This window comes from Perca fluviatilis, chromosome 10 (genome assembly GCF_010015445.1).
Source record: "Perca fluviatilis chromosome 10, GENO_Pfluv_1.0, whole genome shotgun sequence".
Classification (NCBI taxonomy): Eukaryota; Metazoa; Chordata; class Actinopteri; order Perciformes; family Percidae; genus Perca; species Perca fluviatilis.
In genome coordinates this window covers 37,496,306-37,616,305 of record NC_053121.1, presented here as the reverse complement: position 1 = coordinate 37,616,305, position 120,000 = coordinate 37,496,306, and the positions used below count along the sequence as shown (strand labels likewise).

At 41.1% G+C, this 120,000-nt stretch overlaps 4 protein-coding genes across 4 annotated transcripts in view; 3 read left to right on the top strand and 1 right to left on the bottom strand.

Moving 5' to 3' along the window:
* LOC120566569 (diacylglycerol kinase theta) overlaps positions 1-14,626 on the bottom strand; it is a 45,144-nt gene extending 30,518 nt beyond the window's left edge. The window contains exons 1-2 of the mRNA XM_039813086.1: positions 13,382-14,626; positions 3,561-3,640 (exon numbers count right to left, since the gene is read on the bottom strand). Coding sequence (XP_039669020.1) covers positions 3,561-3,640; positions 13,382-13,607 — 306 coding nt within the window. The 5' untranslated portion in view covers positions 13,608-14,626. The remainder of the gene's footprint in view (positions 1-3,560; positions 3,641-13,381) is intronic.
* An 11,460-nt stretch (positions 14,627-26,086) lies between these two features.
* LOC120566568 (NACHT, LRR and PYD domains-containing protein 12-like) lies at positions 26,087-50,682 on the top strand. The gene is made up of 14 exons (XM_039813085.1): positions 26,087-26,260; positions 27,869-27,898; positions 31,722-31,844; positions 32,828-32,941; positions 33,915-33,949; positions 36,958-37,123; positions 39,213-39,291; positions 39,432-39,660; positions 45,140-46,934; positions 47,034-47,207; positions 48,360-48,533; positions 49,761-49,807; positions 50,107-50,173; positions 50,646-50,682. The coding sequence occupies exons 1-14, from the start codon at positions 26,172-26,174 to the stop codon at positions 50,680-50,682; spliced, it is 3,159 nt and encodes a 1,052-aa protein (XP_039669019.1). The 5' UTR covers positions 26,087-26,171.
* Positions 50,683-52,436: 1,754 nt separating this feature from the next.
* LOC120566865 (protein NLRC3-like) lies at positions 52,437-93,109 on the top strand. The gene is given in 19 exon segments (XM_039813531.1): positions 52,437-53,268; positions 55,278-55,307; positions 56,641-56,754; positions 57,398-57,511; positions 59,223-59,301; positions 59,456-59,684; positions 59,828-61,077; positions 71,858-71,885; positions 73,844-73,852; positions 74,395-74,424; positions 84,746-84,800; position 85,313; positions 86,650-87,092; positions 87,195-87,368; positions 87,465-87,638; positions 87,734-87,907; positions 89,693-89,866; positions 90,001-90,047; positions 91,882-93,109. Coding segments are annotated over 18 exon segments (3,642 nt in total). The 5' UTR covers positions 52,437-53,268; positions 55,278-55,299; the 3' UTR covers positions 92,421-93,109.
* Positions 65,878-67,406, top strand: LOC120566866 (neoverrucotoxin subunit alpha-like). The gene has a single exon (XM_039813532.1). It carries the CDS (start codon positions 65,893-65,895, stop codon positions 66,457-66,459), a length of 567 nt encoding a protein of 188 aa, XP_039669466.1. The 5' UTR covers positions 65,878-65,892; the 3' UTR covers positions 66,460-67,406.
* Positions 93,110-120,000: the final 26,891 nt, after the last annotated feature.

Sequence of the window (120,000 nt, the reverse complement as noted above, 5' to 3'; positions counted from 1 at the left end):
CCTTTAAAACCAGGAAAAGACAACACTTAAGCCATTTACGATATTACGAGATCCAAAATCTAAGACGATATCTAGTCTCATATCACAATATCAATATAAAAGCCCTATGTAGATGTGACGTGAGCAACCTGTCTGAAAGTTGTAAGTCTCCTGGTAGCTGTGCCGAGAGAAATCTCAATCATTCCCAATCATGACACTGAGATGTTTTTTTTCCCATTGCCTGTATAATTCCCCCATCCCCCGTCAATATGGGTATACCTCGTCACCCCTACTTCATTATTTAACAACATATACTTTTAAAATATCCAAGTTGTTCGTGGATAAATGTTACTTCATATGAATTCACTTGCCACATACCGAAGTATTTCCAATCCATCAAAACGTTGCTGAAATATTTTGTTCCGATGCTTTCATGGACTCTCTGTGGGCTTCTCCCTTGACTGTATGTCTCCACGTCCCCCCCGATTGCCTGAGAGCTTCTCCTGTACTATACGGTAATTCCTCTACTGTGTGACAGTAAGTCTCGTGGTTATGACCCAATCGTTAGCCTATTGTTATAAAAGTGTCTGCTACGGAGCCATAACGTGAGCTACAAGGTAATGGAGCCTTTTATACATTGTCGTGTTTCTTTAGAAATAAACAACGGACAAATAGAGTCTTTAAACGCTTCAAATGTAAAGTTATTCTCTGTCAAAGTGGCGTCAAAATGAATGGGAGTCAATGGGATGCTAACGGGAGGTGATGGCTTGTTGAGATCAGAATCTCCCCCATAGGAGGTACGCTTCCCGGATGCTCGCTCACCCCCTTGATAAAACATGACACAATGTCCGTCCTGCTGCAGGAGAGACTCGCTGAGAGGCAGACTCAAAGCATGTGAACACAACACAATAAAACATTCATGTTAACGTGGAGAAATAAAACTGTAAACCCGACAACGTGGCTTATTAAAACAACGCATTCTCACGAACGGGTTTGTATGATATCGTGCAAAAATGTATGCACAACAATTTGTACGATATCCTAAGAAATTATGTCCGCTGGCTGGACACCTGACGAAGTTCAGAGTTTTTACCGTTTAGTTTAGCTGACAAAAGGTGAGCGTCATGCAGCGACAACAGTCTTGTATTTTCTCCTTAACTTCTTCCAGGACATGAACACCTGTTTCCTGGGTGAAAGTCTTGTGTTTTCTCCTTAACTTCTTCAGGACATGAACACCTGTTTCCTGGGTGAAAGTCTTGTGTTTTCTCCTTAACTTCTTCAGGACATGAACACCTGTTCCTGGTTGAAGTTGTTTTTCTCCTTAACTTCTTCAGGACATGAACACCTGTTTCCTGGGTGAAAGTCTTGTGTTTTCTCCTTAACTTCTTCCAGGACATGAACACCTGTTTCCTGGTTGAAAGTCTTGTGTTTTCTCCTTAACTTCTTCAGGACATGAACACCTGTTTCCTGGGTGAAAGTCTTGTGTTTTCTCCTTAACTTCTTCAGGACATGAACACCTGTTTCCTGGGTGAAAGTCTTGTGTTTTCTCCTTAACTTCTTCAGGACATGAACACCTGTTTCCTGGGTGAAAGTCTTGTGTTTTCTCCTTAACTTCTTCAGGACATGAACACCTGTTTCCTGGGTGAAAGTCTTGTGTTTTCTCCTTAACTTCTTCCAGGACATGAACACCTGTTTCCTGGGTGAAAGTCTTGTGTTTTCTCCTTAACTTCTTCAGGACATGAACACCTGTTTCCTGGGTGAAAGCTGTGTGTTTTAGGAGCTAAACATCCCCCCCCCCCGACCTCCTCCCTACGAGCTCTTATACAGCAGCAGTCAACGTGCTGCTGACAGTAATAAATACGTGGAGTGCATAGGGATTACAGTGCTTTAATTTCCAGAGATATATGTAGGAATGCATAATGAGAACAGGCTGGTTTTGTATGAACTTAGGCAGATTTATGGCTTTTACAGGACGACTGTACAGCAAGAAATGGCATAAGTAATAAAGATAAGAAGGCATCAAACTCTTGAAATGTTCCAGGGAAGTCTACCTGAACCTGACCACCTGGGGAGAGTATTCAGTATCCTATACAACGTGGCATATTAAACCCAAGATTTTTTTTGTTTTTGTACATATTTGGATAACCCCATGCCAATAAATGCATGAAAATACTTTGGAGGATGGATGGAGTGAATTTAGAGTTGAAGATTGTATGAACACTTAGCATAATGTAGTGGCTCCACACACACAGAGGGATTAGGATTATCCAGTTTGCTTTAAAAGCTGCGAGCCAGCCCTGAATATGACAACGACATTACTAAAACAAAATGACACGTTATATAACTGCACGACATGTTAACATGAAGCACCGGGGGTGGGGTGGGGGGCCTGAACTCAGAGGGCCTGCAGCTGGTTTTCACCCAAACACACGAGAGTATACAGACATCACGAAGGAACTTTAACAAACGACCTATGGGGCGATCAAATGCAACAGAGCTTTACCTTGAATGAAATGACAGATTTCTCTGGGTTTGAACATTGTTGGACACTATAATGCAAGTACACAACTCAACAACATACAGAACATGTACTAACACATTCTCACTCCCATCGCCAGTGACAGACTGGTATCAAAAAAATGGCCCTGGCATTTGCAACACATGAGCCCTGTTTTCAAACCACACCAACCTCACCCAAACATTGATATAAAAAGCCCCAAAACACAGACCGAGAATGCAAAAATTTTGAACACACACTGAAAGGACACGGATTGCTATCGCTACGGTCGGTGACATACGCCAACGACAATTTAACATCTAAGAGAGTCGGCAGATCTACGACATGATATGCACAGCACATAATATAACAGCTCCTCAACAAAAATGGAAAGAGCAATGCTCAGCCTCTGTGTTGGAGCCATTACACCACTTTGTTGTGTTTATATCGGCTACCATCATGTTGGTTATGGCAATTTATATGCAGTTCTATGTTTGAGCACTGGGGGAGCACTGCCTTTGGGAAGGCATAAAAGGTAATCAGCCACAGGTACACAGGTGTGTGGAAAACGGGGAAAGCAGACAGCTTTTCACCGTGTCAGTCGTGGCAGTGTTTGATTTGTTTGACAAGAAAAAATGAGGGGAACTAATCCAGAAATTAAATTAAATGGACTGGAATGCTTGTGCGACGGTGAGCAGGCCTTTAAGGAAAATAAATGGGTCACAGCACCGAAATGGAGACAAATTGCGGACATTGATTATTGGCACGCAGAACACCAAGCACCAAGCAAGTTCTCCCCTGATCCCACTGTACTGGCCTAATGTAGGAGTTGATAAAAGACTCTACACTCTGGGTAGTACACGCATGGAGTGTCAATAACATAGCTTTGAAATTAGGCCCTGTTTACACGAGAACGCTTGCAGGTAAAAATATTAATATATAAGCATCTCTAATCCAAACACCGGTCCTCTCTGCAAGCGCTCGCCCCGGCTCACCGCTGGCTTATTGATCGGTGCAGCAGTTAGTCCGGCTCAGTGATCAGCAGATCGATAAACATCGTGTCGGGCTTGTTTGTTTTACTCACCCGGACCAAAGACGGAGTAATGCAGGAGCAAGCTGAGCGCAGCGTCTTCAGGCATTTCTCGTGACACATGAAGTTACACACTGGAGGAGACAGAGGGGACACAGAGGACAGAGACACACAGGTCCATATGAGTCAAGTCAAGTGGGTTTTATTGTCATTTCAACCATATACTCCAGGGGGTCAAACTCATTTTCCCAGAGGGCCACACTGGAAAAAGAGAATCACACCGAGGGCCAGACATGGAGAGAGTTTATTGACGTGCTTTTGTTACTGCATGTCACTTTGTTTTTTACATTTTGGTAGCTTTTTTTCCTAATTTTTGTTGTTTTTGTTCCGACTTTTTTGTGGCTTTCTCAGACATTTGTCACCTTTTTGTAAATTTGTTGCTTTTCCCACATGTTTGTACGCTTTTTGTTGACACGAAGCCCTACAAAGGTCATAAAAAGAGTTCCTTTAGCCATCGTAGAATTTTAGCAAATCAAGCAAAACAATGATAATGTTTTTTAACAACAACAACCGGTTTCTCAGCCTGAATATGAAAACTCTCTCTGCTTCTTCTGGGGGAATTTCTAATTTCTCAGAGTCGGCAAATCTGCCCAAATTCTGCTTTGAATGTCAGGTAACTGCAGTTTACTTTTTAGTTTGCCGCACAAGTAGGCGGGACAAAATTAAAAATGTATTGTGAACCCAAATTGATATACGGGCCGGATCTAAATCTTCAACGGGCCAGATCCGGACTTGAGTTTAACACATGTGATATACTCTGGATATAGTGAGACGAAACAACGTGGTTTTACATGCTGAGCACGCGGTTACATTTAAAATATATAATAACGACATTTGACACAGGCTACATTTAGTGCACACACATTATAGATTATACATAAAGTGCAATATACTTAAAGTAGAGCATTTAAGACAGACAAGGGACAGGACAGACAACAGAAGACAGGGCATAAGTAGACTTGTAACAGAGCACTGATTGCTAAAGGTTAAGTTCACGGTGAGGTATGAAGGTAGAATATATAGAATTTAGCAGCAGCAAAAAAGTGCAGGAGTGCATTTCAGTTCAGTGTGAAAAATGTGCATCATGTTTGGTTGTTACAGCGGCTACCAGCGTGGAGAACCCCGTTTACGTAGCACCGAAGGAAGACACGAGAGACGTTCTGCGGCTTCTCGTGGCACTCACACTGCAACTGCAATCAGCTGGCGTGCATGAGGACTTTCCTTAACTACGCCCACAGACAGGTGGCTCGTCAGCGTTAATCACAACTTAAATCACAAACGAAGTTTGCCCTTCATTAAATGAAAACACAAATGAACATTCAATAATTGAGAGCAACATTCAACTGTTGTTCAACAGTCTGACTGCTTGAGAGAAGAAGCTCTTCCCCAGCATAAACAAGTTCAAGTTCATTGTCATATGCATATTAGTACAAAGTACCACAGCAATGAAATACAATGTGCCTCAGCACTCTCTCAGCACTAGTCAATAATACCAATTTTAAAAACATAATAGCATTAAAAACATTATAAAATATCCAACATAATATACATAAGTGACTAAGTTCAGACCACAGCCCTCCTTCCTGTTGTGCTATCGTTCAATAACCTTATTACCCGGGGGTAAAAACTATCCCTAAAATGTGTTGTGCGCGTTTGGATGCTCTGCAAACGTCTCCCCGAGGGAAGATGGGAGAAGAGATTGTATGCCGGATGACTAGAATCCTGCAGAATACCTCGTCCCTTCTTAGTGCTGCGTTTCCAGTAAATGTGTCGGAGCAATTCATATCAGTCATCAGTCAGACAAAAAAAAAAAAAAGTTCATAAGATAAGAAGGTACAAGGTATAAGGTCACTTTGAGGGCAATTTGGATTACAGCCAGCAGTAACAATATATATACCAAACAACAACAAATAAACACAACCACAGTACTACATAATTTAAATTTACATGATATTATTAACAATGGGGATAACAGCCGGGATGAATGACCTTTTAAATCTATTTGTTCTGCAACTCGGCAGACTACATCTACGCCCGGAGGGTAGCAACATAAATTCACCCCACAAGGGATGACTCGGATCAGCCAGGTTGGCTCTTGCCTTCTTCAAGGATCTGGCCTTCTACAGGTCATGTAGGTCATCTAACGGTGTGCCGCACTTTCGCTGCACACCTTCACGATACCTTGAATGCGATTTTTCTGTTCAATAGAAAGTGACCCGTGCCAGCAGATAAAAGAGAAAGCAAGAACTGATTCGTTAAAACATTTTCATAAAAACTTAAAACTGCGAAGCTTACAAAGAAAGTGCATGCGCTGATGTACTTTTCTTTTGTTTTGTTTTTTCTTTTACACACAGCATCAACCTGGGACTCAAAGCACAGTTTACTGTCTATCACAGTCCCAAGATATGTGTTCTGCTGCACTAGTTCAACTGGTTGATTGTCCATTACAACTGGGAAAGTACAGTGGGATTTCTTCTGAAGTCAATGCACATCTCTTTCACTTTTGCCACTTTAAAAGGTCCCATGGCATGAACATTTCACTTTATGAGGTTTTTTAACATTAATATGAGTTCCCTCAGCCTGCCTATGGTCCCCCAGTGGCTAGAAATGGTGATAGGTGTAAACCGAGCCCTGGGTATCCTGCTCTGCCTTTGAGAAAATGAAAGCTCAGATGGGCCAATCAGGAATCTTCTCCTTATGAGGTCATAAGGAGCAAGGTTACCTCCCCTTTCTCTGCTTTGCCTACCCAGAGAATTTGGCCCCCCCATGAGAGAGAGAGAGAGAGAGACATCATGGCTTTCAAATGAGCAAAGTGGCAGTTGGTCAAGTCTGTAATAAAAGAGACTTCAGATACAGTATTAGGGGACCACTAAGGTCTATATAAAAGACTTCAGATCCAGTATTAGGGGACCACTAAGGTCTATATAAAAGAGACTTCAGATACAGTATTAGGGGACCACTAAGGTCTATATAAAAGAGACCTCAGATACAGTATTAGGGGACCACTAAGGTCTATATAAAAGAGACTTCAGATACAGTATTAGGGGACCACTAAGGTCTATATAAAAGAGACTTCAGATACAGTATTAGGGGACCAATAAGGCCTATATAAAAGAGACTTCAGATACAGTATTAGGGGACCACTAAGGTCTATATAAAAGAGACTTCAGATACAGTATTAGGGGACCACTAAGGTCTATATAAAAGAGACTTCAGATACAGTATTAGGGGACCAATAAGGTCTATATAAAAGAGACTTCAGATACAGTATTAGGGGACCACTAAGGTCTATATAAAAGAGACTTCAGATACAGTATTAGGGGACCACTAAGGTCTATATAAAAGAGACTTCAGATACAGTATTAGGGGACCACTAAGGTCTATATAAAAGAGACTCCAGATACAGTATTAGGGGACCACTAAGGTCTATATAAAAGAGACTTCAGATACAGTATTAGGGGACCACTAAGGTCTATATAAAAGAGACTTCAGATACAGTATTAGGGGACCACTAAGGTCTATATAAAAGAGACTTCAGATACAGTATTAGGGGACCACTTTGTACCCGGACGTGTTAGACGCCTTTTTCTGTTTGTTTTTGCTTTTTCCAACGTTTTAAATTGTAAAATTTTTCTTCTGAACATTTTCAGCGCATGTTTCTACGTCCCATATGTTCTGATTATAAAAGAAAAATTTAAAACGGGTCAATGTGACCAGACGTCAACACAAAGGTTAAGTGAAAAGAGCAGGAAACGTGAGAAATGTGAGAGTCTGACAGTACTGATGCGTGTGTGTCTGAGTGTGTTCAAATGTCATACAGTGATCTGCAGCTCAGATAGAGACACGCTCGGAGTTTAATCTGTCAAGAAGAAGAGGAAACATGTTTTTATCTCATTCCCATTGCAAGTTATTTAAAGAACTTCATTCTTATCTGGACGAAAGAAGAAATCTGCAGCCCTCAGACATACACTACTCTGAGTTCAGGGCTCCTACTTGAACGTTTTTCAGTAAAAACCTAAAATGCTCTATGATATCATGTAAGGGCAATGCTTGTAGCTGAGGGGGGATAGCAGCCTGTTGTTGGAGTGACGTGGTGCTGAACCGTCACACTGTGGTAAACCTCAAATGTTCGCTCGGACAGTTTCGCACACAGAGCTTGACGTCAACAACTCTGCAGGCAAACGCTTCATCTAAATCACATGTAACTACTTAAAAAGTCGACTAATGTATTAATTATTATTACATAATTATTGCTGCAGCTTCTCCAAAGCTTGGTGGAAATATAACTCAGTGAATTTACTCACTCAAGTACACTTTCGATGTACTTCTACTTCACTTGAGTGTTTCCATTTTATATTGTTGTGTGTGTGTGTGTGTGTGTGTCTGTGTGTATGAGTGTAGTGGGAGTATGTGTGTGTGTCTGTGTGTGTGTGTATGTATGTGTGTGTGTATACTATAAGTTAGGGGGGGATTTTCTTGTCTTTTTATCACAGTCTGGGTTAAGTCAAAGGTTAGAGAAAATATTGATTTAGATCACACGTTGTCAAACTCGAGGCCCGAGGGCCAAATCCGGCCCCTCGCAGATTTTCATCCGGCCCGAATATCAATTTAGGTTCACAGTAAATTTTGGCCCATCTAGTTTTTGTAGCTTTTTAAAAATGTTTTGTCGCCTTTTTCGATGTTTTTTTCCGATGTTTTTGTCCCTTTTTTTTAACCTTTAGTGTGGCTTTTTTCTTTGATGACTGAGTTACTTTTTTCGGTTCTTTATGTCGACCAAAACTGTGAGTGAGAAGACCAGATGAGACATGCAGTAATACAGTCAAAGATATAAAAGTATCCAAAGAGCACCATGTCATGGGACCTTTAATGTGGACATGTGGAGTTATGTTTGACCGTATGTATCAGGGATGCACCGAATCCAGGATTTGGCTTCTGATTCGGCTGAATTTTGTGCTTTTTGACGGGGGTCTGCTTTCTGCCGAACCTTTGAATGTTTTTCCCAGCGAACCGAAACCTATGCTTGCACTCGGCGCGCTACGCTGCTCGCCGTAGTGACGGCGCTGTTGATTACGGGAAGGTGTTTACGTAGGTGGAGCGTTCAATGCAGCAGGCTGTGAGAAAGTGGACATGGATCTGGTGAGCAGAACGAGTTGTTGTTTGGCAGGGGGTCATCCCTATGTTCCCCGGGTCCTATGTTCCCCGCTCGGGGAACATAATTCCCTGTTTTTCCCCAAACAAAAAGGGTCCTATGTTCCCCTGTAGCAATACATACCGGGGAACATAGGACCCTTTTTCTGAAAAAGGGTCCTATGCTCTCTGCAATCTATCAATCTTTACGGTAGACTCTCAGCATGGCCAGCAGGCCTACCGTCGCATGGCCCACCTTAGGGTTATGGTGCGTTCTTTTTGTCCACCGAAGTCGTTTTACGAGTTGTTTTCCGGAGTTACGACCCGGAAGTTGCAAAAAGAACGCCCCCCCGAGGTCGTATTTACGACTCGTCAAGTCGTCTGAACTCAGAGGACCCCGAGCTCACTTTCAAAGATGGCTACGTCGTGCATCACACGTAGTAAACATTGTGGTTATCTACAATTTTAAGCACTTTTGTCTTTGTTGTAACCAAATGAAGAAGTCGCATACATATACGCTGTATACTGCTACCTATAGGCATGTCTCTACAGTCTTATTAGGAGTTAAACATAGCGCTGTATACTGCTACCTATAGGCATGTCTCTACAGTCTTATTAGGAGTTAAACATAGAGCGCTGTATACTGCTACCTATAGGCATGTCTCTACAGTCTTATTAGGAGTTAAACATAGGCCTGTATACGCTGCTACCTATAGGCATGTCTCTACAGTCTTATTAGGAGTTAAACATAGCGCTGTATACTGCTACCTATAGGCATGTCTCTACAGTCTTATTAGGAGTTAAACATAGAGCTGTATACTGCTACCTATAGACATGTCTCTACAGTCTTATTAGGAGTTAAACATAGCCGTATACTACGCTACCTATAGGCATGTCTCTACAGTCTTATTAGGAGTTAAACATAGTGCTGTATACTGCTACCTATAGGCATGTCTCTACAGTCTTATTAGGAGTTAAACATAGCGCTGTATACTGCTACCTATAGGCATGTCTCTACAGTCTTATTAGGAGTTAAACATAGCGCTGTATACTGCTACCTATAGGCATGTCTCTACAGTCTTATTAGGAGTTAAACATAGGGCTGTATACTGCTACCTATAGGCATGTCTCTACAGTCTTATTAGGAGTTAAACATAGCTGTATACTGCTACCTATAGGCATGTCTCTACAGTCTTATTAGGAGTTAAACATAGCGCTGTATACTGCTACCTATAGGCATGTCTCTACAGTCTTATTAGGAGTTAAACATAGCGCTGTATACTGCTACCTATAGGCATGTCTCTACAGTCTTATTAGGAGTTAAACATAGCACTGTATACTGCTACCTATAGGCATGTCCCTACAGTCTTATTAGGAGTTAAACATAGAGCTGTATACTGCTACCTATAGGCATGTCTCTACAGTCTTATTAGGAGTTAAACATAGCGCTGTATACTGCTACCTATAGGCATGTCTCTACAGTCTTATTAGGAGTTAAACATAGCGCTGTATACTGCTACCTATAGGCATGTCTCTACAGTCTTATTAGGAGTTAAACATAGCGCTGTATACTGCTACCTATAGGCATGTCTCTACAGTCTTATTAGGAGTTAAACATAGCGCTGTATACTGCTACCTATAGGCATGTCTCTACAGTCTTATTAGGAGTTAAACATAGCGCGTATACTGCTACCTATAGGCATGTCTCTACAGTCTTATTAGGAGTTAAACATAGCGCTGTATACTGCTACCTATAGGCATGTCACTACAGTCTTATTAGGAGTTAAACATAGCTGGTATACGCTACCTATAGGCATGTCTCTACAGTCTTATTAGGAGATAAACATAGCGCTGTATACTGCTACCTATAGGCATGTCACTACAGTCTTATTAGGAGTTAAACATAGCACTGTATACTGCTACCTATAGGTAGCTGTCTGCGTATTGTATTATGTGTAATATGTCAATAACTGGGTGAATAGAATCCTAAATGTTACTAAAAATGTTACAAAAATCCATCTTTTCTCCGACTCGTAGTATCGTGTGACAAAAAGAACGCAACAACCCCGCAGGTTATTCGTTTTTCGACACGGATGTGACGTCACGCTCGAGCTACTAGTCGCGATTACAAGACAAAAAGAACGCACCATAAGGGTTAAGGTTAGGGTTAGATAAAGCGACATAATTAACAGAGCAGCCAAAGAGCCGCATGCAGCTCGAGACCTGCAGGTTTGCCACCCCTGACCTAATCTTTCCTCGTCTAGGCCTATTTGCATATGCGCGTCAAACAGCCCGTAGGCCTACATAGGCCTATTTGTCATGGAATTTGGCAGTAATGGTGGAAAAAGTAACAGACCGGGGAACATAGGACCCTTTTTTTTTGAAAAAAGGGTCCTATGTTCCCCAGTCTCATACAAAGAGGGGAACATAGGACCCAGGGTTCAGGGTCCCGTTTGGCAGTACTTTCAGTCAAAAGAAGGCCATCAAGTCCAGCTACATGTTCAATTTGTTCAATGCAGCAGGCTGTGAGAAAGTGGACATGGATCTGATGAGCAGAAAAAGTAGTTTTTTGGCAGAACTTTCAGTCAAAAGAAGGCCATTCAAGTCCAGCTACATGTTCAATCTGTTCAATGCTGATTGGTCGGGTGGTGGCGAGGACCCTAAACTATACACAACATGGCCTCAAATACTGTGGGCGGGGCTTAGATTACAAAAAAAAAAAAACTATCTTGACTTTGTGTTGTTATTGTTGTGATGTGATGTGTAGGCTACACACAGGCAGATGATGACACACTTTGATGACATCACATGTTTTTGTTGTTAATCCAACTCAACGGCCTAAAGAAGAAAACGTTACGCAATCGAGCCGAGCAGCTTTTAATGCACAGCTGCTGTTTGTGACTGATGATGATGATGATGATGATGATGATGATGATGATGATGATGATGATGAGGATGATGATTCCGCTCTCTGCCACACAAACACGCCTCCTGTTGCCATGCCAACCCAGAGGAAGTAAATCATGACTTAACTGCAGCTCTGATCACGGACAACCAGTCTGTTACTGGGCAGAGTGGAGAGTGTGTGTGTGTGTGTGTGTGTGTGTGTGTGTGTGTGTGCTGCATGATCGATGGGTTGTCTTCTCTTCAGCTCGCCTGTTGAATTCCTGATTCAGTCGTGGCTTTGTGAGAAGAAAAGGAAGAAGGAGAAATGGGTGGAAAGGATTGAAGAGAAAGGAAGTAAAGAAAGAAAATGAGATGAAAGGAAAGAAACGGGAAAAGGAAGAAATTAAAGAAAGGAAGGAAAGAGGAGGAAAGCAAAGAAAATGAAAGGAAATAATGGAAGAAAAGGAGAGGAAAAAGAGGGAGCAAAAGACAGAAAATAAAGGAAATGAAAAGGAGAGAAAAGAAAGGAAAGAGGATGTCAGAAAAGGAAATGTAAAAGGCAATTAAAGAGAAGGAAATAAAGGAAGGAAAGGAAAGAAAAATGGAAAGACCATAAAATGACAGGAAAGCAAAGAGACGAAGAAGAAAAAGGAAGTGAAGAAGAATGAATTAAGGATGGCGCCTGGTTGCTCATGTTTGCTGCAGTTGATGCATCTTTCAGTTCAGCAGAAAGACACACAAACACGACACACACACACACACACACACACACCAGACACACACACATCCAACACATAACAGACACACACACACAACACACGACACACACACACACACACACACACACACACGCAACATACAACAGACACACACATAAAAACACACGACACACACACACACACACACACACACACACACCAGACACACACACATCCAACACATAACAGACACACACACACGCAACACACGACACGACACACACACACACACACACACACACACACAACAGACACACACACACCCAAAACATAACAGACACACACAACGAACACACACACCGAACAGACACCCACCACACAACAGACACACACACCCAACACACAACAGACACACACACACCCAACAGACACACACACCAAACACACAACAGACACACACACACACACACACACACACCCAACAGAGACACACACACGAAAACACAACAGACACACACACACACACACACCCAACAGAGACACACACCGAAAACACAACAGACACACACACCCAACACACACCGATAACACAATGAACACACATACCGAACAGACACAGATCACACAACAGACACACACACACTGAAAAGACACACACACCGAACACACAACAGACACACACACCGAACACATAACACATAACACATAACAAACACACACACACACACACACACACACACACACACACACACACACACACACACACACACACACACACAAACAGACACAGAACACACAACGAACACACACCGATAACACAATGTGTAGGCCTATATTTCAACTGAACCAGATCCCAGTCCGGTCTCACAGTTCAGCTCCAGGGTCAGACACATGTTTTCTTCTAGGTGAAATCCACTGAAGGAGACACCCAAACACACCTTGTTTAGGGTCACCTGTAGCTCCACGTGCAGGATTGGTGGTTCAATTCCCACTGGGATCATACACCAGGGCATGCACTTATGGAGTTCAAGTTTTTCCTAGCCTATACATAATGAATGGTAGCCTATCTATAAATAAAACACTGTCGGCTATGTGTGTTCTTACCTTCACACAGGAAGCCGATGAGACCCCAGATGAAGTCGCTGCAGCTGTGGCAGAACGTGGGCTTGGTCAGGGTGACTTTCTTGAGGCAGTGGCCCGGTGCGAAGCTCTGGTGCTTGGGCCGGACACCAGGGGACTGCTGCGCCCTTTTCTTCCCGGTCAGAGGGCTCGTTGTCCGGCTGTCCGCGGCGTCAGGGTCCGCCGGTCTGGCCCAGCCGGAGTCCGCCATGTCCTCCAACACACAAACTCACCGACACGATTGCGACAACACGGGGTGTTACTGTGTTCACTTGTGATGCAGAAAAGCCTGGATGGCTAATAAATATTCCACCCCCGGTGGCGAAACATCCCACCGGGCCGGAGAGAGCGGTGCAGCCCCGGCTGCAGGGCGCCGTGCTCGGTATGTGTCCTGGCGCTTCCCCCCCAGGCTTCAGAAGCTTTTTTATCCAGGTCCTACAATAAAGAGTAGGCAACCAGGTCACGACTTTTGGTGTTCAAACAAGATTAGTTTTCAAACCCCTACACTGGAGAATCAGAATCATGATTCCACCGGCTGGATTCAGCGGTGCCACCCAGCGGTGCTACCCGGCGGTGAGGGCGCTGCTGTCGGCGTGTTTACCCAGAGCTTCCCGCCTCATAGGCTGGCAACATCAAACATCAAAACTCCTGAAATATTAATAGTGTATCCACCTTCCTGAAACACAGCGTGGGTGTTCCACAGTGGCAGTAAAGGTTGGTTTGTAAGCCTTTTCGTCGTCTTTTTCTCAGAGATCCGTCCAATGCACAGAGAGCCGAGTCCCTCCGCCCGGAGACAGCGGTGCCACCCAGCGGCGCTGCACCGAGGAGAGCTCCGTGCTCGGTGTAGTTCCCGAAGCCCCCCCTCTTTTGGGAAGCCGGGTAAATAAAATATGAAATATCGATCCGGTAAAGCTGGATGCCGGGTGTTTGCGGCTGTATGAAGTCTTTGAAATGGATGTTTATTTTCAGTCAAAACGTTGAGCCATGCAGCCGGAAACATGCACGTTCAGAGTAAGACACGACAAACCGGCTGGGGAAATGTCCGAAACTCGCCGCAGGGTTTGGAGACAAATGTTATTCAACAAGTGTGAAGTGAGCCGGAGGGGGTTGCTCTCATTTTGGTTTTTTTTTCTTCTTCCTTCTCCGGGGCTGATTCTTCTTCCGCGTCAGAGTCTCCAACACTGATTTACTCCTCCTCCTCCCCTCCCCTTCATCTCTTATCTCCTTTCCTTATTCCCTTCCTTCATTCCTCCCTCCATTTCCTCCCCATCATTAAGGTTCTGCTGCATCTCATTAAATGAATAACTCGCAAACAACATAGGCTATTATTCTGCCACCTTTTCCTTCCTCATTGTGTTTCTTTCCTTCCTCTTTTTCTTTCCTTCCTCTTTTTCTTTTTGCGCCTCCTTCCTCTGTTTGTCTCATTATGTTGTTTTTAATCTCTTTATATATTTCTATATTTGGACCCTGTGTGCTCATTCATGCAAACAGTCACCGTTATGACAGTAAAGCTAGGTTTGTATTATAAAATATGTGCATTTAGACACTTTCCCTCTGGATATTTGATGTTTTTGGCCTTCTTGCACCTCATCACGGTGTCATGATAGTGGTGCAACAAGTTGAAGACGCAGTTGCAGGCTGAATAGACACAAAATAAATCTAAATACAGCAGCATTTTTAAATAAGGAAAGATAAGACAAACCTTAATTGATCCCCAGGGTAAGTGCAGTAGTTGCAACAGCACAAAGACAGAAAGAACTACATAAATAAATACATTATTAAGAAGTATATAAAGCATTAACATTAAGAATGACAAAAGAACAAACACTGGAAATGGAAAAACTCACTTTAACAGTAAGAAATCAAATAGAAAAATGGAATAAATTGTATCCAGAGCATATAGTTAGAAGAATAATTAAATGTTCTAATAAGTGCATACTGTAGATCAGGGGTGTCAAACTCAACTTCACTAAGGGCCACACTGTAAAAGAAGAATCGCATCAAGGGCGAGAGATGTAGAGTGTATTTTCATGCTTTTATTTCAAAAAAGTCAAATATCTTTGACTGTGTTATTCCATGTCTCATATAGTCTTCTCACTTACAGTTTGGTCGACATAAAGCCCTGAAAAAGGCAGCAAATAGTTCCTTAGAAATCTTAGAATTCAGCAAATCAAGCAAAACAAAGATTACATTTTGAAAGTTGACTCACAGCAACCTGTTTCCCAGCTTTAATTTAGAAAACTCTGCTTCTGGGGGAATTTCTGGGAGTCTCAAAGTCGGCAAATCTACCAAATTCTGCTCTTAAGTGTTGTGTAGTTGCTGTTTGAAAAACAGTTTTCTGTCTTTTTGTTTTGGTGAACAACTAGGCCGGTCGACATTAATCGTGAACCTAAACTGATATGTGGGCCGGATCAAAACCTGCCAGAGGCCCGGGTTCGGCCCGCGGGCCTTGAGTTTGACACATGGGCTGTAGATGGATATGCTTGCACACACACACACACACACACACACACACACACACACACAAACCACACACACACACACACACACACACACACACACACACACACACACACACACACACACACACAGATGTGCACAAACACAGACACAAACCACACAGACACAATTACACACACACACAGTGAGAAACACACATACAGAGACACACACAGACACAAACACAAACACACACACACACACACACACACACACACACACACACACACACACACACACACACACACACACACACACACACACAAAGTGGAACTGCCCCCTCTTTTTTGTGTGCGTTTTGTTGCTGTCTTATTTTCTGTCTTTCTGTGTTTTTTATTATTTCTATTTTTATTTTTATTTAATTTTTATTAACTTTATTTATTTTTTAAGAATGTAATGCGTTTTGCACTTGACACTAAGAAAAGTACTACAATAAAGTAATAATAATAAAAAAAAAGAAGTATATAAAGCAGTGTGTTTTGTAAGTCTTGCATAGCCAGTTCTATCTCCACAGCGATGTGGAGTAAGGTCTGGCTACACCACTGATGCATTCTGGGATAGGATATCGTTTGCATTTCTTTAAACCAATCACAATCATCTAAGCTCCGGACGCAGCGACAGTGGCTCTGCTAAATAGTCTTGTTTTGGTGGAACATTTGCACCCAGCAAAAGAAAACTCCTCATAAAATATTAAATGAAGTTAACTGTTGACACAATACAGTACCGTGAGCTATTTAAATCAGCTGATACATGGTTAAACCTCATTGGCTCTTACCAGTGTATCTCTGTGTGTACTTCGTCCACAGCAATCCCACCAATCAGTCCCAAAACCTCCCAGTTAGAGAGGAAATTATCCTAAACATATTCTTTGTTAATCTCTACAATCGTTCCCTGAAAGAACCGAGCAGACCTGCCTGGTTGTACCATCCAAATGTTCTTCAGAACTTGACATTTTCAACGTGTAGCTCGCTAGCTCAAAGTTAGTTGTTGATTCCCGAAGAAAACGGAGTTTGAGTTTTGTAAGTGCATGATCTGTCCTGTCAGAAACCTGCTTTTTGGTCATTAAGGTCTTTGTCCAGTTCTATCGAGAGTCTTTCCACCAAAACCGGTTCCTTCCCGAGACTATTTTAAACGTAATCTTGTCTCTAACAAGGACTTGATAGTGTTGTGTTTTGGGTAAATCCGCTTGACACTGTACTTGATCATAAAGGTTTTATTACATCAAGTTTCCAGCATCAGTGACGGGAAGACCCGGAGAGACAAAGCCAGTATGCACTCTGACTTGCTGCAGCAAGAACATGGTTTATAAGGGGTATGTTTAAGTAACATGTTAGATAAAGTAAACAGTTGTGAGTTGGTAAGTAAAGGTCTGAGTCCCTTTGGGGGGGGGGGGGGCTCCAACACTACTCATAAAATCATTGATCTCACTCAGCCACCTAATCACAGAATCAAATAGGACATTCTCTTCAACACATCACTCTGCTGAGAGGAAAATCATTGACCTTACATCCCTAACATAGTGCTCATGATTTCTCAGCATATTTGAGCTTTATACAGACTTTAAACTTATAGGGCCAGATACCACAATAGCATTCACAACTCTGGCGAGGAGGTTGATACTGCTGAAATGGAAACCCCCAGTCCCACCTACCTTTACAAACTGGGTTAGGGAGGTGCTTTATTTTCTTAAATTAGAAAAAATAAGACTGACTTTGATTGGCAAGGCTGTCTCGACTGAGAAGTCCTGGAATCCCTTCCTGTTTTATGTCAATAGCACAGGATGTTTGATCTCTGTGCACTAAGTACTGCAATGAGCCTGTGAGTGGGTTTTCTTAATTTTTATTTAATATTATTACGGATTTATTTTTAATTGGGGTGTGTGTGTATGTATACGTGTGTATATATGTCTATGCATGTACATATATTTATGATCTGCCAACTTAGATGGTGTTTTCTTTTTATCCTATTTCTCTATTTATTAGTTTATTTTATTTATTTTTAGTATTTTTTATTTTATCTATTCTTTTCTAATGTATTTACCTGTTTATTTATTTATCCTTGTGCTCTCTTCCTCTATTAACCCATCATTTTAGTTTTTCTTTTGTTTGTTTTTCTTTACTTTTCAACCATATGTCCCCACCTGCTGGGGCTAGGTGCCGTGGGGAGGGTTGGTATCTGTCTTGTGATATGTTGAATTTACATCTGCAATTACTATTGTATGGAACAGTATTGTTTGCCTTAGGGCTGGGTGATATGGAGAAAATCAAATATCACGATATTTTTGACCTAATACCTCGATATTGATACCGCAACGATATCATAGTGTTGACTATTGGCGCTTTCACAAAATATTTACACAATGAGATTTTAGATAAATAATCATCAGTAATGTGGATATAATGACTAAGTGGATAAAGGTGAATGATAGAACAGTTACAACAGTCTGGTAAGATCAGAAAATGACATCACTTTACTGTAATGCAGCCTTTAAAACCAGGAAAAGACAACACTTACACGATATCAATATAATATCAATATATTGTCCAGCTCTAGTTTGCCTGTTTGTTTAATAACTATATAAAATCCAATAACAGATTGTTTAAAAACAAAAACAAAAAAAACTTAATCTTGTCTTTACATGAGGGAAATCTTTGGATCTTCAAATTTTTGACCCACAAGTAACAAATAAAATGACTTTAAACGTAATCGGGGAATGATCATGTAAAAAGTGAATGCAGGATCAAATACATATTACTGAACACAAGGGCAGAAATTCAGTATAAAAAGTCATCAGCAGACCATCACACTTTGATGTTAAATAAAGCCAATTGTAAAGTAAATATTAAAGCTACTGTTCCAGTTTTTGGTCACATTCATGTCAAGATAAATGCGAATAATATTCTCTTCAGGTCCTCAGGGTGGTGCTAAAGGAATTATGAAACATTTCATTCCATTATTGTTATGTTATAATAAAAAAAATATTTTGTTGTGCAGTGGTTTCCTGTGCAGACAGGGTTGTACCTGCTGTACATGACCACTAGATGTCAGCGTGAGACTCATTTTGCTCCATCATACTCTAGTGTTGCTGCTAATTTCAGGGAATCACCTCCAGCTGATCTCTTTGCACGTTGCAGAATTTATTTGAACTCTTCTGTTGTCTTCGGGTCAAATCTGACCTATTTTCAAAAAGTTTCTACATCACAAATTTGGGTTTCTTTTAACCAAATTGTCAAAGAAAGTAACATGGATGGTTCCATACAATGCTCTTTACAAGTAAGTACACTCTTCATTGAATTTGGGTGTTTTATTCTATTTTATAGCATTTGGAAAAAAAGAAGACAAAAGAACGTTGAAGAAATTGACATAAATGTCAGAAAAATATAAAACAAATTGGAGGAGAAAAACTGACAAAATCATCAGAAAAAGTTACCAAAAAAATGGACAAAACATCAGGAAAAGTGAGAAAAACGTAGAAAAAATTGTGTTGAAAATGAAAAAAAAGTTTTAATTTAAACGACTGGAAGACAACACAAGGGTTAAAGAGCAACTTGCAGGTTCGGGACCCCAGTGAGTCAATGGGTACATCTCATGGCCCTTATTTGATAGCTCCTTGACTCCTCTGTCCTCGGCTGAACCGGAAGTTGCTGTCTCAAAACTCTTGTTTCTGCCCCGAGGACCGAGGAGGGATCATTGAGGAGGGGTCATCGAGGAAACAGGAGAGCAGCCTTCCCAGAAGCTGTTCATCTGAAGGAGTTGCAAACTCTGCCCAAGCAGCTGACGAATTCATGTAAAAGAATCATCTCCAGGGCCCAGTTTTTCAAAAGTAATCCAGCGGGATTTTGGGTCACGGATTAGGTAAAATCTTGGAAATGGGTTTTTCAAAAGCAAAAGAGGGATTCTGAACTAAGATCAGATCACGTAATCCAGGGGTGTCAAACTCAATTTCACTAAGGGCCACACTGGAAATGACAATCACAATGGCCCAGTTTAAAAAAAAAATGTAATCTGGATCACATTGATATGGATTTGGAAATCCCATGATTTGCAATCTAGGATCACCTGATCCATCTTACTTTTATGCCAGTTTTTTAAAGGAATATTGGATTGGATCACTGTGATCCAAATACTAAAATTTCAGGTTTACCAAATCCTGTTGACCAGAGCCTTAAATAGAACCAACAGTGTAGCCTACTGGCTCAGCAAAGAACAACAGGTAGGCAACATACCGGTGGCCACAAATAGCCATTGTTTGTTTTAATTTTAAGAAACGGAAACATTCTAATAAACAAAAACATTTTACATTCCTTATTCCTTATATAAGTGTGTTTTGTTTACCATATCTCATGAGATGTGACATGCTTCATATATGTTTCAAATATGAAGAAATGTATATATCATCAGTAAACATTGATTTTGTGATCATTCACTTAAAAAAAAACAGTCTCTGATTTTATTTGGTTCGAAATATCACAACTGAATCTACCCTTCTGATGGGATCAGGATAATCCTGGATCAAATAGATCCCAAACCAAGTTCAAAGTTTTGAAAAAGGCAGGTTTGATCCAGATCAAATGTAAGATTGGATTACATGGTCTGATCTTAGTTCGGAATCCCTCTTTTGCTTTTGAAAAACCCATTTCCAAGATTTGATCCAATCCGTGATCCGAAATCCCACTGGATTACTTTTGAAAAACTGGGCCAATAAGGGTCAGACATGTTGAGTTTATTGACATGCTTTTATTTAGCAAAAAAAAGTCAATTAACTTTGCATTATTGCATGTCTCATATAGCTTTCTCCCATACAGTTTGGTCGACATAAAACCCTAAAAAAGTCAGCAAAAAAGTTTCTTAGCCATCGTAGAATTTAGCAAATCATGGAAAACAAACATTACAAATTTAAAAACAGCTGCCACCCAGCTGACTCACCACAACCTGTTCACAGCTTGAATATAAAAATAACTCTCTGCTTCTGCGGGGAATTCTGCGTCTCAAAGTCGGCAAATCTGTCAAATTCTGCACGGCAGTGTCGCATAATTACAGTATGAAAAACAGATTGCTGATTTTTTTATTTTGGTGTGGTGCACAACTAGTTGGGCCAAAATTAGCTTGCAAGGGGCCAGATTTGGCCCCCGGGCCTTGTGTTTGACACATGTGACGTAATCCGATTTTACATTTGATCTGGATCAAAACTGCCTTTTGGGTTTTTCAAAACCTTGAACTTGGTTTGGGATCTATTTGATCAAAAAAACAACAACTGGATTATCCTGATCCCATCAGAAGGGTGGATTCAGTTGTGATATTTGGAGCCAAATAAAATCAGAGACTTTTTAAAAAAAGTGAATGATCACAAAATCAATGTTTACTGTGAGATGATACATACATTTCTTCATATTTGAAGCATATATGAAGTGTGTCACATCTAATGATTTTTGACTATTGGATAGTATTGCTTTTGTTTTGTTATTTAACATTATAACACAATAAGGAATGTAAAATGTTTCTGTTTATTACAGTTTTTCTGTTTCTTAAAATTAAAACAAACAATGGCTATTTGTGGCCACCAGTATGTTGCCTGTTGTTCTTTGCTGAGCCAGTAGGCTACACTGTTGGTTCCATTAAAGCACACGTGTCAAACTCAAGGCCCGCGGGCCAAATCCGGCCCCTCACAAGTTTTGATCCGGCCTGCATATCATTTTAAGTTCACGATAGATTTTGGCCCACCTAGTTGTGCGCAGAAATCAAAAAACTGTAATTATGTGACACTCAAAGAAGATTTGCCGACTTTGAGACTCAGGAGACTCAGGAATTCCCACAGAAGCAGAGATTTATCATATTTAGGCTGTGAAACAGGTCGCTGTAAAAAATGTCATCATTGTTTTGATTGATTTGCAAAACTATTATGGCTAAGGAACTTTTTTTAGGGCTTTATGTCGACAACTTTAAGTGAGAAAGCTATATGAGACATGCAATGATACAGTCAAATATGTTTTGACTGACGATTAAATAAAAGCATGTCAATAAACTCTACATGTCGGGCCCCTGATGTGATGCTTATTTCCAAGTGTGGCCCTTAGTGAAGTTGAGTTTGACACCCCTGCATTAAAAGCTCTGGTAAACAGGATTTGGTAATCCTGAAATTTGGTATTTGGATCACAGTGATATATTCCAATGTTCCTTTAAAAACTGGCATAAAAGTAAGATGGATCAGGTGATCCTGGATAGCAAAACATGGGATTTCCAAATCCGGATCAATTTGATCCAGATTAAATTTTTTGAAAAACTGGGCCCAGCTGATCTCTTTGCACACTGCAGAATTCATTTTAAAGAGCAACTTGCAGGTTAGGTTGGGGTGAAGAATAGTGTCCGTGATGGGCGCTACAACGGGCAAAGACACAAAGGGACCATCAATGTGGAAATACACTTAAAAAACCTGGTCAGGTTATTTACAAGGCAATTTTTTTTGTTTAAAAAGAAATTAAGGCAGTCACTGGTCAGTAGGTGTTGAGTTTTCCACCCCATCTACCCCAATCTCTCCCCTGAACTGTATTTAGAGAGCTCATTGACAACGCACCTGGCTCTCTGATCTGACTGTCTCATCTCCCCTGCTTCGTCCAGAGATAGAGTCCACCTGATTTATGGGTGTGAATGTGACAGGATAAGGCCTTTTCACAATGACAGAAGATACTTGATTAATGGCCTTTACACATCCAAGGTAAATTCACAAGAAGACATCGATCAGTGCGTTTACATGCACAGCAGTAACCGGGGTATGGGCCAACGCTGTTTAAGTCAATAACCGGTGTACATATGCACGAATACTGGGCATTTTTCAGGCCTGTAACCAGGGTACATTTTATGGAACAAGTATCACTCAGTACAAGCGCAAATAACACTGCTGGATTTAATCTTCATGGTAATGTGGATGATATGGAGTGAAAACATGTGCTTAAGGCATTAATATATATATATATATATATATATATATATATATATATATATATATATATACATATTTTACTTTTATAGTTATTCCCATTTACTTTCTGCAGTCTGACTTCAGTTCACCACCTCTTTATCTGCGTCGCCAATTCCTATTTTGTCTCCAAAATGTGCGTACACATGGGTCAGAGTTTGCGTGGAGGACTGCACATTCTCCCGTCAAGTAGTGATGGTCAAATGAAGCTTCGCGAACCAATGTCTTTATTTTCTGAGCTTACTAGACGGCGCTCTCTGTTCAAAGAAAAAGGTTAAAGGAATGACAATTCAGTGTGTTTTCAACCCTTTTTTGAACCGACAGCTCCATCTAGTTAGCTCAGAAAATAAAGACAGTGGTTTGAAGCTTCATTTGACCATCACTACCGTCAAGTTTGTTTTTTATAAATCACAACCTTTGCATGGGAAGTGGCCACGTTTATAAATGAGACCCCAGGTCTTTTAGACTAGAGGACTGGGAGCTGAGAACTGAGGACAGATTTTCACAGCTTCTCTCTGACAGGTTACAGTCACTCAGTCTGAAGAGGAATCAGCAATACATAAGAAAATACAACCTTTTACTTTTTAAATAAAAAAACTACATTAAATCTGGATAGTTGTGTGTGGTGTACAGAGCTTTGTTGGAGGCTTTGACCACTGGCAGGAACCTCAGATAAGCCTCTTCAGGTCAAACACGTCCAGATCTTCTTCTGATGACAGTAAGATGAAGGCCAGAGCTGACCACTCAGCAGGAGATAGTTTTCTTGTGGAGAGACTTTCCAATTTCAGGTACCATTGGATCAGCTCCTTTAGAGAACCATCATTCAATTCATCCAGACAGTGGAGCAGATTGATGCTTTTCTCTGCAGACATATCTTCTGTGTCATCAGGCCTCGCAGGAAAATCTGATTGGTCTGCAGTGAAAGGCCCAGGAGGAAGCGGAGGAACAAGTCCAGGTGTCCATTTGGACTCTGTAAGGCCTTGTCCACAGCACTCTGGTAGAATTGTGTGTCTCTGTAGATTTGTCTGGTGTTTGTTCTTCTGACAGCAGGTTGTCTCCAGAGTTGATAAATTTCAGATGGACATGAAGAGCAGCCAGAAACTCCTGAACACTCAGATGGATGAAGCAGAACACCTTGATACAGTCCTGATACAGTCCTCTCTCCTCTTTAAAGATCTGTGTGAACACTCCTGAGTACACTGAGGCTGCTCTGATATCGATGCCACACTCTGTCAGGTCTGATTCATAGAAGATCAGGTTGCCTTTCTGCAGCTGCTCAAAAGCCAGTTTTCCCAGAGACTCTATGATCTTCCTGCTCTCTGGACTCCAGTGTGGATCCTTCTCAGCTCCTCCATCAAACTTGATGTTCTTCAGTTTAGACTGAACCACCAGGAAGTGGATGTACATCTCGCTCTATGGTGTTTTAAGCCCCCAATGTCTCCTTCCAGGCAGCGCTGCGACTGTTGACTTCAAGGCACCTAACCCTAACCATTGCCTAATCCTAGTGCCTTCCAGGCAGCGCTGCCTGGAAGGAGACATTGGGGGCTTTAAACACAGATAAAGGTAGGCTACATCTCATTCATGGTCTTGGGCAGCTCTCCTCCCTCTCTGGTCTTCAACATGTCCTCTAGAAATGTAGCAGTGATCCAGCACTGGGGACAGGACTTGGGGATGTGGCACATGTTGTGGAGGCTTCGTGATGTCTTTATGTAGGAAATGATTCTGCTGGCCTGCTCCTCATCTCTGAATCTCTTCCTGAAGTACTCCTCCTTCTGTTGGTCAGTGAACCCTGTGACCTCTGTCACCATGTCAACACACTCAGGAGGGATCTGATTGGCTGCCGTGACATCAGTCAGGATCTCAGTGTTGTGGAAGTCCAGAGGAAGTCGACACTCATCCAGACCGTCAAAGATGAACACGACCGGGAACTCTTCAAACCTGCAGATTCCTGCTTCTTTGGTTTCACTAAAGAAGTGATGAACAAGTTCCACCAAGCTGTACTTTCTCTCTTTCAGCACATTCAGCTGTCTGAAAGTGAATGGAAATGTGAACTGGATGTCCTGGTTGGCTTTGCCTTCAGCCCAGTCCAGAGTGAACTTCTGTGTTAAGACTGTTTTCCCGATGCCAGCCACTCCCTTAGTCATCACTGTTCTGATTGGTTCATCTCATAGAGTTAAAAAATGTCTGCTACCAGTCTGGCTCCTCTGGTTTAAATGAACCAGAACGACTGATGCTTTTTATCTCAAACACATGAACAATAAACTGATGCAAGTATCCATAGGAAAACTCCCAATAGCAAGGAAATGGGAGTGAGAGCTTAGGGGAACGTAATTAATTGGGAGACAGTCTGGGACAACATTTTCCATTGTTCCAAGAACCCAAATCACCAGCAGATCCACTTCAACATATGTCATAGGACATATTGGACTCCTCAGAAGAGATACGTCTCTAAAGTCATTCCTACTCCCTATTGCACCTTCTGCCAACCTGAACAAACTGGAACTTTCCTGCACATGGTCTGGGAGTGTGAACAGCTGCAGGAGTTTTGGAATAAAACATCAATAATATCTGAGGTGATAGGATGTTGAATTCCTACTGACCCGATTGTTTTGTTGCTTAATGATGACTCTAAATTACATCTGCTTGGGAGACAAAAGAAAATTTGGCTAAATTCAACCGCAACCAAGAAAATGATAGCTCAGCGTTGGCTCTCCACCCACTCGCTTTGTGTAAAACAGTGGCTGGACATCATTATACTTGAGCTCTCTACAGCAAGGATTAACAAAGCCAAGTCATCGACCATTGGCCTATGGAAAGGTGCAGCAGCACAAATATCAGACCTAATGACCTCAGCATCACAAGAATCAGAGGAGAGTGGCTAGGCAAGATGTGATTTCTGTTTGTTTATTTGTTTTGTTTTCCTCGAAACCGCAGAGGGTGGGGGGATTGTGTTTCTTTTCTGTATGTTAAAAAAGAAAAAAACAATAAAGAAATTTATCATAAACAAACATGTGAACAACAATAAACCTTCCTGCTGTTAATTCACGTCTTGTTCTGTAAAATAAAGCCAATAACAGCGTATGAGTGTTGCTGTTGTGAGTAAGGAGGGGCTTTATTTGTTCTCCGGTTTGTTCCAGTGTATCAAAGTCTCAGTAAGAAGCGGCTGTGGTTTAATCTTTAACATATAAAGTCATGCAGCTGATCTGAACTGCTGCATGTTCAGACTGGTTTATTACAGTGTGTGCGTGTGACAGCAGACACGGAGGACTGATGAAGAAGTAGAGGATTGAGTCCTGATGGAGCATGTCGTCCCACTCAGATCAAGAGAAAACTCTTCTACACAGACCTGGTTCAGACAGCACAGAGCTGCAGAGTGATACAACTCATGAGAAGTAAGTAGCTTTGAATCATTTTAGTCTCTAATGTTTGATGAGAAACAAACTGCTCTCTGTTCATGTGTCGACCTCCTGTCTTTGATAATGACTCCACAGCACAAAGTTTCTCTGATAACAAACACTTGAAACTACAGCTTGCTGTCTTAAACACTTGTGTTGTCCTCTGGTCAAATCTGACCCATTTTTATATGCGAATTATGGTTTTTTTTGAACCAAATTGACCCAAAATAACATGAATGCATGGATGTACGTTGTGTGGAAGCCATGTAACATTCTTGGCAGGTAAAATGAATGATTACTTTCATTGAATTGTGGGTGTTTTTCTTAAATTTTATAGCATTTGAAATAAACTGTGATCCACTCAACGTCCTCTGATCTTAACTATCAGTCAAAATAATCCACAATTTCTGTTTTTTGAAACAGAAATATAGGTATTATGTCATTTAACTTATGTTTATTGACCATGTATTTAAAAAAGTGTCAAAAAGTGACAAAAACATTTAAAAAAGTGTCAAAAAACGTTGGAAAAATAGCCAACTTTTGCAAAAAAAAAAATTGCAATTTTGAGCCAGAAGGACAAGTTCACGGTCCACGGGACGACAACACGAGGGTTAAAGTCTACAAGTAGAAACAGATTTTATTCCTGATGAGACACAAATCAAATGAGACTGAGGACTAATAGTCCATAGTATCATTCGTTCTTCTATTCAAATGAGAATCCAAAATCGGAAAATGTAAAAATGATTTGTTATTCTGTTATTTCTTTAGGATTCTGAAAGAAAAAAACTAATTTGTTTTTCATACTTTGCATTTTATGCTCTGATTAAAAAAAGGATATTTAAAAAAACGGGGTCTAGGGGATACACATCCTGTCGGGGGTGAGTGCCTTGGACACCAGCAGTGGTGTAGTCTACTTTATACAGTAGTTACCTACTAAGATTTCCAAACATCTCTTAAAAATGTGCTATGATACGCAACAACATAGTATTGTGACAGAACGTTCACTTCAGATATTTGTATTCACAAATACGGGGTCGAGTAATGTGACAGCAAACTTAACTAACGCTGCACAACATGCAGAGAGACTTTTCTCATCTTTCATCGAGCGCAGTGCGTAGTGTGTAGTGCGTAGTGTGTGCTTAGTGTGTGTGTAGCGAGCGGGCCCAAATGCTCCATTTAAGACAAATATATGTAGCCTATTTTATTTTGTCCTCGTTGCTTTGGGGTCAACTTTTATGATCCAGGCTCAGGTCCCTGATGTGAAAGCCCCTTTACTGCTTTATATTCCATTATATTTTTGATATGTTTTGAATGTCATCTGTGTTTTCCTTCTCATAGGACAAATAAAGGTATTCCCACCATAAATACAAGTGCATACAAGTGTCTTTGACGCTCAAAAGAACCCTGGGGGAGGACACCCAGACCCCACACTTTGATATGCCCACTGGGTCACACTAATAGGACTAATTAAATATCAAATTTAAATTACGGCCATGTCCTTTTTTTTTATTTCCTTTTTTGATGTGAGAGTTTTGAACTCAATTGAATATTAAAAGAACAATTATTACACAGATGATTAATGATGTGTCTGTTTGTGTTTCTCAGGGGGCTGCAGGTTACCACCAACATGGAAAGGTATCACACTTAACTCTTCACATTACATCTGATACAGTTTCACCCTTCAACATATTTATAACTTACTGTTGACTGTGTGTCTGCTCTTTCATCTGAACATGGACTCGTAATAAAGCTATAAATCTATAAAACAGATTCCAGTGGTTAGATTAAATGATAATATTGTTATTCAGTTTGGATTTTGATACTTCACGTATTTCATGAAGGCTCATATTTTTTAATGGACCTCTGTTGGTCAAAGTGCTCTCAAAGATCAATACACACCCTTCTCCGTAAATTAATAACTGAAAGCTGCAGTGGCTAAAAAACAACAATAAAAACAGTCTCTCCAAAATGACCTGTCACTGGCCAAAGTCTCCCATCACATGCTAGATTTTGTTTGAAATTAGGGCCAAAAGAAGGTCCACTTAGAGCACTTGAATTACTAATATACTGAAAGTTTATTATGGATTTTGCTCAAAGATGCCCAAAACAAATCTCATACCACAGCTTTGGTAAACTAAATGACGATGTGTCGCTTTGATGAAATAACCTGTGAATGAAGTTTATTGTTTATTAAGAATCTCCATTAGTCATCACCGTAGTGAAGACTATTCTTCCTGCGGGTCCAACCAGAGGTGTCAAGTAACGAAGTACAAATACTTCGTTACCTTACTTAAGTAGAAATTTTGGGTGTCTATACTTTACTGGAGTAATTATTTTACAACAGACTTTTTACTTCGACTCCTTACATTTTCACACAATTATCTGTACTTTCTACTCCTTACATTTAAAAAAATAGCCTCGTTACTCCTATTTCAGTTTGGCTTGTTTTCATTCCGGCTCGTCATCGTTAAAAAACACACTCACAAAAAACCCTCTCCAGATACATCGCTCCATCCAGAGCGAGTGAATTTGATTGTGGTTGGATGAGAAGTATAAACATATACCTTTCCGACACCCTATTGGTTTGTACGCGATCCATCGCACCTGCAACAGACCCGGTGCAAATACGGCACCAGTGCCTGCACTGGTGAATAGCAACGCGGATTTCGGTGCCTTATTTAGGTGCCACTTAAATGACTCTGCTTCTCTCTGATGCTCCGAAAACGGACGTTAGAGGGAACTGAAACATCGATGCACGGGACGCTAGTTAACACTATACCTGACAACAGGTAACGTTAGCATAGCGTTAGCTAGAAGTTGGAGTAAACACGGTTAAAATGCTGACAGCTAAACGGTGTAAAAGTCTGTCTGTATTTCACTGGAGAGGATTGTAACACCAGACTGTAGCTACCGTTGTCTGAAAATCAAAGAAGAGATATGTCACCTTTTTCAGCCCTTCTAAGTTTGCGGTTATGATTTTAATAAAACATTATTATAATCATTATGGCCTTTCGAAAAATGTTTTTTGTGGAGGTGGAGTAATGCACTATAGGCCCCTGTGGAGCGGGCTAAGCTTTTGTCCCTAATTGCATTTTTTCCCACATTACTTTTACTTTTATACTTTAAGTAGTTTTGAAACCAGTACTTTTACACTTTTACTTGAATAAAAAGCTTGAGTTGATACTTCAACTTCTACAGAAGTCTTTTCAAACCCTAGTATCTGTAATTCTACTTGAGTAATTAATGTGAATACTTTTGACACCTCTGGGTCCAACACAAGACAAACACAAACAAATATTATAAAGCTAAATACATGTTATATTAGAACAATGAAAACCTCCTGCATTTTGTAAAACAAAAGGCACAGTAGCATGTTTTTCATATTATAAAAACAACAAAAGAAAACAGTAACATGAAATAAAATATATAGTAAAGAAAAAAAGAAAAAAGACAATGGAAATGAATAACAGAATCAAACAGGTTTTAACCTAAACTCCTTGCTTATAACAGCTTCCCTTAGTATTTCCCATCAGGATCAAATGTGGGGGAGGCTGTTCCAATATGTTACAGCACTATATATTACCATTATTTTTATTATGAAGTAGGAAACAATGTAGTTATTTTTGATTTTGGACTCATTGTTTAAATTGGATGTTGTCTGCAGTCAGAGAGTCAAAAGTTGGTTTACAAATTTTATCCAAAAAAGAAAGAGAAATTAAGAGCAGAAGTCTGGAGGGCTCAGTTTGCAGGTCCAGAGGGTGGAGATTTGAGTTGTACATTGACTGTAAATATAACTAGACCATAATTCAAAAAAACTGAACATCATTCTGTGTTGCAGAAGACTTAGTAAAACTGAGGTAATAAATCAAGTGAGAAGTGTGTCACTTTCTCATAGACTTCTACAGAAACCAAACTCCTTTTGCAACCGCATGTGTCGCCCCCTGCTTTGTCCATTAAAGGTCCCTCGGCATGAAAACTTTACGAGGTTTTTTAACATTAATCTGCGTTCCCCCAGCCTGCCTATGGTCCCCCAGTGGCTAGAAATGGTGATAGGTGTAAACCGAGCCCTGGGTATCCTGCTCTGCCTTTGAGAAAATGAAAGCTCAGATGGACCAATCAGGAATCTTTGCCTTATGAGGTCATAAGGAGCAAGGTTACCTCCCCTTACTCTGCCCGCCCAGAGAATTTGGCCCACCCATGAGAGAGAGACATCATGGCTTTCAAACGAGCAAAGTGGCAGTTGGTCAAGACCACACCCCCACCCTCCCTTGCCCCCCCCCCCTCTCCTCCTCAATAGCTATAGACACAGAAATGGCACATCCTAAGGAAAGCTCATTGTGGGACTGGCTCTAGTGGCTGTAATTCTGCAATAAGGCTGAATTTCGGGAAAGAGACTTCAGATACAGTATTAGGGGACCACTAAGGTCTATATAAAAGAGACTTCAGATACAGTATTAGGGGACCACTAAGGTATATATAAAAGAGACTTCAGATACAGTATTAGGGGACCACTAAGGTATATATAAAGAGACTTCAGATACAGTATTAGGGGACCACTAAGGTCTATATAAAAGAGACTTCAGATACAGTATTAGAGGACCACTAAGGTCTATATAAAGAGACTTCAGATCCAGTATTAGGGGACCACTAAGGTCTATATAAAAGAGACTTCAGATACAGTATTAGGGGACCACTAAGGTCTATATAAAAGAGACTTCAGATACAGTATTAGGGGACCACTAAGGTCTATATAAAAGAGACTTCAGATACAGTATTAGAGGACCACTAAGGTCTATATAAAGAGACTTCAGATACAGTATTAGGGGACCACTAAGGTCTATATAAAAGAGACTTCAGATACAGTATTAGGGGACCACTAAGGTCTATATAAAAGAGACTTCAGATACAGTATTAGGGGACCACTAAGGTCTATATAAAAGAGACTTCAGATACAGTATTAGGGGACCACTAAGGTCTATATAAAAGCATCCAAAGAGCACCATGTCATGGAACCTTTAATATTATACAGTCTATGGAGTTGAACCATAGATACAGTCTATGGAGTTGAACCAGTGCTGACAGATTGTTTTACAGCTGAGCTCCCTCTGGTGGTCAGTGATGTTTAGTGCAGTGTTCATGTCAGCCTACTATGATCCTGTGAGATGGAGCACAGCTGGGACAGACTTTCTTGTTATGGTTCTTAGAGTTCTTGAGATCAAACATTAATATGTAAAATATAAACTGCAGACTGAGTCCTTCCTGTTTCTGAAATTTACAATTTATGTTTTAGTTTTAACTTTGTGTGAACATTATATAAGTTATCCTGTTCAGACTCTTGTTATCCTGATTGTTGTATCCCATTGTAATGCTTGTTAGTTGAATAAGCATTATAAATAGGATGTGTATTAAGTATGTTTTAATGGCAATACAATAACTGTTTGCTGTCCATTAAAACCAGTGAAATCAGTTCCCAGCAGCAGGAAGAAAAGTCTGCTGTACCCAGCTGTGTGTCCATGAAGAGTGACCGGTCTATGGATGGTCTGATTGTCTTCAAAAATGAACGTCTTGCTTTTGACCCGGTGTAAGTACTTAAAACTCTTGACTGAAACAGATGGCTTGCTGTTTTGATCCTCAGTCATGAGATACAGAATTAGTTTTCCATCACTTAATGTACAGGAGAGATCAACAATTGACAATTATTATTTTAATAGCTTAGTATGCTATGCACTAAATAGGTATGCATAATTTTTTTAGGCCCAGTTTAATATGTAACTTAATTTTTTACAATATATGTAGCAGGGGGTCCCTGCTCTGTCTCTCTTTCAGTTAATGGGTTCTTGGTTTAAAAACATTGAAGACCCCTGCTGTAAAGTGTTGTTTGCTTCTGGTTTTCATTATGATCAATCATGACAAAATCCATAATTAATTAAAGCTATAGAACACAGATTGAGAAACGCTCATTGTCTGCCTCACCCTGATGTGTCACCTGTCCCTTGTTTCACCTCGTTACCTCTTGTATTTAGTCTCTGTGTTGTCTTTGTCTGTTGTCAGGTCATTGTTCTGTATTGGAGTGTGTGTGTGTGTGTGTGTGTGTGTGTGTGTGTGTGTGTGTGTGTGTGTGTTTGTCTGTGTCTTTCTTGTGATTCCTGTTTTTCATTCTCTGAATAATCTAACATTCTATTTATTTCTGCCAAGGTCTTTAGTCACTGACTAATTTTGAAATCAATCAGATTATATCTATACGTTTAGTGAAGGTAAGTAAATTCAAATTGGCTGACTTCCTGTTAAGATTAGGGTATGGCTTCAAAAAGCTTTTTGTAGGTCTGGACATGATACATATGCCTACCAAATTTCATACATAATAAGCGTGATAAACCGGGCGTGTCTTAAACATGCTTTAAGGGCAATAAAATAAGCTTTACTCTCCACAAAACCCAGTTAAAGCAGATAGAAATATTGCATGTCCTGTAACTGTCAGTGTATGTAAGTATGCTTTAATGGCAATACAATAACTGTTGCTTTCCATTAAAACCAGTGAAAGCAATCCTTCATTATTTCTATCAGTTCCCAGCAGCAGGGAGAAAAGTCTGCTGTACCCAGCTGTGTGTCCATGAAGAGTGACCGGTCTATGGATGGTCTGATTGTCTTCAAAAATGAACGTCCTGCTTTTGACCCGGTGTAAGTACTTAAAACTCTTGACTGAAACAGATGGCTGGTTGTTTGGCTTGGTCATGAGATACTGAATTAGTTGTGCATCACTTAATTACGGTGGCCGGGAAGTGCAATGCAACATTACAAAGAATGAAACACTTTTACAAAGCTCGAGACAAATTAACATTTTGGAAAACAAATTTACATTTTAGAAAACAAATTTACATTTTGGAAAACAAAATAACATTTTAGAAAACAAATTTACATTTTGGAAAACAAAATAACATTTTAGAAAACAAATTTACATTTTGGAAAACAAAATAACATTTTAGAAAACAAATTTACATTTTAGAAAACAAATTTACATTTTGGAAAACAAAATAACATTTTAGAAAACAAATTAACAAGATGCAAAACACTTTTACCAGTCCCGAAACAAATTTACAAATGACAGATTCTTCACGGAAAGGGAATGTACCACATACCGGAAGTGATGAGGTTTTTTTATTTTTTTATTTATTTTTTTTTATTTTTATTTTACTTAACAACAGGTACAACAAATCAGGTACAGTATAAAATCTTATTACAAACTTACTGAGCATATTGTAGGAGGAATATAGCATACATACACATAAGAACATGGGGCATGATATATCTGACAAAAAATAAATAGAAATAAAATAAAAATAAATAATAATAATTTAATAAACTCAAAAGAAAAATAAATCAAACCAAATGGGCAATTATTCAATAAGAATGTTTATAAAAGAAGCCAGTTTCCCTGCATTCTTGTTATTAATCAACAGTAAGGATTTATAGAAAAGTTTCAACTCATTCCTCCAATGAGTAATGTTAGGATTAATCTTCAGAAAACGACATTTGTGTATGAAATGTTTACACAACAGGATTACATTGTTAATGCCAAAATCATTATGATCATTGCGAAAAATACCAAATTTTATATCATTAATTGAAAGGTTCATTATCTGAATTCCTTTAGATACAAGCCCGGAACTGATGAGGTGTTGTATACATGTCGCCTTGACTACGGCAGTTATGGACATGGATCGAATGCGTCAATAGAGCCGCCATCTTGGAACAGGGGAGGCACTGCCTTATATACTGTCTATGGGCCGTCTTTAATGCATCAGCGTCAATGTAGGCAAAGGTCTAACGGAAATAAAATCACTATAAATCGTCAAAATATCATGCAATGTTCTAGTTTTTTTAAACAAAAGACAAAGAGACTAATTAATGTGTTAATACAAAGAATATTTATTATAATCAGTTCACAGATATGAGTACAAACGGAAACTTCACCCTTCTGAACTAAGAGGTTCTGCTTCAAAGTGAAGTTTAAACAGACTGAAATGTCCAGGCTCACTCCCCCACTAATGATTAATTTATTTCTGCATGTATTTATTTATTTAACGAGACTTAAAGTCATGTTTCGTCATCCACAGTCCGAGTCCTGCCAGACTCCCTTTAGGAAACCTGTGATTTAAACTTCAGCAGGCTGTGACATACGGCCTGGGTCTCCAGCTGCGTGGTGTCGGTTTTGGCTCCCAGGAATGGGCAGTGAGCTCCAGGTCCTGCAGCTGCAGACGGACTCAGCTGCCCCCCTGCTGTAGCTTCGATCCGGCCGCGGCTGTCGATACGTTCCCTGTGTTTCCGTCAGGTCCGCGTCATATAAAAACTCCAAACACCGACCACACGTAAAGTCACCATAAACTTCATTCAGCCATATACTCACTCACAACAACACAAATTGACTCGGCTCACCAACAACACCTCATCACTTCCGGTATGTGGTACATTCCCTTTCGTGAAGAATCTGTCATTTGTAAATTTGTTTCGGGACTGGTAAAAGTGTTTTGCATCTTGTTAATTTGTTTTCTAAAATGTAAATTTGTTTTCTAAAATGTAAATTTGTTTTCTAAAATGTTATTTTGTTTTCCAAAATGTAAATTTGTTTTCTAAAACGTAAATTTGTTTTCGAAAATGTTATTTTGTTTTCCAAAATGTAAATTTGTTTTCTAAAATGTTATTTTGTTTTCCAAAATGTAAATTTGTTTTCCAAAATGTAAATTTGTTTTCCAAAATGTAAATTTGTCTCGAGCTTTGTAAAAGTGTTTCATTCTTTGTAATGTTGCATTGCACTTCCCGGCCACCGTAACAAGACCATAATTAAAGAAAATGAACATCATTCTGTGTTGCACAAGACTTAAAACTAGCGATTGAGACCAATAAACTCATTATGAGAATGTTTACTGAGGTAATAAATCAAGTGACTTTCTCATAGACTTCTACAGAAACCGACCTCCTTTTGCAACTGCATGTGTCGCCCCCTGCTTTGTCCATTAATATTATACAGTCTATGGAGTTGAACCAGTGTTGACAGATTGTTTAACAGCTGAGCTCCCTCTGGTGGTCAGTGAGGTTTAGTGCAGTGTTCCTGTCAGCCTACTATGATCCTGTGAGATGGATCACAGTTCATGTTCAGCTTCGACAGACTTTCTTTTTATAGTTGTTATAGTTCTTGAGATCTAAACATTAATATGTAAAATACAAAGTGCAGGTTGACTCCTTCCTGTTTCTGAAACTTACAATTTCTTTTTTAGTTTTAACTTTGTGTGAACATTATATAAGTTATCCTGTTCAGACTCTTATCCCGATTGTTGTATCCCATTGTAATGCCTCGTTAGTTGAATAAGCATTATAAACAGGATGTGTCTTAAGTATGCTTTAATGGCACTACAATAACTGTTGCTGTCCATTAAAACCAGTGAAAGCAAACCTTCATTATTTCTATCAGTTCCCAGCAGCAGAGAGAAAAGTCTGCTGTACCCAGCTGTGTGTCCATGAAGAGTGACCAGTCTATGCATGGTCTGATTGACTTAAAAATGGACGTCCTGCTTTTGACCCGGTGTAAGTACTTAAAACTCTTGACTGAAACAGATGGCTTGCTGTTTTGTCATGAGATACAGAAGTGTGAAGAGCCATTTCTCTTTTCTGTTTTTCTCGTTTAAGTTTTCAAGCACATATATCTTGAAATTTAAACATCATACCCATTCTTGAGCTCTAAACATGAATTGTAGAGCCATATACTGTAAACTGCAGGCTGAATCCTTCCTCACCTTCCTCTTTCTGAAACTTACAATTTCTTTCTTAATATTTATTGTAATATTTTATTATAATATGAATATATTACTTTGTGTGAACATAATATATCATCACGTTCAGCTTGAATATAGGCCTCAGTTCCAAGTGGGTTGGCAGATCATCAGTATTAAAAGACACATGTGAGCCTCATTTTCAGGTTCATACTTACTACAAAACACTTTATTTTTCTAATACTGCCCATGGCTGCTGCACCTGTCTGAGATTATCTTTAAGACCCCCTCCTAAAAATTACAGTCTGTCTTCCACATCTGTGTTTGCTGTCTTTGTACCGTCCATCCTTGCATCCGGGGACCGACTGTAACTGAGTATACCAGTACTTTCTGCCAAATCATGAATAAATGTTTCTAGACCAAAAACTACTCAACCGGACATGTTCCAGCAGGGATGTGATCCAAAATTGGGGAGAAATTAACAACATCTGCAACCAAGATCACAGTTTTCTCTGATAGCATATAGCTACATGTAGAGTGTATGTAATATAAACACTGCAGTAACATAATGTCACCTTGGGCCAAGATTAGAAAAATGTAACACAGAGTGTACAGAACAATCTGAAATAAAATAAAGAGTTTTTTCATTGTAACTATATATATATATATATATATATATATATATATATATATATATATATATATATGTAGGTATGATATATATATAAGTTATATATATATATATATATATATATATATATACACATATATATATACATACATGTATATCACATGCTAAGTTATACTATATGCTATCTGTCATATGCCTAAGTTTGTTGAATATGTATATCATATGTAATCCTTTGAGAGAACGTGTATTATAACACGTGTTATAAAACATGAATAGCCTTTACTGTCTATTAAAACCAGTGAAAGAAGAGAGAATTATTGCATGTTCAGTAACTGTCAGTGTTTCTATCAGTTCCCAGCAGCAGAGAGAAAAGTCTGCTGTACCCAGCTGTGTGTCCATGAAGAGTGACCAGTCTATGCATGGTCTGATTGACTTAAAAAATGGACGTCCTGCTTTTGACCCGGTGTAAGTACTTAAATCTCTTGACTGAAATAGATGGCTGGCTGTTCTGATCCTCAGTCATGAGATACAGAATTAGTTGTCTATCAATTAAAGGTGCTATAAACGATGTTGGGTGACGACATTTCTTGTTAACGTTGGAAGTATTTTCAAACAAAACGAGACTAGCTCGCCCCTCCCTCCTCCTCATCCCTCCCCCTCCCTTCCGCGCACTAACCTAGCTATATAAATTGTGGATAAAAACTCCTTCTGAGTCTTTCCGTATTTGCCATGATGCTCCTGAATCGCTTGCCTGATTTCAGCAACTGAAATAGGCAGCAGCCAGGGTGGGAGATGTCTTTTAAAATCTTGACAGCCCTACTCCAACATCTCTTCTGATAGAGTTCATCCATAGATGGAAGAGTTAAGACACAGCAACACTCAGCAGCACGGATCACTCTTTGGAGGGCCTTCCTGTCCTTCTCACAGCTATTGCTATACCACGCTGCCATACTCTGCGTCAGGATACTCTCTACAGTGGCAGAGTAAAAAGAGCTTAAAATTGCTGTAGAGGCTCCAAACTTCCTCAGCTGCCTTAGATGGTACAGGCATTGATTAACTTTCCTGGCTGTAGTCTGGGTGTGAGCAGACCAAGTAAGGTCCTCAGAAATGGTGACACCCAGATATTTAAAACAGCTCACACTCTCTACTGGAACCCTGTTGATTTTGAGGGGTGCATAGGAGTGCTGACCCCTCCTGAAATCCACTACAATTTTATGATGGAATTGGAGCTGTTCACGGCTGCACAGTCATACGTATACAGTGAGTACAGCAGGGGGCTAAGCACACACCCTTGTGGTGCTCCGGTATTGATGGAGATGGAGCTGGACATGTGTTCACCAATTCTCACAGCCTGGGATCTGCCTGTGAGGAAGTCCAAGACCCATGCACATAGACCACTGTTCAGACCCAAATCACCCATACATTATATGTGACTGGACAAACCACCCAAGGCAACGGCCAGAGGTGTCGTTTCACAACATTTTTTGTTAACGTTGGTTACCTGATTGAGTCTCCAGGTAAGAGAAAGCTAACGTTAACTGTTAGCTGTCTCTTAGATGATTCAATCTGACTATATTATCAGTAAGGTTATCCCAGGGTCATCAAACAGTCTGTTGTTATCCCACGTTCATTAAAGCTATGATATTAAAGACTAGTATGTCTAGGCATGTTAAATGAATAAATTCCTTGTAACTGTTACAGTTTAGACTGTAGTGGTATTAACTGTCTAATCGGCAGTATATAAAACTTAACAACAGGATTTTTTACTTATTAGAGCCGCAGAACACCACACAGCAACTTTTCGGCAAAAACACAACCAGAAATATGACAAAGATTAAACGCTAACAAGGTCTAACGTTACGCTTATTAATTAGAATGGTTTGATTTCCCCCACGGCATAAATAGAAATTACATTTTAGTGGGTGTTCCCAGTAATGCCAACAAAGTCTGTGACCAAAAACACATACTTAATTAAAGCTGCAAGCTTACAAAATGGAGAAAAACTTGCAAAAACTACAAAGTAAATTCAAAAGACTGACTTCCTGTTGGCTTAGGGTATGGCTCCAAGAAGCTTTTTTTTCATGTCTAGACATGATACATATGCCTACCACATTTCAGACATCTAGGTCAAACGCACTGCAGGGGGTGTGCTAAGCCCAACACCCATGTAGATGTCTTCAGCCCTGGACTGTCATGCATAAAAAATTTGGGGCGGAGTTACAGTTCTGTTTCATGGCGTAACATCGAAATTTGCCGAGCTGCCACAGCCACACCCCTCAATTAAAACTCACAATCTTGACTCCCCCATCAGATGTAAAGTTTTGCCACATGTGACACGTGTGCCAAGTTTCATGACTTTCCGAGCATGTTTAGCCCCTCAAAAATGTGATTAATTTAGGTTAAGAATAATAAACTGAACAATTTCCAATAGGGCCTTCTCCGACCAACAATGTCGGTGCTCAGGCCCTAACTAACTGTTGTAGCTGTGTTTGAAAGTCAATAACTGTATTCAGTCTGTGGTTACGTGACCTACATGTCCATAATTCCTTCACAGAGTGGACCAGCAGAGCTCAGATGTTCCCAGTGGTCAGTCTGCCCAGCAGCATCAAACACACCTGGACTCCATATTTATGGTCTGCACAACTACTGCAAAAACTACTTGTTCACAATCATCTCCATGCTGCACTTTTACCCAGTCTGTCCAACATTGATCTGGTGTTTGCTTCCATGATTTTAGATTGATTGTGCCATTCATAAAACAATTCTGTTCCAGCTGCTGGAGGACGACATCATCACTTTTGTGAAGAATGAGCTGAAGAAGATCCAGAAGGTTCTGAGTCCAGATTACCCAGAATGCTTAGAGAGTCAGAGGGAGGATGAGGAGATGTTGAACGGTGAGGATGAAGAGCAGAAGAGGAGCAGCAGAGAGGCATTTCTGAAGATCACACTGCACTTCCTGAGGAGAATGAAGAAGGAGGATCTGGCTGACCGTCTGCAGAGCAGTAAGAGGATTTTAACAGATTTAACAAGATGGAAAGAGGAAATGCAGGCAACATGGGAGACACAGCCAGACTTGTTTGTTTTTTTTGTTTCTTTTCCAACTTTTTTTAATCTTTATTTTAACAATTAGGAACGGACAAAACAAAGCAAATGAGGTTAACACAGCATAGAGGAACCAGTATGTCACCTCCCCCCAAATCCCCACCCACCCTCAATCAAACCCAGTACAGGTCCAGAACAAGGACAAACAACACACACACAGACAAAACACACATACCCATGCACGCCGACAAACACACACCAAAGGACACACAACATAAGAGGTATCCTCCGTGTCGGGGAGCAGGCTCAGATAGTCAACTAATTCAAGGGTTTCATGTGGTTAGGAATGTCGAGAAGGAGCCTTTCATAGATGCTCTAAGCTTCTCGAGCTTCAAGTTGTCAAGCACCTCCTTAATCCAACGGGTTTAGGCGGGAGAACTTCCAGTTGAACAGAATCAGTCTTCAAGCTAGCAGAGATGTGAATGCCAGGGCCCGCCTCAGCGCAACAGGGAGGTCAGCGTCAGGGGAAATGCCAAAAATGGCTAACAAAGGGTTGGAGGGGATAATGTGCCCGTAGGCTCTACTCATGGTGTCAAAAATGTTCGTCCAAAAAGTTGTTTAGGGCAAGACCAGAACATATGAGTATGGTTGGCAGGGGACTGGTTAAACCTGAACAGTGGGGTATATTTTAGATCATTTTGCATTTGTGCAGTGAACTTTATCACCCTCCCACGCAGCTTTTGACAGAGTAAGAGGGTTCGCAGAGGCTGATCCTAGTGCGTCGTACAGAACAGAAATGCATTTCTTGCAGTTGGGGTCTGTTGCCAGGAGGGAGTCAGTCAGGGTTTAGGGAGGGGGTGGCTTGGAAAGTGGGGAAATGTCTTCTTAACAAATGGCGTTTTTCCATTACATGGTACCCGACTCTTGACTTGACTTGATGCACTGTGCGTCCGTTTTCCATTGCAGATTTTAGTACGGCCTCAGCGTGGCTGGTCATCATAGCGGCTCCGCAGTAAATTGCCGTGACCTAACGCGACACACACACAGAATGTGGAAGGTGTGTTGTTGTTGCCACAGCCATTTTGTTTCAAATGAAGCTCGAGGCAGCAAAAAAATAAAAAAAACACAGCTGGCTAAACTATTTAAAAATGGCGGGTTTGTTCAGGACACCCACCTCTGTCGCTTTCACGTCACCTTTTGGTATCGCCTCAGATTGCTTGGAACCTTGACTGAGGTGGTACTAAAAAAAGTACCTGTTAGCAGGTACCAGGTACCTTTTTTCGTAATGGAAAACCAAAAAAAGCGAGTCGAGGTGAGTCGAGCAGGTACCATGTAATGGAAAAGTACCAAAAGTCTCTAATCTTGAAAAAATGGAGGAGGTGTGACTTAGGCAAATCATAAAGGGAAGAGAGCTCTGTGAAGGACGCAAATATGCCATCCTTGTATAGGTCCTTACTGCTGACGATGCCATTACTGTTCCAGGCCCTAAATGCCAAGTCTGACCCCGAAGGTGTAAAGACATGGTTTTTAAGCAGTGGGATCAAGATGGAGGGACCCTGTAAACCTAAGTTTTTCCTAACCTGACTCCAGATCTTAAGCGAAAGGGATACAATCGGGTAGGGGGAGTTGTGAACAGAGGGCCGACTGCAGTGGGAGGCATGAACTCGCCCGCTCCAAATGTACCCAGACAGGAAGAGAGGCACAGTCGTCGCTGATCCAGTATAAGTGTAACTCATAAGTATATACGTTTTTGCAGGTTAGCTGCCCAGTAAAATTGTCTGAAGTTAGGGAGTGCCAGACCCCCCTCAGTCATAGGGGACTGTAATATCGCCTTTCGGATCCTAGCGGGTTTGCTGCCCCACAGAAATTTAGATATCGACCTGTCTAGTGTTGGAATTCGTAGGGTACAGATATGATCATTGGCAAATTATCAAAGATGTTTTATCAATATTAATAAAGTTATGAATATGGTTATTAATAACTTTATCAAATCGACAACCAATCAAAACGGGGCACCACCCTGCAAGTCAGGGACCAATAATCAAACTGTGGAACAGTCTCATTTCTGTGGTAATCCTTTCAAAGGAAACAAAGAAAGGGGTGAATTCGAGCACTGACCTGTATTCAACCAGCAATTATTACAATAAGTACAAAAATAATCACAAGCAACTGCTATTTAAGTATAATAGAATTTATTAACGTCACAATTATCAGTAGCCAATCAATAATAAACGTATATACCTTTTACAATTTCACAACCAAAAGCAAAAACAGCAAGCCTGTAGCATGGACACGTCTGTGTCTGCGTCTGTGTGTGTGTGTGTGTGTGTGTGTGTGTGTGTGTGTGTGTGTGAAAGAGGAGGGGGCGGTGTCGAAATGTAGTCTAACACAAAGACTACCAAAATGGCTACTCCTGTGAGCTGCACAAAACTATTTAGCCTCAAGAGGGTGGTAGTGGTGCTGGGTGCACGAGGAGGGGTTGAAAAGGCAGAGGGGGTTGCTAAGCAACGCGCACGCTTAGCCCATTGCTTGTATGCTAGGCCATGTGTTAGCTCTGTACAAATGCTATGCAGACTCCACGTGATTAAGCTAGCAGCGTTAGCACGGGAGCTACGTGGCTAGCTTGCAGAAAACAGCTGTTTACCGTGGCCCACGAGTGTGTGTGTGTGTGTGTGTAGTTAGTAAAAGAAGAAAGGGTAAAGAAAGAGACACACTGATCTTAGTTATCAATAATGACCAGCCCCCCTCAGCCACTCAGGTCTGGACCAAACGTGCAGTTAGGGTAGACTCTGAGAATTTTGTCTCAGAGGGGAACGATCATTATAACCACTCCAGTGACTAACAGCTGATTTTCCGCGATTATCTCGCAGACAGTAACTAAACTCCGTGAAAGGGGAGTTAGCAGGTAGCAATTACAGTTTTACCAAGCTACTCAACACAACATATCAACAGTATCGTGATCAATGATACATTCACATAAACAGATTAATAATCACATATGGACATGATTAAAATCAGATCACATTAATGGCAAACAAGTGGTAGCAATAACCTTTGGTCATTAATAAAACAAACCAAACAGACAAATTCTAACGTCTGCCCAGAACTGTGTAAAGCCTCTTACTGTGTGTGGTCTGTAGTTAATCTCTCGCCAGAGTTTAACGATCCGTTTCGTCCAGAGCAGTGGACGACACGCGATCCAAGTCAACAAGCAAGAAAACGTGAACGTTGTCCTCTTTTCCTTGAATCCGGGCTGATTAAACCCGCTGCAGATGTGAGGAAATACTGGGTCAGTATTCCCTCGGATCCCTTTTATATCAGAAAGATATTAAATGTCCCAGCTCAATCTCAACCGGCGAGGTGAGGCTGGCTAGCTAGTTCGAACAGCTGAGCAGCGCGTCTTCTTTCAATAATGCATTACCGTGAAGAGCATAGAAAGACGATTGCTGAAAGCTTTTATCCTTTCTCCGCCTCCTAGTGGCGGGGTGGTGCATTCAAAGGCCCGACGGCCAATGGAAAAAATGCACCTTTGTCACAGGTGTGAAGCCATTGTGTTGCTGTTCTTTGTCTCACCACCAGTCTGCCTTGTTCTCCTCGTGTTGAAGGTAGATTCCCCATTTTGCGACCTGTTTCTAAGTGGCAACCTGTAGGAGTTTGGTGAAACAGGCTTTGGAATTCACATGCAGGCCAAGATCCCTTTGTTTTGCCCACATGTGCCTTTTGTCTCTCCGGTCAGTTCAATCTGAGGCCTTTTTGGTTAAAATCAGGTTTAACCAACTGCTTGGTCCCAACACTAGCTAAAAAGATTTAGAGATAAGCACAGGGATGTGCTGGAAAAGATAAAGAAATTTGGGGAGTACAACCAACTTAAAGATCCTATGACATGCTGCTTTTTGGATGCTTTTATATAGGCCTTAGTGGTCCCCTAATACTGTATCTGAAGTCTCTTTTATATAGGCCTTAATAGTCCCCTAATACTGTATCTGAAGTCTCTTTTATATAGGCATTAGTGGTCCCCTAATACTGTATCTGAAGTCTCTTTCCTGAAATTCAGCCTTGGTGCAGAATTACAGCCACTAGAGCCAGTCCCACAATGAGCTTTCCTTTGTATGCAGGGTTGCTGCCCCAAAGAAATTTAGAAATTGCCCTGTCCAGATTATCAAAAAAAAGATTTAACAATAAGTACAGGAATGTGGTGGAAAAGATAAAGGAATTTGGGGAGGACAACCACCTTGATTAGATTAATCTGGCCCACAAGGGAGAGCGGTCAAACTGACCAGCGGTCAAAATCGCTTTGAAATTTGCAAAACAAAAACCCCCAAGTAGCGAAATCCGTCCTCTGCCCACTTAAATAACGATAATTAGCGTGGGAGCTGCCTAGCCAGAGAGTTTATCGCTAGGAGATCGCTTTTCTGGTAGTTGAGCTTTAACCGAACTGTTCGAAAAACACTTGAAATCACAGGAAGTAAGATGGCTTTATTATCTCCCAGGCCAAACCTGTCCATTGCCTCGTATAGGTAACCCCACTCGACCCTGTCGAAGGCCTCTTCAGCGTCGAGGGACACCACGATTTCCGGGGTATTATTACTTGACGAGTGGATAATGTTAAGTAGGCATCAAGTGTTGTGGGAGGACTGTCGGCCAGGCATAAACCCTGTCTGATCAAGCGAGATTATGGAGGGCATCACCCATTGAAGACGGAGAGTCAGAGCCATTGAGAGAATTTTGAGGTCCACATTGAGGAGTGAGGTTGGTCTGTAGCTACAGCAGAGCAGGGGATCTTTCCCCTTTTTGGAATTAGAGAGATAGTGGCCTTCGATAGGGTGTCCTGTAGGCGATGCTGGCGAAAAGCTTCGTTGTACACATCTCTTAAAACTGGCGCAAGGAGAGCGGAAAAAGTTTTATAATACTCTACAGTGTAGCCATCCTGGGAGATTTACCACTCTGTAGGGAGTTAATGGCTCCCTGAACCTCAGCAATGATTATAAGACCACCCAAGTCATTCACGGATTTGACTTCTACTTGGGGGAAAGCTATATGATTACGTGTGGCGTCTGCAATGTGAGGGCAGTCAGAGGTATACAGTTCAGCATAAAATTTGGCCAATATTTTATTAATGATAACAGGGTCAGTGTGGATCTCACCTGAGTTGGCTCTAATGGCAGGAATTAGCCGTGAGGTTGCCTCGGCTCTGGCCTGATGAGCCAGAAGTTTCCCAGCTTTATCCCCTGACTTAAAAAAGTGCTGTGTAGATTTGATTAGAAGAAGCCTGGCTTTGTTCGTAGATAAGAGATCGAAGTCTGTCTAAGACGTTCTCTGTAAAGGACAAGGGATTGGGTCGGCCGCGTATTTGTCAGCCAGACTTGTTTAACATCTTAATATTCTCTGATTTTCTGAAGGATCCACTGACAGATTTCATTTGTTTGGTTGTTTATTTAGGAACTTGTGCTGCAGAGTGCCGACTTAAAGTTAAATCTAACCTGCAGAAGAAGTTCCAGTGTGTGTTTGAGGGGATTGCTAAAGCAGGAAACCCAACCCTTCTGAATCAGATGTTCACAGAGATCTACATCATGGAGGAAGGGACTGCAGAGGTCAATGATGAACATGAGGTCAGACAGATTGAAACAGCATCCAGGAAACCAGACAGACCAGAAACAAGGATCAGACAAGATGACATATTTAAAACCCCACCTGGAAGAGATAAACCAATCAGAACAGTGATGACAAAGGGAGTGGCTGGCATCGGGAAAACAGTCTTAACACAGAAGTTCACTCTGGATTGGGCTGAAGACAAAGCCAACCAGGACATCCAGTTCACATTTCCATTCACTTTCAGAGAGCTGAATGTGCTGAAAGAGAAAAAGTACAGCTTGGTGGAACTTGTTCATTACTTCTTTAGTGAAACCAAAGAAGCAGGAATCTGCAGGTTTGAAGAGTTCCCGGTCGTCTTCATCTTTGACGGTCTGGATGAGTGTCGACTTCCTCTGGACTTCCACAACACTGAGATCCTGACTGATGTTACAGAGTCCACCTCACTCGATGTGCTGCTGACAAACCTCATCAGGGGGAAACTGCTTCCATCTGCTCACCTCTGGATAACCACACGACGTGCAGCAGCCGATCAGATCCCTCCTGAGTGTGTTGACATGGTAACAGAGGTCAGAGGGTTCACTGACCCACAGAAGGAGGAGTACTTCAGGAAGAGATTCAGAGATGAGGAGCAGGCCAGCAGAATCATCTCCCACATCAAGACATCACGAAGCCTCCACATCATGTGCCACATCCCAATCTTCTGCTGGATCACTGCTACTGTTCTGGAGGATGTGTTGAAGACCGGAGAGGGAAGAGAGCTGCCAAAGACCCTGACTGAGATGTACATAAACTTCCTGGTGGTTCAGTCCAAAGTGAAGAACATCAAGTATGATGGAGGAGCTGAGACAGATTCACCCTGGAGTCCAGAGACCAGGAAGATGATTGAGTCTCTGGGAAAACTCGCATTTGAGCAGCTACAGCAAGGCAACCTGATCTTCTATGAATCAGACCTGACCGAGTGTGGCATCGATATCACAGCAGCCTCAGTGTACTCAGGAGTGTTCACACAGATCTTTAAAGAGGAGAGAGGACTGTACCAGGATAAGGTGTTCTGCTTCGTCCATCTGAGTGTTCAGGAGTTTCTGGCTGCTCTTCATGTCCATCTGACATTCATCAACTCTGGAGTCAACCTGCTGGCAGAAGAACAAACAACATCATGGCTGTCTAAAATCTTGAGAGACAAAACAAGTTTCTACCAGAGTGCTGTGGACAAGGCCTTACAGAGTCCAAATGGACACCTGGACTTGTTCCTGCGCTTCCTCCTGGGTCTTTCACTGCAGACCAATCAGAGTCTCCTACGAGGTCTGCTGACACAGACAGGAAGTAGCTCACAGACCAATCAGAAAACAGTTGAGTACATCAAAAAGAAGATCAGTGAGAATCTGTCTGCAGAGAGAAGCATCAATCTGCTCCACTGTATGAATGAACTGAATGATCGTTCTCTAGAGGAGCAGATCCAACAGGCCCTGAGATCAGGAAGACTCTCCAGATATAAACTGTCTCCTGCTCACTGGTCAGCTCTGGTCTTCATCTTACTGTCATCAGAAGAAGATCTGGACGTCTTTGACCTGAAGACATACTCTGCTTCAGAGGAGGCTCTTCTGAGGTTCCTGCCAGTGGTCAAAGCTTCCAACAAAGTTCTGTATGTGTATACATAACTGTCCAGATTTAATATACAGTAGTTGTTTTTATTCAGAGAAATTGTTTGTAATTATTTTCTTATGTATTGCTGACTCCTCAGGCTGAGTGACTGTAACCTGTCAGAGAGAAGCTGTGAAGCTCTGTCCTCAGTTCTCAGCTCCCATGCATCTAGTTTGAAAGAGCTGGACCTGAGTAACAATGACCTGCAGGATTCAGGAGTGAAGCTGGTTTCTGCTGGACTGAAGAGTCCACACTGCAGACTGGAAACTCTCAGGTCAGGATTCAGCTGTTCAGCTCCTCTGAGCTCACATTTTAATATATTAATTATTGAATAGACTTTTTACGTAAGCTTTTTATGTTGAGTGGCTGTGCATTGTCCAATAGAAGAATTGATACTCTGTCCTCAGTTCTCAGCTCCAGTCCTCAGTCCTCCTTAGTTTAAGAGAGCTGGACCTGACCTGTATTAAATGTTTCAGCAATATTGTAACGAAGGGGTTAACTGACTCTTGGATATCCTGTCTAATAGCCTCGGACCATTTTGACCTTGTGTTTGGTTGCTTGACAAAGTGCAGTGTGAAAGCATCCCAAACCAAATAATGCGACAGTGTTGCAACTTCATCCCGGTGATCTGCCGAAGCCCTCTTTAATAAACATTCATGAACATTAATCCCTAGTTGATCAATAACATAAAATACCACACACGGAGGTTTGGGTGGTGGAGGGAGCTGCAGCAGCAAACAGTATTGGTATGAACATATTCGGTAAATAGTGATAGGTTTCAGGTTCTAATGTCTGTGCTGTACTGCATTAATATGATTGGATGTTACCGGCCACATGCATCTAATGCTAATTTATAAATAACGGACATGTATACGCTTAGTCCAGGATAATTGCCAGATGTTCTGCTGGATGTCCCTCTCCTTCTGCCTTCTGTGTTGCCATTTTCAAACTCTGTTCTCTTCGGGAAACAGGTTTGTTACAGATTGTAAAGATTTACAAACAATATGTTTAGGGCATTTCCTCTCTAACTGGGACCAATTGGTGGGATTGCTGTGGATGAAGTACACACAGAGATACACTGGTAAGAGCCAATGAGGTTTAACCATGTATCAGCAAATTTAAATAGCTCACCTTACTGTATTGTGTCAATAGTTAACTTCATTTAATATATCAAGTGCCGTTTTATTTTGTGGGGGGTGTTGTGTTCCACCAAAAAGGTTTCTTCCCGATACTATTTTGCAGAGCCAGCATCGTTAGCGCCGCCCAAGACAATTTTGATTGGTTTAAAGAAATGGAAACAACCCAGAGAGTTTTTTCTCCCATCCCAGAAAACATCTGTGGTGTCCAGATCTTCCTCCACAGTGCTGTGGAGATAAAGCTGGCAATGTGAGACTAGGGAATATCTAATGTGTGTGGGTGTGTTTAGTCTGTCAGGCTGTCTGATCTCAGAGGAAGGCTGTACTTCTCTGGCCTCAGCTCTGAGCTCCAACCCCTCCCATCTGAGAGTGCTGGACCTGAGCTACAATCATCCAGGAAACTCAGGAGTGAAGCTGCTGTCAGATGGACTTAAGGATCCAAACTGGAGACTGGACACTCTCAGGTATGAACAGATGGACAACAGCAGCTCTCACACTGTTTTTCTGTCACTAACTGATGAACTTGAAGGTGAAGTTAAAAAATTGTGGCCATTGTTTGCCAAAACCAAGTTTATCTTCTAAGTAGAAGATTATATTTTAAAGTTAATCTCGTTTATAAACTTTTAGATTTAATTAGGCTGTTTTGAGATCGGGAAAGCTATGCAGAATGAAGTGCTCAGTGGAAAATACAAATTAAATTGAAAGTTCAGCTACTTAACTAAGGGCGTTTTCACACATACCTCATTTGGTCCGGACTTTCGGACTTTTTAGTTTGATCCGAACCAAAATTAAAGGTGTGAAACCTCCCCCGGACCACGGTCCGGATCAAAAGACCAAATTTTGGTCCGACAAAAAGAGGTGGTCTCGGTCCGGACCAAACTGAACCATGGTCCGGTTCGTTGATAGTGTGAAAGCATTTTTTGGATGGTTCGGACTTTCGGACCAAATACAGGAAGCTCTGGCAGGCTCTCCTCGTGTTACAAGACCGGGGAAGCTCCTTTAAGGAATAGCTCGCTGCTTAGTGAGAGAGAGAGAGAGAGAGAGAGAGAGAGAGAGAGAGAGAGAGAGAGAGGAAATGCGCTCAGAGCAGACAGCTGTCAGCTATCAGAGCAGAGAATACATCAGCAGTTTATTTGTTAAGTGGTAGTAAATGTACAGTGTAGGTTTCAGTTTGTCTCTGAATAAATGCTCCAGAAAGAAAGTTCCCGTGTCTTGCTTCTCTACATCACAACAAAACAAAAAGAGCCGCGGCAGTAGGGGAGAGCAGCAGTCAGTTGAATAGCCTAAACTCGGACCCAGAGAGAGGATACGAGAGGACGGGGAAGCCCGTCAACAAACCAATCAGTTCTAAGTATCTGGAGACGCAGCTCACGTATGTGATGACGGCAGGACGTAGTTTTGTCACGTATAGATCTGTAGTGCGCTTGCAAAACTGCAGTGTGAAACCAAAACTTACCGGATCAAATGTATACAATGTAACAAAAACATGAACCTTGGTACGGACCTTGGTTCGGACTTTCATGTGTGAAAACGCCCTAAAAGATAAAATTAGGTTTTGGCCAACAATGCCTGGAATTTTATTTTCACCTTGCCTTGCATAGCTTCTGTAGGTTTATGGTAAATGGAGGATCTGAGTAAAAGTGTATGGAGTTGATTGTGACTTCTTGTGTTTTGTGTGTTTCTTCCTCCAGGGTGGACCACGATGGACCACAGTGGTTAAAATCTGGTCTGAGGAAGTGTGAGTATCTTTTAAGTTTGATTCATTAGATCTCAGGTGCATATAATGTAACACTAACCTAAAGTATGATGATCTTCTCCAGATTTCCAATCAGTTTTGAAATAATAAATAAATTGTATTAACAGTCGCGCATTCCAGACATTATAACATTGTAGATATGACATGTAAATATGGAAACGCATAATATATCCACTTTAAAATGTCAGTTTGAATGATTTTCTTGAGTAATTGCCAGAAAAGTTGTTGAGAAATCAACAGATGATTCCTACAGATGTATTGGGTTTTGTTCTCTCCATCAGATGCCTGTGAACTGGAAGTGGACACAAACACAGTGAGCAAAAGTCTCAAACTGTCTGACAACAACAGGAAGGTGATAGGTGTGGAGGAGGATCAGTCATATCCTGATCATCCAGAGAGGTTTGACTCCAGGCCTCAGCTGCTGTGTAGAAATGGTCTGACTGGTCGCTGTTACTGGGAGGTTGAGAGGAGTGGAAGGGTTGATATATCAGTGAGTTACAGAGGAATCAGCAGGAGAGGAGCCAGTGAAGACTGTTGGTTTGGAGGGAATGATCAGTCCTGGTGTCTGTTCTCTTCAGATGATGGTTACTCTGTCTGGCACAACAACAGAACAACAGCTACCATCCCCTCCTCCTCCTTCTCCTCTGTCTCTAACAGAGTAGCAGTGTATGTGGACTGTCCTGCTGGCACTCTGTCCTTCTACAGAGTCTCCTCTGACTCACTGATCCACCTCCACACCTTCAACACCACATTCACTGAACCTCTTTATCCTGGGTTTAGGGTCTGGTCTGGTTCCTCATTGTCTCTGTGTCCTCTGCAGGTCTGAGACTCTCTCCTGTAGACAGAAACTCTGCTGACTTAAGATCAGCTGCTGAAATCAAATCCCCCCGGGATGTTTATTATTTCCTACTTTGTCGTAAAACTGTTAAAAGTCCAGTTATGAACGACATGGATCAAAGATGATGTGAAGTTCCCGTGTTTGTCTCTTGAACATTAGAGCAAAGTCTCATGAGCAGACTCTCGAGTAGTTATAGTTTGATTGAACATTAAAAACTGTTCATGGTGTTTTTTTAATTGGATTGGATGTTGCTGATGTTAAAGCACAGACATGACAGACAGTTGATTGGAGTTTTGAAATTCATGTCACCCATCCCCCAGTCTCGTCCCGAATTTTACTGGTCACCCTACCAAGAACGCTGATCTCCCATTGGTTCCTGCGCCCTAAACACAGCATGGAGCCTAGCCGGTGATCCTGAAATATAAAACTTGCTGACACACAGAAACGTGTGTCTTCCGTTTGCAACCCCGTTGCTGAAAGGACGCACGTCGGCGCCTGCTTTAAATAGCTTCCTCTTCCCGAAAAGTGAACTATTTAGGAGTTCTGGGGAGCACCAGTGGACTCTGTGAAGCACGACCAGTGTTTCAAATCTGCAGGAGAGAACACCGTTGCTCTAGGAAAAATCGGACAACACAGACACCGTTTCTTCAAAGTCGACTCTAGCTTGCCCCCACTGCCCCGGGGAACACAAGCTCTTCCGCACACCGCTGACAAGCGGCCGGATTGCGTTGTGTTTTACCTTGGAAGAATCTACGGACTAACAGACGATAACACACAGTAAGAGGCTTAAGGTCTGGGCAGAGAACTAGGTGTGTTTATTAATGTAGTAACCGCTAATGCTGAGAATTGTGTTATGACATTAATGTGATTGGATTAATAATGTGCTACTGGTGCGCGTTTGATTATTAATCTGATGATGACCGTCGTGCCCCATCTATTTCTGTGAAAGTATTGATCACTGTACATTGTTAATGTTTGTGTTAAATACTGTAGCTTGTGTGAACTGTAAATGCTACACAGCTCCCATAGCGGAGATAAGACTGTACTGAGCAGAATAAACTCTAGTTAGTCAGCTGAACAACCGGCACCATGGACCTGTAGGCAACAGATCAGCTGTTAGCTTATCAGAGAGGTTAACCATATAGAAGTCCCCTTGTTAGCACACCAGTGTTTATTTTCAGAGCCCCGAAAATCAAGACTCAGGGTGTCTTTTCTTTCTCTCTAAAATGTTTTCTCCTTCCTCTCTTACACCCTAACCCAAACACACACACACACACTCACACACAAACACACACACACACACACACACAAACATGCCATTCTGGCCAGCGGGCCTTGCCAGCCGACATAGTGACGTGAGCGCGTAACACAGCTTCACAACTGCGTTATGTAGTGTGTCCTTTTGTCTTTTGTTGTGAACAGGTCGTCTGGGAAGGGTCTACTTGTTGTCCCCAGAGTCAGAACTAAACAGGGGGAAGCAGCGTTCAGTTTTTATGCTCCACATATCTGGAACAAACTCCCAGAAACCTGCAGGTCCGCTGCAACTCTCAGTTCTTTTAAATCTAAGCTAAAGACCTATCTTTTTGATGTTGCTTTTCCTTAAATAATCTATTTTATTAACTTTAATTTCTTATACTGCACTGTACTTTTATTCTTATACTGCACTATCAATTTTATTCTTGTTTTAATTTGTTTATTAATGTTTTAAAATTGTTTTAAATTGTTTTCTAACTGCTCTTTAATGTTTTATGTAAAGCACTTTGAATTGCCCTGTTGCTGAAATGTGCTATACAAATAAAGCTGCCTTGCCTTGCCTTGCCTTTGATAATTTGCCAATAATTGAATCTGTACTCATACCAATTCCCAAAAATCATCTCTGTCTTTATTTAAATCTCTGAGAGATCAAGGACAGGCCCTCATTTACAATGATACCAAGTTCAAAGAAATAAAAATCAGATAAAGAAATCGGTAAATCAGTTGTTAACAGCGATGATCAAGCAGAAACATTTGAAGCCACTGTTGTGTAGAGTCACAATTTGAATATATCAACAATAACTTCAAGTAGCACACCATGGAAATACTTCTGGAAAGTACAAGTAGCTGATAACTGTAGTAAATGTTGGCCACATTGGAATAGAGTTAAAAAATGTCTGCTACCAGTCTGGCTCCTCTGGTTTAAATGAACCAGAACGACTGATGCTTTTTATCTCTAACACGTGAACAATATTAAACCTTCCTACTGTTAATTCCTGTCTTCTTTTGTAAAATAAAGCCAATAACAGTGTTGTTACTGTGAGTGTTGCTGTTGTGAGTAAGGAGGGGCTTTATTTGTTCTTAGGGTTGTTCCAGTGTATCAGAGTCGCAGTAGGGCGGCTGTGTGTTAATCTTTAACATATAAAGTCATGCAGTAGCTGATCTGAACTGCTGCATGTTCAGACTGGTTCATTACAGTGTTTGAGTGTGACAGCAGACACAGAGGACTGATGAAGAAGTAGAGGACTGAGTCCTGACGGAGCACATCGTCCCACTCAGATCAACAGAAAACTCTTCTACACAGACCTGGTTCAGACAGCACAGAGCTGCAGAGTGATACAACTCATGAGAAGTAAGTAGCTTTGAATCATTTTAGTCTCTAATGTTTGATGAGAAACAAGCTGCTCAACACTTGAAACTGCAGCTTGCTTAGTAGAGTAGTAGAAACAGATTTAATTCCTGATGAGACACAAATCAAATGAGACTGATGACTAACGTTTAACCGTTTATCATTCGTTTTTCTATTCAAATGAGAATCCAAAATTGGAAAATAAGTAAAAACGATTTGTTATTCTCTTATTTCTTCAGGATTCTGAAACAAAAAAACAAATAACGGTTTGTTTTTCATACTTTGCAATTTATGCTCAGTTAAAAAAAAAAGGATATTTAAAATACTGGGGCGAGGGGATACAGATCCTGTCGGGGTGAGAGCCTTGGACACCGGCAGTGGTGTAGTCTACGTGATACGCAGGTATACGCAGTATACCTACTAAGAAATCTCCAGGATTTCCATATACCCACTTAAAAATGTGCAATGATACCTAACAACATAGTTTTGTGACAGAACGTTCACTTCAGATATCTGTATTCACAAATACTGGGTTGAGTAATGTGACATCAAACTAAATTAAAACTGCAGAACATGCAGAGAGACTTTTCTCATCTTTCATCGACATCAAATGCTCTGCCTACACTAATGCCAGTATCCAAACTAATTTCCATTTCATCCTTCAAAACTATCATATCATCCTTGTTCACGGACATATGCAGTGGCTTCTCTACATAATAATTTTCCAGCTAAATATTTGAATGGTTTCTCCCTCTCTTACTCACCTATGTACCTGTGCACTTATCTCGTTATAAGGGTTTATTGTTTTCTGTGTAGTATTTCAAATTGTATTTTATGTAATTTCTAAACTGTATGTATTTCTAATGTATTTATTATCTAGCCCTCCTTCCCTTTCCCTAAGTATGCATCTTGTCAGGCCGCCATTGTAAATAAGAACCTGTTCCTAATGACTTGCCTGTAAAAATAAAGGTGAAATAAAAATAAAAATAAAAATTCTACCTTCACTGCAAATTGAAGACAAATATAAGTAGCCTATTTAATTTTTTCCTCGTTGCTTTGGGGTCAACTTTTGTGATCCAGGCTCAGGTCCCTGATGTGAAAGCCCTCTTACTTATATTCCATTATATTTTTCATATATGTGTATGTCATCTGTGTTTTCCTTCTCATAGGACAAATAAAGGTATTCCCGCCATAAATTGGTGCATAAAAGTGTATCAGAATGCAGGAAATTAAGTCTTTGACGCTCAAAATAACCCTGGGGGAGGACACCCATTCCCCACATTTTAATATGCCCACCGGGCCACACTAATAGGACTAATTAAATATCAAATTCAAATTCAAATTAGCACAGAGCTGCAGAGTGATGAAACTCATGAGAAGTAAGTAGCTTTGAATCCTTTTAGTTTCTAATGTTTGCTAAGAAAAAACACTTTTGTTGTCCCTATCTCAATGTTTTTAGTACATTTTTTGAGAAAATCCCGCACACTGACCATTACGCAAGCAATAATTTATTTAGAAGAAAAACACAACGTTTCGGTCTCAGACCTTCATGAGGTACATTTTTAAAAAGTTTTTTTTTTTTTTTTTTTTCAATGTTAGGTCACTTTTTTCAACATTTGTATCGCTTTTTCTAACATTTTTGTCACTTTTTCAATCTTTTGGGTGCTTTTTACGATGTTTTTGAGGCTTTTATTTCTTTACATTTCCAGCCCTTATTTTTACGTCTCATACTTTGATACAATTTTTTTTTTTAAACGGGGTCAAATTTGACCCGAAGAAAAAAAAAAAGGATATTTAAAAAACGGGGCGAGGGGATACAGATCCTGTCGGGGGTGAGTGCCTTGGACACCGGGTCACACTATTAGGACTAATTAAATATCAAATTCAAATTATGCCCATGTCCTGTTTTTTTAAAATGTCCTTTTTTGATCTGAGAGTTTTTAACTCAATTGAATGTTAAAAGAACGATTGATACACAGATGATTAATGATGTGTCTGTATGTCTTCCTCAGGTGGCTGCAGGTTACCACCAACATGGAAAGGTATCACACTTAACTCTTCACATTACATCTGATCCTGTTTCACCCTTCAACATATTCATAACTTTACTGTTGACTGTGTCTCTGCTCTTTCAAATGAAAATGGACTCGTAATAAAGCTATGAATCTATAAAACAGATTCAGTCGTTAGATTTAATGCTGATACTGTTGTTCCATTTGGACTTTGATACTTCATGTATTTGATGAAGGCTCATATGTTTATTGAGGCCTCAGTTGGTCAAAGTGCAGTCAAATATTAAATGATAATGGGTGCCTGGTTAGCTCACCTGGTAGAGCAGGTGCCCATGTAAAGAGGTTTACTCCTCGACGCAGCAGCTGGGGGTTCGACTCCGATCTGCAGCCCTTTGCTGCATGTCATTTCCCCTTTCTCTCCACTTTCAAGTCTAAGCTGAAAAAAAAAATTATAATCTCTACTCTGTTAATTAATAACTTAAAGCTGCAACGGCTAGAAAGCTAAAAACATGATTTAAAGTAGGGTGAGCCCTCTTCCTGCAGTTCTACTTCTTCCCTCTCTGTCTGCATGTGCAGAACAGCCAATAGGAAGGCTCTCTCTCTCTCTCTCTGAAGTCTCCTGTCATGGGTTAGGCCGGTTACACACTGGACACGTCGCGCGAGCGTGTCAGCCGCGTGGCGTGTCCGTTTATATTTCGGCTCCCATGTTAACAGGTTAGAGCTTACACACTGCCGGCGTGAGACGCGTGCCTGCTAGAAATAAGACCGATGCCTATTTTTCACACAAGACGCGAGCGTGTTGGAAGCGTTTCCAGGCAAAATAGAATAGGAAAAGATGTTTATATGTCATTTAGACACAAATACATATTAACAAATGACATGTTGATGTTTGAAAGCCTCTAGGTTTTGATATAAATCAAGATATATGAATGTAATTTTTTTTTATCGATTTTCTAATATTGCACCTGTCAATACAGAAATATTCTGTAGCCTATTTTGCCGTCAATACTGCCGACGTTGTCTTTGCTGTAATCAAATCAGTATATATTTATGTTTAACATGGTATTTAATGTTATCAATCAGCAACAGCGCCGCGTCAGAACCGTTTCTGGTGTGTAAAGACAGACAAAATCCACGCAGCTGACACGCAACAGAAACGCCACACTCACGCCACGCCTGCAGTGTGTAACCGGCCTTAGATTTCCTAAAGTCTGAAAACAGAGCTAAGAGAAGGCAGAGAAGTAGTTTTCTCTCAGAGCACTTACAAAACAATGTGCTAAAAGACTAGTATGTGTTTTTTTTAAATTGTATTGTCAATTATAACAAGTGAAAGCATAAATATTGTATGTTCTGTAACTTTCAGTGTTGACAAAAATGAAGAAAAGTCTGCAGTACCCAGCTGTGTATCCATGAAGAGTGATTGGTCTAAGGGTGGTTTAATTAACTTCAAAGATGGAAGTCCTTCTTTTGACCCTGTGTAAGTACTTAAAGGTGCCCTGACATACGTATTTCATGACTTTGTGGTAATGTCTGAAGTTCTACCATGTACTCTGTAACATTTTTTGTGGAAAAAATTCCTTGGTTACCTTGTTTCAAGCCATTCTAGCGTGGTAAAGAAAGCCTGCAGGAAGACAGCTTGATTTCTGCCAGTTCTCATTAATATTCAATGAGCTAAGCTGCTTGACTCTGATTGGCCAACAGCTAGCCAATGAGAGCCTGGCTATCAGCATCCTTTAACTGGGCGAGCTCATGAATAGTAATGAGCTCAGGCAGTATGATGTCAGACTGACCAGCTTTTTTAATTGGCTTGATTTCTCTGCTTATTTCTTCTCAGTGGCTAGAGCTGACAGAGGAGGTAGCAGTTCATTTTCACATTCACAGCATAACACAAACACATATGGACCTCACATATTTCAAAAAATGCAAGTAAAAACGGTTTTGTGTGGCAGGGCACCTTTAAAACTGTTGATTGAAACAAATGCTAAGAGGAGGCAGAGAAGTAGATTATTTCTCAGAGCACTTACAAAACAATATGCTAAAAGACTAGTATGTGTTTTTTTAATTGTATTGTCCATTATAACAAGTGAAAGCAAAAATATTGTATGATCTGTAACTTTCAGTGTTGAGAAAAAGGAAGGAAAGTCTGCAGTACCCAGCTGTGTGTCCATGAAGAGTGATCAGTCTAAGGATGGTTACATTGACTTTAAAGATGGACATCCTTCTTTTGACCCAGTGTAAGAACTTCAAACTGTTGATTAAAACAGATGACTTGCTGTTTTTTTTTTTTTTTTTGATCCTCAGTCATGAGATACAGAAGTGGCTGCACATCATTGACAGTGTTGTTTGCATCAGGTAGACATGGCCGGTCTAACCGCTGTTGACCAAATACAAGCCAGTATCACATCAGAAGTGACTCCAGTTATCATAGTTGTTGTATCCCATTGTAATGCCAAGCTGATTGAATAAGCATTAAAAACAAGCCGTATTTTAAACATGCTTTAATAGTTCATTTATTTATTTGATTAGGACAACGCACATTAATGAACATTTCTGTAAATGCACCAGCGTTAGCCAGTCGGCTAATTTTCAACTGTAGTCCTAGTTGCCTAGCATGCATATCTTTATGGTGGGAAGAAACCGGAGCACCCGGAGGAAACCCACGCAAACACAGGGAGAACATGCAAACTCCACACAGAAAGGCCTGGGACGACCTGGACTTGAACCCAGAACCTTCTTGCTGTGAGGCAGAAGTGCTAACCAGTGAACATGTTGCCTTTGTTAATGACAATAAAATATTTTTGCTGTCCATTAAAACCAGTGAAAGTAGATAAAACATTGTATTTTCAGTAATTGTCAGTATTTATCAGTTCCCAGCAGCAGTCATCAGCAGTGTTGGGCAAGTTACTTTTAAAAAGTAATTAGTTACAGTTACTAGTTACTTTTTCCAAGAAGTAAATAAATTAGTTACTCTGTTACAAATTATAAAAGTAACTAGTTACTTCAGAAAGTAACTATTGCGTTACTTTCAAGTACATTCTTAAATGCTCAAATGTGACCCCACCTCCACCTCCTCTTTAATGGAACTTAAAATACATGTGCATCTTCAATTATTTATGATAAATCTGAATATTATAATGAAATGGACACTTAATACAATACATTATTAACAGAAACAATGTACACAAATCTAAACTATTTTATTGTTGCTGTGGGACAAAGTGAGACTAGCCTCCAATCAAATGTCATGTATGTAGATGTGTTTATATAGTGGATCGATACAAATAACACAATAGATGTTTGAATTACTTGACACCGACATGGATAGGCACTTTTGCCCAGGGCATAATGTGCATTTCACGATTACATTTGTTTCTTTAATTTCTTGGAGGGAAAAGCTATACTTCCATTAAGAGAAGGCTACTTTTGGATTATTTGGGCATGCCATACCTGTCTCTTGTTGACTGACTCGCTTGTGTTGTTCATTGTGTGTCTGACTATGCGTGCTTTCGAACACCCTCCCAACTCTTACCATGAAATTTTACTCAACCTCAGCCAATTGTAAGCATTCATGCACTTGTCTCATGCACTGCCCATTAACCAAGGAAGAACAGTAATTTGCCTCTAATGAAAAAAACAGCTTCAATTATAGTAACGCGCCGCATTTTTTGGCAGTAACGGTAATGGCGTTATTAAGATGGGAAGAGTAATCAATTAGATTACTCGTTACTGAAAAAAGTAACGCCGTTAGTAACTCCGTTAATCCCATCACTGGTCATGAGATTTAAAATGAATCTTCCATAATTTAGAGTGTTGATTGAATCTGTTTTTTATTGTGATCAATCATGACAGAACACAAAGTCTGTTGTTGTTTTTGGAAAAACTTTAACTATATTCAGTTTATGGTTCAAATATAATGTGAGTTAATTCTTCCTGATTCCTCCACAGAGTGGACCAGGAGAGCTCAGAGGTTGCCAGTGGTCAGTCTGCCCAGCGGCACCAAACACACTTGGACACCATATTTATGGTCTGTACATGTACAACAACTACTTTTACATCTATTCTGTTCACAATCATATTGACGCTGCTAATTTTAGACCAGTTGGTTGTCTGTCCAACATGGATCTGATGTTTGCTTCAATGACTTTACTTTGAGTCATTTATATAATCTTCTGTTCCAGCTGCTGGAGGACGACATCGTCACTTTTGTGAAGAACGAGCTGAAGAAGGTCCAGAAGGTTCTGAGTCCAGATTACCCAGAATGCTTAGAGAATCAGAGGGAGGATGAGGACATTTTGGATGGTGAGGATGAAGAGCAGAGGAGAAGCAGCAGAGAGGCATTTCTGAAGATCACACTGCACTTCCTGAGGAGAAGAAAGCAGGAGGAGCTGGCTGACCGTCTGCAGAGCAGTAAGAGGATTTTAACAGATTTAACATGGAAAGAGGAAATGAAGGCAACATGGGAGATACAGCCAAACTTGTTTAAAATCTTTATATTCTCTGATTTTCTATAGGATCCACTCACTGATTCCATTTGTTGCTTGTTTATTCAGAAACTGGTGCTGCAGTGTGCCAACGTAAAGTAAAATCTAACCTGCAGAAGAAGGTCCAGTGTGTGTTTGAGGGGATTGCTAAAGCAGGAAACCCAACTCTTCTGAATCAGATGTTCACAGAGATCTACATCATGGAGGGAGGGACTGCAGAGGTCAATGATGAACATGAGGTCAGACAGATTGAAACAGCATCCAGGAAACCATACAGACCAGAAACAACAATCAGACAAGAAGACATCTTTAAAACCCCACCTGGAAGAGATGAAGAAATCAGAACAGTTATGACAAAGGGAGTGGCTGGCATCGGGAAAACAGTCTTAACACAGAAGTTCACTCTGGATTGGGCTGAAGGCAAAGCAAACCAGGACATCCAGTTCACATTTCCATTCACCTTCAGAGAGCTGAATGTGCTGAAAGAGAAAAAGTACAGCTTGGTGGAACTTGTTCATCACTTCTTTAGTGAAACCAAAGAAGCAGGAATCTGCAGGTTTGAAGAGTTCCCGGTCGTCTTCATCTTTGACGGTCTGGATGAGTGTCGACTTCCTCTGGACTTCCTCAACACCAAGATCCTGACTGATGTTACAGAGTCCACCTCAGTGGGTGTGCTGCTGACAAACCTCATCAAGGGGAAACTGCTTCCCTCTGCTCGCCTCTGGATAACCACACGACCTGCAGCAGCCAGTCAGATCCCTCCTCAGTGTGTTGACATGGTAACAGAGGTCAGAGGGTTCACTGACCCACAGAAGGAGGAGTACTTCAGGAAGAGATTCAGAGATGAGGAGCAGGCCAGCAGAATCATCTCCCACATCAAGACATCACGAAGCCTCCACATCATGTGTCACATCCCAATCTTCTGCTGGATCACTGCTACAGTTCTGGAGGACATATTGAAGACCAGAGAGGGAGGAGAGCTGCCCAAGACCCTGACTGAGATGTACATCCATTTCCTGGTGGTTCAGTCCAAAGTGAAAAACATCAAGTATGATGAAGGAGCTGAGACAGATCCACATTGGAGTCCAGAGAGCAGGAAGATGATTGAGTCTCTGGGAAAACTGGCTTTTGAGCAGCTGCAGAAAGGCAACCTGATCTTCTATGAATCAGACCTGACAGAGTGTGGCATCGATATCACAGCAGCCTCAGTGTACTCAGGATTGTTCACACAGATCTTTAAAGAGGAGAGAGGACTGTATCAGGACAAGGTGTTCTGCTTTGTCCATCTGAGTGTTCAGGAGTTTCTGGCTGCTCTTCATGTCCATCTGACATTTACCAACTCTGGAGTCAACCTGCTGGAAGAAGAACAATTAACATCCCCGTGGTGGTGGTGGTGGTCTAAAGTCTTCAGAGAAAAACCTAAATTAACACAGTTCTACCAGTGTGCTTTGGACAAGGCCTTACAGAGTCCAAATGGACACCTGGACTTGTTCCTGCGCTTTCTTCTGGGCCTTTCACTGGAGACCAATCAGGATCTCCTGCGAGGTCTGCTGACACAGACAGGAAGTAACTCAGAGACCAATCAAGAAACAGTTGACTACATCAAAAACAAGATCAGTGAGAATCTGTCTGCAGAGAAAAGCATCAATCTGCTCCACTGTATGAATGAACTGAATGATCGTTCTCTAATGGAGGAGATCCAACAGTACCTTAGCTCAGGAAGTCTCTCCACAGAGAAACTGTCTCCTGCTCAGTGGTCAGCTCTGGTCTTCATTTTACTGTCATCAGAAGAAGATCTGGACGTCTTTGACCTGAAGAAATACTATGCTTCAGAGGAGGGTCTTCTGAGGTTCCTGCCAGTGGTCAAAGCCTCCAACAAAGCTCTGTATGTGTATACATAACTGTCCAGATTTAATATACAGTAGTTGTTTTTATTCAGAGAAATTGTTTGTAATTATTTTCTTATGTATTGCTGACTCCTCAGGCTGAGTGACTGTAACCTGTCAGAGAGAAGCTGTGAAGCTCTGTCCTCAGTTCTCAGCTCCCAGTCCTCTAGTCTGAAAGAGCTGGACCTGAGTAACAACGTCCTGCAGGATTCAGGAGTGAAGCTGGTTTCTGCGGGACTGAAGAGTCCACACTGCAGACTGGAAAATCTCAGGTCAGGATTCAGCTGTTCAGCTCCTCTGAGCTCATATTTTCTTAATATATTAATTATTGAATAGACTTTTTATGTAAGCTTTTTAGGTTGAGTGGCTGGACCTGACCTGTATTAAATGTTTCAGCAATATTGTAATGAAGGGGTTACCTGACTCTTGGATATCCTATCTAATAGACTCAGGACTGTTTTGACCTTGTGTTTGGTTGCTTGACAAAGTGCAGTGTGAACGCATACCGAACCAAATAATGCAACTGTGTTTCAACTTCATCCTGAATCGCAGCAGTCTACCGAAGCCCTCCTTAATAAACATTCATGAACATTAATCCTTAGTTGATCAATAACATGAAATACCACACACAGAGGTTTGGGTGGTGGAGGGAGCTGCAGCAGCAAACAGTGTTGGTATGAACATATTCAGTAAACAGTGATAAGTTTCAGCTTCTTATATTTGTGCTGTACTGCATCAATATGATTGGATGTTACCGGCCACATGCATCTAATGCTATTTTTTAAACAATAAGCATGTATACGTTTAGTCCAGGATAATTGCCAGATGTTCCACTGGATGTCCCTCTCCTGCTCTCTGTGTTGCCATTCTCAAACTCTGTTCTCTTCGGGAAACAACTGACTTCGAGCTGGCAAATTACGTGCTGAAAATTTCAAATTTTGAAGAAAATTTGGATGGTGCAACAAGACAGGCCTGCTTGTTTCTTTCTGGGAATGATTGTAAAGATTTACAAAGAATATGTTTTAGCGCATTTCCTCTCTTACTGGGACGTTTTGGGACTGATTGGTGGGATTGCTGTACAGATACACTGGTAAGAGCTAATGAGGTTTACCCATGCATCAGCTAATTTAAATAGCTCACCTTACTGTATTGTGTTAATAGTTAACTTCATTTAGTATTGCAAGTGCTGTTTTATTTTGTGAGGGGGAAATGTTCCACCAAAAAGGTTTCTTCATGATACCAATTTGCAGAGCCACCATCGATGAGACCGGACATTTGCACCGACCCAAGACGATTTTGATTGGTTTAAAGAAATGCCAACAACCCAGATAGTTTTTTTTCTCTGATCCCAGAAACATCTGTGGTGTAGCCAGACCTTACTCCACAGCGCTGTGGAGATAAAGCTGGCAATGTGAGACTAGTGAACGTCTAACATGTGTGGGTGTGTTTAGTCTGTCAGGCTGTCTGATCTCAGAGGAAGGCTGCACTTCTCTGGCCTCAGCTCTGAGCTCCAACCCCTCCCATCTGAGAGTGCTGGACCTGAGCTACAATCATCCAGGAGAATCAGGAGTGAAGCTGCTGTCAGCTGGACTTAAGGATCCAAACTGGAGACTGGACACTCTCAGGTATGGACATATGGACAGCAGTAGCTCTCACTGTTTCTATGTCACTAACTGATGAACTGTGGTTCATGTTTGATGGAGGATCTAATTGAAGGTGTATGAAGTTGATTATGACTTTGACTGTTATGACTGTTATGTTTCTTTCTGCAGGTTGGACCATGGTGGATCGCAGAGACTGAGACCTGGTGTGAGGAAGTGTGAGTGTGTTTAAAGTTTGATTCATGAGAACTAAACTGTATTTTACACTAGATTTCTACATTTCTGTAAAGCTATCGTTAATTTACAACGTGGTCTCACAGCAGTTTGTCACGTAATTTTTAATCTATTGATTCGTGTACAAGAACATCTTTATCTTGTTTTTTTCGTGGTGCTCAGCATGTAATGGGAAGGATCTATACGGAGGATGGGTTTAGGAAAAGAACGGGGAAAGCACACGTCACACCCTGGGACACGAGCCGCGGTCTTTGGGGGACATGCGACAACAACAACGGGACATTTGGGTTTAGGAAAACAACAATGGGGAAACGAAACGCAACACCCAGGACACAATCCTCGGTCTCCTGGGTGAAAGTCCTGTTGTTTGACCCATCCACCCCCCAAACCAACCTCCCTACACAGATTCTTGGCTTTTAAAGGGGTGATAGAATGATTTTATAGGGTATCTCACACTGTTCCTTATGGTCTCATAATAGGGTATGTAACATTGGTTGGGCTGAAAATTGCCCAGTTGCTATTTTATGGGCTCTTATGCACCCCTGTGTTTTGGCCCTATTTGGAATGAGAGCTTTTCTTCCAAATATGGTATACTCATGAATATTTAGATGAGCTGCGCGCTGATTGGTTGCACACACATACACGCACACACACACACACACACACACATACACACACAGAGACACACAGACATATACACACACAGGCACACATAGATAGCGCTGAGCACACATACACACATACACACACACTCACACACACACACACACAAAAACACACACACACACACACACATACAGGCACACATGGACAGCGCTGCACACACATACACACACACACAATTCCTTTTTTTCTCAGCAGCAGCTGAGCGTTCACACTGTAACGCTCCAAACTACAGACATGTACACGCTGGCTTCAAACTTAATTTCGCTCAGAGACACTCAGAAGTGATTTTAGAAATGAAATATCACACGAACAATTTACAACATTTCTGAGATCTGTGTGACCTAGATTCACAAGACAAACTGATCCCAGGTCAGTGGGCTATGTAAATGTTGGGGCTTGACAAAGATAGAAGGTAGAGCCAAATAAGTACGAGTTGAGGAGTTGACATCAACTTCTAGCTTGGTTGAGATTCGCCCGTTGACTGATAGATTAAATACTAAGTCCCAACAAAGAATGTTCTTTTTAAGAAAACTGTTGTCCTTTAATGTCAGCAGCAGCGTTCTTCAAACGTTCTACTATGCCTTTGTTGAAAGTGTTCTTTCCTTTGGCATTATTTGTTGGTTTGGCAATGCCACTGAAGTACAGAAAAAGTATATCAGGAAAATAATAACAACATCAAGTAAACTATCAGGTATTCCATTACCAAGTATGGAAAGTGTATATAAAAACAGAATACTGAGGAAGGCAAATAGCATTGTGGGTAATCAGAGGCACCCTCTTGCCCCCTCATTTGAATTGCTGCCTTCAGGACGACGATACTGTGCTCCTCTGTTTACAAAAACAGATCCAAGTTCTCCTTTGTTCCACAGGTTATCAAACTGCTTAATATATCTAATAGTTAACAAAGGTCCTGTACGGTAATAAGGTCTTTATTTATTTATGTATCGTTATCCAGCTGGTCTGGAACCATACTTAATCCATACAATCTCTCCCCCCCCCTTCCATACAAGTGCCTTGGTTTATGAGTAATAATATCTACATGTTACAGTCTTCTTTTTGTCTTTCTCTTTGTTATTTGTTGGATGTTGTTAAAATGCCTTATGATGTGATTTCTGCTGCAACCTAATTTCCCCACGGGGACAATAAATTATTTCAAATCAAATCAAATTCAAGTCAGAGGCAGTTTCAAAATGTGAGATTGGCAGAGGAAAGAGGTGTCAAGGGGATTTTGAGGTTCTATGTATGTCGTTTTTCAACTATGACAAGGTAAATTTCAGTTTTGCATTCTATCAACCCTTTAATACTGCTTGCTACCGTAGTTGGGCTGTAATCATGAAATATGCTTTCTATTGAAATACATTAGTTAAATAATAATAAAATAAAAAATAAAAGAGAAAAATGTGCCTGTATACACGAATAAATAGATGAAATAACGTGACCATTTCACAAACTGCAGTGAGACTGGGTTGTAATGTTACAGCCGTGAACTGAAAAGTCTATTTCCTGAGCTGGTATCGACTTGCTTCGTGGCGAAGTTGTCTCTCAGCGGCAGGGAGAGACGGAGAGTTGGAGGGAGGCATGGAGTAGAGTCAGAGTCAGTCATCATAGTAGAGTTTCAAAGTCATTTTAGACTGGGCTGAAGCAACACTTGTACACCAGTGGTGTTGCCTTGGAAATTGTTTGAAATGATTGACTTGCTGTAATTGTCAGTAAAGTTGTTGATAAATCAACAAATGATAACCTGCAGATGTATTGTGTCTTATTCTCTCCATCAGATGCCTGTGAACTGGTAGTGGACACAAACACAGTGAGCAGAAGACTCAAACTGTCTGACAACAACAGGAAGGTGACAGGTGTGGAGGAGGATCAGTCATATCCTGATCATCCAGAGAGGTTTGACTGCTGGCCTCAGCTGCTGTGTAGAGATGGTCTGACTGGTCGCTGTTACTGGGAGGTTGAGAGGAGAGGAAGGTCTTATATATCAATGAGTTACAGAGGAATCAGAAGGAGAGGAGGCAGTAAAGACTGTGGGTTTGGAGGGAATGATCAGTCCTGGAGTCTGTTCTGCTCTGATGATGGTTACTCTGTCTGGCACAATAACAGAACAACATCTACCATCCCCTCCTCCTCCTCTGTCTCTAACAGAGTAGCAGTGTATGTGGACTGTCCTGCTGGCACTCTGTCCTTCTACAGAGTCTCCTCTGACTCACTGATCCACCTCCACACCTTCAACACCACATTCACTGAACCTCTTTATCCTGGGTTTAGGGTCTGGTCTGGTTCCTCAGTTTCTCTGTGTCCTCTGCAGGTCTGAGACTCTCTCCTGTGGACAGAAACTCTGCTGACTTTAGATCAGCTGCTGAAATCAAAGTTGACTCTGTTCACCATCACACACTCAATCTGTCTCACCCCGGGATGTTTATAATTTCCTACTTTGTTGTAAAACTGTTAAACGTCCAGTTATGAACGACAGTTCCCATGTTTGCCTCTTGAACATCGGGCCATTTGCAATTTTCTCAACCAAGAAATATTTTTTTCAAACATTGCCTGTGTTCTGTATTGCAATGCCATCTCTACATTCGGGTCACTTAAAGTTGTTTCATACATGTTCCAAAAAGGCTTTTGGTCTATTGTCTTTTTGATTTTGACTTATTGATCATGTTGGGACCATCAGATAAAGGAGAATTAAACCTGATATTAAACAGAGCTCTCAAAGGGAAACATGTCTTCACAGACAAAGCGATTTTTGGCCTACACGTAAAATTCCAAGTCTGATCCACCTCTGAAAAAAAGGACCGCACATTTTACAGCTGCAGCCAGCAAGTCACACGTAGGTGTCACTTCACAAAATGGCCCCAGGTCCGAGAACTAGGGTGACCGGACATCCCGCAAAATTCAGGACAGTCCCGAAATCCAATCAGTTGTCCAGAATACCGAATCCTGCCCTAATTGTCCCGAAAATTAGAGCAAAGTCTCAAGAGCAGACTCTCGAGTAGTTTGATTGAACATTAAAAACTGTTCATGGTGGTTTTTAATTGAGTCGTCCTGCAGCCAGCTCCTGTAATCACCTGAGTTCATGATTTTAATGATTTTTTATTTGTATTTTCAGGTTTACAAGACAGACAGTTGAGTTTCTGAATAAAAATAATAAGTAATTTTGGTGTGGAGTTTTGAAATTCATGTTAAGCGCAGGCAGCCACAAGAATGAGTGATTGGATTAGATGTTGCTGATGTTAAAGCGCAGACATGACAGACTGTTGGTCGGAGTTTTGAAATTCATGTCCCCCCTCCCCCCTTCACTCCCCCTCCAGTCTCGTCCCGAATTTTACCCATTTTCATCTGGTCACCCTACCGAGAACGCTGATCTCCCATTGGTTCCTGGACCCAAAACACAGCATGGAGCCTAGCCGGTGATCCTGAACTATAAAACTTGCTGACACACAGAAACATGTGTCTTCCATTTTCAACCCCGTTGCTGAAAGGATGCCCGCAGGCACCTGCGTTAAATAGCTTCAACTGCCCGAAAAGTGAACTATTTCAGAGTTCTAGTGAGCACCAGTGGACTCTGTGAAGCACGACCAGTGTTTCAAATCTGCAGGAGAAAACACCGTTGCTCTAGAAGAAATCGGACAACACAGACACCGTTGTTTCTTCAAAGTTGACTCTAGCTTGTCCCCGCTGCCCCGGGGACCACAAGCTTTCACGCACCGCTGTCGGCAGGCGGATTGTGTTCTGTTTAACCTTAGGAGGAATCTACGGACTAACAGACGATAACACACAGTAAGAAACTTAAGGTCTGGGCAGAGGTGTGTTTATTAATGTAGTAACCGATAATGCTGGCGAATGTGTTATGACATTAATGTGATTGGATTAATAATGTGCTACTGGTGCGTTTGATTATTAATCTGACGATGACTGTTGTGTCCCATCTATTTCTGTATTTAAGTATTGATCCCTGTACATTGTTGATGTTTGGTGTTTGAATCACTGTAGCTTGTGTGAACTGTAAATGCTACATAGCTCCCGTGGTGGAGCTTAGACTGTACTGAGCAGGATAAACTCTAGTTAGTAAGCCGAACCACGCGCACCGCGTTTTGATGAGACAGTCACAGCGTGGACCTGTAGGCAACAGATCAGCTGTTAGTTTACCAGAGAGGTTAACCAGGTAGACGCCCCTTGTTAGCACACCAGGCCAGTCCAGTCTTTTTCCTTCCATTCAATTCCTTCAGTTCCTCCCTTCCATTCCCAACCAAACCCAAACACACACACACACACACACACACACACACACACACACACACACACACACACACACACACACACACACACACACACACCCCTCCCTTTTTTTTTGCCGCTCCCCCCGCGCCACCCCAATCGAGAAGGCGCAAAAACCCCTTCCCACCATCTCTTTTTGCCTTTTTGTCTCCAACACACTGTTAGTGATTGGCCAGTTAGCCTTGCTTCCTTCCTCCCATCCTCAAATCCCACCCCCCCCCCCCCCCCCCTTTCCTTTGTTTTCATTTGTTGTAATTCTTCATTTGTTACCTTCATGTTGAATGCATTCAAGAATTATTCCATTGTAAATTTAAATTCAATCTACTATACTTTAAATAGCAGTTGTTTGTGATTATTTGTGTATCTATTGTAATAATCGCGTTGAAGAATCAGTGCGCTCAGATTCACCCTTCCTTTTTGTTCTTTAGAATACACCTGATAAATTAATCAAATTAATTCAGATCTGTATTTTAAAGGGAACCACCCGATGAGACTGTTTCACAGTTCGGTTATTGGCCCCTGAGTTCAGGGTGGTGCCCCGTTTTGATTGTTTGTCAGTTTGGTCAAATTGTAAATACACATATTCAGAACTTTAATAATATTGATAAAACATCTTTGATAATTTGCCAATAATAGAATCTGTACCCATACCAATTCCCAAAAATCACCTCTGTGTTCAGCATGTTTCTGGTTGATAATGTCCTCGTTTTCTTTCGCACTTGGTGGTATTAATGGTGTGATTGAATAATTGTTATTTATTTATTTATTTTTAATTATTTTTTGGGGCTTTTCCCTTTATTCAATAGTGACAGTGGATTGACAGGAAATGGGGAGAGAAAGAGAGGGAGATGACACGCAGCAAAGGGCCTCAGTTGGTTGGTCAAACTGGGCGCTGCAAAGGACTCAGCCTACGTAGGGCGCACGCTCTAACGGGGTGAGCTAGAAATCACCCCAGAATAACTGTTATTGAAACGAATAAATAGCTCAGATTTGTTTCAGCAAGATGTCTGCTCATGTTCAACATTTCTGTACAAAATAACCATTTTTGTTCTCTGTGATTTGGAGAATAAATAGTTGTGATATTTTCAGAAAGAAAGTTGTAATATAACAAGAATAAAGCCATAATGAGAATAAAGTCAATAAATTCCAAGCAAAATCTGTCAATCAGTGCACATGTGTGATACTGACCAGCAGGTAGAGCTGCAGTTCAACATACCTGGGTCTCTGCAGAAACTGCCAAACATTAATAAAACCCTGAGATTTAATTCATCAGCTCATCTAAACACAATTATGACTCAATTCCCGTTAAACACAAACAGAAATATATGAACAAAGACACAGAAGAAGGAGCTTTAGTGCAGAAATCACTTTAACTGATATAATTTGGGTAATGAAGATGAGATAAATCTTTATTAATTAATTCCTTCCTTTATTATTTTTTAACCATTATTGCAGAGATCTTCAACAGGGATCACTGCAGGGGGGCCTCCAAATAATTGCTAATTTTTTGGAGAAAAAAAAATAAAACTTCAAATGTGTTAACATGAATCCAATATATTATTAGCAAATATAAATCCCCACTGATTATAGGCTTCCTAGCCCATAGGTAAGGTAGTCACTAAGGTATCCATCCACAGATGCATTACCAACAGTCACTTGAGCTAAACAGTTCACATCACCTGCAAAACTCATTCAAAGCAACACAACTCTTAACACACATCTCAAAACAGGCTCAGTGCAGCCAAACACTATGAACAGTCCTTACTGAGATAACACACACACACACACACACACACAAAAAACACAAAACCCAAAAAAGACAAAAAAAAAAAAAAAAAAAAAAAAAAAAAAAAAATACTCCTACAAACACAAAGAAGGGGAAAAACACGCAAAAAAAAAGTGTCAAACACCAATACAGAAATTACAAACTTTCTCATCTTTACAGTTTGAGTGACTTGACATTACTCAATAGTTTTTAATATTTCATTTCATTTTTTTTCATTTTATTGTTTATTTTTACAGGGACAATGCACAATTAAAAGTAATTGCACCAGAATTAGCTAATAGCTAGTTTACATCTGCTGTCCCTGGGCAGGTAAACAAATAAAATAACATACATTAAATACACCACATAAAACATCACAATACATACATATCCAGAAATATAAAATTTAAAACCAAAATATATAAAACAGATAATTTGCAACACAGTCGTTAGTGGTTGCAGATCTGTTCTGATAGTAGCCAGTACTTAAGTTTTATTTTAAAATTTGAGAACCTATCAAGGTTTCGAATGTCTGTAGGTAGGGAATTCCACAACCCCACTACTCTGACGGAAAAAGCTTTTTGCGCAAAGGCTGTTTTTCTGTACTGCGGTACCAAATCTCCCCTGGCAGATGCTCTAGTCCTTCTGGCACTTCCGTTGTAGGTCACGCATCCCCGAAGAGGAGGGGGAGCAAGGTTATGAATAATTTTGTACATCAGGCATACATCATAATAGTATTTAAAGAAAAGATATAGATTTTATAATATATCAATTTTACGTAAGTTAAACGAGAAGTAATGAAAGTCAGCAATTTGCTTCAATATTGTATTTCGTCTCTAGTAATTTATGGAATTACTGGGAAAAAAAACTAAAGGTACATAACAGTACCAAAGAATAGTGAGACTAATCCTGCCTCTCTCAAGTATCATGTGGCAAGTTTTCTTCATCACATTGGATGTCTGCATCATCTCTAAATACAAATGAATGTGGTGTTTCCATTGCTTTCACCTCCATTACTTCCAAACAGTAAGAACGCAGTTTTACTATTGTAAAGATATAGTGTTTTTCATGTTTTTTTTTATAGCTTTGAGATGTGACCTCAAACATCTTACCTGGACATGTTGGTATCTTTGCTCTTTTACCTGTTTCTCTCAAACGGTACAGTGTATAATTGTATGCGTATGTCATTCTTATTTGGTGTTTGTATACAAAAAAAAGCCTTTCTGAGCTTTCTCTGTATAAATACCATATATGTTCACTAACTAGTCTAAAACAACTGTGTGGTTGAATTTGTGGTTTTGACAGCAGTGTGTTAGCATTTGAACAAAGTGCTGTAAATCTACAGTGTTGTGCACGTTGTGGTTAAAGACATGGGATAAGTGTGTAGAGTTTTGAAAACTGTGTTCAAGCAATGAAAAATGAACTAGAGTTTGGTCCACATGAACTGCTGCTGTGATATGTGAGCTCCAGATTAAGTGCATTTTATTTCCTTTTGGTCGCTTTTTTAACGTTTTGGTGTTTTTTTCTAAGGTGTTGTTGCCTATTTTGACGTTTTGTGGTCTGAGACAACGTCCTGACATCGTGGTGTGTGTGTGTTTGTATGTTGTACTGCACGTTGCTGCAACTCCTCTTTTCACCGTGTGTTGAGCTCTCTGTTTTAGCTACAGAGTGAGGCTTCGCATTTCTGTGCCATCTTTGTTGGGAGTCACACATGCTCAGTACCTAGGTAAGGACTGCTAGCCAGTCAGAAGCAGAGTATTAGGGCGTGCCATGCTAGCAGCTAGGCGAGCATTATAACATGTGTTACAAAGTGATGCACATTTGTCTCTGAAGTAAAGGCTGGACTACAATAGAGCTGTTTGGAGCTGTTGGTGAACAGTGTTTTCTGTTGGAGATGGTAAGTCCCTTTGCAGCGGACTTTGGGCTTTTTCACTTTGTAAACCTATAATATGCACAAAGAAAGATATATAACACAATATAGGAAAGGGAAAAAGCCAAAAAGCATAATATGAGCACTTTAAAGATGCTGATCGAGTAGTGATGGATCCCAAGTCTCTTATTAGATATCTCTTTGCTTGAACCAGAAGTGGTTCTGGCCGTCCTTCGTGAATGAGGAATCTCTGAGGCGCTATGAGCAAGGATACAAAGAGCAGCATTCTCAGAAGCTGTGCAACTGATACAGCTGTGAAGCTTCAGAGGAAAGGACGTCTCATCCCTCCAAAACACATTTCCTAGTTTTCTCTCTCCTCGCATTATTCCCCCTCTGCGTCGCTCCAACCCTTTCTCTGGGTGACGGACTAAGACGCAAGGAGGAAAGCAAGTGAAGGAAACATGGATGCACGTTAAGGATCTGGAACGTACCCTGGATTCTGTTGTTTGGACAAGATAGTTTGAGGATCCATGCACGCCCCTCTGTGTCCCCTTGTTAGGATTCATTCAATGTTTATTTAAATCTCTGAGAGATCAAGGACAGTCCCTCATTTGCAATGATGCCAAGTTCACGGAAATAAAAATCAAATAAAGAAATCAGTAAATCAATTGTTAACAGGGATGATCAAGCAGAAACATTTGAAGCCACTGTTGTGTAGAGTCACAATTTGAATATATCAACAATAACTTCAAGTAGCACACCATGGAAATACTTCTGGAAAGTACAAGTAGCTGATAACTGTAGCAAATGTTGGCCACATTGGAATAGAATTTAAAATATGTCTGCTACCAGTCTGGCTCCTCTGGTTTAAATGAACCAGAACAACTGATGCTTATTTATCTCTCACACGTGAACAATATTAAACCTTCCTGCTGTTAATTTATATCTTCTTTTGTAAAATAAAGCCAATAACAGTGTATGAGTGTTGCTGTTGTGAGTAAGGAGGGGCTTTATTTGGTCTCCGGTTTGTTCCAGTGTATCAGAGTCTCAGTAGGAAGCGGCTGTGGGTTAATCTTTAACATATAAAGTCATATGAACATAGCTGATCTGAACTGCTGCATGTTTAGACTGGTTTATTACAGTGTTTGAGTGTGACAGCAGACACAGAGGACTGATGAAGAAGTAAAGGATTGAGTCCTGACGGACCATATCGTCCCACTCAGATCAACGGAAAACTCTTCTACACAAACCTGGTTCAGACAGCACAGAGCTGCAGAGTGATACAACTCATGAGAAGTAAGTAGCTTTGAATCATTTTAGTCTCTAATGTTTGATGAGAAATAAGCTGCTCTCTGTTCATGTGTCGACGTCCTGTCTTTGATAATGACTCCACAGCACAAAATTTCTCTAATAACAAACACTTGAAACTACAGCTTGCTGTCTTTAACCCTTGTGTTGAGTTTCTTTGAACCAAATTGCCCCAAAATAACATGAATGCGTGGATGTACGTTGTGTGGAAGCCATGTAACATTCTTGGCAGGTAAAATTAATGATTACTTTCATTGAATTGTGGGTGTTTTTTTTTTCAATTTTATAGCATTTGAAATAAACTGTGATCCACTCAACATCCTCTGATCTTAACTATCAGTCAAAAGAATCCACAATTTTTGTTTTTTTAAACAAAAAATATAGGTAATATGTCATTTAAATTATGTTTATTGACCATGTATTTAAAAAAGCATCAAAAAACGTTTCAAAAAGCGTCAAGAAATGTTGGAAAAATAGCCAAAAAAAGTTCATTTGCAATTTAGTGTCGGAAGGACAACAAGTTCACGGTCCACGGGAAGACAACACAAGGGTTAAAATCTACAAGTAGAAACAGATTTTATTCCTGATGAGACACAAATCAAATGAGACTGACGACTAATAGTCCGTGTATCGTTCGTTCTTCTATTCAAATGAGAATCCAAAATCGGAAAATGTAAAAACGATTTCTTATTCTGTTATTTCTTCAGGATTCTGAAAAAAAAACTAATTTGTTTTTCATACTTTGCATTTTATGCTCAAATAAAAAAAAAGGATATTTAAAAAACGGGTCTAGGGGATACAGATTCTGTCGGGGGTGAGTGCCTTGGACACCAGCAGTGGTGTAGTCTACTTTATACACAAGTATACGCAGTATACCTACTATGAAATCTCCAAACATCTCATAAAAATGTGCTATGATACGCAACAACATAGTTTTGTGACAGAACGTTCACTTCAGATATTTGTATTCACAAATACGGGGTCAAGTAATGTGACAGCAAACTTAACTAACGCTGCAGAACATGCAGAGAGACTTCTCTCATCTTTCATCGAGCGCAGTGCGTAGTGTGTAGCACATAGTGTGTAGTGTGTGCTTAGTGTGTGTGTGTAGCGACCGGGCCCAAATGCTCCATTTAAGACAAATATAAGTAGCCTATTTAATTTTGTCCTTGTTGCTGGGGTCAACTTTTGTGATCCAGGCTCAGGTCCCTGATGTGAAAGCCCTCTTACTGCTTTATATTCCATTATATTTTTGATATGTTTTGAATGTCATCTGTGTTTTCCTTCTCATAGGACAAATAAAGGTAGCCTCGTGAGACAGTCCTGATCTGGCGAGCTCCAGTTTTCCATTTGCAGATCAGTCTAGCATCTTGAGATAGAGAAAATTTGGAGCCGTTCATCCAAACGACCGGGCCAATTAGCGTTGGTTTTGAGGCGGGTTTAGGTGATGACAGACAGATGGTTTATCCAATCAGCTAACCAGTATTTTCAGACATCAGTAGCCCTAATTCTGTTAGCTGCTCGCTAATGCTTTTTTCTCTTACAAGGATTCTTCTTTTGGAATATGGACCAGGAACCTGAAAGGGTGTCTTTTATTCGTAAATTCTCGTTACACAAACGGCAAATATCCTTTACCGACATGTTGCTTGCTTGCTGAGCTAACGAGCTATGCTTTGCCTGCAGCAGCAGGGGTAGCCTGGCTTGTGGTTGTATTTTCATACGCTTCGTTGATCTGATTCGTTGATTTGGCCCGTCTATCACCAACATAGGTGATAGACAGATGGTTTATCCAATCAGCTAACCAGTATTTTCGCCCCTTCCCAAAAGTTCTCCAACGGAGGGTTCCCAGATGCATATGCCGAGCAAATGCGAAGCCATCCATCTGGCGGAGTCAGGTTAAAATAAAGGTATTCCTACCATAAATTGGTGCATAAAGGTATATCAGAATGCAGGAAATGAAGTCTTTGATGCTCAAAATAACCCTGTTGGAGGACACCCATTCCCCACATTTTAATGTGCCCACCGGGCCACACTAATAGGACTAATTAAATATCAAATTCAAATTATGCCCATGTCCTGTTTTTTTTAATTTCCTTTTTTGATCTGAGAGTTTTGAACTCAATTGAATATTAAAAGAAAATTGATACACAGATGACTAATGATGTGTCTGTTTGTGTTTCTCAGGTGGCTGCAGGTTACCACCAACATGGAAAGGTATCACACTTAACTCTTCACATTACATCTGATCCAGTTTCACCCTTCAACATATTCATAACTTACTGTTGACTGTGTCTCTGCTCTTTCATCTGAACATGGACTCGTATTAAAGCCATTCATCTATAAAACAGATTCCAGTCATTAGATTTAATGCTGATACTGTTGTTTCATTTGGACTTCATGTATTATATGAAAGCTCATATTTTTATTTTATTGAGACCTCTGTTGTTCAAAGTGCACTCAAAGATAAAATGATAATCTCTTCTCTGTTAATTAATAACTTAAAGCTGCAATGGCTAGAAAGCAAAAAACAAGATTTAAAGCAGGGTGAGACCTCTTCCTGCAGCAGTCTCTTGTCATGGTTTAATTTCCTATAAAGTCTGAAAACAGAGCTAAGAGAAGGTAGAGAAGTAGTTTTATCTCAGAGTACTTACAAAACAATATGCTAAAAGACTAGTATGTGTTTTTTTAAATTGTATTGTCCATTATAACTAGTGAAAGCAGAAATATTGTATGTTCTGTAACTTTCAGTGTTGAGAAAAAGGAAGAAAAGTCTGCTGTACCCAGCTGTGTGTCCATAAACAGTGATCGGTCTGAGGGTGGTTTCATTAACTTCAAAGATGGACGTCCTTCTATTGACCCAGTGTAAGTACTTAAAGGTGCCCTGCCACACATATTTCATTACTTTGTGGTAATGTCTGAAGGTCTACCATGGACTCTGTAACCTTGGTTACCTTGTTTCAAGCCATTCTAGCGTGGTATAGAAAGCCTGCAGGAAGACTTGTGCCAGTTCTCATTAATATTCAACGAGCTAAGCTGCCTGAATCTGATTGGCTAACAGCTAGCCAATGAGAACCTGGCTATCAGCATCCTTTAACTGGGTGAGTTCATGAATAGTAATGAGCTCAGGCAACATGATGTCAGACTGACCAGCTTTTGTAATTGGCCTGATTTCTCCGCTTATTTCTGTTCAGTGGTTAGAGCTGACAGAGGAGGTAGCAGTTCATTTTCACATTCACAACATAACACAAACACATATGGACCTAACATATTTCAAAAAATGCAAGTAAAAACGGTTTTGTGCGGCAGGGCACCTTTAAAACTGTTGATTGAAACAGAGCTAAGAGGAGGCAGAGAAGTAGTTTTTTTCTCAGAGCACTTACAAAACAATATGCTAAGAGACTAGTATGTGTTTTTTTAAATTGTATTGTCCATTATAACCAGCGATGGCAGAAATATTGTATGTTCTGTAACTTTCAGTGTTGAGAAAAAGGAAGAAAAGTCTGCTGTACCCAGCTGTGTGTCCATGAAGAGTGATTGTTCTAAGGGTGGTTTCATTAACTTCAAAGATGGACGTCCTTCTTTTGACCCAGTGTAAATGCTTAAAGCTGTTGATTGAAACAGATGACTTGCTGTTTTTTTATTTTTTATCATCAGTCAGATACAGAATTGACTGCACATCATTGACAGTGTTATTTGCATCAGGCAGACATGGCCGGTCTCACCGCCTTTGACCAAATAAAAACAAGTATCACATCAGAAGTGACTCTAGTTATCCTAGTTATCCAATAGCAGCAATCGGCAGAATGACTATTAGCCCCCATACTTATTTCTTATTCTCCATCTTCCGCCACATTTTTGTCATACTAGTCAGGGAGTGTTGCCAACTCATGCACACAAAGTACATCAACATGTGTGTAATGACCGGGAATGGTGTGCTATCATTTGAATAAGAGATTTGCCGCATGGTTTTCATGAGACCGGCAAAAAAACGGTGCAAAATTACGGATAGACTTTAATGGAAAATCTTTGGGAAATCGCTTAACATAGCTCAAAACAGGGGGTCGGCAACCTTAGGCACGCGTGCCACCATGGGCACGCGGGACCTTAACCAATGGCACGCTGGCAATATGTGTGCAAGAGAGTTATTGATGTGTGTAAATCATGGTTGAAATGCTGAAGCACTCTCTCATCCGCATGCAAAATTACAACGTTCACAGTTGCGCAACCTGTTATTTACGGTAGTTTGACTCATATCTCTGACTGGGAACAATACAAAGAGGATTACCAACGGCCGCTGGGTCAGATGAACTAACGCTAGTCTTGTTACTTTAAGTAGGCTACATTAAAACCTTCGTGAGTTAAAAAACAATACTTATCAATGCACTCACCTGTGTAGACCGGCATAAACATAGAAAGCGGTATTTCAATCTGCTCTGTCTGCTCAGTCCGCTCTTGTCCACTGCGCTGTTTTACGCAAACACAGCTCTACTCTATAAATAGCAAATTTTTACAAAACAAGCTAAGATGAAAGCTGTCGGTTTGTAGTCTGTTTATCTTAGTTTGCAGGGAATCTTGAAATTTGGACAAATTCTTATGAACTTAAGCTGGCTGAAGAAACCATCCTCTCTGCTGGAGCGGTAAATATGAATGCATTATAAGACCAAAACAAATACATGTGGCTACTTAATATGCACGTGAATGACGCAATCGTTATGTTCATGTTCTTCATTCTTGATAATGATGCTGGTTGTGTTATTATTATTTTGCCACAGCATCGTTTCATTGAAAATGAGGCATACAGGACCTGCTTATCAGTCGATTGATTATTAAAGCTGGGCTTTTCCACGTCAACTTTTCGCTTCAGGCTATTTGACAGTGATATTTTTGTCAGCCCATTTTCCACCAATCAGGAAGCTGCATACTAAAAACATGTTTCCATTATCATAATAATAATATACAATAATAATAACTACAAGGTCCTGATTATGAGAAATAAATGTTATCAAATGTTGCTATGGAATAAAATTACAGATTCCCTGGATATTACATTTTGATGTGATATCATAATTAAACTTAATGTTGACATGGCACACTAATAAACAAGAAATTTTGAAAAGGGCACTTCATCTCAAAAAGGTTGCCGACCCCTGGCTCAAAACAACCCCTTTTTGGGGCCATACTGTATCGCCATACTTTAATGTAGAAAAATAATTAAAAGTTTAAACCGAAGACAGGACTTTGGCCTTTATTGGGCTGAATGGGCATAGAGCTCAACAGTCCTGCCCACAATGCAATTTCTCCATTGACAATTTGAGTATAAGCCACAAAATCATAACCGTTGATGGTAAACTTAAAACCAGCTATGACATGACTAAGCGATTGTATATGCTCATATAGATGCCAAAAGTTCATGGGGCACCAACCTTGTTTTGAGATAAATGTCTTTTATTCGTGATGTCTTGGATAAGTACTCCATTACCCACAATCCTGAACAATCCCACAATCCCACAGTGATGCCTCTGATTGGTGGAACTCATGCTGGTGAGGAGGGGGAGCTGTCGGTACCCGACCTGTGCTGATCGGTGCACGATCTGTTCCACACTTCTGCCGTTAGCCTCCACTGGGAAGCTAACGTTAGTTTAGCTAACAGCTAATTTGGCTAACCACTAGCTGACAGCTTGATTCAGTCTAAAATAACGTTAACTCAAACTAAACACTGGGAAAAGCAGGCTACAGTTGACGTAACAGCCGTTATATATTTTAACGGTTATTTTCAGGTTTTATTTTGAGGGTCTTTTAAAGTTATTACATGCTGTCTCAGCTAGTGGTTAGCCAAATTTGCTGTTAGCTAAACTAATGTAGCTTCCTTTATTCAGTGGTGCGCGGTGGTTTATGGGATGAGTAGTGTTACAGCCCTTGGATCCAAAAACGAGAGTCTCGACTGAGGCATAAGGTGTCTTTTATTGAGTGTGCCAGTCCGGCATGATGTTCAACATTCGTTAATCCATCGTCACCTTAGCACCGTGAAAACTGTATTGAAAACATAAATACAACAAACATTTCACACACGCGTTTTCACAGATACAAACTTCATTACGTGAACAAACATTTCGGATGACAAACATTAATTACACAACAAAATAAACTATACATACATGCAAACAATTTCTGAATTACTATGAATGAAAACCAGCCCAGTCTCATGCCAGGTCGTGTAATAGTCACGTTATTGTAATCTATTAAATCGTGGACAGGTTACGTAAATGCCGTTTTTTTCGTGTGGGTATTACGAAATTGAAAGCAATGCATTTTAATGGGAAGCATATTTCGTGATCCCAGAACGAAAGCGAGTAGCGAGTAGTTGATAAGGCGAAAGTCTGCGTAGGGAGGTTGGTCGGGGTGGTGGTTGGGTTCTTTTTTTTCCTAACCCCAACCGTCTCGTTATTGTGGCGTTTCATTTCCCGTGTCCCGCGAGTGGCGGCGCGAGTGGCGGTCCGCGAGTGGCGGTGGCGGCCCGCGAGTGGCGGCCCGTTCCGTTATTTTGGCCGGCGTGTGGCGCCTCATTTTCCCGATCGCGAGTAGCGGCCCGTTCCGTTGTTTTGGCCGGCGTGTGGCGCCTCATTTTCCCGATCGCAAGTAGCGGCCCGTTCCGTTGTTTTGGCCGGCGTGTGGCGCCTCATTTTCCCGATCGCAAGTAGCGGCCCGTTCCGTTGTTTTGGCCGGCGTGTGGCGCCTCATTTTCCCGATCGCGAGTGGCGGCCCGTTCCGTTGTTTTGGCCGGCGTGTGGCGCCTCATTTCCCCGTAGCCGTAGGCATTTACGTAACCTGTCCACGACTTAATAGATTAAAATAACGTGACTATTACACGACCTGGTGTGAGACTGGGTTGATGAAAACACATTGTACCTCACTGCGCTCACCACCCAGACAGCAAACAGTCATTGAAACTATGTTAAATCAACATTCCGTTGTCAACATTAAGTCATTGAAACAACATCAAATTCTGATGTTGATTCAACATCATTTTGCACCCTGTTTTAATATTGAAACAACGTTGAAATCCTGTCCATAGATCAACGGAATTTCAATGGTATTTCAATTATCAGGAATATTGAAACAATGTTGAAATTTCAACTGAACTAAGGATCAACGTGATTTCAATGGAATTTCAATCATTATTAAGCCATAGAAAAGTATTGCTAGGCATACGAAAATGTAATGCCCTAAATTAGATAGCCTATAATGAATATCCTGCTTTATCTACAGCCAGGATGTTAAAAAGTGATGGAACATTTGAAAGCTTTTATGCCTATAGCCTAGCCTAAAACACTGACCACACCACACTGTTTAAGGTAAAAACAAATTCATTTTATTAGCCTCTTATTTCATTATTTGTCCTCTTTAGCATAGTTACAGTTCATGGTCCTCTGATGTCTGACTGCTTTGTCGTCCAGTCCATCCTGCCCGGTCTGACGCATAGCGCAGCAACTGTTGCACAGCCTGGGCAAAGTAAATTGGGTGACGGCGCTGTCCCCATCTGCTGTGTAAGAGCATCTAAAACAGAAAATACAAGCACAATGTAAATGGCCTTTGCTTAGTTAAACAGAACACCCACATATACACACTTGGAAACAAATTTACTAGGCCTAGTATTTTTCAATGATCGGATATAAGGCAATTTGTCCAGTGTTGTAGGCTAACCTATCATGTTTTCCCTAAATTCAAATCACTTTTCAAAATTGAAGGTTACCTTTTTACTTTCTTTCAGTCCCTCCGGCAGGTGATCTCTTTCCTTCCCTCTCCGCCTGGCATTTTCCTCTCTACAAACACATTACAACACAATTAGAGCAACAAATACTGTCACATCCTTGCCCAACATCAGTTCAAAATGGATTTTTAGGCTAAGACTAGCGCTAGCTAACGTTAGCTAGCATTAGCTAACATGACCGAATTCAAAAGTTGTCCTCAGCAAAATCCAAAAGCTATAATGCAACTACAAATGGAAATTCAGTCATATCCAATCATTTCCTTGCCAAAACATTTCCAACTTCATCTGTTCCATATTCTAAGACTGTTACTGCTAGCTAACGCTAGCTAATGTTAGCTAACGCTAGCGAATGTTAGCTAACGCTAGCTAACGTTAGCTAACGCTAGCTAACATTAGCTATTTTTAAAAGTTGTCTGATGCAGAATCCAAAAGCATGATGGACACTAACCATCATGTTAACGAGTAACAGTATTTGATTTAGTACAATTCATTCATATCGAACATTACATATTACGCAAGCTTACCTGATCGTATTCGCCCCAAGAGTCCAGAAATGAGATGTGTCCGGTGCAGTAAGTTGGTCTACCACCCGATGATCTCCCGGTCAACCAAAAATCAATGGCTTTTCAATCATATTTCCCGGTCAACTATATATCAATGCTTTTTCAATCATATTTCCCGGTCAACTATATATCAATGCATTTTCAATCATATTTCCCGGTCAACTATATTTCGATGGCTTTTCAACAACAGGTCGTTTGGTCGTTTCCCGGTCAACTCTAAATCAATGACTTTTCAACACATTGGCAATATCGCCCAGTAAACCAAATATCAATGCTTAATCAATCATAAAGATAACTACAGATCAATGTTGTTCCAATGTTGTTGCCATCAACATTAATAACGTCAGGTTTCATCGATATTGTAATGGTGATTCAACATTTATTTTGCATTGAAATTTCAATATCAACCATAATGATGATTCCGATGGAAAATCAATATTTATTCAATGTTGGGTTGCTGTCTGGGCAAGGAATGCAAAACAATATGCGATCGTCCTTTCTTCCGTCATGAAACGGGCATCAAGTTCTGAAATTTCATAAAAGAAACACAAAATCTCAGATAAAATCCTGTAGGCACAAACACAGCTGCGTGCCATTCACACCCGCCAGCTACCTTTCAAAGCTAATCCTCCATTGTGCAAAAACCTACGGTGCCACCAAAGGGACACATTTCAACATTGCGAGTACACAGAATTTCCAGTCAATCACATACAAATATTTTACCCATTTTACTCATTAACTCAGCAGCATACATCAAAACTCCAAAGTGGTCCTTTACAATTAGTTACTTCGCTTGATAATGAAAATATGTACACAGTCTTGTACCTTTGACCTTTTTTGGATTTTCTGTTCATTTTTTCACTCAAAATGATATGTTGTATGCTTATGAGTCACGTCATAGCTGGTTAGCCTAAGGCATGGCCTAAAACTCTTTATACGTCAATGGGAGAAATGAATGGGAAATTTACTTCCAGAACCCAAGGTCTTGAGCTCTATTCTGATGTCAAGCACTGTTTCTACAAAATCACAGTTTATGTATCGTCCAGTTTTCAGACAGTTTCAGATTTTCCAATGTATGTGTATGGGGACGGAATGTTAAGAGCTAGAGGGGAGGAAAGAGGGTGGAGCTGCAGTACGATTCTCTGAAATAAATGTCTCTCTCCCCTACAGTTTTCACTCTTCATACATCATGGTTGGTCAAAATGTAGGAAATGTTATGCCGGTCGCAGACATGTAACTATGGAATCCACCGGACGTAAACTTTTGGCACTGTTCATACCAACCTCCGATAGAAACAACGAAAAATAATGGAGCTGCAGTACGATTCTCTGAAATCTTTCCAAATAAATGGCTCTCTCTCCTACAGTTTTCACTCTTCATACATCATGGTTGGTCAAAATGTAGGAAATGTTATGCTGGTCACAGACTTGTAACTATGGAATACACCGGGCTTAAACTTTTGGTTCTGTTCATACCAACTGCCGATAGAAACAATGAAAAAGAAATATCTGGAAGTATGCAGACGGTTCCCTGTTTGTTACCTGCTCTGTGTCCCATATATTTGACAACACAAACATAAAAACCACATCAATGCGTTCGGCAGACTTTTATCTCTCTTGTGATGATAATATTTTTGCCGTTTGGACCCACGGCTTTTGAATTACAGAACAAACTTAAGAGGTATAATTATCATTAAATGGACATGTTTGTCCCATTAAAGATACTGACCCCCCCCTCCCTCCTCTACTCCCTCACTGTGGATATTTCCATAGCAACAAGTTCTGACACACAAACCTCCTATCATGGAGACTCTTTACTGTAGGTCGTGTTTTCCTCTCTTTTCAGGACATGTCAAACAGCAGATTTACTGTTAGACAGTGTTATTCGAATGTGCACAAAGTAGTAGGCACACCGTCAAAATGTATTGCGGAATTTTCTTGTTGTTGTGTATCCCATTGTAATGCCAAGCTGGTTGAATAAGCATTAAAAACAGGGCGTGTTTACAACATGATTTACTGGCAATCAAATAATTTTACTGTCCATTAAAACCAGTGAAAGCAGATAAAACACTGTATGTTCAGTAATTGTCAGTGTTTATCAGTTCCCAGCAGCAGTCATGAGATTCAAAATTGGTCTTCCATCATTTACAGTGTTGATTGAATCTGTTTTTTATTGTGATGAATCATGACAGAACAGAAAATCTGTTGTTGTTTTTGGAAAAACTTGAACTGTATTCAGTTTATGGTTCAAACATAATGTGAGCTAATTCTTCCTGATTCCTCCACAGAGTGGACCAGGAGAGCTCAGAGGTTCCCAGTGGTCAGTCTGCCCAGTGGCACAAAACACACCTGGACTCCATATTTATGGTCTGTACATGTACAACAACTAATTTTACATCTATTCTGTTCACAATCGTATTGAGGCTACTAATTTTAGACCAGTAGGTTGTCAGTCTGTCCAACATGGATCTGATGTTTGCTTCAATGACTTTACTTTGTGTCATTAATATAATCTTCTGTTCCAGCTGCTGGAGGAGGACATAGTCACTTTTGTGAAGAACGAGCTGAAGAAGGTCCAGAAGGTTCTGAGTCCAGATTACCCAGAATGCTTAGGGAGTCAGAGGGAGGATGAGGAGATGTTGGAAGGGGAGGATGAAGAGCAGAAGAGGAGCAGCAGAGAGGCATTTCTGAAGATCACACTGCACTTCCTGAAGAGAATGAAGCAAGAGGATCTGGCTGACCGTCTGCAGAGCAGTAAGAGAATTGTAACATATTTAATATGATGGAAAGAGGAAATGGAGGCAACATGGGAGATACAGCCAAACTTAAATTTTTTTTCTGTAGGATCCACTAGGTGTGGGAATCTCTTGGCACCTTACAATTGGATTCGATTCAGAGGCCAACGATTCAATTCTAAACCGATTATCGATGCATCTCGATGCAACAATTTTTTTCCATGCGTGATTTTTAAAACTATACATATAAATCTGAGTTTGCTACTCAGAGTTTGCTAATCACTTCCTAGACAAATCAGCTAGACAAAGCTTAGATTTTGACATATATTTGTCACACACAAGTTTTAATGAAATGTTTTGTCTACTGAGGTTTTTATTTTGTAGTCATTCCATGCTTAAGCCTTAAACCTGCTTGTGGAAGTCACCTTCTCTCCCAGTAATCTTCCATGTCAGAGGCTCGGTCATGTCTAAAGGTGGAGAATTGGCTTCTTAGAACATGAAAATGAGGTGGTCAGATCTAATGTGATAAAGTAGATGAACAGCCTATATGTGTTTTGCCTAATTATTTTATGTATGTCTTATTAGATCATGTGTTAAAAAATGTTTTCCTTTTGGCCATTTTTGTGTGTTTTTCTTCTACACTCTTGCCTAAACTCTAAGTTGTTGTCCATTATTCCATCCTCTTTCAGTCACTCTGTTTTCTGATTTGTACTTGTCTGGAGAAAGTACTTTTTTATTTTTTTTAATCAATTATTAACTTATCTGCATCGAGAATCGAATCGTTCTAGAGAGAATCACAATGCATCTGAGAATCGATTATTTTTCCAACCCCTAGGATCCACTCACTGATTTGTTTTTTTATTCAGGAACTCGTGCTGCAGTGTGCCAACGTAAAGTTAAATCTAAGCTGCAGAAGAAGTTCCAATGTGTGTTTGAGGGGATTGCTAAAGCAGGAAACCCAACCCTTCTGAATCAGATGTTCACAGAGATGTACATCACAAAGGGAGGGACTGCAGAGGTCAATGATCAACATGAGGTCAGACAGATTGGAACAGCATCCAGGAAACCAGACAGACCAGAAACAAGGATCAGACAAGAAGATATCTTTAAAACCCCACCTGGAAGAGATGAACCAATCAGAACAGTGATGACAAAGGGAGTGGCTGGCATCGGGAAAACAGTCTTAACACAGAAGTTCACTCTGGACTGGGCTGAAGGCAAAGCCAACCAGGACATCCAGTTCACATTTCCATTCACTTTCAGAGAGCTGAATGTGCTGAAAGAAAAAAAGTACAGCTTGGTGGAACTTGTTCATTACTTCTTTAGTGAAACCAAAGAAGCAGGAATCTGCAGGTTTGAAGACTTCCCGGTTGTGTTCATCTTTGACGGTCTGGATGAGTATCGACTTCCTCTGGACTTCCACAACACTGAGATCCTGACCGATGTTACAGAGTCCACCTCAGTGGATGTGCTGCTGACGAACCTCATCAGGGGGAAACTGCTTCCATCTGCTCACCTCTGGATAACCACACAACCTGCAGCAGCCAATCAGATCCCTCCTGAGTGTGTTGACATGGTAACAGAGGTCAGAGGGTTCATGGACCCACAGAAGGAGGAGTACTTCAGGAAGGGATTCAGAGAAGAGGAGCAGGCCAGCAGAATCATCTCCCACATCAAGACATCACGAAGCCTCCACATCATGTGTCACATCCCAGTCTTCTGCTGGATCACTGCTACAGTTCTGGAGGACATGTTGAAGACCAGAGAGGGAGGAGAGCTGCCCAAGAGCCTGACTGAGATGTACATCCACTTCCTGGTGGTTCAGACCAAAGTGAAGAACATCAAGTATGATGGAGGAGCTGAGACAGATCCACATTGGAATAAAAAGAACAGGAAGATGGTCAAGTCGTTGGGAAAACTGGCTTTTGAGCAGCTGCAGAAAGGCAACCTGATATTCTATGAATCAGACCTGACAGAGTGTGGCATCGAAATCAGAGCAGCCTCAGTGTACTCAGGAGTGTTCACACAGATCTTTAAAGAGGAGAAAGGACTGTATCAGGACAAGGTGTTCTGCTTTGTCCATCTGAGTGTTCAGGAGTTTCTGGCTGCTCTTCATGTCCATCTGATATTCATCAACTCTGGAGTCAACCTGCTGTCAGAAGAACAAATGGCATGGTGGTCTAAATTGTTCAGAGACAGATCAACACATTTCTACCAGAGTGCTGTGGACAAGGCCTTACAGAGTCCAAATGGACACCTGGACTTGTTCCTGCGCTTCCTCCTGGGTCTTTCACTGCAGACCAATCAGACTCTCCTGCGAGGCCTGCTGACACAGACAGGAAGTAACTCACAGACCAATCAGAAAACAGTCCAGTACATCAAAAAGAAGATCAGTGAGAATCTGTCTGTGGAGAGAAGCATCAATCTCTTCCACTGTCTGAATGAACTGAATGATCGTTCTCTAGTGGAGGAGATCCAACAGTCCCTGAGTTCAGGAAGTCTCTACATTTATAACCTGTCTCCTGCTCACTGGTCAGCTCTGGTCTTCATCTTACTGTCATCAGAAGAAAATCTGGACGTCTTTGACCTGAAGAAATACTCTGCTTCAGAGGAGGCTCTCCTGAGGTTCCTGCCAGTGGTCAAAGCCTCCAACAAAGCTCTGTATGTGCATACATAACTGTCCAGATTTAATACACAGTAGTTGTTTTTATTGAGAGAAATTGTTTGTAATTGTTTTCTTATGTATTGCTGATTCCTCTTCAGGCTGAATGACTGTAACCTGTCAGAGAGAAGCTGTGAAGCTCTGTCCTCAGTTCTCAGCTCCCAGTCCTCTAGTCTGAGAGAGCTGGACCTGAGTAACAACAACCTGCAGGATTCAGGAGCGAAGCTGGTTTCTGCTGGACTGAAGAGTCCACACTGCAGACTGGAAACTCTCAGGTCAGGATTCAAGAATGTTTTCAGGTTCCTTCACTAAGTTTTTTTTTGAGTTTATATATTTGATCTGTAAATTGACTGATTACAATTCATCTTCAGGCTGAGTGGCTGTAACCTATCAGAGAGAAGCTGTGAAGCTCTGTCCTCAGTTCTCAGCTCCCAGTCCTCTAGTCTGAGAGAGCTGGACCTGAGTAACAACGACCTGCAGGATTCAGGAGTGAAGCTGGTTTCTGCTGGACTGAAGAGTCCACCCTGCAGACTGGAAACTCTCAGGTCAGGATTCAAGAATGTTTTCAGGTTCCTTCACTAAGTTTATTTTCAGTTTATATATTTGATCTGTAAATTGACTGATTCAAATTCATCTTCAGGCTGAGTGGCTGTAACTTATCAGAGAGAAGCTGTGAAGCTCTGTCCTCAGTTCTCAGCTCCCAGTCCTCTAGTCTGAGAGAGCTGGACCTGAGTAACAACGACCTGCAGGATGAAGGGGTGAAGCTGGGGTCTGCAGGACTGAAGAGTCAACACTGCAGACTGGAAACTCTCAGGTCAGGATTCAGCTGTTCAGCTCCTCTGAGCTCACATTTTCTTAATAAGAATTATTATTATTATTATTATTATTATTATTATTATTATTATTATTATTATTATTATTATTATATGAATCATTGAATGGACTATTTATGTAAGCTTTTTAGGTTGAGTGGCTGTGCATTGTCAAATAGAAGTGAAGCTCTGTTGTCAGTTCTCAGCCCCAGCCCTCTAGTTTAAGAGAGCTGGATCTGACCTGTATTAAATGTTTCATCAATATTGTATTGAAGGGGTTAACTGACTCTTGGATATCCTGTCTAATAGACTCAGGACTGTTTTGAACTTGTGTTTGTTTGCTTGACAAAGTGCAATGTGAAATCATGCCAAACAAAATAATGCAACTTAACCCTGAATCGCGGCGGTCTAACGAAGCCCTCCCTAATAATTATTCATGAACATTAATCCTTAGTTGATCAATAACATGAAATACCACACACAGAGGTTTGGGTGGTGGAGGGAGCTGCAGCAGCAAACAGTGTATGAACATATTCAGTAAACAGTGATAAGTTTCAGGTTCTAATGTCTTGTTGTCATAATATGATTGGATGTTACCAGCCACACGCATCTAATGCTATTTTTAAAACAACGGACAGGTGGTATACGTTTAGTCCAGGATAATCGCCAGATGTTCTGCTGGATGTTCCTCTCCTTCTGCTCTCTGTGTTGCCGTTCTCAGACTCCGTTCTCTTTGGGAAACAACTGTCTTCGAGCAAGCTACATGCTGAAAATTTCAAATTTTGAAGAAGTTTTTGATGATGCAACAAGGCAGGCCTGCTGGGTTCTTTCAGTGAATGATTGTAAAGATTTACAAAGAATAGGTTTAGGGCATTTCCTCTCTAACTGGGACGTTTTGGGAGTGATTGGTGGGATTGTTGTGGATGAAGTACACACGGAGGGTTAGAACAGTGGCGGTACTACATTGAATTACACCCTGGGCGAGACCACCACCTTGACTTACGTATTTACATGCACTGTAGCTACCTGTAGTATGTACACCATCCTTAACCTTTAATCGATTAGTAGTTTTTTTAAAGACAGAAAATACAGATTGCTTTGTTGTTGCATTATGACATCACAATCACTATATTTGACTACAATATCCGTAAAAGCATGTTTTGGGTGTATTTATATCAATATGGGGGTTAATACTCAGGTCTCCACTATTATGTGAAAATGTACCCCAGCACATACAGTATGCTATGCAATGTCCCAAACTGGACACATCTGAGATGAACTTTTTCATGTAAAATGTGAATATTTCAATGGATATATATGGAAATATATTTAAGACTTAGCCTATAATGAACTATGTGTGGAGCTTATTCTCTGCTTTGGTAGGACACACACACACACACACACACACACACATCCCGTGCATGCGCCCGTGGCCGCGAGCATTGCTACTCCTTGTGAATCCTACATAGCGCAACAAGCCGCAGAGCTGGATGGCATCGCAGGGTGTCTGGTGCCAGACTGGAGCAAAGACCACTATAGGAGCCGTTAGCGCGGATACAACTGCCCACCGGCCTGGGAGTGCACCATCCCTTTATCACTATTAAATCACTGTTCTTTATTATCAACGTTTCATTCCTTTGAAGACATTTGGCTTTGCAGCGCAGAGGGTTGTGCTTGTGCCGCCCCCCATGTGCCATGAAAAAATGCTGCCCTGGGCAGCTGCCCACTTCACACATACCAAAAACTTCTGCTGCTAGTGAACGTCTAACGTGTGTGGGTGTGCTTAGTCTGTCAGGCTGTCTGATCTCAGAGGAAGGCTACACTTCTCTGGCCTCAGCTCTGAGCTTCAACCCCTCCCATCTGAGAGTGCTGGACCTGAGCTACAATGATCCAGGAGACTCAGGAGTGAAGCTGCTGTCGGCTGGACTTAAGGATCCAAACTGGAGACTGGACACTCTCAGGTATGAACAGATGGACAACAGCAACTCTCACACTGTTTCTCTGTCACTAACTGATGAACTCTGGTAATGTTTAATGAGGATCTAAATCTAAGTGAAAGTGTATGAAGTTGATGTGACTTTGTTTCTTTCTGCAGGGTGGACCATGGTGGATCGCAGAGACTGAGACCTGGTCTGAGGAAGTGTGAGCGTGTTTAAGTTTAATTCATGAGAACTCAACTGCATGTTACACTAGATTTTTACATTTCCTTGACTGAAATATGATGATGATCTTCTCCAGATTTTCAGTCAATTTTAAATTAATAAATACATTTCATTAACAGTTGTGCCAACAGAAAGCTAACTTTGTTCCTTTTGACTGTTGCGGATACATAGCAGAGCATTATTGCCTTCAGGTGCTGGGTCCAGGGAATGATTGGATAAAACGTAATTCATTTGTAATTAGAAAATAAAAAAGTATACTTGTTCTTTGTTTCAAAACAGAAAAAAACACATAGTGTACAATCAGTTATATCATTTGAAATCTGTGTATCATTTTTTCCAAATAAAATCAAAAATCAGAGAAATAAAAACTCTCTCTCTTCTCAATACTCGTTTCCAAAATTGAAATGAAAAAACAAACGACTTGTTTTTCTAATTTCTGATTTTGTGCTCAAATGAAAAATGGAAAAAACGGATAACGAGCAATCTGTGTAAAAAGGTCAGTGTATCTGTCAGTACACGATCCGTTCTGCCTGCATGATCCATTCTGCACATGCGCAAGATATTACTGTTTACGACCTGCACGATCTGTTCCACGCTAGCCTATGGCTAGCCTCCATCGGGAAGTTAACGTTAGTTTAGCTAACAGCTAATTCGGCTAACCGCTAGCTGACAGCTAAAATGACGTTAAGTCAAACTTAATGGGAAAAGCAGACTACAATTAAATTAAGACTTTACAGTAATAACAATAAAGACAAGTATTGAGTGATTGTATTTTAAATGAGCAAAAGTAAAGTAGAACTGACGTAACAGCTGTTATATATGTTAACGTTTATTTTTACGTTTTATTTTGAGGGTCTTTTAAAGTTATTACATGCTGTCTCAGCTAGCGGTTAGCCGAATTAGCTGTTAGCTAAACTAACATTAGCTTGGCTGTCGACCGGAAGCGTAACTAACGTTAGCTTGGCTGTCTGCCAAAAGCGTGGAACAGATTGTGCAGTGTCGTAAATCAGAGTAGAGTTTCAAAGTTATTTTAGGCTGGGCTGAAGCAACACTGGTACACCGGCGCTGTTGCCTTGGAAATGACAACATCCGGTCTCAGAATATGCAAAACAATACAGGTACAAGATAGCGCTGGCAGTGATGGATTTACTAAACAACAACCTTGTAACTGAAAAACATTAAAATGCTACATTTCAAATGTTTAGAATCCATCACTAAGATCATTCATTATGATAGTATAATTATTTAAGGAATAATGCATGACATATTTTGTAATTAGCATTTTGCAAAAATCTCATGTACCCCCTGCAGTACTCCAAAGTACCCCTAGGGGTACGCGTACCCCCATTTGAGAAACACTGGCCTAGAGGTTAAGAAGCGAGCTTGAGACCAGGAGGTCGTCGGATCAATCCCCAGACCGACAGGATAAAAATAAATCTGGGTGGGGAAAGTGAAAGAGCAGCGCTTGTCCCTCCCTCATTACCACCACTGAGGTGCCCTTGAGCAAGGCCCTTAACCCCAACTGCTCCAGTGGAGCTGCTCAGTGGCCCAGCAGATCAGACTGTGGTTGTACTGGGCAGCTTCCAGGTATGAATGTGGAACTGTGTGAATGTGGCAAGTTGTTCTCAATTGACCTACCTGGATAAATAAAGGTTAAATAAAAAATAATGTTCAGTAAAAGTTTGTTAAACATCATTCACAGCTGAACATGGAATCAGTTTAAAATGATTGACTTGCAGTAATTGCCAGTAAATTTGTTAATAAATCAACAGATGATAACCTGCAGCTGTATTGTGTCTTGTTCTCTCCATCAGATGTCTGTGAAGTGGAAGTGGACACAAACACAGTAAACAGAAAACTTAAACTGTCTGACAACAACAAGAAGGTGACAGGTGTGGAGGAGGATCAGTCATATCCTGATCATCCAGAGAGGTTTGACTGCTGTCCTCAGCTGCTGTGTAAAGATGGTCTGACTGGTCGCTGTTACTGGGAGGTCGAGAGGAGAGGAGAAGTTGATATATCAGTGAGTTACAGAAGAATCAGAAGGAGAGGAGACATTGAAGACTGTTTGTTTGGAGAAAATGATCAGTCCTGGAGTCTGAGCTGCTCTGATGATGGTTACTCTGTCTGGCACAATTACAGAAGAAAAGACCTCCGTCTCACCGCCTCCTCTGTCTCTAACAGAGTAGCAGTGTATGTGGACTGTCCTGCTGGCAGTCTGTCCTTCTACACAGTCTCCTCTGACTCACTGATCCACCTCCACACCTTCAACACCACATTCACTCAACCTCTTTATCCTGGGTTTAGGGTCTGCCCTGGTTCCTCAGTGTCTCTGTGTCCTCTGCAGGACTGAGAGTCTCCTGTAGTCAGAAACTCTGCTGACTTAAGATCAGCTGCTGAAATCAAAGTTGACTCTGTTCACCATCACACCCTGGGATGTTTATTATTTCGTACTTTGTTGTGAAACTGTTAAAAGTCCAGTTATGAACGACATGGATCAAAGATGATGTGAAGTTCTCGTGTTTGCCTTTTGAACATCGGGCCACTTGCAATTTTCGCAACCAAGAAATAGTTTTTTCAAACATTGCCTGTATTCTGTATTGCAACGCCATCTTTCTCCTCCTGTTGTCTTTGGGGTCAAATTTGACTCATTTTCAAAAAGTGTCTATATCAGAAATTCGGGTTTTCTTTCAACCAAATTGTCTAAAATGAACATGGATGGTTCTATAAAAACAATCTTCTCAAGTAAAATGAAGGATCAGTTCACTACTTTCATTGAATTTTGGGTATTTTATTCAATTTCATAGCATGTTTCTGCTTTTTAAACTCATAAATTAGGCTGAATTCCAAGAATGAAATGTAAAACTCGTGGTATAAGTTGGTAGTAGTGGGAAAAGTGACAATCACAACTCGTAAAAACAAGTTGTTTTTTTTATTTTATTTTTTTAAAGTGCGAACATTTCTTTAGCCGGGAGGACAACACAAGGGTTAAAGCTACAAACATGTCTGATAAAACATCGAAGACATTTTAAAAAATCAACAGAAACGTCAACAAATGTAGAAAAATTGTCAATAAACGTTGATAAAACAACAAAAAATTCAACAAGCGAGAAAACGTGAAAATAATAATAAACGATCCAACTCTTTTGTTGTTGTTTTTTTACTTCTTCTGGTAGTCACGTTCTCTGAATTTTTTGTTGTTGTTTTTTTGTTTGCAGTTGATAAACAAAAAGATGAAAAACACCAAAAAATCACCTAATTTAGAAAAATCGTCAATAAAACAAACTTTGATAAAACAATGTTGACCAGCGAAAAAATAAAACGTATACAAAAAATGTTACGTTTTGAAGTGTTTTCCCACATGTTCCAAAAAGACTTTTGGTCTATTGTATTTTGATTTTGACTTATTCATCATCTCTGTGTTCAGCATGTTTCTGGTTGATCATTTCCTCCTTTTGTTTTGCACTCGGTGGTATTAATGGTGTGATTGAATAATTGTTATTGAAACGAATAAATAGCTCAGATGTGTTTCAGCAAGATGTCTGCTCATGTTTAACATTTCTGCACATTCAAAAAATAACTCTTCCCATCTTTGTTCAATACGTAGGCTATTAGGGTTGGGCAATATGTTAGTTGTGCAATATCTTATTGTGCAAGGCCTGTGCTACACTTATTGTGGAGAATGCAGCCGACAGACTTGTTCAATAAAATAATGCCAATGAAAAGAGGAGTTAATGTGCTTACTATATACAGTAGGTACCTGTCTAATGTATATGAGAGCATTACTATATAGGGACCTGTCTAATGTATATGAGAGCATTACTATATAGGTACCTATCTAATGTATATGAGAGCATTACTATATAGGTACCTGTCTAATGTATATGAGAGCATTACTATATAGGTACCTGTCTAATGTATATGAAAGCATTACTATATAGGTACCTGTCTAATGTATATGAGAGCATTACTATATAGGGACCTGTCTAATGTATATGAGAGCATTACTATATAGGTACCTGTCTAATGTATATGAGAGCATTACTATATAGGGACCTGTCTAATGTATATGAGAGCATTACTATATAGGGACCTGTCTAATGTATATGAGAGTATAACTATATAGGGACCTGTCTAATGTATATGAGAGCATTACTATATAGGGAGCTGTCTAATGTATATGAGAGTATTACTATATAGGGACCTGTCTAATGTATATGAGAGCATGTTTTGTGTTGCATGAGAGTATGTGTTGAGAGATGCTTATTTTCTGTATTTTGTGTTGTCTTTGGTGTTTCTTATGGAACGAACAAAACTAATTTTCCTTCGGGGACAAAGTATGTCTTATCTTATCTTAGCTTATTCTCTGTGATTTGGAGACTAAATAGTTGTGATATTTTGAGAACGAAAGTTGTAATTTAACAAGAATAAAGCCATAATTAGAATAAAGTCAAAAGATTTCAAGCAAAATCTGTCTATCTGTGCACATGTCTGATACTGAGCAGCAGGTGGAGCTGCAGGCTGCATTCAAGACACCTGGGTCTCTGCAGAAACTACCAAACATTAATAAAACCCTGATATTTAATTTATCAGCTAGTCCAAACACAGTTATGACTCAATTCCTGTTAAACACAAACTGAAATATATGAACAAAGACACAGAAAAAGGAGCTTTAGTGCAGAAATCACTAGCTGATATCATTTGGGTAATGAAGGTGAGATAAATCTTTATTAATTCATTCCTTTCTTTATTGCTTTTTAGACATTATTGCATTTTCACAACATAACACAGAGAGTGTTACTACTGGACAACCATTACACAGACACAGACAGACACACACACACACACACACACACACACACACATACACACATGCACACACACACACACACACACATGCATTCAAGTGCGTCTCACTATCTTTGTGGGGACCCGTCATTGACCTAATGCATTCCCTAGCCCCTTACCCTAACTTTAACCATCACAACTAAATGCCTAACCTTAACCCTTACCCTCACCCTAACCATAACCTAATTATATCCCTAATCCTAAAACCAAGTCTTAACCCTCAAACAGCCCTTTAATGTTGTGGTGTCCAGCAGTTTTGCCCCACAAAGCTGTCGGGACCCCATAAGTATAGTGGACTCCCGGTTTTTGGACCCCAGGAATGTATTTAAACGAGAACACACAGACACACAGACAGACACACAGACACACACACACACACACTGACACACACACACTGACACACACACACACACATACACTCTTGAACATCGGGCCATTTGCAATTTTCGCAACCAAGAAATAGTTTTTTCAAACATTGCCTGTATTCTGTATTGCAACGCCATCTTTCTCCTCCTGTTGTCTTCGGGGTCAAATTTGACTCATTTTCAAAAAGTGTCTATATCAGAAATGTGGGTTTTCATTCAACCAAATTGTCTAAAATGAACATGGATGGTTCTATAAAAACTACTCTTCTAGAAGTAAAATGAAGGATCAGTTCACTACTTTAATTTAATTTTGGGTTTTTATTCAATTTTATAGCATGTTTCTGCTTTTTAAACTCATAAATTAGGTTTATTGACCCTGAATTCCAAGAATAAGTGTAAGACTCGTGGTAGAAGTTAAATTAAGTGACAATCAGTCAAACAAAGCGACAACAAAAGCAACAAACATATCAAAAAGCGTCAAAAACTTTGAAAAAAGTGACAAAACTAAAAGAAATTCAACAAAAAGGTGTTTTTTTTAAAGTGCTAACATTTCTTTAGCCGGGAGGACAACACAAGGGTTAAAGTTTTGTCCCACATGTTCCAAAAATACTTTTTGTCTATTGTCTTTTTGATTTTGACATATTATTCATCATCTCTGTGTTCAGCATGTTTCTGGTTGATCATTTCCTCCTTCTTTTTTGTGCTTGGTGGTATTAATGATGTGATTGAATAATTGTTATTGAAACAAATAAATAGCTCAGATGTGTTTCAGCAAGATGTGTCACGATTGTGTTTTTTTTGTTGTAGTTGTTTCCTGTTTTATTTTGTAGTCTCTCTGTTATCCCATGTTATGTCTTATGTGTATTACTTCCTTTCTTCTGCTTTCCCGCCTGTGGGATTACCTGTCCCCGCCCCTGTGTGTTGCACCTGTGTCTCATTGTCTCCCTTGTCTTGTGTATTTAAGTTCAGTCTTTTCCTTTACTCCTGTGCAAGATCATCTGTTTCCATGTGTGCAGCCTTCAAGCGTTTCTCCCTGTGTCCTGTATTCCTGATTTCCCTTGGATTTGTGAGCCTTGCCTGTTTTCTCAGATTTCCCTTTGCCTGTCGTTTACACAACCTCGCCCCCTCATATTTGTCTGATCTCCGCCAGCGTCCAACTACCTCCCACTCCCTCAGATCCTCTTCCTCCATACACCTGTCTGTCCCCTCCGCCCGTCTCACCACCACGGGGAGCAGAGCATTCAGCCGCTCTGCTCCTTGTCTCTGGAACCCATTACCACCGTAACTCAGAAACATTGATTCATTCCCCCATTTCAAATTGCAACTCAAAACACATCTGTTTAAAACTGCCTATTCCACTTGATGATCTGCCTCTTTCTGTTGTTTTATTGCTGTTGTATTCTTTATTTTTTGCTGCTTTTAATGTCTTTTGTATCCCTGTATGGTGTCCTTGAGTGCCGAGAAAGGCACCTTTAAATAAAATGTATTATTATTATTATTATTATTATTATTATTATTATTATTATTATTACTGGACACTGTTGCTTGTAGTTTTATTAGCGTGCTAATAAAACAGTTGTATTTTACTCACCTAAGTCGTGCATTTGTGGGTCCATTCTCTGGTATGTGTGATAAGATGTCGCTCATGTTCAACATTTCTGCACATTAAAAAATAACTCTCTCCCATCTTTGTTCTCTTGGATTTGGAGAATAAATAGTTGTGATATTTTGAGAAAGAAAGTTGTAATATAACAAGAATGAAGCCATAATGAGAATAAAGTGACAATAGCTCAAGAGTAATGTCTATCTGTGCACATGTCTGATACTGACCAGCAGGTGGAGCTGCAGGCTGCGTTCAACACACCTGGGTCTCTGCAGAAACTGCCGAACATTAATAAAACCCTGATATTTAATTTATCAGCTCGTCCAAACACAGTTATGACTCAATTCCTGTTAAACACAAACAGAAATATATGAACAAAGACACAGAAAAAGGAGCTTTAGTGCAGAAATCACTTTAACTGATATAATTTGGGTAATGAAGGTGAGATAAATCTTTATTAATTCATTCCTTTCTTTATTGATTTTTAGACATTATTTCATTTTCACAACAGAGCACAAGAGAAGAGAAACATGTTACATCATTTATTAAAATCAATAAATAAAACTGAAAACAAACTGTTCTCTTGATTACAGAGTGAAGTACAGAGAGTGTTACTACTGGACAACCATTACACACACACACACACACACACACACACACACACACACACACACACACACACACACACACACACACACACACAACAACGCACACACAGACCACCACACAGAAACACACACACGACATACCCACGTAACGCGTACACACACACACACACAGAAACAAACACACACAGACACACACACACGCAACACACAGAAACAAACACACACACACAGATTCACACACATAGACAGAAAGAAACACACACAAACAGAAACACACACAGATTGACACACACACACACACACACAGACAGAAGCACACACACACACACTCATTAATGAATAGAAAAGCATCTATAGAGGCAGAGACAGAAGTACAGAGAGTGTGACTACTGGACAGAATGAAAGATTTCCTAAAGATGCAGAACGAATGAAAGCAGCAGAGGATGAAAAACGTTGAGATGAGAACGCGTTTTATTATCTGATATTTAATACCCAGAAAATCAAAAATGTGTCAGAAAGCTTTAACAAATCTATCAAAAAGTGTATTCATTTGAGCTATAAGTTTAGTTTTGAGTGTAAAGGAAATGCTATTTTCGAGCTGCACAGCTTCCAGGAAGGCTGCTCGTGTTTCCTCACCTATAGCTCCTCAATGATCCCTCCTCGATGCTCCTCGAGGAGATATCAGATAAGGGGGATGAGATGCAGCCCTTCAAACTCTAAAAGCAACCAGCAGCCTTTGATTCCTCCCCTTGCCGGTAATCAGCTGGAAGAGACCAGACAGACAGACAGAGGACGTAAAATGGAATAAATATTCACAAAAACCAAAACCAAAAACAGATAAAATTCAAAAAAATGTATTATTCATACACAGAAAGATTTCATACGAATGAAATTACAAACAGAAATGTATGTAATACGCACATCTCAAATTTTGGAAGGATGTGAAATGCATGACAGATAAAATCCTGAAGATAAATATACCAAGTTCTGAAAAATTATTTATATTACATTTACAGTTTTTTCCAACTGCTTACACACAAAATCTTTTCATGTCACACGATTTTTGAAACTTCTCACTCAAAGTGATAAACTACACTGCAAATCTTCAAAACCATAAGCTATTTCTCAGCCTTTCACTCAGTTTTCAATTGCATAAAACACTTTTTTCAAAACATTACACACAATTCTCTACCTAAGACACAAACGTCTAACAGGAAGTGACTTGCTATCCATTTCTAAACACAACCAATCAAAATGCTACACTTATTTACCAGGGCACACACACACACTCCTCACATTTGCAAACACATTATGGCATAACTGAACACTAACCAATCACTGCTTTAGTATAGGCCTATACAGAGGTCAAAGGTCAGATTACCTGTTTTGAACAATGGATGCCAACAATAGACAGAGAGCAAGGGGAGGAGGGAGAGACAGGGGACAACAACGAGGAGGAGGAGGAGGGAAGAAGAGGCAGAAGGGAGAGCCATCTCTGAAGAGATCAGGGCCACACTTATTCATCATGTGATCAACCAGGGATTGACCAATGAGAGAAGCCCATCTTGAGTAGCTTTACAGTGGCATCCATACTGCATGCAACTATATAATGACTATTTCAGCATTACAAATCAATCAGACTTTGTTTTGCACAAAGCGCATACAATTCTGCCCCCCCCCCCCCCAACACCCAAGCATGCACAAACACTCACAACACACCCGGCTTTGGCTCAGTGGTAGAGCGGTCGCCTGCCAATCGGAAGGTTGCTGGTTGGATCCCTGGCCCTGCAGTCCCATGTCGAAGTGTCCTTGGGCAAGACACTGAACCCTGAGTTGCTGCGCATCGGAGTGTAAATGTGTGTGAATGATTATCTGATGAGCAGGTGGCACCTTGTACGGCAGCCTCAGCCACAGTGTATGAATGTGTGTGAATGGTGAATGGTTCCTCTACTATGTAAAAGCTCTTTGAGTAGTCGTTAAGACTAGAAAAGCGCTATATAAATACAGTCCACTTACACACACACACATATTCTTTATTCTAAAAATGATACCTTTGGTTTACATAGTTTGTACTTTTGTTTTCTCGTTTCATGCTACTGTATACAACACTGTGCTACTCTTACAAACGTAATGTTTTGCCCAATAAATATTTTGTGTTTTAGTGTAACATTACATTGTTTATTACAGGTGCACTTTTCAACCCCTGTCAGCAGATTACTTTCTCTCTACAACATTGTAAATGTAGATATAAGCTTATGAAAGACAAAAGAGCTTTAGATTTAGAAAAACAGTGTGTACATGGTATATCCAAGAATGTACTATTATGAAAAAAGTGTTTGCCATTTGATGCAAATTCTTCATTTTGAGATGTGTTTATGGTATTTTGAATACAGTGTTTCATTTTGAAAGAGATGTGAGGCATTTTGCATTTTGTGTGTGCAGTTTTATGTGATTGTGTGTAGAGTTTTGAAAAAGGAGACAGATTTGAAAACGTGTGTAAGCAGTTGGAAAAACTGTAAACCCTCTAAACATGCCACTGAAGAATAGGAATATGCATTCATAAACATGTGTCTATTACAAGCATAGTGTCTTATTGCTTTACAATGGAAGAACATAAAGGCACCAAGTATAGGTAACTTTAAAGAAATGGCAATAAGTATGTCTATGGAAAAGGTAACTTATATTGTGAAAGGTAAATATAGGAGGTTTGAGGAAATTTTGAATCCTTTTAGGGTTTCACGATATTGACAAAATGTGATATTGCGATATCGATTATGAATATTGCGATATCGATATTAATTTCAATATTTTTAAACATGTGTAAAATTACAAAGGTTATGGGAAAACGCATCAAAATAGATTCATAACAAATTAAACAAGTTTTCTTACAACACAAGGTTTATTTAAACTGACGGTCATATTGGACTGGTCCAACATGAATAAATATATAAGGACCATGTCTACAGAACAGGACATGTTTGGCTGGTTGGACAATATAAAATATATAAATAAAGAGAACAGGACACAACTTTTCTTTCTCTTCTCTGATTCGTTCCATTTTTTTGTCTCTATCTATTTCTTTACTTACACTGTCACTCTGTCGAAATATGCACACACATCACATGGTACGCTCCATAGGGTTTGTCACGTAGTGGACATCGCGGGTAATCCCCATAGGGTTTGTCACCGTAGTGGCCGCTTCCATATGGGTTTTCCGCATATGTGTCGATGGCCACATAAGGTAACGCCCCATAGGTTTTGTCACCGTGAGGGACACATGGACGTACTCCATAGGGTTTGTCACGTGTAGTGGCCACGTACGGCACGTCCATAGGGTTTGTCACGTGGTGGACACATGGTATCGGCTCCATAGGGTTTGTCACGTAGAGTAAGGTGGGCGTATTCCATAGGTTTGTTCACCGCAGTGGTTTTGTGTACATGGTAACGCCCATAGGGTTTCGTTCAAGCAGTGGACACATGGTACGCCGCTCCATAGGGTTTGTCATGTAGTGGCCACGGTACCTCCATAGGGTTTGTCATGTAGTGGACACGTATTGCAGCACGCCCGTGAGGGTTTGTCACCGTAGTGGATCACATGGTATGCGCCCGGTATGGGGTTTGTCACGTAGTGGACACATGGTATCCGGCCAGTAGGGTCTGTCACGCATTGGCAATGTACGCCGGGTTGGCCTGGTGCTACTCCACAGAGTTTGTCACGTGAGTGGACACTACGGTACTCCATAGGGTTTGTCAGGGGCGCGCGGTACCGCTCCATAGGGTTTGTCACGTGAAGTGCGCCCATGGTACGCTCCATAGGGTTTGTCACGTAGTGGCCACATGGTACGCCCGTAGGGTCTGTCATATACGGACACATCGGTACCGGTTTGTCACGTAGTGGACGTACATACGGTAACGCTCCGTAGGGTCTGTCACGCGACTGGACAATAATGGTACGCCCACAGGGTTTGTCACGTTATGGACACATACGGTACGCTCCATAGGGTTTGTCACGTAGTGTGACACATGGTACGTCCATAGGGTTTGTCACATAGTGGACAATACGGTACGCTCCATGGGTTTGTCACGTAATGGACACGGGTACGCTTTGTAGGATGTTTGTCACGTAGTGGACACATGGTACGCCCGAGGGTTTTGTCACGTAAGGGACACGTGGGTACGCCCGTAGGGTTTTGTCACGTAGTGGACACGTGGGTATGCCCGGATGGGTTTGTCACGTAGTGGACACGTGGGTACGCCCGTAGGGTTTGTCAGGTAGAATATGGTACGCTCCATAGGGTTTGTCACGAGGCCCCCGAGCGCTGACGTGCACTAACACATGCACTAACACGTGCACGTGGCACGGTAACTGGCCAATGAAACGTGACCATTACAGCGTTTCAAGCTCTAAACACAACTAAGGCACACAGCAAACGGACGGGAAGCAGCGCTCCACAAAATAAACTAAATATTGTGTACTTATCGCGACACTTTCGATATATTGTGAAAATGATATTGAGTCGATATATCTTGCATCCCTAAATCCTTTCTTATTCTTTCTTTAACATGGTTGAAATAACGAACCAATGGCCGATTTGAGAAGCTGTGTCAAATCTAGTAGGATGTGATGAGAAGCTTTTAGTTATTGTCCCCTTTTTATTTGTATTATTCTTAATGTCTCTGTCCTTTACATTTATGTTTTCCTTAAATGTCAAAAATGTTTTATATGTATGTACATTGATTATGTTAAAACTCAATAAAACAATATTGATGAAAAAAACATAGCACATCTCTTGTGTCTCTGCGTCTTGGGTTTGTTTTGGTTCGATCCTGCAGCTTTTAACCAGGTATCAGATCACCTGGAAACATTCTCCCAAAACCTTCGGCTGCAGACGTAAAGGAAGAGGAGAGTCTGTCCCACGTTACAAACATCCAGACATGAACAACAGGAAGATGTTTGAAATGGCGTCTTAATATTCAGTAAAGAATTAAACACAGAAACTCTCTCTCTCTCTCTGTCTCTCTCTCTCTCCATCTCTGTCTCTCTCTTTCTGTCTCTCTCTCTGTCTCTACCTGTTTCTGTCTCCTCCCCTCCTCTCTCTCTCTCTCTCTCCATATCTGTCTCTCCCTCTCTCTGTCTGTCTCTCTCTCTCTCTATCTCTCTCTCTGTCTCTCTCTCTCTGTCTCTCTCTCTGTCTATCTCTCTCTCATCTATGTCTCTCTCATCTATGTCTCTCTCTCCATCTATCTCTCTCTGTCTCTCTCTGTCTCTGTCTCTCTCTCTCTCTCTCCATCTCTGTCTCTCTCTCTCTGTCTGTCTCTCTCTTTCTGTCTCTCACTCTCTCTCTGTCTCTACCTGTCTCTCTTGTCTCCTCTCTCTCTCTGTTCTGCTCCTCTCCTCTCTCTGTCTCTCTCTGTCTGTCTCTCTCTCATCTATGTCTCTCTCTCTCTGTCTCTCTCTCTCTCTCTGTCTATCTCTCTATCTATATCTCTCTCTCTGTCTCTCTCTCTCTCATCTATGTCTCTCTCTCTCTGTCTCTCTCTCCATCTATGTCTCTCTCTCTGTCTCTCTCTCTCTGTCTGTCTCTCTCTTTCTGTCTCTCACTCTCTCTCTGTCTCTACCTGTTTCTGTCTCCTCCCCTCCTCTCTCTCTCTCTCTCTCCATATCTGTCTCTCCCTCTCTCTGTCTCTCTGTCTGTCTCTCTCTCATCTATGTCTCTCTCTCTCTGTCTCTCTCTCTGTCTATCTCTCTCTCATCTATGTCTCTCTCTCTGTCTGTCTCTCTCTCCATCTATGTCTCTTTCTCTGTCTCTATCTGTTTCTGTCTCCTCCCCTCCTCTCTCTCTCTCTCCATCTCTGTCTCTCTCTCTCTGTCTGTCTCTCTCTCTCTTTCTGTCTCTCACTCTCTCTCTGTCTCTACCTGTTTCTGTCTCCTCCCCTCCTCTCTCTCTCTCTCTCCATCTCTGTCTCTCCCTCTCTCTGTCTGTCTCTCTCTCATCTATGTCTCTCTCTCTCTCTCTCATCTATGTCTCTCTCTCTGTCTGTCTCTCTCTCCATCTATCTCTCTCTCTCTGTCTCTATCTGTTTCTGTCTCCTCCCCTCCTCTCTCTCTCTCCATCTCTGTCTCTCTCTCTCTCCCCCCTCCCTCCATCAGTCCCTCCCTCATCTTTCTGTTCAACTTCTATCTACTGATTCCTACTCCATGTAAACCTTAAAATGTTCCACATCTTTCATACGTTTGGGGTTCTTCTTACACATTTCAAGCTTTTCAAAAAACCTTAAAATATTCCATTTTTGTTTATACATTATTGGTAATATTCCACATTTCAATGAAATTCATAATAATTAAAACAAACCACTCCTACTTGTCCAACTATTCTCACTAGTTAACCTTTTTTTATGCATTAAATCTAGCAATGCAGCTTTTCAGCATTCACACGCAGTTTCTGCAAAAAAATGCATTTGCTAGTTTTATTATTGTATGGTTATTTCAAGCACATTTCTCTCTCTCTCTCTCCCCCTTCCCGCCAGTGTCTCTCTACCTGTTTTCTCTCTCTCTCTCTCTCTCTCTCTCTCTCCCTCTCCCTCTCTCTCTTCAGTCTCGCTGCTGCTGCTCAGACAGCAACAGCTCCGCCGGTCTCTCTCTATCTCGCTGTCTGTCTACCTGCCTCCCCCCCTCCCTCCCTCAGTCCCTCCCTCCCTCGTCTCTCCCTCCGTCCTCCCCCCCGCTCGGTGCGGACATGCTCCCGGTGCTCCGGAGGAGATGAGGCTCCGAAATGTCTCCTTCCTGACGGTCTTGTTGTTCGGGCTGTGCGGGCTGGTCTCCCTGTCCTGGTACACCGCCTTCAGCAGCTCCAGAGGTAAGACCCGATCCAGCCGGTGTGTGTCCCGGTGTGTGTCCCTGTGCCGTGTGTCCCTGTGCGCGTCGCGGTGTGTCCCGGTGTGTGTTTGTGTCACGCTCCACGCACCGGTGTGGAGAGAGGGAGAGAGGGAGAGAGAGAGAGAGAGAGAGAGAGAGAGAGAGAGAGAGAGAGAGAGAGAGAGAGTGAGAGAGCTGTGTTTGGTTTCGCTTTATGTCTTGGATGTTGCAGAGGGGTACAAATCCGTGAACATGATGGTGTTGGTGTGAATGTGTAGAGGGGAAGGCTGCAGGCTTCACAGGGTCTGGAGGTAAAAGGAGCGCTCGGTTTGTGTTGCATCTCGTGCCAGCTGAGAGAAGAGGGTCTAAATGAAGCGTAGACAGAGAGAGAGAGAGAGAGAGAGAGAGAGAGAGAGAGAGAGAGAGAGAGAGAGAGAGAGAGAAGGGGGCTTGGTTTGATTTTGTGTAGCAGAACTGCTGCTGATGTGAGGGGAAGCTCCTGCCCTAAAGGTAGAGAAGGGAGCGCTTCATTTGTGAGGCATAACATGCCATATGTGGGGGGAGAGGGTCTAAATGCAGGAGAGATATGGATTTTGTCTGATTTTGTTGCAGAGAGAAGCACAAGATGCCTGTGATTATGAATCTCCAGCAGTGAGTTAATGACAGCGAAGGGAGCGCTTGGTTTGTAACGCACCACAGCAGCGCTTGGTTTGTAACGCACCACAGCTAAGAGGAGAGGAGTGAGATGGAGAAGAAGACAGAAGGAATTGGTTTGCCTTTGGTTCCAGCTCCACTTTGTGTGTTTCGAGTATAATACAAATGTTCCTGTGCACGTGGTAATCAGGGGAGCGCTTGGTTTGTTGTTCTTTAAATGCCAGCTAAGAAGAGAGAGGGAGAGATGGAGAAGGAGATGAGGGGGGGAGATAGGGGGAGGTTGGCTAATTTTGTTGCAGAGAAAAAGATACTTGAGGGGAAGCTCCAGCAGTGTAATTAAGGGAGCGCTTGGTTTGTGACGCGTCACCTGCCAGCCAAGGGGACAGGGTCTATAGAGGTGGGAGACCGTAAAAGAGGAAGGGTTGGTTTGATTTAGTCGCAAAGGGAAACCTGCAAAAGCACAGAGGTTCTGAGGAAATCAAGGGAGCGCTTGGTTTGTGATGCACAACATTAGAGCTGCACCTAACGGTTATGTTCATCATGGATTAATGTGGATTATGTCCTGGATGGATGGATTAATTGTTTGGTCTCTAAAAATGTGGATCAGTCTTTCCCCAAAAAAGCCCAATATGACGTCCTCAAATGTCTTGTTTTGTCCCCAACTCAAAGAGATTCAGTTTCCTGTCCCAGAGGAGAGAAGACACTAGTAAATATTCACATTTAACAAGCTGACATCACACAAAGTTTACCTGTTTTTACATAAGAAATGACTCAAACTGATGAATGGATTATCAAAATAGTTGGAGATTAATTTAATAGTTGACAACTCAACGATAACCCACGATGATTGAGACCAATCGGTGGCATCGGGGCCCACCTCTCTGCTCCTCCATTTGTAACCCATTGTAAAAAGCATTAGCCCTCCACTGTGAATGAAAGTCTCCCCACAGAATCATCCCCCACTAGGCCTGCACGTAATTGAGCTACCTATGGCTCAATCACGCCAAGATTTTATCATCCATAAACACTGTGGCTTTTATGTGTGTGTGTGTGTGTGTGTGTGTGTGTGTGTGTGTGTGTGTGTGGGTCGCATCTTGTTGATGATGTGATCCTTGCTAGTGATACCCATCCTAAGCATTAGGAGCAGCGGACTGCCACATACAGCGTCCAGGGAGCAACTTTGGGTTCAGTGTCTTGCTCAAGGACACTTTGATATGAGGCCGGAGGAGCCTGGGAACAGACCACCAATCTTGTGGTTGAGGGCACACCCACTGTAACTTTGAGCCACAATCAGTTAGTAAGTCTTCGTCATCTATTGGTAAGATGGATCACCCATCCACACCAATATTTGGCACTCGGAGCAACTGCTCGACTGTGGTGCTGTAAAATGACGTAGTATGAAGAGCGACAATAACGTCTTTTTGAAAATATCTGAACCCAAACCTCAATCTTATACTAAACCTAAATGAAATAGAGTGTTAGAATGTGATGCATTGCAATGTGATGATCCAGACCACGCTAGTCTCGCATTGCCAGAGCTTCCTCCCCAGCCCTTTACACAACGTTCCAGCTTGGCGTAAGGCTGTGCAATTAGTCGAAATTTAATCGTGATTATGATTTCTGCTCCCAATGATCACATAAACTGAGTAATCGAGAAAAACAATTATTTAGCTCGTTACGTTTTGCAAGTTAACCCTTATTTTCTCGTGTTCTGAATGAAAAAATAAAATTTTGTATTAAGTATTAAGGCAAATTTCACAGTTGTGTTTTTTTTTTTTTTACTGTTGATTTATTTAACTTTTTTAAGTTCAATAATTGCAACATCTTTCCAGAAGTCAACGAGTAATCGTGTTAAATTATCGTGATTTCAATATTGACCGAAATAATCCCATTATATTTTTTTCCATAATCGAGCAGCCCTAGCTTGGTGTCTAGATAGAAGCAGGAGGGAGAGGAGGGGCTGTTGACTTTGTTGCAGCTATACGGGATTAAAAACAAAGCACAAGAGGCTTTTGCGTGTGAAGCTCCGCGCTCGGTTTGCACACAACATGCCAGCTGAGAGGAGCAAGTCCAGAGGGGGATAGTCTCGCTTTGCCAGACCTTCCTCCACAGCGCTGGGGAGGAAGGTCTGGCTAGTCCACTCAGCATATAGGATATAGACTAAGAGGGGGAAGATGGGAGGAGGTTGGTTTCATTTTGCAAACATACAGCAGACACTAAGGGTGGGAAAATAAATCTAAAATCACATGCATCATGTTTTTTTGGCGTCAATTTTTGAAAGTAGATGCTTTACCAAAAATAAATATTTTTTTATTTATGTTTTTTACCAGTGATTGACCTAAATATGTTAACTTTATATGGTTACCGCCAGTGGTGTGGTGTATGTGATACGCAGTAATATGCAGTATACCCACTAAGAAAGCTCCAGGATTTCCATATACCCACTTAAAAAATGCCCAATGACACGCTACAACATACTTTATTATATTTTTGATATATTTTGAATTGTCATCTGTGTTTTTCTTCTTTGCATAGGCTAAATAAAGGTATTTCCACCGTAAATTGATGCATAAAAGTGTATCAGAATAGAGGAAATTAAGTCTTTGATGCTCAAAATTTCCCTGGGGGAGGACACCCACACCCCTCACTATGATATGTCCATTCTGGTCCATATATTTATATAGTACAGTATACATACAGTACAGTATACTACATCATATCTGTCTTACAGCTAAACAGAGAGAGAGCAAACAAAGCAGATAATCCATGTTATGTTCGTCTTTACAAAGTCAATAAATGTCAGACTGACTGACTGACTGACTGACATGTGATGTCATTCTTTTTAGAAAACTATTAGTTTTTAGAAATGTCTCATGATATATCGTCTCTAGAAGTGTCTCTACAACTCTTGTTTTTGTTATCCCTTCTGTTGTCCTCGGGGTCAAATTTGACCCATTTTTTAAAAGACTTCCATATCAGAAATTTGGGTTTCTTTCATCCAAATTGTCAAAGAAACTTAACATGGTTCCATACAACGCTCTTCACAGGTTAAATAAATGATCAGTTCACTACTTTCATTGAATTTTATAGCATTTGAAAAAAAAAATGACCAAAGAACATTGAAAGCTTCAAAAACGCGAAAAAAAAAATACACAAAAATCGGCGAAAAAATTGTGACAAAAAACCTGAAAAAAAAATATTAGATACATTTTTTTTTTAAAATTCGATAAAATAAAATTGACAAAATCTTCTTTTTTCTTTTTAAATCGCTGAAAAACAATCAAGAAAAACTTGTGAAATTGTGACTAAAAAATCGACAAAAACAAAATAAAATCGCTTTTTTTTTAATAGCTGGGATAAAAAACAATCGACAGAAAAGTCGGGAACAAAAGTGTTAAAAAAGAAAAACAAAAAGGTTGAATTAACTGAAAATTTTGACCCAGAAAAAACTACAAGTTGTGTGGTCGAGACGGGAAGACAACACAAGGGTTTAAAGAAGGAAAAGAAAATCCCAATACTCAAAACTTCTGGAATAACAATAAATGAAAAATGCAATACAAATCTAATCGGCACCCGTGTAAGGTGAAAGAATCGGGATGAAAGTACATCGTCTCAGCCGTAGCAGACATCAGGATTTATGTGCCTGAAGAGGGAAGCTCCAGGTTCGGAGGAAATGAAGGGAGCACTTGGTTTGTGATGCAGTGCGCGCCAGCTGAGGGGAGAAGGTCAAGATGGAGGAGGGAGATGTAGAAGAGGTGCGCTTGTTTGCACTTTGTGTTTTGATTGAGCTGAGCAGACTTAAGCCCCGGACGTCATCTGTTCCCCAACAGCTGCACCCCGATCCCCTGCTGTGTGACGGATCACAAACCGAGCGCTCCTTCTCCCTTTTTCCCTCTTGTTCCTGCAGCTGAAAATAATTCAAAACAACGAGCCGCTGCATAAACCTGCCCGTCCTCCTCATCCCACTGCCTCCACCTGTCTCACAGGCTTGTAAGGAGTCACAAACCAAGCGCTCCCCTGGAGCTGAACGCCCAGCCGGAGTGTAAACACGCACACCTTTGTTCCAGCATCACAGCGTCATTCAAAACAATCCCACACAAATACTACCCACGGAAAATGTATCTGCGACTATTTTGACAATCAGTTCTTCATTCAGGTAATTTCACAAGAAGAAATGCCAAACTTTTGATGGCTGCGGGTTCTTAAATGCATAAAATGACTGCTTTATCTTGTACTGAATTATAAAACCTCCCTGCCAGGCCTGTTACACATCATAAATCAAGCGCTCCCTGACTCCTGGGGCAGCTGCAGCCTGCAGATAACCTGTGCTCAGGTTAACCATCCAGCAAAGAACAAAACCAAAACCACAGAACGTCTCCTCTCTTCCAGGCCTGCTATGGATCATAAATTAAACTGACTCTGAGTCAGAAAACTGCCACTCCCCCCTGGCTCTGTATCACATCACAAACCAAGCGCTCCCCTTCTCTCCTCTGTAGCAGCTCACGACGCTAGCCCTCCATCCTTGCAACAAAAAAAACATTCTGCAATGGGGCTCGATCAGTGTCCTCCGCCTCTGGACGAAGGACTGTCCTCCATCCTTAGAGCCAGCGGCAGACTTTTTCTGCTCCTGCTTGGACTTCCTCAGCATCCGGACCTACAGACACAGCAGAGACACACACCTAGTTTAAGAACCGATAAAATACAGGTCTGGCTAGTCCACACAACATTCCTGGATGGGTGAAAAACGTGCTCTGGTTTATTGCCATTTCTTTAAACCAATCACAATCGTCTTGGGCACTTCACAGACTGTTAAATCTTTAAATTTATGTGAGTGATTTTTATGTATGTGAGATATATAAGGTAAAGGTACTTTATTGTCACATACACATATATGTAGCGAAATTCATTCATATGTGTGCATGTGTGTTTGTTGTGTTATGGTTGTCTAAACTACTGGATGCCTAAAATTCCCCTGGGGATGAATATCTATCTACGGAGCCACAGTGCCTCTGCTAAATAGTCTCGGGAAGGAACTAGTTTTGGTGGAACATGTGTACGTTCAAAAGTAGTTTTAGTCGTGCAACAGAAAACTCAGATTGGACAGATAGTCTAGCTAGCTGTCTGGATTTACCCTGCAGAGATCTGAGGAGCAGTTAACCATAGTCCTCACAAATCCACCAGAGGTTAGAACCCCGACACAGAGACAGAGGAAGGCACCGGAGCAGTGAAACGTCGTCCATATAGATTTATTCAGCAGCTTTACGAGGGGAGCGCTTGGTTTCAAACGCAGTACAACCAGTAAGGAGGAGTCAGACCGGAGTTCACAGTAGAATTAATATATGACCTGACAACATGACATCATGACTTTACATAAACATACACGCCCACTTTCTTAAGCCAAGTGGCGTTATCTGTACGCATTGTGAGTTATCCGCGTGTATGTCTACACCATATACAGCAGACGTAAACGTACACGCCACTTGGCGTGTTATCGCGAGAAGAAAGTGTTATGGTTGTGTTTGTTTCTGCTTCCTGTTTTATTTTGGTAGTCTGGTTTTCTGTCCCACGAATCCCACTACGGCCACACCAAGCCCCGCCCTACGAAGCAGCTCGATTGGTTGGGTTTAGGCATTTCACCTCGAGTGGTTAAGGTTAGGTTTGGGTTAAAAAGGGTTAGGGGATTGGTCAGGGGATAGGACCTGAACATGTAAGCATGGACACCTGGCCAATAGTAGCGTGTGAATGATATTGAAGTAATATCGCGTTCTGCCCAGCCCTAATGTGTTTCACCTGTTTCCCTTGTGTCACCTGTCTCGTGTTACCTCGTTACCCTGTGTATTTAGTCTTTGTGTTCCCCTTGTCTTGTGTCGGATCATTGTACTGTTTTCAGTTTGGATTGCGTGTTTTGTTTTGTCTTCCCTTTTTTGTCTCGGCGTTCCTGGTTGCAGTTATTTCTAGTTTTGTTTGGACTTCATTTTCTTATTGGACTTCTTTTGCATGCTTTTTCCAGATCTCCTTTTGTTTGTATATTTTTCGGTTTGGAATTAAACTCATTATATCTATTCCACTGCTGCCTACCTTTTCTGTTTTTGGGTCCGGAACCTAACAGAAAGCTACGGTTGGATTTAATAAAAGAAGAAAATGACGCTTAAGTTTAGGAAACGTGACACGCGGGACCCGATCCCCGGTCTCCTGGGTGAAAGTCCTTAGTTTGACCCATCCTCCAACCCCCCGACCAACCTCCCTATGCGGATTTTCGCCCTTTCATACTATTCGCTATGGCGTCAACTCATTGCATTACATTACATTTAGCTGATGCTTTTATCCAAAGCGACTTACAATTGCTATATATGTGAGAGGTTGCACACCTCTGGAGCAACTAGGGGTTAAGTGTCTAGCTCAGGGACACATTGGTAACATGATGTGTTACGCTAGGGGTGCCTAGGATGCAACATGAAAAGGCCCCATCTTCCCCATCTCCCAAGTAGCCCCAAACAAGTATTTGTTTAAATATCTGAAAAAAATCAAACCTATAGATATAGGTAACTCATACAAAACTTCAGGGTGGCCTACCATCAAAATAACAAACAAACGATCCTGTCTAGAAGATAAGAAATTAACCTAACAAACAAAAGGGCAAAAGAAATGACAAAAGACTTGCCTCCCTAACTAATTAAACAGGAGAAAACCAGATTAACACACCTGGCGGTCCCTAACAAAGGAACGGTACCTAATCTAACACGAAAGTGAACAAAGCAACAGTGTGGCCGATTGGAAGATGAAGAGGAATGCCTGCTGCCCGCAGACGGCCGCCATCTTGGCTCCTTATATATCAGGTGGTTTCCCCAGCTGCAGCCAATCACGGGTCTGGGCATGGAAGCTTTCCACCAATTAGCTCCCGGCTACGGCACACACCTATTTGCATATGAAATTGACAACAGAAAACACAGGGCATACACGCACACACAGCAGGCTGAAGAAACAATAGGACCACAGTCATAACAATCACAGTGGGAATTGAACCCAGGTCTCCCACACCAAAGGCATGTGTTATATCCACCGTGCCATCACCACAAGCAATCACAAGGTAATGTAAGTCAATGGAGGCCAAACGGCGTTGATAAACACCCTAAAAAGTGACTATGAGTCTTGATAACACCCCAATAATGGCATACGAATTGGCGCGTCATACATACGCCACTTCATGACATCAGTCTGGACTTGATTATGTTTTATTCCCTCTATGGACTCAGCTTTGCTGTTTTCTTCCAGTTCTTCTGATAATCATCGAGCACTTCAATGCGCTCTGGCGTTTCACATATGGAGGATTTGTTTTGGAAAACACCTGCGTGGAAACTCAATAACCCCGCAGACAGATTCAGATATCTGCTGGGCCCGTAGATTAAAGAGGACCTTAGTTTATGATCGCAGCTGCTTCACACATTGTGACTCTGTTGACAGCTGATAAAACTCAACTCTTTGCACAAAGGAAACTCTGTTTATTGTGAACACAAACACACTCAGAGAGGATCTGTAGCTTCATCATTTTGTTCTCGTTTCTTTTATCACTTCCTTCTTTCTCTGACAAAACTGTTGTATCATTTTCCAAGATTTAAATCTGGTTCTGTATTTTGTGAAAGAGTTAAAGTAGGAGATCAGTCCGATAGTACAACCTGATGTCACAGAATTTTGTGAAATAAACACGGCCCCTTAAGTTAAGGAAAAGGTCGTGGGTGGGCTTACGTTTAAGGTAAAGAAGAACGGGACGGTTGGGTTTAGATAAAGAAGAACGGGACAGTTGGGTTTAGATAAAGAAGAACGGGACAGTTGGGTTTAGGTAAAGAAGAACGGGACAGTTGAGTTTAGGTAAAGAAGAACGGGACAGTTGGGTTTAGGTAAAAAAGAACGGGACAGTTGGGTTTAGGTAAAGAAGAACAGGACAGTTGAGTTTAGGTAAAGAAGAACGGGACAGTTGGGTTTAGGTGAAGAAGAACGGGACAGTTGGGTTTAGGTAAAGAAGAACGGGACAGTTGGGTTTAGGTAAAGAAGAACGGGACAGTTGGGTTTAGGTAAAGAAGAACGGGACAGTTGGGTTTAGATAAAGAAGAACGGGACAGTTGGGTTTAGGTGAAGAAGAACGGGACAGTTGGGTTTAGGTAAAGAAGAACGGGACAGTTGGGTTTAGGTGAAGAAGAACGGGACAGTTGGGTTTAGGTGAAGAAGAACGGGACAGTTGGGTTTAGGTAAAGAAGAACGGGACAGTTGGGTTTAGGTAAAGAAGAACGGGACAGTTGGGTTTAGGTAAAGAAGAACGGGACAGTTGGGTTTAGATAAAGAAGAACGGGACAGTTGGGTTTAGGTGAAGAAGAACGGGACAGTTGGGTTTAGGTAAAGAAGAACGGGACAGTTGGGTTTAGGTGAAGAAGAACGGGACAGTTGGGTTTAGGAGAAACGGGACAGTTGGTTTAGGTAAAGAAGAACGGGACAGTTGGGTTTAGGTAAAGAAGAACGGGACAGTTGGGTTTAGGTGAAGAAAATGGGACAGTTGGGTTTAGGAGAAGAAGAACGGGACAGTTGGGTTTAGGTAAAGAAGAACGGGACAGTTGGGTTTAGGTGAAGAAGAACGGGACAGTTGGGTTTAGGTAAAGAAGAACGGGACAGTTGGGTTTAGGTAAAGAAGAACGGGACAGTTGGGTTTAGGTAAAGAAGAACGGGACGGTTGGGTTAGGTAAAGAAGAACGGGACAGTTGGGTTTAAGTAAAGAAGAACGGGACAGTTGGGTTTAGGTAAAGAAGAACGGGACAGTTGGGTTTAGGAGAAGAAGAACGGGACAGTTGGGTTTAGGTAAAGAAGAACGGGACAGTTGGGTTTAGGTAAAGAAGAACGGGACAGTTGGGTTTAGGTAAAGAAGAACGGGACAGTTGGGTTTAGGTAAAGAAGAACGGGACAGTTGGGTTTAGGTAAAGAAGAACGGGACAGTTGGGTTTATGAGAAGAAGAACGGGACAGTTGGGTTTAGGAGAAGAAGAACGGGACGGTTCAGCCTTACATACTACTCTCTACTGTAGTCGCTCCTAACGCTACGTCATCTTCTCATTGACTTGTTTTCCGTGGTGGCCACACGGTATTTTCACACCTTCCGTGCCACCACCACGTAATGCGCTGTTAACAGTTCGTGATCATGTCACGGAGTTCTGTGAGACCAGGCTGGATTGTAACGTGCCAGAAACTGTCACAGTGACCAAATCTGTTCCTACTTCTCTGACCAGGAGTAAATGTTTTTAGTCATCTTGTTAAGCTCAGGAAAGGAATGATATCTGTTGATATTTAGGAGAGCTGTGGACGAGTCAGAGTGATGATCTGTGTCTGTTGAAGCCAAAAACTCCAGCAGTAAAGGATTAAAGTGTGATCAATGTTTACAGCTCCAAAGATTCAGTTTCCTGTCACAGAGGAGTGAAGAAACTAAAAAATATTCACATTTCACAGGCTACAATCAGAGAAGTTTGACTTGACTCAAACCGGTTAATCGATCATCAAAATAGTTGGCCATGAATTTAATAATCGACAACTAATCCATTAATTTTTGCAGCTTTACAGTAGATTAACCGAAAATGATTGTTAGTAGCCCCCCGTCTCAACAATAAATCTACTTTTCTTACTGTACATACACACCGCCGACGACTTGAGCTGCAAAAGAAGCTCTGGCTTCGGGGAAGCTTTTTGACGCTTTGGCCGCTCTGACGTGGCCGCATTCAACGTTCGATCATATTCGACACACGATTGAAGAAGCAGCACAAGCAGCTGCTGCACGGGCAATACACTGACACTAGAAACCTTTTATAAATTACATATATAATGACAGAATTTGTATTGTTTGTTGGTCGCAGCGGTGTCTGTTAGCAGTTAGCTCGCTCGTTAGCCGCTGAACCGCAGCAGAATGCAGGCAGAGCGAGCAGCCGCCAGCTGTCGATCCGTGCAGGACTTCACCGTGAGCGGACTGGTTAGAGGCGAGGTGATCGGCAGGTAACGTTAACTGGTCCCTATACGCAAACAGAGTCTTAATAGTCGTGACATAGGCAATTATGCTAAAGGTGTAGAATCACATGACCTGTTCAACTGAGGATTTAGGCAATTTTACCAGAGATGGCCAGCACCATGAGGAGATGATTTAGGCAACAAAATCATTTTTGTTAAAAGTCATTTTTTCAGGTTTTTCGGAAAACAAAAAATAAAACAGCCTAAGTCACATGCTTGACATAGGCAATTATACTAAAGGTGTAGAATCACATGACCTGTTCAACTGAGGATTTAGGCAATTTTACCAGAGGTGGCCAGCACCATGAGGAGATGATTTAGGCAACAAAATCATTTTTGTTAAAAAATGACTTAGGCAATTATTTTAGGAAGGTGACGATCGTATGTTTCTCTGGGATCAGCCAGTGCGAAGGACGTCTATATTCCGATTGGTTGCTGGCGTTTGCCGCTGAACCGCGTCATAGCTCATTACCATAAAGTTGACCAAAGTTCAACTTTCTGCTTGGCGCTCTGGTCGCCCAAAACGCCCAACACGCCCAAAACGGCGACAGATTTGCCGCTCCTTGCAGCTGAGAGAAGCCGGCTTCCATTGAAAATGAATGACTTCCGGTTACTTTGAAGCTCGAGTCGGCCGCGGTGTGTGTGCATCTTTTGGTCACTTCTCTCGATGTGAAGTCTTGAGAAAAACAAAGCTGCAGGAGCATTGCATGTTCTGCATGGACAAGGTTTGCATCACCTTTGAAGATGGTGTGTGTCGGTGTTGGGGGTGGAAGCTCTGGGTTATGTGGTAATCAAGGGAGCGCTTGGTTTTTTTGATGCAACACATACCAGGGGAGACGGGTGGGTGGTGGGGGTGGGGACACAGGAAGTGTGTGTGAGAGAGTGTTAACCGTGGTGTCAGTCGGACGTGTTCGGACTCGCCCGCTCAGTTTCTAACTCTCTGATCTGTTTCCTGCAGTCCGGCTTCTCTTTCAGAGTTTTTATCTGGAAGGAAAGAAAACTTTTTTGCACCAAACATGAGCAGGATTTTCTACCAGACCCATGACACTGTGTCGCATAGATGATCGTCGTTCACTTATTCTTTATAGCAGCTTAAATTTTAAGATAGTTTTCAGGGAACCTGGGAGATGAAAAAGAAGCCTTTTTTCTCGGCTTTGGGAAAGCCGGTGATTTTTTATGCCGATTTGATGGGAAATGTCTCTGATTACACCTTAAGTTCAGAGGAATCAGACATGGCTGTGACTCATCCATCTTCCTGACACATGCACAATCACATGCACACGCACACACACACACACACACACACACACACACACACACACACACACACACACACACACACAAACACACAAACCTCTCAGCGTTCCTCTCCATCCTTTCCGGACGAAGGCGTGTTTCTGCTGCAGAGCGGAGATTGATTCACACTCTGATGGCAGTTAACCAGGAGGCGTGTGTGTGTGTGTGTGTGTGTGTGCGTGTGTATGTGAGTGTGTGTGTGTGTATGTGAGTGTGTGTGTGTGTGTGTGTGTGTGTGTCTCGTAAGCACTCAGGGTAAATTAGTTCAGTCAGTGAAGCTGCAGACAGAAGGTGCGCTTGATTTATTAATTCCTCTGAGACTGCAGCAGTGAAGTCATGTTGTCGGGGGTCAGAGATCAACACCTTTTTTAATCCAGCTCTCTGATTGGCTGTGAACCTCTCTCTGTAAAGGATAATTCTGTTAATTATTAAAATCTAAGTGAGTAAATTTAGGCTCCCATTTCCTCTTATTTTTATCAGACTTTTATTTTGGAGCTTCCCAGACTGGTGTACTACATGTAAACAGCAGACGGCTCATAGTGATCACATTACGCATCGGCCTCTTTTGGCCATGCTTGGACTTGTCTTACACACACACACACACACACACACACACACACACACACACACACACACACACACAAAGACACACACACAAAGACACACACACACACTCTGTGGATTCGCTCCAGTTACACAGAAGTAATTCATGAAATTCTGTGTGTGTGTGTGTGTGTGTGTGTGTGTGTGTGTGTGTGTGTGTGTGTGTGTGTGTGTGTGTGTGTGTGTGCGTGTGTGTGTGCGTGCCGTGCGTGCTTGCTTGTGTGTTTGTGTGCTATTACAGACTAATTCTTTCAGCTGACGGCTTTGATCAGCCAGCTGGAAAATGTGAATCAACGATTATAAAATTGAATAATTTTTGCTAAACTTTAGAAAGTAATTTTGTTTTTGTTTTTTTCAACCTGGACCTTTTCCTATTTTCCCATGTATTAGTGTCTAAGTGACTGATGTGAACAACAATCACTGAATTGGTCCAGTATTAAGTGAGAACACTGTAACCGGCAGCCGTGAACCAAGCTGTAGTGTAACCCTACAGGACAGATGTTCAGCATCAGTCAGCGTCTACTAAAAGTTCTGACAGACTCAGATTATTATTCTGACAACATTATGGAAAGGATCCCTACAGAGATAGACCTTTTTGTTTAAAGGTGCTATGACATGCTGCTTTTTTGGATGCTTTTATATAGGCCTTAGTGGTCCCCTAATACTGTATCTGAAGTCTCTTTTATATAGGCCTTAGTGGTCCCCTAATACTGTATCTGAAGTCTCTTTTATATAGACCTTAGTGGTCCCCTAATACTGTATCTGAAGTCTCTTTTATATAGACCTTAGTGGTCCCCTAATACTGTATCTGAAGTCTCTTTTATATAGACCTTAGTGGTCCCCTAATACTGTATCTGATGTCTCTTTTATATAGGCCTTAGTGGTCCCCTAATACTGTATCTGAAGTCTCTTTATATGTGGGCCTTAGTGGTCCCCTAATACTGTACAGTGCCTTGCAAAGTATTCGGCCCCTTGAACGTTTCGACCTTTTGCCACATTTCCAGGCCTCAAACATAAAGATATAAAACTGTAATTTTTTGTGAAGAATCAACAACAAGTGGGTCCCAATTATGAAGTGGAACGAAATTCATTGGCTATTTCAAACTTTTTTAACAAATAAAAACTGAAAAAGTGGGCTGCAAAATTATTCAGCCCCTTTCCTTTCAGTGCAGCAAACTCTCTCCAGAAGTTCAGTGAGGATCTCTGAATGATCCAATGTTGACCTAAATGACTAATGATGATAAATAGAATCCAGCTGTGTGTAATCAAGTCTCCGTATAAATGCACCTGCTCTGTGATAGTCTCAGAGGTCCGTTTAAAGCGCAGAGAGCATCATGAAGAACAAGGAACACACCAGGCAGGTCCGAGATACTGTTGTGGAGAAGTTTAAAGCCGGATTTGGATACAAAAAGATTTCCCAAGCTTTAAACATCCCAAGGAGCACTGTGCAAGTGATAATATTGAAATGGAAGGAGTATCAGACCACTACAAATCTACGAAGACCCGGCCGTCCCTCTTAAACTTTCAGCTCATACAATGAGAAGACTTATCAGAGATGCAGCCAAGAGGCCCATGATCACTCTGGATGAACTGCAGAGATCTACAGCTGAGGTGGGAGACTCTGTCCATAGGGACAACAATCAGTCGTATACTGCACAAATCTGGCCTTTATGGAAGAGTGGCAAGAAGAAAGCCATTTCTTAAAGATATCCATAAAAAGTGTCGTTTAAAGTTTGCCAAAAGCCACCTGGGAGACACACCACACACATGTGGAAGAAGGTGCTGTGGTCAGATGAAACCAAAATCGAACTTTTGGCAACAATGCAAAACGCGTTATGTTTGGCGTAAAAGCAACACAGCTCATCACCCTGAACACACCATCCCCACTGTCAAACATGGTGGTGGCAGCATCATGGTTTGGGCCTGCTTTTCTTCAGCAGGGACAGGGAAGATGGTTAAAATTGATGGGAAGATGGATGGAGCCAAATACCGGACCATTCTGGAAGAAAACCTGATGGAGTCTGCAAAAGACCTGAGACTGGGACGAGAGATTTGTCTTCCAACAAGACAATGATCCAAAACATAAAGCAAAATCTACAATGGAATGGTTCACAAATAAACATATCCAGGTGTTGGAATGGCCAAGTCAAAGTCCAGACCTGAATCCAATCTAGAATCTGTGGAAAGAACTGAAAACTGCTGTTCACAAACGCTCTCCATCCAACCTCACTGAGCTCGAGCGTGTTTTGCAAGGAGGAATGGGCAAAAATGTCAGTCTCGCATGTGCAAAACTGATAGAGACATACCCCAAGCGAACTTACAGCTGTAATCGCAGCAAAAGGTGGCGCTACAAAGTATTAACTTAAGGGGCTGAATAATTTTGCACGCCCAATATTTCAGTTTTTATTTGTTTAAAAGGTTTGAAATATCCAATAAATTTCGTTCATCTTCATGATTGTGTCCCTCTTGTTGTTGATTCTTCACAAAAAATTACAGTTTTATATCTTTATGTTTGAGGCCTGAAATGTGGCAAAAGGTCGAAAAGTTCAGGGGGCAATACTTTCGCAAGGCACTGTATCTGAAGTCAGCCACTAGAGCCAGTCCCACAATGAGCTTTCCTTAGGATGTGCCATTTCTGTGTCTGGAGCAATTTAGGAGGAGAGAGGGTGGGGGCAAGGTGGAGGGTGGGGGTGTGGTCTTGACCAACTGCCACTTTGCTCGTTTGAAAGCCATGATGTCTCTCTCTCTCTCATGGGGGGGGGGGCAAATTCTCTGGGAGGGCAAAGCAGAGAAAGGGGAGGTAACCTTTCTTCTTATGACCTCATAAGGAGAAGATTCCTGATTGGTCCATCTGAACTTTCATTTTCTCAAAGGCAGAGCAGGATACCCAGGGCTCGGTTTACACCTATCACCATTTCTAGCCACTGGGGGACCATAGGCAGGCTGGGGGAACGCATATTAACGTTAAAAAACTCATAAAGTGAAACTTTCATGCCATGGGACCTTTAAAATGAAACCGCCCCGAAATCACCATCACCAAACTCCACCAGACTCCATGTAAATAAT

Excerpts from the sequence above, each read along its gene's own strand:
- LOC120566568 (XM_039813085.1), top strand. The coding sequence starts at position 26,172 with ATGTCGTCCCACTCAGATCAAGAGAAAACTCTTCTACACAGACCTGGT. Across the intron at positions 27,899-31,721 it reads GTTACCACCAACATGGAAAG|TGAAATCAGTTCCCAGCAGC; the intron begins GTATCACACTTA and ends CATTAAAACCAG. Across the intron at positions 32,942-33,914 it reads CGTCCTGCTTTTGACCCGGT|ATACAAGCCCGGAACTGATG; the intron begins GTAAGTACTTAA and ends GAATTCCTTTAG.
- LOC120566866 (XM_039813532.1), top strand. The coding sequence starts at position 65,893 with ATGTATTGTGTCTTATTCTCTCCATCAGATGCCTGTGAACTGGTAGTG.